The sequence below is a fragment of the Gobio gobio genome (genome assembly GCF_949357685.1).
Source record: "Gobio gobio genome assembly, chromosome: 7".
Taxonomy (NCBI): domain Eukaryota; kingdom Metazoa; phylum Chordata; class Actinopteri; order Cypriniformes; family Gobionidae; genus Gobio; species Gobio gobio.
The window spans coordinates 56032954-56177132 of NC_137103.1; the positions used below are offsets into that span (position 1 = coordinate 56032954).

At 40.1% G+C, this 144179-nt stretch overlaps 5 protein-coding genes across 11 annotated transcripts in view; 4 read left to right on the top strand and 1 right to left on the bottom strand.

The window, feature by feature from the left end:
• Positions 1–4091, top strand: part of LOC307129195 (uncharacterized protein) — a 6276-nt gene extending 2185 nt beyond the window's left edge. Inside the window, exons 2-4 of the mRNA XM_079821410.1 lie at positions 2875–3198; positions 3406–3549; positions 3649–4091. Coding sequence (XP_079677536.1) covers positions 2875–3198; positions 3406–3549; positions 3649–3668 — 488 coding nt within the window. The 3' untranslated portion in view covers positions 3669–4091. The remainder of the gene's footprint in view (positions 1–2874; positions 3199–3405; positions 3550–3648) is intronic.
• Positions 4092–41053: 36962 nt separating this feature from the next.
• On the top strand, positions 41054–96877 carry LOC307129194 (uncharacterized protein). Of its 2 annotated transcripts, none has more exons than XM_079821408.1 (8): positions 41054–41194; positions 62585–62743; positions 92537–92854; positions 92964–93266; positions 93476–93778; positions 93873–94154; positions 94247–94390; positions 94879–96877. In XM_079821408.1, the coding sequence occupies exons 1-8, from the start codon at positions 41149–41151 to the stop codon at positions 94917–94919; spliced, it is 1596 nt and encodes a 531-aa protein (XP_079677534.1). In that variant the 5' UTR covers positions 41054–41148; the 3' UTR covers positions 94920–96877. The 2 variants fall into 2 exon arrangements, with proteins under 2 accessions (XP_079677534.1, XP_079677535.1); XM_079821409.1 differs by lacking the exon at positions 62585–62743 and adding an exon at positions 53219–53341 and having other exon boundaries at positions 41068–41194.
• Positions 96878–98889: 2012 nt separating this feature from the next.
• On the top strand, positions 98890–100322 carry LOC307129839 (piggyBac transposable element-derived protein 3-like). Its single transcript, XM_079822605.1, has 2 exons — positions 98890–99536; positions 99658–100322. The coding sequence occupies exons 1-2, from the start codon at positions 98907–98909 to the stop codon at positions 100204–100206; spliced, it is 1179 nt and encodes a 392-aa protein (XP_079678731.1). The 5' UTR covers positions 98890–98906; the 3' UTR covers positions 100207–100322.
• A 14367-nt stretch (positions 100323–114689) lies between these two features.
• LOC307128861 (uncharacterized protein) lies at positions 114690–126648 on the bottom strand. The gene is made up of 5 exons (XM_079820874.1): positions 126364–126648; positions 118341–118658; positions 117837–118139; positions 117409–117717; positions 114690–115985 (listed from the first exon to the last, which is right to left on the bottom strand). Exons 1-5 carry the CDS (start codon positions 126407–126409, stop codon positions 115780–115782), a joined length of 1182 nt encoding a protein of 393 aa, XP_079677000.1. The 5' UTR covers positions 126410–126648; the 3' UTR covers positions 114690–115779.
• A 10226-nt stretch (positions 126649–136874) lies between these two features.
• The window catches only part of asmt (acetylserotonin O-methyltransferase), a 38485-nt gene continuing 31180 nt past the window's right edge, over positions 136875–144179 (top strand). For 5 of the 6 annotated variants that reach the window (XR_013816936.1, XR_013816937.1, XR_013816938.1 and 2 more), the window contains exon 1: positions 136903–137000. Coding sequence is in view for 2 of the 6 variants with exons in the window: in XM_079822532.1 (XP_079678658.1) it covers positions 136929–137000 (72 nt within the window). In the remaining 4 variants the exon portion in view is untranslated. Of the gene's footprint in view, positions 137001–144179 lie in introns of all 6 variants that reach the window. The other variant, XM_079822533.1, reaches the window with a different exon arrangement.

Sequence of the window (144179 nt, forward strand, 5' to 3'; positions counted from 1 at the left end):
GTGCAGCAGGAACACGAATAGTTGGTAGCGATCCTTTTTTCAGCAGCAGCTTCTTAGCAAAACCTGCTTTATTGACCCTTGTTTATAAAGCAGTCTGATGAGAAATGATTTGCGCAATCATGAAAGCATTGACGTTGATCGGAGTGAATATTCCCTTCGAAAACAAAACTCAGCCACTGCATCTTCACGGTTCGGATTTAGGAACATCAAAATGACTGCTGTGTTCGCTATTACACCCAAGAACAGAACACCACAATCGCTAAGACGCCATTCTGCTCCAGCGTATCAACAATGGCGGACTGATGACAGCTCGCTCAGGGCGGGTCTGTGTTGAAACGCTGCTGTCAATCAACAATCGTGGGCGGGGCGTACACCGTGTAACGTCACACGGTCAGACGGCTCGATTTGAGACAGGGGAAAACATATAAGGAGATTAAAAAAAAAAACACTGGATGGATTTTTATCATTATAGGATGGTTGTGTACAGGCACTGCCAACACACATTTCCATACAATCAACTTGTAAAAGAGCATGTACCATTATATGACCCCTTTAAGATTTTAAACGGGTTGGCGCCTTCTTGTTTATCAGAGCTTTTACATGTCCACACTCCTGTTAAAGCACTGAGGTCGTCCAATCAGACGCTCCTTGATATCCAGGTTAAAAGATAAAGGTGACCGAGCCTCTCATTGGCAGCTCCTAATCTCTGGAATAATCGAACTGTTCATATAAGAACAGCTCAGACTGCTGAAATGTTTAAGTCGTTGCTTAAGACCCACCTGAATTCCTTAGCTTTCATTTCGAGTTGAGTTTTGACACTGTGACATTTTCTACTGTGTTTGTTTTGTCTTTTGTTTATGTATCCTGACACTGTTAAAGGTCCCATGGCAAGAAAATGTCATTTTATGAGGTTTTTTTTAACATATGAGTTCCCCTAGCCTGAATATACTCCCCAAGTGGCTAGATATTTTGATGGGTGTAAACCGAGTTCTGGCTGTCTTTCTCTGCCCTTGAGAAAATTACAGCTCAGACGAGCTGATCTGGAATTTTCCTGTTATGAGGTCATAACAGGAAAGGTTACCTCCCCTTCCTCTGCTTTGCCCGCCCAGAGCATTCGGAGAAAATGGATTCAGTTTATGTCAGCACAGGCTTTACAAAAAGACTTTACAATATGGATTCGATAGCACCGCGACAAACAGTGAGTAAGTGTTCATTAATGCCTGATCTGTGGTCAGTGATTTCTGATGTGTAGCTAATCATTCAAGTTCACACAGACTTTCTTTCGAAATAGTATAATGATCCCTAAGCGTAGTGCATCAGTGAATCAAGCCAGTGACTAAAACTCTCAGATACAAATAAGCTCGGCGCTAACAGCAACAACTCAGTACAATAAATGTAGCGGACCACGTCCGAATGATGGCCAGACTTTACTGATGTTTCAGGAGTTTATTGAAACCGTTTATCTCCAAAAATCACCGTAAGAGCTGAACAAAAAACAAAAAAGTGTGCATAAACACCTCTTACACAAACTCTCTCTCCATAGCATTATCAATAACAACAGCGAAATACACAGACATACTCATTACAAATGACAGTAAACAAGCACATACACACATATTGCCTTTTCGTGGGTGCTAAACAAACTGTAAACTTTAAATCTGCTTAAACTGACTGAATGATGAACTGCGAGCTCTCACGAGCGCTTCCTCTTTTTTCATATCACTCCGTAGACTGCAACACCCGTCAAAATAAAAGTCCCTACTTTTTTACACAGATAATACAGACCTAAAAACTATTTAAACGCACAGAAATGTCAAAAATATACACAAAAACAAATTATAAGATACATTACAATGAAGTCTGTTACAATAAAACTTCCTCCAGCTCTCCCTCTCTCTCTCTCTCTCTCTCTCTCTCTCTCTCTCTCTCTCTCTCTCTCTCTCTCTCTCTCTCTCTCTCTCTCTCTCTCATGCATGCACTGCGTGCAGTGCCTCGCTAAACCACGCCCCCTCTGCAACATAATCTAACACTCATTTCAAATGCAAAGATGTCAGCCAATCACAGTGGGCGTTTTCACTGAAGTCTCACAGCAGACACGCCCATTGAAACAGGGAATTCAGCCAGAGGGGTAATAACAGTATAGAAAAAATGCCTTTTATTTCTAAATTATGAAATTTTTTATATAAGTACACCTCAGGAAACATTATAAAATAATAGAAAAATGCCATGCCATGGGATCTTTAAGCACTTTGGTCAACTGTGTGGTTTTTTAAATGTGCTATATAAATACATTTGAACTGAACTGAACATAATTTGGATAGTTTTTGTTCTTCAGTTTGAGGAAAAACACAATGAAAATGTGGGACACAATCCGTTGAGCTTTTGATACCAATATAGTAAATGTCATAGCGAGTAAAAAACAACAAGGAACCTCCATGAGAAGGTTATAATCCACAGGTTTAAACAGAAAATCAAAACGGAACAATCCAATCATTTGGCACACACTTAATTAAAACATAACTCAGAGGATCAGCAGAAAAACACATTTCCCCATCACTGGCCTAAGAGATGAAAACAATGATCTATGACTCAACCCATCTTTAACCAAATCTATAATCTATAATCTATAACCCCTCCCTTATATCGGCGGCCTCACGCTCAGACCTGAGGAACACACCACCCCTAGTGTTGAGGAGAAGAACTACAGTAAAAGTGTCTCTTTATTAAGTTATTGTTCCATATATAAATCTATTTCTCTTTTCATTCATCATTTTTTGTCTTTTGTTTTGCTGCAGAATATTATTAACATCACATTTCAGTGAAGCGTCAAACCAACATTTTAAAGCTTTAATCTGTGAAAACTCTGTTCTTCAGGTGTGTTTGGTGATGAAGAGGAGTCAGTGTTACTGAGGAAGGAATCTTCATCCACTCTACACTCTGGTCTCTCTGAAATAAAGGATGATGATGTGATTCTGTGGTGGTTTGGAAACACTGTAATAGCTGAAATCAATAAACGGGCCGACAGATTCACTGTATATGATGATGTTCTTGATGGGAGATTCAGAGACAGACTGAAGCTGGACAATCAAACTGGATCTCTGACCATCACAAACACCACAACTGAACATGCTGGACTTTATAAACGACAGATGAGGGTCTCACACAGATACTCATTTAAAGAATTCAGTGTTTCTGTTGGTGAGTAGAGATCATTTCAACACTGATTGAGCCGAGAATAAGATTGTTGATTATATTTGTTCTTGTTTATCTTTTTTCTGTCGTGTTCTCCAGCTCGTCTGCCTGTTCCTGTCATCAGTAGAGACTGTTCTTCATCATGAACATGTCTGCGCTGAAATAAGTGTTGATTGACTGAGCTGATCTCAGTTTGATGCTTTTATTCCTCAGACTCTGTCCACTGTTGTGGTTCTTCTGAAGCTGTGATCCGATTGGTCCTCTCTGCTCTGGTGGGCGTGGCTACTGTCATTATTCTGGTTTATGACATCAGATACAGAAGAGCTGAACGAGATCAAGCTCATATTCACACATCAGGTACCTCCTTTATGGTGTCATGTCTCTTTTTTTATCAGTTATTAATCTTCATTGTAATTGTTTTTTATATTCATATGTTGATATTTTTTGTATTTATAGGTGGCTCATTTCCACCATAGAAGATGATTTGATAAAGAAACAGAAACATATTTACACATTAACGCTCAGTATCACATGCAAGTGTTTGTCATGATAAATGCTGATAATTACCAAATATTACATTGCTCATGCTAGATTAGCTAACATGCTTTTTTAAAAACATTTTTACAATCTAATCTTTCATATTTGATTGGGGCTTTAAAATGACTTCCAATCACACTTAAAGTCTCACACGTCTTGTAGTGTTATTATTGTTCAGATCAGACGTCTCTAATAAAAGTTCCTCTACTGGCTGAAGATAAAAGTTTTCATTTGCATGTTTTAGTTTATTCTACATGTTTTTTTTTAAAGTTTAAATGCTTTATTGTTTATATTTTCTCTCAGATAAGACAGATATGTCACATTTGCTTGCCTTTATCAATAAAGTTTTCTCTCTCTGAGGTTCAAGAGTCTCTCTATGTTTTATTACACTTATCATGTTGAGCGCCCCCTGCAGGAAGATTGTCTTTTGTTTCTATATTTCACAATGAATATACAGTACTTCCAAACAAATCTCAAAAAAGTGGTGTTGTTGATCCTCAGGTGAGACAAATCAGAGTACAGAGATTTAAAGAACATCCGAAATCACATACTCTCGAGTAGGCACTTATTTTGAATAAGTAAGTACTTAACAAGCTTAAAGTATGTGCTATATAGTATGAATGTAATCTGGACGTACTACCTTCACCATGTGACCTACCAGCATCAGAAGAAGTAGATCATCTGGGTACATTTAGCCTATTCTGTCCCCTGGGAAGACCACACTCTCAAAAAAAAAAGGTTGCACTTTATTTTGATAGTCCACTTTAAACATTCTACTAACTATAAGTAACTTTGCAACTACATGTCAACTAACTGTCATTAGAGTATTAGTTGACTGTCAGTAGAATGGTAGGTTATAGTTAGGTGTTAGGGTTCGGGTTAGTAGAATAAGTTGAATTGTAGTTGCCAAGTTACTTATAGTCAGTAGAATGTCTGTTGGGTGACCAACAAAATAAAGTTTTAGTAAATATTAATCAGACAGTCTACAAATACTCTAATGACAGTTAGTTGACATGTAGTTGCAAAGTTACTTATAGTTAGTAGAATGTCTAAAGTGGACTATCAAAATAAAGTGTTCCCAAAAAAAAAAAGAGTACAAAATTGTACCTTTTAAGGTTAAGGTTTAAGTTTAGCTCCAACCCTACTAAGCCACCACAGTATAAAACTCATGGCTCCCAGCATGCACTGCAGCATTAAGTATGTCACCATTGTTGAGATTCATATGCTGATTCTTGATATCGGTGTGAGTCTAAACTTTTTCCCCCTAGAATGTATTTAAAAATCTGAATTCAGAATGTCTGATCTGTGGTAAGAAAGTATTGTTGGATATTTATTAATATTTTTAGTCAGTGATGAGTTTAGTCAAACATTTTCTTCATAACAATTTTTGTTTATGGCTTCTTTTGAACAGATTATGTGTTTTGTTAACACTGTAACAAAAATCACAAACTCATATAAAAAGCAAGAGTCAAACTAAATTAGTTAATTCTCTGTTAATTCTCGATAAGAGCTTCTATAGACGTCTTTCAGGGTTGGAGCCAAACTCTGCAGGACAGCGACTCTCTAGGACCAAACTTGCTCTAAGTAGAGGAAAACAAGGGTATAATTGTACCCTAAGGACCAATTGTGTACCTTTAAAAGGTACAGTTATATGTTTTGTTCCCAAAGGAACAAAATTGTACCTCCACTGTACCTTTTTTTTCTGAGAGTGCAGATAGAGAAGGCCCATGAGCACAAGAAGGCCAAGTATCTCGAACAGGCAGAGGAATGTAGAAGGAATGAGTGAAATATAAACTGCAAGTTATAATGTACAATTATGAGGGGGAAAAGCAAAAGCTAATAATTACATGTTTCCCAGAAGACAAAATGAGTATCATTTACCCTGTTCATCCGATTCAAAAAGTTTGCACACCCCAAATCTTAATGCATCGTGTTTCCTTCTTGAGCATCAAAACAGATGTTGTTAGTATTCCAAAGTATTTTGATTAAGTTACAACATTTGAGTAATCTAACGAAATACATTACAAATTACTTTTTAAAGCATGTAAATTGTAATCTGTAGTAAAAAGAGTTAAATATAACCTTCCCAACCCTGTTTATGAATGTTTTTTTAGTTACTTTATTGAAGGCTACCAGGAAAGCTATGTAATTAAGTTTGATAAATTCACAGTATGTGCACATTCATTATAGCCTGACAAGCCAGAGCCACATCAAGATGGGAACACACCATTGGCAGGGCTCAATCCGAGGGGCGGGACAAACGGTTGTCTTTCAAATTCCCTCTGCACGCAATAGGATAGTGCTACAACCAACCAGAGCAACGAAGAAGGTCAAGCGGAGCTAGTTGATACATTAAACTTTTGCCGTATCCGGTCAGCAAAACTCTGAACGCATCTTCCTTTCTTAAGAATGACTTAAGTGCCGTTATTTGTTCTTTTCTCAAAGAAAAGCTCCAAGTCTTCCAGAGTCGCAGCCAAAGCCGATTGGAAAGACCGCTGTTCGCCAGCTTCTTTGTTTACAAGTAGCACGTGGAACCGCCGCAACTCTGCTGTCATTATGTTAAGCCCGCCCACCAACTCTATACCCGATGTGATTGGCCTGACTAGAGTTTGGTTTTTCCAGCTCGCAAGCCAACGGAGAGTTGCTAGACGACCCTGTCTGCAAACTACATCTGCTGCCGCTAGGGTGTGTGGGATTACAAATTTAAAAATATGTTTGAAATATATTGTGGTACAGTTTAAGGTAAAGATTGACTACATTCTAACATGATCGAGTTAATCAGCCCATGTGTTGGAGACATTAGTCTTTTGTCTTTATGCACTTTCTGACTATTTACCATGACAATCTTAGAGCAATACTGCCTGAGTTATTGGATTAGCATCTATACATTTGAATTACACTGTTATTACACGGCAGGGAAGTATTGTTTAAGCCTCTGTTTTCAGGCAGGGAAGAATTGTTTAAGCCTCTGTATTTCAGACAGGGAAGATTAGCATACAGGCTAATTTTTGTGTTGTCCTCTGTTTTTTTTGCGAAGGAAAGTTAATTGTCAAAATGGATTTAATTGTCACAGAGAAAGTTAGGCAAGAACTAACGCAGAAATATGAGATCCATCCAGACAAGACTTGGTCGATTGATGAATATAAAAAAGTTTTAGGAGCATGTGTTCGCAAGAAAAATGTGTAAGGCATTATTTGTTGTCACAGAGAATTTGGTTTAGCGCTAGCTAGACAACAGTCTCAGAACATCTCAGAGCAAGAGAAACAGAACAAAGAGCTCTGTGCTAGAGTAGCATCTTTGACTAAGAAATTGCACTGCAACAAAGCTGCAGAGAAAACGGATGTGAATGAAGTTAGTCAGCCTGATAACGTTTATCCTGATTTGCAAGCTTTCTTTGAAACAAATGTAGCCATTCAGTCAGTATCTGATGTGCCTGTTGATTCAGTGAAAGTATGTGGCGCTAGGAGAAGGTCTCAGGGAATTGAGGTAATTGAAAATATTCCTCCTAATTCTGTTGTCCAAGTTCAAACTGCCAAATTGCTAGGACCTAGAGATATAGAAAGATTATCCCAGAGCTTGCCCTCAGCACGCACACATTTTTCTGAATTTAGAAGGACATTGTTATACAAAATGCATCTCTACAACATGTCGTTAACAGAAGTCACACAGCTGATGTCACAGATTCTAACTGAATCTGAATTCAAAAGTTTTGAGTCTGCTGTTACTTCTGAAATACAACGTGCCAGTAAAGGCGATTTGAACGAAGGTGTTTTGAAAATTCTAAAGAATATCATGGGACCCAAAATAGACTGGTCCAGAATCACTAACTGTGTGCAAAGGAAAGAAGAAACTGTGAGTGAATTCACTGAAAGATTTTGTCAGTCAGCTGTAACTGACAGTGGAATAGTAGAGGATTCTGAATGTGTGCTAGATGACCAGGGAGTTTTTGTTCGCGTCTGGTCAGATGGCCTTTTAGCCGAGTACAGAAAAGCATTGCCATTGCTTGATCTAACTTGTTCTAACAAAACCCTCAGAAGTAACCTAGAAAGGTTAGCTACATGGGAAAGGGATGCTGATGTTAAGGCAAAAGTGAGAATAGCAGCAGCTACGTCCTCACCTACGTATGAAGCCACAACCTCTGAAGGACAACTAGACCCATACGCACCAATCCTCACCTGTGTATGAAGCCACAACCTCTGAAGGACAACTAGACCCCCACTACTGAGCCAACTGTCACAAAGAAGAAAAAAATAAAAAATACACAACGCAGAGAATCACCTACGGGAACTTCAGTCATCCATCAACATGATCAAGATTGCCTTGCTACTAATCATCATGGACATCATGGAGACTCCAGAAACAACATGTTCTTAGAGCTTATGAATATGACAAAGAAAAACATTGTTTGCATGCCACACCCGCCTTCAGTAAGAGCAGGAATCCCATGGGTGGAACATGACGGGAGGAACTTCTGACTATAACATCCTAACCAGCCAAGTCAACGGCAGGTGCACCCAGGTTTATGTTCTACTGGCTATCAGAGAAAATACACACACCACCCCAAGCTCTCCACAGCTACATAATTCAGCTCCTACCACCAACAAAGAAGATGGCTGCATCCCAGGACTCACTTGTGCACAAACATGGTGGTCAAGAACTCTTGAACAAAATCCAACAAGACATTCTTGATCTTTCAGCAAAATTACATCAGATGACTGAAGATAATTCTTCATGGTTCGGAAACCTGTTAGGTCAACAAATGACTCACAAGGACTGTTCCAACCACAAATGAACATTACCCGTAAGAACTACACAGACCCTAGTGGCATGGTTGTATCTGTGTCAACATGTAATTCATCACTACAGACAATCAACACAGAGCAAGTGATATGTGCCTGTAACTTTTTCCAAGTTACATGACTTGAAGATGGGGCTTATGCTAACAAACATAAGATACAGAAAGGACTGATGAAGGTTTACATTTGTATTACAACCCCAAATCAGAAAAAGTTGGGACAATATGGAAAACGCAAAAAAAAAAAAGAAGAAGTGATTTCTAAATTTACTTTGACTTGTATTTCATTGCAGACAATATGAACACAAAATATTTCATGTTTTGTCTGGTCAACTTCATGTCATTTGTAAATATGCATCCTTTCCTGTCATTCAGACCTGCAACACATTTAAAAAAAAGTTGGCACAGTAAAGCATTTACCACTTTGTAATGTTGCAATTCCTTTTCACAACACTTAAAAGACGTTTAGGGACTGAAGACACCAAGTGATGAAGTGTTTCAGGTGTAATTTTGTCCCATTCTTCCTGCAAACAAGTCTTAAGGTGGGCAACAGTACGTGGGTCTTCATTGTCGCATTTTGCGCTTCAAAATGCGCCACACATTCTCTATTGGAGACTGCAGGGGACTGCAGGCAGGCTAGTCAAGTACCCGTACCCTCTTCCTCCGCAGCCAGGACTTTGTAATGTGTGCAGAATGTGGTTTTGCATTGTCTTGTTGAAATATGCATGGACGTCCCTGGAAAAGATGTCTTCTTGAAGGCAGCATATTATGCTCCAAAATCTCTATGTACTTTTCAGCATTAATGGTGCCTTCACAGAAGTGCAAGTTACCTTTGCCAAGGGCACTGACACAACCCCATACCATGACAGACCCTGGCTTTTGGACTTGTTGCTGGTAACAGTCTGGATGATCCTTTTCTTCTTTGGTCCGGAGCACACGGCGTCCATTCCTCCCAAAAAATACCTCAAATACTGATTCATCTGACCACAGTACACGTTTCCACTGTGTGATGGTCCATCCCAGATGCCTCCGAGCCCAGAGAAGTCGACGACGCTTCTGGACACTGTTAACATAGGGCTTCCTTTTGGCACAGAACAGTTTTAACTGGCATTTGTGGATGTAACTACGTATTGTGGTACTTGACAAAGGTTTGCCAAAGTAGTCCTGAGCCCATGTGGTGATATCGCTTCTAGATGACGATTCTTGATGCAGTGCCGCCTGAGGGATCGGAGATCACGGTTGTTCAGCTTAGGCTTGCGCCCTTGTCCTTTACGCACTGAAATTCCTCCAGATTCCTTGAATCTTTTATTTATGCTATGCACTGTTGAATGTGAAATATCCAAATCTCTTCCTATCTTTCTTTGAGGAACATTGTTTTTAAATATTTCAATAATTTTCTCACGTATTTGTTGGCAAACTGGCGATCCTCGGCCCATCTTTGCTCCTAAAGGATTAGACCTTTCTTGGATGCTGCTTTTGTACCAAATCATAATTACAATCACCTGTTGACATCACCTGTTTCAAATCACATCATTATTTAACCATTTTACCTCATTACTAGCCCTAAATTGCTCCTGTCCCAACTTTTTTTGAAATGTGTTGCAGGTCTGAATGACAGGAAAGGATGCATATTTACAAATGACATGTTGACCAGACAAAACATTAAACATTTTGTGTTCATATTGTCTGCAATGAAATACAAGTCAAAGTAAATTTAGAAATCACTTTTTTTTTTTTTTTTTTTTGCGTTTTCCATACTGTCCCAACTTTTTCTGATTTGGGGTTGTATGTGAGAGTTATTAGAACTCTCAAAGGGTGAAATGTGGGATTACAAATTTAAGAATATGTTTGGAATATATTGTGGTAAAGTTTAAGGTAAATATTGACTACATTCTAACATGATCAAGTTAATCAGCCCATTTGTTGGAGACATTAGTCTTTTGTCATTATGCATTTCCTGACTATTTACCATGACTGCGTGAGTGATTGGATTAGCATCTATACATTTGAATTACACTGTTATGATGATTGAATTAGGACTGATGTGACAGGAATGTTTGGGGTGTGTCCCTATTTCCTATACAACATTTGCATTGTATTGTTCAGAGTGTCTCCTCCCCTGCTGTATTATCCCTCCCCTGAAAAGTAGATAAATTACAGTGTTTTGTACTGTTAAGTTAGACTTGTTGGATGACCTCAGCCGAAGAACAGCACGGTTCTCAATAAAGAGTAACGTCTGCTTTAAAGATATCCCAACGTCTCCTGGTCTCTTCTTCAAATGAGGAAAAGGAAGTTCACATCAGGTGCGTCTAGATTTCTTGGCTAGGGAAAAGAGTTAAAGAGCTCAAACTTTAGTCTGTGAGCCGAAGCATTCAAGATCCTGACTGTTTAAGTTGGAAATTACATTTTCAGGTCAATGCTCAAAAAATCAATTAATGGATCATAAATACTGCATATATATAATTGACTACCATAAAATCTCCTAAAAATACAAAATATTAAATATAAAAAACATCAAACTAAAATGTACTTGTAACGGGTTGGTGGAACAGGCTGAAGACTCAGATGATCAAAATACTAGTGATGTGACATTTGAACCGAGGCGTCGGAGATTGTGTCGAGAATAAATGGGTGTGCCAGATGAAGCCCCGATTCGAGGCTTGTGTTGTTTACAGAGAAATCACGTGACCAACGACAAACGAGGCTTCAGTTTGTGTGGAATACGTCATCGGTTTGGTGTGATTGTCGCTTCAGGTTCGAAACTTGCTCCACCTTGTGGTTGTTGTGGCGTTTCAGAGAAGTTTCAGGAGTAGTAGAAGTGTGAGTGTCAGAGAGTTAGAGTTGTGCCATTGTCGTTATTGTGGTTCGTATGTGTTAGGTCTATATATTATTACATTATACTACAGTATACTACATTATTACTATAAGGTTAGATAGTTTTTCTCTAATAGAGTTTTCCTCTATTATTAGGTGTGTGCTGGACTTTAAGCTTTGGTTTATACAAGGACTTTTATTTTGATACTTATTTCTGAGTTTCCCTATGGTTTCCTGTTTAAAAGAGGAAGTAGGCCATATTTCTTGAGTGCTTGAGTTGTGCAAGGTGCTCCATGTGGTTGCAGACATCCAGCTTGATCATGCTTATCAAAGTCCTTTGAAATGCAATATCTGTAAGTTACTTTGTTTTATTTGTCAAGTGAACATTATGATTACTTTATTGCTGTGTTGGTAACCTTTGTAATATAGAATTTAATTCAGCATGTTTGTTATCTTTTCTACTCAAATTTTGTAAAGTATGAGTCTATGCTTTTGATATACTGTATTGTTGATGGTTCTTTGCCTTGTGTGATGATTTATCTATTTTGTGAAATTTATATGTGTATTTTCTCTTCTTTGTAGTTTCACACTTTTCATGATTAAACTTCATAAATTGCACCTCCGTGGAGTTTATTGTGGAAGTGTTTAGCGGCTGGACAGCTGGATCAATTCAAACAGTGAGGCCAGTGACAAGGTGTCCTTTGGCATCTGCTGGATAGCACGGTGGATCAGTAGAAGGAGCTCAAGTGCAACAGATGCTAGTGTTGAAGTTGACCGGCATTTATCGGAAGTAAATCTCACAAGATCTGAGGATCCACTAGTATATTGGGCTCAACAGAATCATCAGTATCCTCACTTATACCAGCTGGCAATGGAATGTTTATGTTTAACCGCATCCTCTGTTCCTTGTGAAAGGATTTATTCCGAGGCTGAAGAGGTTTTGTCCAAGAAGAGGAATCGTCTAAACCCCAACACACAACCCCCCAAAAAATTATGTTCCTCAATAAAAATCAATTATAATCCTTCCTTCACCCACCTCTAACTGCTGTGCTGCAGTTTGCTACATCCCCAGTCCCATAAGCACTACACAATATACTACACACTAAAATTACACAATAAACTGTGCACACTGCACACAAAAAACAGTGACAATTTTTCTTATTTTCAGTTAGTTTTATTACATTCCTTCCACCATAAACACGGCACTCAAACTTTTGTTGTTCATACTGTCGAGATCCAAACAATTTATGAATAATTAATAAACAGTGTGTCTGACTGTTGTCTTTGTGCAAGTAAAGTCAGACAGCGAAAGATTTTATTGTATATCCAGGCAATAGATAAATGTCTGCTCAGGTCATTGGCTCAGGATTAATGGATTTGTCTGCAATTTCTTTGCACAATAGCTAGGTGTCACTAGTGAGCAGTGATGAATGAAGTTTTGGGTAATGAACCTTTTGGTGAAGCAATGGGCTGCGAGGTCTCAGTGGTTCAGGAAGCCTCATTTTACCATCACTACAAAATACCAACTTAAACTTAAATAATACTCAGGCGCAAACAGAAAGGCAGGGAATCACTCCGACTAACAGGTAATATAACAGTGACTAGACAAAGACTCAGTGAACAAGAGGAACTTAAATGCAAACACAGATGACTGATTAAATGAAACACAGGTGATACAGATGATGACTAACTAACACAGCTGAACAGAACTAGACTAACGAGGGAAACCAAGGAAACAGACAAGTGGCGGGAAACTAAGACAAAGGAACACGTGACAGAATCAAAACACAACTGAAAGACCTAACAAACAGACAGACATGTGACAATACTACATTCAATTGAAATTCTGTCATTTTTGACCGACATGCGAACAGCACCAGAGGGTTGATAGTCAAACACCGTCTTACTTTAGTAAAAAGTACTTCTTTGCAAACTTTTAGTCAAAATGGTGACTTGCGTTGTTTTGCAAGAATTCAAAAGAGTGAACGTTTGGCGTGAGTGAGTTACTGTCGGTTTCCAGTGAAGGATCCAGAGCGGTTTATCGTAAAAATGGAGAGAACACTGCATCGGCAAAACCTCTGTGTTAAGTCAACATTTCAGACTGAAAGAAACTGTCAGCAAAACACGGTCACGTACAGGTAAGAAAGCTGTTGCTATTGTTCTCCATTTTTACTTTAATGCTTTTTAAAGTGTAGACAAAGAACAATACATTTTTCAGTGATAAACCTTCTACATACAATAACGGTTTTGTTAATAACCCTCTATCGATCCGACTGTCCGTGGGCGGAGATACAAACATGAGGAAGTGGGAACCTTTGGTGACAAAAAAATGTGAATTTCTCGTTCCATGTAACAGAGAACGAGTAAACATTGTAAATTCACTGCCGATAGTAATAATACAACGCAGGTTGAAAATCAGCAAAGTTACACTTTAAAGCTGAAAAGTGTGTCATTGAGTCAAAAGCTGCTCAGTGTGTGTATCGTATCCAAATAATGTCATACTTCAGCTTTAATAATCTGGTATTATATATTTAATATTTATTTTAAGTTCCCCTTAAGTTAATATTTAAATGATTTATCAACACATTCGCATGTTAATGGTTCTGTGATGTCAATTAGAGATGATGGGCGTGAGAACTATCCTGGATGCCAGCCGAACTTAGCCCCGCCCACAACATTTGAGGTCGGGAAGTTCAGTCTGGACTTGACCCGTTGTGCAGCAACTATGCTTGAACCAAAGCTGTTAGGACCAATCAGATTGTCAGGGCGGGCTTTATACGATGATGGACTGTAACCATCCACGTCACCAAAGAGCGTTTAGTTTGAACTCGTTTACTAAACGGAGAACTTGTTTGTGTATGCGTTCACCTTTACTATTTCTCTCAAACATGATGATGGTGTTGGTAAGTACTCTGTGTATCCTTAAATTCTGTTTACAACACCGGAAAAGATTTACACTCATCTTCTTCTTCTACTTCCTCCTGCATGCGTGCAGTTTAGTTCTGTTGGCAACTATGCGTCACTCCGTTGCTCTGATTGGTTGTAGGTCTATCCAATTGAGGTCTTTCCTGGTTCGCTTGAAACGCCCCATAATCACAGCCCAATGGAGCAGTATCAGACTCATAGACCACATTTACACTGCAGGTCTCGATGCACAATTCCGATTTTTTTTTACGACCTGCTTAGATCATCTTTTAAAAGTGACTCGTATCTGATATTTCCATTTACACTATACACTGGCGAAACAGCCTAAAACGTTCTGACCTGGAAAAAAGAAAAAAAAAAGAGGAGAGCCCTGTTTGACGTCATTCACCTCCGTCTCTTTTTCAATGACGTACGACTCACATTTACTGGGGAATATACGATTTGACCGCTTACATGGCAGACGAAAATGCACGTATCCGAATCATATCAGATTTATTACCACAAATGAGTGAGGCCAACTCTGTTCTTCAGGTGTGTTTGGTGTTACAGAACTGAAGTCAGTGATGGAGAATCATTCACTCTAGACTCTGATAAAGGGTTCTGATGTGATTCAGTGGAGGTTTGGAAAGAATAAATGGGCCGACAGATTCACTGTATATGTTGACAAATTCACAGATCCCTCATTTGATGAGCCATATCACTAAAAGCTTTTATTTGACTAACAAGGAAGTTTGGGAAGACTGCCTACATGTGACTTTGGTGGATGCTTTCTTGTCATAGCAAGGGTTTCAACTTAAGCCAACTTCTATTTTAAGGCTCTTAAACTTCTGCTTTTCTCTGGCCTCGACCACAGCATGAACCCTTTCAACGGTCGGGCTATTTTTGTGAAAGCAGCATTGCCATGAACTCTAGCTGTGTTTGTATTGTATTATGTTGAGTGTCAATCCACGGTCTACGAGCTTCATGTAGTCTCTGATCAAGTGTCTCTTGGTTTGGAGTAAGTATAACCAGCACAGAAGGAGCTCGACTAGAGTTGAAGTGGCTACCGGCCCCCAAATTGTTGCTTTATTTGCCCGCCTCATATCCACACATTTTCTCAAAATGGCATCTCGTAACTGATTCTCTCTGAAGTCACAGTCTTTAGCGGCTCGTCTAAAGCATGTGACAATTTGTCACATGCTCAACAGTCTCACCACATGCTCAAACAGTCTCACCTTGTGTTTGTATGACCATCTTGATAACGTGGTGTTCACTCGTAAGCATTTAGAGCAGTGGTTCTCAACCAGGGTGCCGGGGCCAATAGAAGGGCTTGATGACCCTCAGCGGGGCCTATAGATAACTTGGAGTGCTTTCACACTAGCACTTTTGGTGCACATCCGGGTTTGATTGATGTCAGAGTTCGGTATGTTTGGATGATGTGAACTCGGGTGCGCACCTGTGAAAAAGGGTGGTCTGGGGTACGGGTCAAGTGAACTCCGGTACTGTTTGCTGTTGATGTGAATGCAATCATACCAAATCACGGAAGTGAACTGCGACCGTTTTGATTTTTTTTCTAATCAGTGCCCAAGAGACTCCAATAACTCATCGATTTTTGTAACACAGACAAGTGTTATACATCATTTAAAACTGTTAAGTATGTACTTTTATTTGAAAATGAGCTGTAACTCAGCCACACAGACATGAGACATGTCTAAAGAAATGTTGAAATTTCAGGTTTCGAAAACAAATATTCTCTGTTTATGTAATCTGAAAAAGAGAGAGATGTCAGTCGCCTCATTATCCTCAATATTATATAATATATATTATTTATTTGTTTTGTTTTTGTTTCACTAGATCAGACCCAACTCCTCGTCTGGGATCGTGCAGAGCCCCTGAAGCCCTTCCTTTGAAACGGCATTGATTTGGACCTTCAACTGTGGGTTCCCATTGAAGTCTATTATGTGGAGAAAAATCCTGGAATATTTTCCTAAAAAGACATGAATATCTTGGATGAGATGGGGTGAGTAAAATATATGGAAATTTTCATTTTGAAGTAAACTAATCCTTTAAGAGTGGAAAATATTTGGTCATCATTATGGTAATCAGTGTTTCCTTTAATTGGCCAGTTTGACTCTTGGCTCTTGTGTTAACAAAACACATAATCTGTTCAAATCAAAAGAAGCCGTAAACTAAACTCCTCACCGACTAAAAATGTTAATAAATAATATTCACCAACAATCCTTTCTTACCACAGATCAGACATTCTGAGTTCTGATTTTTAAATGCATTCTAGGGGGAAAAATGTTAAGACACAGACAGATATCAAGAATCAACACATGAATCTCAACAATGGTGACATTTTAACATACTGCTGTGAAACCACACCTCTGGCTAAAGATTTTATTGACTCTTTTAAAGCACTTTCAGAACCTGGGCTGAATGACACTACCCGCTCTCTCAGATGTGCCTGCAGAATAGCTGAGAGAAAGTGGAAAAAGGACAAACTCGTCTCTTTTGAAATTCTGCAGGACACATTACATAAATACCAGGGAGCAGTAAAATCTGCTAAAACTACATTTTTATCCCAGCTTGTAGCCAGTAACAGCCAGAGGCCTCAGGTTCTTTAATGTTTTTAACTCTCTCATTAACCCTCGTGACTAAGACTGCATTGTGCCATCTACAATGTTATGTGAAAATTTTCTGAAATATTTTATGGACAAAATGAATGGCCTTAGAGGTAAACGTAGAGAGTGAGAAACTGTTTATTTCTGCCCATCTGTCTTTCAGCAGTTTGAGCCGGTTACATTCCCTTATCTTTCTGACATGTTAAACAGCTACGTCCTGCAAACTGACAGTATCCCTGCACACTTAGTTAAAGATGTGTTTAACACTGTTGGGTCAAGCATTGTCACCTTGGTTAACACATCTCTCAGCTCAGGGTGTGTTCCATGTGTAGTTATTTTAGATGTTGGTGGCGTTTCACATCATTTCACTAGAGCAGCTTCACATCAGCGCGTCTGTCATTTTATTACTGAAGCAGTTTTGAAGAGTTTGTCTTCTCATATTTGTGGACTGAAACCGCTGAAGATGTTTTGGACTGTTTTGTTGAGTTTGTGTTTCTGGCATCTGGATGGTGAGTTTTAAATGTGTTTTTATGGCTTCAGCTGCTTCTGTTCTGGTCTCATGTAATAAATGACTGGTTAAATTAGTCAGAGAGGATTAACATTCACTGTCAGGACAGCACTGATAGGGGGCATTCAAATTCTAACACAAACCCACAGAAAAATACAAACTCAGGAGGTGACAAACTTATATATATACAATGTTTATATGAGAAAATCCACCAACATGTAATCCTGGAAACAAGTGCTATACAGTGTGAAATCCACTATAGACACAGAAAAGAACCACAGCGGGTGCACACAGGTTTATCCATAGATATTAAGACATTTAAAGTTTTACTAAATGTGTATAAGGGGTTAAATGTCCAGGCTCCACAATATATCACAGGTTTGCTTCTCCACCGGAAATGTTCCAGGCCCTTAAAGTCTGTAAACAGGTTGATGCTGATCGTGCCGCGGAGTCGTTTGCAGTTAAAAGGCAGAGGCGGACCGAGTACACAGCTTCATTACTTGAGTAAAAGTACAGATACCCCTTGCTAAATTTTACTCAAGTACGAGTAAAAATAATACAGATGTCTACTTAAGTAAAAGTACTGAGGTACTTGTTTTTAAAAGAACTTGAGTATCAAGAGTACAAGAGTACATTTTCTAAATATTGCATTACTACTGCCACAGTGCTTACATTTATGTACAGAAATGTCCTACATGGAGTTATGAAATATGTCAACGTTAATACCTTGGAGAATGTAAAAGGAATTGAAAAGTAAAATCAAGTCATTTTCATCTTTTTACCATGTTGCTTTATTTAACATTTCTCACTTGCCCACAAGGCAATAGCCTACGACTGAACTAATTAGGCTTTTACATTTTTTGTATGGTAAAAAAGACATTTTATCCTCAAGCTCAGACTAGAAAAGATACATTGTATGCTCTCTATTTGTCAGGGACATGTCAAAACATGAATCTGAAAGGACTTCAGTTGATTATCTATGTTACACGATTACCTTGCCTTGGCTTATGCCAGCTATTGTCAGGCCAAAATTAGCCATCTGAATGGCTAGCTACAGCTGGTAAATTGGCGGGTACATGTGGCTTCGACTACTCAAACTAGGGATGTCCCGATCAGGTTTTTTTGCCCTTGAGTCCGAGTCATTTGATTTTGAGTATCTACCGATAACGAGTCCCGATCCGATACTTCTATAATATAAGTATATTCTTCTATATGTTAGTGGGCAGTAGATTATCTGTCATACCTCCTCTCTCCTTTTTTCATCATTCTCTAATTTCTATTAGCCTCCTCATTTACATCACTCTTTCTTTTTGTCTCCTTCTCTTGCCCTGTCTCTTCCCCTCCTAAAGCTGAGCTCTGGCTGATAGTCTTTTCATTGTTTAAAGGGGTGGTAAACCACGATTTCACTATTCTAACTTTAGCTAGCGTGTAATGTTGCTGCTTGAGCATAAAAAACATCTGCAAAGTTACAACGTTCAAAGTTTAAAGCAAAGGGAGATATTTGCTTTTAAAGAAATCAGTTTCTAAGGACTACAGCAAACGGCCAGTAGGCGACTACACACATTCCTCCAGGGTTGGTGACATCACCAGGCTCAATATTTACATAAACCCCTCCTCCGAGAATATTAAATAAGGGGGGGTGAGGCCATTTTGTATCGCGGCGCTGTTGTGGTATAGTTAGGCTGGAGTGGTGTTGCCGCGATGCCAAGGAAACGCTGTTATTTTCATCCGGATTGAATCCGGTACTTGCTCTGTTCAGCCTTCATAGGGACGGGGGTGCGTTGCAGAGCGTTTAACATACAGCATGTTATATGCACATGTGTGTATGAGACAGAGGGAATCAGGCGCGCGCAGGGCTCCCGCAGCACATCTAACAGAGGAAAACATCCACCATCTTCGCGAGTTCAATGCCGGATTTGCACAACGTCAGCTGCGTGAAAAAAACACTGCCAGTGCGTGGATGCACGACGCGCGCGCTGCACATTTCACGGAGGAAAACTTCCACAACGTTCAGCAACATTAAGATGTACATCTTAATAATCTTATGTACATGCATATATACCAAACTTAAGCAGCTAAATATATAATATATATAATTTTATGTTTTAAAAGTTTATGGTCATGTATGCCATATTTATTTATTTTTTAAAATACAGGAAAACTCTGAAATATTATAATTTTAAATATCAGTTTTCTATTTTATTAAAATACTGAAAAAAATATTTGTTTTCAGGATATGTGTTCATTTGTTAAAATGTGTACGTTTTTTAGACGTTTAAGAATTTAATATTGAATAAATTCTGTTTGTTTTATTTTTCACAGAATCTTTAGAATAAAATTATAACAGGCTGTAAAAATAAGTTGTTTCTAACATTGATGATTAATCAGTATTAAATTTTTGACTAATCATGTGACACTGAAAACTGGATAAATGGATGATGAAAGTTCAGCTTTGCATGACATACATTTTAAAAACGTATTACAATACAAAACTTATTTTGAATCGCAATATTTCACAATACTGTATTTTTTGCATCTGTACTTTTCATCAAATAAATTCAGCCTTGATAAGCAAAAACATTAAAAATCAAATAAATGAAAATCTTACTGATCAAACACTTTGCGCGGTAGTGTAAAAAAAAATATATAATTCATTTATGCGCGGCATCAAGTGCATGTGTAATCTACGGTCTTAATACGAGTGAATCTCGTTTAGTGTGCATGCGCGGCTGAGAGTGCATCTCGTTTAGTGTGCATGCGCGGCTGAGAGTGCATCTCGTTTAGTGTGCATGCGCGGCTGAGAGTGCATCTCGTTTAGTGTGCATGCGCGGCTGAGAGTGCATCTCGTTTAGTGTGCATGCGCGGCTGAGAGTGCATCTCGTTTAGTGTGCATGCGCGGCTGAGAGTGCATCTCGTTTAGTGCGCATGCGCGGCTGAGAGTGCATCTCGTTTAGTGCGCATGCGCGGCTGAGAGTACATCTCGTTTAGTGTGCATGCGCGGCTGAGAGTGCATCTCGTTTAGTGCGCATGCGCGGCTGAGAGTGCATCTCGTTTAGTGCGCATGCGCGGCTGAGAGTACATCTCGTTTAGTGTGCATGCGCGGCTGAGAGTACATCTCGTTTAGTGTGCATGCGCGGCTGAGAGTGCATCTCGTTTAGTGCGCATGCGCGGCTGAGAGTGCATCTCGTTTAGTGCGCATGCGCGGCTGAGAGTACATCTCGTTTAGTGTGCATGCGCGGCTGAGAGTGCATCTCGTTTAGTGCGCATGCGCGGCTGAGAGTGCATCTCGTTTAGTGTGCATGCGCGGCTGAGAGTGCATCTCGTTTAGTGCGCATGCGCGGCTGAGAGTACATCTCGTTTAGTGTGCATGCGCGGCTGAGAGTACATCTCGTTTAGTGTGCATGCGCGGCTGAGAGTACATCTCGTTTAGTGCGCATGCGCGGCTGAGAGTGCATCTCGTTTAGTGCGCATGCGCGGCTGAGAGTACATCTCGTTTAGTGTGCATGCGCGGCTGAGAGTGCATCTCGTCTTGTCTGCAGCCAGACACTATTGCAACAATGTGCAAGTGCTGTAACAAGTCTCAGTTAATCTAGCACAGAATTTTTTTTTTTTATAAATAAATTAGACAGACAGAAAATGAATAGAATGATAAGTGCTATTCTTGATTGGTCAGGTGCTGCTGGAAGAGATGTGTCTTTAGACGTTTTTTGAAAATGGCTACAGACTCGGCCGCACGAATTGAGATAGGCTGGTCATTCCACCAGGTGGGGGCGGTCCAGGAAAAGGTCCGTGACAGCGATTTCATGCCTCTCTGGTATGGCACCACAAGGCGTCGTTCACTGGCAGAACGCAAGTTCCTGGAGGGTGTGTAAGTCTGAACGAGCGAGTTTAGGTATATTGGTGCAGAGCCAGTGGATGTTTTGAAGGTGAGCACCAGTGCCTTGAATTTGATGCGAGCGGCTATTGGTAGCCAGTGCAGACTGATGAAGAGAGGCGTGACGTGCGCTCTCTTCGGCTCATTAAAGACCACCCTCGCCGCTGCATTCTGGATCAGTTGCAAGGGTTTGACTCAAAGGTCCTTGACTCAAAGGTTTTTGCTTAAAACAATCTATATTATCTGCCACAACCATTTATGATTTATTAAACCATAAATTATGATTTATTACACCAATTTATTAAAACACCACAATCATTGAGATTAAAACCAGGTTTTTACTCCAAACTTACTTTATATCACAAGTCAAATGTTTTAAATAACCTTATGTGATCTCATTTGGCTTTGGGTCAAAAACTCTGACAGAAAATATATAATTTTACAATATTCTGCATAATTATATGCTCGAATAGGATTGCATTATAAATATAATATATTATGAAAACACCCAACATGATATAAATAACACAGATAAGCCATATATTGTCGTGATTGTGTGTTTATTATCTTCAAAGGTGTCTATCTGCATGTTATAGCTATTTCTGGAAGCTGTTTATGTCAGGGAGATTGTCCATAGACAGTAAAAGAAATGGACAGAGTGAGCCCATAGACTTCAACGGGGAGAATTGAAGTCAGGATAGGAGCACTCACTTCCTGATGGCTGATGTACTGCGCAGCCTCAGACTGAGCTTGACGACGTAGATGTGACGTGATCAGCCTGTCTGACAGTGGCAAGTCTTCTAGTAGTTGTGCAACGTAAAATCTGAATCACTGAATCTTGCAGAGACAGAGAGAGTGAGCAGGAGCAACTTTTGATGAATGAAGCAGGATCTGCAACATCTCTATCTGCGTTTTATGCCTCCACGTCCCACCAATTGCCTCATAGACAGTAAAAGATTGCCTACGAGCTTCTGCTCGGGTCTATACGGTAATTTGCTCAACAGCGCGACACAGTCGCGTGCTTATGACGCAATCATTAGCCTATATTTTACAAAAACAGCTTCAACGGGGCGATAGTGTAAGATACAAGGTAATGGACCCTTTTATACATTGTCGAGTTTGTTTAGAAATAAACAATGGACGAATGGAGTCTTTAAACGCCTCAGATGTAAAGATATTCACTGTCAAAGTGAGGCCAAAATGAATGGGAGTCAATGGGATGCTAACAACAGGTGATGGCTTGGTTAGCAATGGCCGCGCCTATGGGTGGTACGCTTTCCGGGGACTGGGCTACCCCCTTGAGATTGTCACATGGTATCTTCTTCATTTACCGTATATGGACTACATGTGCACGGAGCGCCCTCTGGCTGCCAGTATGAACTGAAAACACCAACACAGAGAATACTGATTACATCTGCGATTGAATAAAAAACACTTCTCTGTATATACATTTGACACAGACATATGAGAATCTACCAATATTTCTCCTCATCTGCACACTTTTGAACTAAAAGCCCTGAGGGATGTTGATTTGTCTTCATGACGAGAATAGAGGAGTTTTTTATGAATGAGATCAGCTGACGCTCATATTACAATCAAAGTTACCAACGCGGTTTTCATATTCATAACTCCCGACACATTAACAAATTACGGTCACTATATGACTTTGAGAATAAAACAGAGGTCAAAAATGGAAGCTTGAGTCTTAGATCTTTTAAATTATGTATAGTTTGTCAAGGTAATTACTTACATCTGACAGTAATTTTGAGCTAATTTAAACAAAGAAAGCTTCAGTGCATCCTCGCACAGGTTTTTGCGTTTAATATTGAGAATCACAATGACCTCCTCACAATAACCTCCGCCCGTCCCGCCAACATCTGGTGCCATCGTTGCAGTACGTGCCACTGCCCAGTTGTCTTGAGTGCTTACTGCTGCGTTCCCGCTAATAGGCGTGGTTTCATCACAGACAGTGTTTGAGAGCAGAGAATGCTGCTTATTTTTTCAAGATTTTGCTTGGCTTTTATTATTATTGTTTTTTAATAATTTATATTTGGCACACATTTAATAACACATTTTTCTGTGATGTGACAAACTCAGAACAAATATTTAATTTTGACTTTAAATATAAATTAATGTTAAAACAATATATTTTAATTTCATCTTTATTTGAGTAAAGTTTTTTTTTTGTACATTTAAGTACATTACAGTTTTAATAAAACTTTTAGATTCAACACATCTTAATTTAAGCATTATTTATTTAATTATTTTATTTATCTGTAAGCGCAGTGCAGTGTTAATGTACAAACTGTGTATTTACAATGTTCAATTGGCTGACAACTAAAAATATTCCTATTAGGAATAAACTCCCTCATTTTTTAACTGTGCAGAGCTGAATAGTTTGGCCTACTACGCTACTGTATTTTAATGTTGGTCATTATGGTGGTACTTGGAGAGCCAAATATTTTCTGAGGTGGTACTTGGTATAAAAAGTTTGAGAACCACTGTTCTAAATAAACTACAAAATATATATTTATTTGTCCTGTTTTGTCCTCTTTCTTATATATTCTTTCTTATAGTTCCCTCTCACATCCCTGTCTCAAAGGCTCATTCATTATGCGGCTCATTATGGGTTCTTTTGTTCTCTCAGGTGTGATTCACAGCATTATTCATGATCATTCACGCCTCTTCGCATATGGGCTTTGTAAGCAAAAAGTGTCTTTCAAATTTTAAATCAATATATTGTTTTATGTGAATGAGTAGGCTCAATGATTCTCACATCTTGAAGCAAAAACTCATGGCAAGAACATCAATAAGTCAAAAGTCTTGTGGATTTACTGTGTGTTTTGTGGCCTTATTTCTGAGACTTAAAATTAATTTTTTTTCAATAACCACGCATAAATATTATTCACTCAAAAATACAAGCACTTACATGTGTGTTGCTCTCATATTATGGTAGCCCATTTTGTGCTGAATACAGTGTAATGACACTTTTGCCATTTATATATTTATATGCAATTGAAAAAAGCACAAATGTCAGAGGATGTCAAAACTTCTTAATCCATAGTGGTTGAATATTAATCATATTTTCCTATCAGAGAACACTTTTATACACAGTTATAGCAGGTGACCTGTTCCTGCTCCATAAAGCCATCAGATAAACTCTGAAATCAATGGAAACATTTGATAAGAAATGAACAACAAATGAGCTGAAGACAGTTAGAGGAGAGAGCAGAGCCGAACACTCACAGGATCTCATGACAAGATGCAACTGTTGCTTTAAGACACTTTAACACATGTTTATTTCTGATGAAATTCACATCATTGATCTAGAGGAAGTTGATGCCCACTGGAGCTGAAAGTCACAAAGTTCAGAGCGTGAATAATGAGCTAAAAGGAGCTATAGATGATCACATGCATTAACAGTTAAAGGTGTGCAGTTATTTTAGATGTTGGTGGCGTTTCACATCATTTCACTAGAGCAGCTTCTCATCAGCGCGTCTGTCATTTTATTACTGAAGCAGTTTTGAAGAGTTCGTCTTCTCATATTTGTGGACTGAAACCGCTGAAGATGTTTTGGACTGTTTTGTTGTGTTTGTGTTTCTGGCGTCTGGATGGTGAGTTTTAAATGTGTTTTTATGGCTTCAGCTGCTTCTGTTCTGGTCTCATGTAATAAATGACTGGTTAAATTAGTCAGAGAGGATTAACATTCACTGTCAGGACAGCACTGATAGGGGGCATTCAAATTCTAACACAAACACACAGAAAAATACAAACTCAGGAGGTGACAAACTTATTTATATACAATGTTTATATGAGAAAATCCCCCAACATGTAATCCTGGAAACAAGTGCTATACAGTGCGAAATCCACTATAGACACAGAAAAGAACCACAGCGGGTGCACACAGGTTTATCCATAGAGGTTTCTATTCATATATAATACAAATTCTTATCGGTTCTTTTTTAGATATTTCTTTTTAATAAAAAAACCTAATTAAGAACATAATTAACACTGCTTTATAATCTGAAAAGTAAAATATCTATGGCAAAAGAAACTGCAATGTTTGAACAAAACAAATATAAAACATCTATTTGTAAATGGACCAATTCAATTCAATTCAAATTTATTTGTATAGTGCTTTTCACGATACATATTGTTTCAAAACAACTTCACAGAAAATGCATCTACATTACAATTTAAATTGATTTGTACATGTTATGCATTTCAGAAATGCACATATACAAAGCACACAGATTAGCTATCTATCTATTATTAATCAATATAATAACTATGGCACAGAAATAAGAATACATGTTGTTAGAGAATATGGTATATAGAGATGAGCATGAGTGCGTGTCATCTTAGATTGTTCCCTGTTTAAATAGACAAATTAGTAACGCTCTGATAGATACGATCTAAACCACTTTAATGCCTGTCCCTAAATACCAGTGTAATTTTGTAGACAATCTAAGAGTATTTTATGATCTGTGATCATGATGGTGTCGAATGCTGCACTAAGATCAAGTAAAGCTAGTATTGAGATACAGCCTTGGTCAGCATCTAAGAGTAAGTCATTAGTGATATTAACAAGCGCAGTTTCTGTGCTATGATGGGCTCTGAATCCAGACTGAAATTTTTCATAGATATTGTTTTCTTGTAAGTAAGAGCATAATGTTTTCTAGTATTTTAGACAGAAATGGAAGATTTGAAATAGGTCTGTAATTTGCTAATTCATTTGGCTCTAGTTGTTTGGAACAGAATTGTTTTAATATTCTCTCAAATAAAAATGGCTGGCAGATATAGAATTTGCTACGTCTATATAGCAATAGTAAATAGTATGTGTATTTTCTTTATTTCTCCCGTACCAACAGCAGAACCGATAGCGTCAGAGCTTATCAATACTGCGGTCTTTCATAATTTAGCACCGGGGCTCATTTAATACCGGGTTTCGGTACCCATCACTACCCAGCAGGCATTTGAGGAATTCTCTCATGAATAGCTGCATGAATTCTTGTGAATCGCTGCTTTGCTTGTGCCAGCGGTCGTCTGGTTGTTAGGGTCTGGCACTGGCATGAGAGTCTTGTTCTTGGGCGTACTCAGTGCTGTGCTTGACTGAGTGGTGCCGAGGTGGGTTTTGTCGTCGCTTACCCACGTTAGATGCTCTGGAATGTGTGGGATGATGATGGCCTTTGGTATCTTTAGGGTTTCTTGAGAAGCGAGGCTGGTCCCATGGCTTTTCCCAGCGGTTGGTGTGGTAGCTGTCATGGGAGTCACGTTCTCTGTGCTCTTTATGATGGACTGTGGTGTAGTCATGCCACTGGGTGTCGTCCAGTGCAAGGCTTGGGTCTTGGCTGACGGAGTTTTTACACTGTGGATGTTTTCAAACCTTTCTTTGAGGCCATCTTTTGTTTGATGTAGGCCTTGTGTGTCAGGTCACGCAGCTGTTGGATTGTCATTGTGTCTGGGCAGGCCATGATGCCTAGATGATGACTCACTCCAGGGTGCATGTTTCTCAGGAAGAGGGTTTTGAAGTTCACATCCTCTTCAAGTTCAGGTTCATTATATGCACCAAAGTAGGCTTGTCGGAAAAGGCTGTAGTAGGCTTGGGGAGTCTCTTGTCGACCTTGTTTGGTTTCCCAGGCGATTATCAGTCCGTGTTCAGACTCTGGGCCTGTAAATTCTTGGGTCAGCGTCTCACGTAGTAGCTGGTAGTTATACTTTATGTGAACAGGTTGCCGGTCTAGAAAGCTTCGTACCTCGTGACTGGATGTGGCTCTGAGGAGTCAAACCTGTCTCGGTCGGTCACATGAAGTCTTGCTTCTAGGTAGAAGTCAATATCTCGGAGGTAGGCTTGGATGTCGTGGCCCTCCGTGGAGTTTGGGTTGAACTGGGTGATGTTCTTAGCGAGCTTGTCAAGGTTTTCACAGGTCATCTTCTGTGCAGGTTCGGAGTCTGCTTGGATGAGCTCTCTTTTGTTGGCCGGGACAAATTCTGTGGTGAAGGCCGGTGACGTTTTGGGTTGTGGCCATTCACTTCTTCCGTTGTGTGGCAGTTCTTGGAAGGGGGACTGTGTTCTACTCAGCAGTAGTGATGCTGAGGGAGTTCTCTCCCTTCTTGGCTCTGGTCTCTGTTTGACAGCATGATTGAGTTCATATCTGACTGCGTAGAGCTCGTCGTTGGCGTCGTCTCGCTGTCGGATCAGATGGTCCATCTCAGTGCTGTACCTTTCAAGGTGGTCTTCCAGAGCATTGATTTTAGAGTTCTGGTCTTTAATATCAGCGTTGGCTTTCTCTAGCTGATGTTCAGCAGACTGGAGTTGGTTTACCAGGTGTTTATGTGCAGTCTTTAAATCTTGTTTGTCGTGTTCAGCGACTGCAAGGGCTTCTTGAAGCTTGTCAACTTGTTTCTTTGTTTCTTTCTCCGCTTCGTCGGGCACTTTGAGTTTGTCTTGAGCTTTAGCTTTGAGCTGGTCTGTGCAGCGTTGAGTGTGCATCAGCTCTCTCAGGAACTCATTGGTCTGACGCTTGAAGTCGTCTTGGACTTTCTCTTCCAGCTTGTCTATGCGGTTTTGGGCACGTGTCAGCTCCTCTTGAAGGTGGATGATGTGCTTGTTGCTTAGTTTCAGCTGGGCTGTGAAGGCGTTGCTTAGGGAACAGGTGATCTTGGCTTGTTCCATGTGGTTGTTGTTCTGGCTTGAATCATGTGTCAGGAACCTTCTCAGAATCATGATTATTATTAAAAAATAATAACAGTTCAATTGTCTTTGGTATGAGGCAGTCTGTAATGCCTCTGAGACAGGTGTCCACATCTTCCCCTTGGGCAGTGGGGTTTGTCGTCTGCGTCATGTTGGTATGCTGGGAGAAGAGAATGACACAGATCTGTGTGGGGTATCAGCCTATGTGTGGTGGAACAGCTAAGTGTCGTTTCAGTGATTGTACACCAATAGTGATGTGTGGTGATGACTAAGTGTTGGTCTCAGTGTAAACAGGTAGGCTAGTGATGTGAAGGCTTTGTCACTCAACTAGGTAAGGGAAAGAGAGAGAAAAGGGTTAAAACAAATCTCAATAGATTGAAACCATTTTCTTTTCACTTGGATAATTTCTCTTTTTTTCCGCAAACAAAAAAAATTCTATCAATGAAAAGCTGTTTCCAAATAGTGATGCGAGGACTGTCACTCAGCTTAGTAAGGGAGGAAGAGAGAAAAGGTTAAAAATCTATTTCAATTGAAAGAAACAAAAATAACTTTCACTGGGAGAAATATTTTTTTTCCAATGAATACTTTTCAAACGGGAAACAATATTATTGTTTATGTTACAGAGGAAAATAATACGATAATAATGCTGATACCTCTTTTCTTAGTCTGCAACATGACATCATGACTTTGCGTAAACATACACTTTCTAAAGCCAAATGGCGTGTTATCTGTACGCATTTTGAGCTATCTGCATGTATGTCTACGCCGTGTGATTCCGCGTGTATGTGTACGCCGAAACGAACATCATCTCTGCGTGTATGTGTACGCTGTGTGATTCCGCGTGTATGTGTACGCCGTGTGATTCCGCGTGAATGTAAATGGATTTATAAACATACTAAATTATGCTTTTTTGAAAATGTAAAAATGCAGAATGTTTCTTGTGATGGGTAGGTTTAGAGGCAGGGGCAGTGTGTGTGTGTGTGTGTGTGTGTGTGTGTGTGTGTGTGTGTGATGGGTAGGTTTAGGGGTAGGAGCAGTGTAGGGGGATAGAATGAAACGGCGTTGATAAACACGCTAAAAAGCAATTATGCGTCTTGATAGCACGCCAAAATGTCATAGCGAATTGGCGTGTCATACATACGCTATTTCATGAGATCAGTCTGTAGTCTGACAGGATTGACACCACACACCTTACAGGTGGACCGCTTACGCAGGGATGCGTTGAAGACGACGGTTGTTCAACCCTTGTCTCTGTTAACCCTCTGGAGTCTCAGCTCTTTTGGGGCCCTTTAGAAGTTTTGACATGCTCTGACATTTGTGTTTTTTTCAGTTGCTTATAAATACATTAATGGCAAAAGTGTAATTACACTGTATTCAGCACAAACTGGGCTACCATAATATGTGAGCAACATGTATGTACATGCTTGTATTTTTGAGAGAAAAATGTTTATGCACGGATTTTGAAAAAACAAAAAAAAAAAATTTAAATGAAGGCCTCACAACACACAATAGATATGTGTTCACAAGACTTTTGACTCCATCTTGTATTTCCATAGAGTTTTTTCTTTATACTGATGTGAGAATCATTGAGCCTACTCATTCACATAAAACAATACACTGATTTAAAATTTGTAAGACAGTTTCTCTTCTCAAAGCCAATATGCGAGGAGGCGTGATATATACTGAATAATGATGAGATAGCACCTGAGATAACAAAGGACCTGCATTAATGAGCTGCATAATGAATGAGCTTCAGGTAAGTCTGTGACAGAGAGCAACAGGGCAAAGGAAATCTATATATATTTTTTAGTTTATTATATTTGGAATGTAATCAACAAAGGCCTATTATATTTTAAATGATCAGAAGATTTGACTACACTGCAAAAAATGCTCTTCTTATTTGGTATTTTTTCTTCTTTCCAGTCCAAATATTTAAAATTCTTAAATCAAGATAATTTACTAGATAAGTACAAATTTCTGGGCGGAAAATCAAAATGGAGTGAGTTTTGCTTAGTTAGTTAGTTAGTTCGTTCGTTAACTTTATTGTCCCCAAGGGGAAATTCTGCTTGGGTACAGTGCAGAGTTGCTTCATAAATGTAGACCAGATAACTTAAAACAATCTATATTCTCTGCCACAACAATTTATGATTTATTAAACTACAATTTATGATTTATTACACCAATTTATTAAAACACAACAATTAGCTAATGAGATTAAAACCATGTTTTTACTGCAAACTTACTTTACTTTTGGCTTTGGATCAAAAAATCAAACAGAAAATATATTTCACAATATTCTGCATAATTATAAAAGCTCAAGTAGCATTGCATTATAAATATAATCTATTATGAAAACACCCAAAATGGTATAAATAACACAGATAAGCCATATATTGTCGCGTTTGTGTGTTTATTATGATACCATGTGACATTGACATAAACAGGTTCCAGAAATCGATCAATGAATATGAAAACCGTCGGTACCTTCTAAAGATAGTAATACGAGCGTCAGCTGCTCTCATTCATAAAAAACTCTTCATACTGGCAGCCGGAGGGCGCTCCGTGCACATGTAGTCCATATATAGCACGCATGAAGAGGATATCTTCTTTTGCCAAATCCATTATGCGAATCACGAATATGACTTCCATACCGGATCGGTCGGGGCCCGGGTTAACAACGACCGCCATCGGTGCCGTTGACCTACAGGGCACTGGTGGAAATTGGGCTACTGTTGGTCGAAGAAGGAGAGGAGGAAGGCGTGTCCATAGGCAGAGAGAGAGGAGGAAATGCAGGAGTTTAGGACTGAAAATAGGGACTTTGAATGTTGGTACGATGACAGATAAAGACAGAGAGCTGGTAGATGTGATGCAGAGGAGGAAAGTCGACATTCTGTGTGTTCAGGAGACCAGGTGGAAAGGGAGCAAGAATAGAAGCATTGGAGCAGGGTTTAAACTGTTTTATAATGGTGTGGATAGGAAGAAAAATGGAGTAGGAGTGATCCTGAAGGAGGAGTTTGTGAAGAATGTTCTGGAGGTAAAGAGAGTGTCAGATAGGTTGATGAGTCTGAAGCTGGAAATTGAAGGTGTGATGTTGAATGTTGTTAGTGCCTATGCTCCACAAGTAGGTTGTAAGCAAGAGGAGAAAGACATATTCTGGAGTTATTCTCAGATTTAAATGGACATGTTGGTGAAGGAAATAGTGGGGACGAGGAAGTGATGGGCAGGCTTGGTCTTCAGGAAAGGAACCCAGAAGGACAGAAGTTGGTAGACTTTTCTAAAAGTATGGAGATGGCTGTGGTGAACACGTACTTTCAGAAGAGGCAGGAACACAGGGTGACATATAAGAGTGGTGGCAGGAGCACACAGGTGGACTATATCTTATGTAGATGCTGTAATCTGATGGAGATTAGCGATTGTAAAGTAGTGGTAGGTGAGAGTGTAGCTAGACAGCATAGGATGGTGGTGTGTAAGATGACTCTGGTGGTGAGGAAGATGAAAAGAGCAAAGGCAGAGCAGAAGACAAAGTGGTGGAAGCTGGAAAAGGAAGAGTGCTGTGTGATTTTCAGGGAGGAGTTGAAACAAGCTTTAGGTGGTCAGGAGGTGCTTCCAGATGACTGGACTGCCACAGCCAAAGTGATCAGGGAGACAGGTAGGAAGGTGCTAGGTGTGTCATCTGGAAGGAGGAAAGAAGACAAGGAGACTTGGTGGTGGAATGAGGAAGTCCAGGAGAGGATCCAGAGGAAGAGGTTAGCTAGGAAGAAGTGGGACAGTGAGAGGACGGAGGATAGTAGACAGGAATATAGGGTGATGCAGCGTGAGGTTAAGATAGAGGTGGCAAAGGCCAAACAGAAAGCTTATGATGACATGTATGCAAGGTTAGATAGTAAGGAAGGTGAGAGGGATGTGTATCGGTTGGCGAGGCAGAGGGATAGAGATGGAAAGGAGGTGCAGCAGGTTAGAGTGATTAAAGATAGAGATGAAAATGTGTTGACAGGGGACAGGAGGGTGAGGGAAAGATGGAAGGAGTACTTTGAGGAACTGATGAATGAGGAAAATGACAGGGAGAGAAGAGTTGTAGAGGCAAATATTGTTGAGCAAGAAGTAGAAAAAATTAGCAAGGGTGAAGTTAGGAGAGCTTTGAAGAGGATGAAGAGAGGAAAGGCAGTGTGTCCTGATGACATACCAGTGGAGGTATGGAAGTGTCTAGGAGAGATGGCAGTAGAGTTTTTAACTAGGTTGTGCAACGAGGTCTTAGAGAGTGAGAGGATGCCTGAGGAATGGAGGAGAAGTGTTTTGGTGCCGATTTTTAAGAACAAGGGAGATGTGCAGAGTTGTGGAAGTTACAGAGGTATTAAGCTGATGTGCCATACAGTGAAGTTGTGGGAAAGAGTGGTGGAGGCAAGGCTAAGGGGAGAAGTGAACATTTGTGAGCAGCAGTATGGTTTCATGCCAAGAAAGAGCACCACAGATGCATTATTTGCTTTTTATTTGCTACAGAGAGGGTCAGAAAGAGCTGCATTGTGTCTTTGTAGATTTAGAGAAAGCATATGACAGGGTGCCAAGAGAGGAGCTGTGGTATTGTTTGAGGAGGTCTGGAATGGCAGAGAAGTATGTTAGAGCGGTGCAGGATATGTATGAGAGCAGTAGGACAGTGGTAAGGTGTGCCTTAGGTGAGACAGAGGACTTCACTGTGAAGGTGGGACTGCGTCAAGGATCGGCTCTGAGACCCTTCTTGTTTGCGGTGGTGATGGACAGGCTGACAGATGAGGTCAGACAGGAATCTCCATGGACTATGATGTTTGCGGATGACATTGTGATCTGTAGTGAGAGCAGGGAGCAGGTGGAGGAAAGTCTAGAGAGGTGGAGGTTTGCTCTGGAGAGAAGAGGAATGAAGGTTAGTCGCGGCAAGACAGAATACATGTGTGTGAATGAGAGGGGACCAAGTGGAACAGTGAGTTTACCGGGAGAAGAGGTAAAGAAGTTGCAGGATTTTAAGTATTTAGGGTCAACAGTCCAGAACAATGGGGAGTGTGGAAAATAGGTGAAGAAGCGTGTGCAGGCAGGTTGGAATGGTTGGAGAAAAGTGTCAGGTCTGTTGTGTGATAAAAGAGTACCAGCAAGAATGAAAGGAAAGGTGTACAGGACAGTAGTGAGACCAGCGATGTTGTATGGTTTGGAGACAGTTGCACTGAGGAAAAGATAGGAGGAAGAGCTAGAGGTAGCAGAGCTGAAGATGTTGAGGTTCTCTTTGGAAGTGACGAGGATGGACAGGATCAGGAATGAGTACATCAGAGGGACAGCACATGAGAGATGCTTTGGAGACAAAGTTAGAGAGGCCCGGTTGAGATGGTTTGGACACGTTCAGAGGAGGGAGAGTGAATATATTGGTAAAAGGATGCTGAGGTTAGAGCTGCCAGGCAGGAGGTCTAGAGGAAGACCAAAGAGGAGGTTTATGGATATAGTAAAGGAGGACATGAAGGTAGTCGGTTAGTCGTTAGTTCAATGTCTCTCCATGGTCTCTCCATGGTTTCTGCCACCACATATCAAGAGGTGGCCAGGCTGCACCACAATCATTTTAACAAGAGGTGTTTATTCACGCGACACAATAGAGGCTTTTCAAAATTTGCATCGAAAAGACGGTTTCTCTTTTGTGACTGCACAGACGATGGGCGAGTGAATTGAGCGCTTGAAAACAAAAGTTTACTATAGTGTGGGATTACAAATTTAAGAAAGTACATTGCATTTAGCATTTAAGGTAAAAATGATAATATCAGATTAATTAGTCTGCTGTGCAAATCTTCCAGGCCAGTTCCTGTTCTCTTCATTGTAAGTAAAATGAGCACCATTTGTCTTTAATGGCTCTTGGAGCCCTTGAGTGATTGGATTAGCATCTATGCATTTGAATGACACTGTTATGCTGATTCTGGACAGGTAGGGCCCTGTTGTGAACTTTTATCTTCTAAAGTGTAGGAAACTCAGAAAATGAAGACCAAGAGACTTCGGGATCAAACAGAAGTTATTCTTTTAATGAGAACTCTCTGTGCTGCAGGTCGTCCGAAAACAGTCTAATTTAACAGTACAAAATAATGCAATTTATCTACATTTCAGGGGGAGGGATTATACAGCAGGGGAGGAGACATAGGAAAATAGGGACACACCCCAAACATTCCTGTCTCATCAGCTGTAATTCAATCAGCATAACAGTGTCATTCAAATGCATAGATGCTAATCCAATCACTCAAGCAGTATTGCTCTAAGCTTGTCATGGTAAATAGTCAGGAAGTGCATAAAGACAAAATACTTAATGTCTCAAACACTTACACGGTCTGACGTAATCTCCTTAGAATTTCCTCAAGTTTTCTTCAAAATGTAAAACACAAATATAGATAATGTTTTCAGTTATATTGCTATTACATTGGAACCTATATATAACAATGTATAAATTTGTAATCCCACAATCCCCCCATTTGAGAGTTCCAATAACTCTCACATAATACAAATTTAAACCTTCATCAGTCCATTCTGTAGCTTATGTATTTTTAGCATAAGCCCCATCGTCTAGTCATGTAACTTGGAAAAAATTACAGGCACAAATCACTTTCACCGTGTTGATTGTCTGTAGTGACGAATGACATGCTGACACAGAAACAAACATGCCACTAGGGTCCGTGTAGTTCATTACGGGTAATGTTCTTTTGTGGTTGGAACAGTCCTTGTGAGTCATTTGTTGACCGAACAGGTTTCTGAACCATGAAGAATTATTTTCAGTCATCTGATGTCATTTTGCTGAAAGATCAAGAATGTCTTGTTGGATTTTGTTCAAGAGTACTTGACCACCATGTTTGTGCATAAGTGAGTTTTTGAATGCAGCCATCTTCTTTGTTGGTGGCTGGAGAGCAACCAGGGTGCACCTGCCATTGAATTGGCTGAGCAGGTTGTTATATACAGACGTTCCTCCCATCATGTTCCACCCATGGGATTCCTGCTCCTACTGAAGGCAGGTGTGGCATGCAAACGTTCTTTCCAGCAAACAAGGTGTTTCTTGACATATTCATCAGCTCTAAGAATATGTTTTGTGCGATGTCCATGATGAGTAGTAGCAAGGCAATCTTGATCATGTTGATGGAAGACTGAAGTTCCCGTAGGTTATTCTCTGCGTTGTGTATTTTTTTCTTTTTTTTTTTCTTGACAGTTGACTCAGTAGTGGGTCTAGTTGTCCTTCAGAGGTTGTGTCTTCATACGCTGGTGAGGATCGGTGCGTATGGGTCTAGTTGTCCTTCATAGGTTGTGGCTTCATACGCAGGTGAGAAAGTGCGTGCGTATGGCTCTGGGGACAGCCTTCAAGTGGTATCTGCACAGATTAAGAACGAAAACAAAAGAAAACAGAGCAGTATTTGTTCTAAAAGACAGCAAACATCAGGGTTGTCTCATCTGTTTTATCGGAGTCTGCTATTGTTGTTTCTTCTTTCCCTATTTCTTAATTCCTGTGACACCTAAAGAAACACAGAGGTAAGGATGGACTAGTGTGGGAATGCCTACGAGGGAATCTTCACCGCAGGGTTGGCCCCCGAATGCCTGTTGCATTCGGTTCTTTCCTGGGCTCCTCACTGTTCCGTGTCCTATCCTATCCCTTCAATCACTTGAGCTGAACCATCAACAAACAACTCCAATTCTGCATTCTCAATGGGAGTTTCTGCTATTTCATTCGTAGTTGCGTATGTAAGTGTAACACAATCATGAGTCATTTCATCCTCTAACAAAACTTCAGTCATTGCAGACGTACATGAGGATGGGTTCGCTGTAAAACAATGTTCGGGGCTGTGACGCTAAATTTCACTGAATCAACAGGCACATCAGATACTGATTGAATGGCTACATCCGTTTCAAAGAAAGCTTGCAAGTCAGGATAAACGTTATCAGGCTGACTAGCTTCATTCACATCAGTTTTCTCTGCAGCTTTGTTGCGGTTCATTTTCTTAGTCAAAGATGCTACTCTAGCACAGAGTTCTTTGTTCTGTTTCTCTAGCTCTGAGATATGCTGAGACTGTTGTCTAGCTAGCGCTAAAACAAATTCTCTGTGACAACAAATAATGCCTTTCACATTGTTCTTGCGAATACACGCTCCAAGCACTTTTTTACATTCATCAACTGACCAAGTCTTGTCTGGATGGATATCATATTTCTGAGTTAGTTTTTGTCTAACTTTCTCTGTGACAATTAAATTTGCCTAAACATTTTATGAATTTCTTTGTTACCACACACTCATAAACACTGACTTCTCTGATCAACAAACTTGTTAACACAACTCAACTATTGTTAACTTTCTTTTGCAAAAAACAGAGGACAACACAAATATTAACTAAATGCTAATCTTCCCTGCCTAAAACAGAGGCAAAACAATTTTTAGCACGTTGTGCTAATCTTCTCTATAAAGAGGCAAACAACTTCCCTGCTTGAAAACAGAGGGTAACTCATCTCTAAAACAAACTTTTTTAGAGGGTAACTTAGTTAACCAGACCCTACAGCTGCCTGATAACTCTTCTCTGGCAGCGCAGAGGAAAAACAAAATTGTACTGGTCTTTAAGGTTCTTTTGGATAGAGTGACTCACCAACCCTTGGTTGTACAGAAAGAATTCAGTCTGGAAATCTTTGTTCGGCTGGAAGTTTTGCTCTGGATTCCAGTCTGGAACGTAGGCAGATCTTTGAGCTTGAAGTTTCAATATGGATTCTGGTGAGGAAGCTGGAACTCTATCCGGGTCACAAGCCACCATCTATTGTGAACTCTATCCGGGTCACGGCACCATCTGTTGTGAACTTTTATCTTCTAAAGTGTAGGAAACTCATAAGATGAAGACCAGGAGACTTCGGGATCAAACAGAAGTTATTCTTTTAATGAGAACTCTGTGCTGCTGGTCGTCCAAAAAAACAGTCTGATTTAACAGTACAAAATAATGCAATTTATCTAAATTTTTAGGGGGAGGGATTATACAGCAGGGGAGGAGACATAGGAAAGTAGGGACACACCCCAAACATTCCTGTCTCATCAGCCGTAATTCAATCAGCATAACAGTGTCATTCAAATGCATAGATGCTAATCCAATGACTCAAGCAGTATTGCTCTAAGCTTGTCATGGTAAATAGTCAGGAAGTGCATAAAGACAAAAGACTTAATGTCTCAAACACTTACACGGTCTGACGTAATCTCCTTAGAATTTCCTCAAGTTTACTTCAAAACGTAAAACACAAATATAGATAATGTTTTCAATTATATTCTATTACATTGGAACATATATATAACAATGTATAAATTTGTAATCCCACAGCTCTCATTTACCTATACAACATTTGCATTGTATTGTTCAGAGTGTCTCCTCCCCTGTTGTATAATCCCTCCCCCTGAAATATAGATAAATTACAATGTATAACTCCTTTAGTGAGACTTGGAACCTCAGTCGAAGAACAGCACGATTCTCAATAAACGAGTAACGTCTGCTTTAAAGATATCCCAACGTCTCCTGGTCTCTTCTTCAAACGAGGAAAAGGAAATTCACAACACTAGATAGTGCGCACATGCTGAACCCGTCTTTCCGCGCTCACGGCCAAAGATATACTTTCAAAGTGCATCTGTGTGTGTAGAAAGTGAAGTATACCAGCGACTTTAACAGCAGTTGTATTTCCAATATGAGCTTGATTTTCAGAAATGCCTGGGGATATGTAGCTTGAGTGGACGCTATCGCACTACTTGATCAACAAAAGAGATTTGCTACTGAAAAGCTATTTGCTTTAGAAATCGGCGACGCTACCACCACGCTACTGAAAAATGTAGTTAAACTAGTAGCATCACTACTTGTAGCAGCGCCACTGCCCAACACTGAAAAATCCTATTGTGTGCCTTCTTATCAAACCCGCCAGCGATGATCAACCTCTGGGAACCCGGGTTTCCAGGTTTTCACAACAAAACCTGCCCAATTGCTACTCAAAACTAGCCCAAAACGAGCCCAATCATGTTTCAGGGGGGCTTCTCCGGTAAAAATCACATTTGGGGGGTAAAATTTGTGATTTTTTTTGGCAGGGTTGCCAACTAAAATTTTCATTCCCGGGGCTAAATATCACATAATTGGGGTCACTTCAACCCGTGGACATGGAAAAACAGCCCGTGGCAACAGTGTTAAAGTAGCCCAATTCCGCGGGAAAACCACGGACTTGGCAACACTGGTGGGAACCAAAGTTTACAGGACTGTGTTCTCTGGGATCCTCTCAAATGGAGCACGTCTACATTTTGATTCATTACCATAAAGTTGACCTGATTTCAACTCTCCTCGATACCCAAATCGTCCAAAATGCGCCGCACTCGCCGAAGCTCGTCGGCTCCCATTGAAAATGAATTACTTCGTCAAAATTCGCTCTGGTCGCCCTGCCAACGACGCTGTAGAAAGACTTGTGGACGCCCTGATGCTCTGATGTAGATTGAATGCTTAAAGAGGCCAAAGCAAACAATCATGTTGGTCTGCATTTGTGCAGACTGACCACAAGTAGGGTATAACGGTATAAGTTAACCTCATGAAATCATTTAATGCAATTGGTCAAATCGGTGTTGTTTTGAGCAAATTAATTGCATTCCCGCTGAAAAACAAGCGTTCTAGAGCGAACATGTTGCCTATAAATAGTGTCGCACGCCTTCTTACCAAACCCACCACAGCAATGACCTCTCCTCCATTTTGTTTGGGAACTAATGTGGTGGGAACCAAAGTTTACAGGACAATGTTCTCTGGGTTAACTTCTCTGCGTTCTCTGCGCTATTCGCGCAAAGTTGGATGCTTGAACATTTTGAGTTTACTCGCTTCATTCGCTCGCTTCATTCGCTTCACAACTGACGCAAATTCGCCTCATGGGAGGGGCTTCTGCCAGCGGCTCGTCTCGTTGAGAAATGGCTGACATGGGCTGTGTTCACATGTCATTTTTATTAAAATACTACTGTTAATCTGTGACAAAATGCAGTTTTAAGACTTTTTCAGGCGATAATGTAGTTGTTTAAAGCTCAAATCTGTGGTTTCTAAAGAGAGCTCCTCTCTGAACATGTGATCTGGTGTGTGTGGAGTTGAACATGTGATCTGGTGTGTGTGGACTTGTGAGCTCCAGTGGATCAGCGGCGCTCAGCGCTCATTAACCCCGGTGAGAGCAGCCTTTCCTCGGCCAGTCCTTCTGCCGTCTGCCGCTGGCTCTGATGTCTCTGTGGCGTCTCCAGCTATAATTCGTCTTGTGTTGATCTAACGGCCGATCTTTGCTCTCATGGATCTATAATTTGTTCCCTGGCAAGTCATTTAGGCTGAGGGCAAAGTGAAGTTTCATTTCTTGTTTATTTTTAGGCTATTTAACTTTATGTTACCATTGTAGCCGACTAGCACTGACGTTTGAATGTTTGACTGAATTGTTTGCTTTATTTCATGGGAAGCTTATTATACCTTTTACTTATACATTTATATTATTGATCTTATATAAACTTGCATTTAACAAAAAGAGACTGGGTTGTGTTTCATGTCATTTAATGTTATCACAGTGATAATCAAATGCACACTTGTCTGAACCAGATATTAAAGGAACACGCCAACTTTTTGGGACTTTAGCTTATTCACCGTATCCCCCAGAGTTAGATAAATCCTTACATACCATTCTCATCTCCGTGCCATGACTCTGTCTGACGCACCCACCGCTAGCCTAGCTTAGCTGAACTTGGATATGTCAAAATTTTAAATTGCGTTTACAAATGCAGGGAAAGTATGGAGAACAAAGGAGGGTTTGATTTCCAATCAAATGCCTACTGGTTTGTTTCTCTGGGAAGGATTATCTTTCTCTTTCTTTTAGAAATGATCAATGGTTCTTCCAGGCTTGTTCCTTATAAATATGAAGAATAAGATGGAATAGAGCAGGACAGAACAGAGAAGACGTGAGGAGAAGGGAGGAAGGAAGGAGATCCGGCCCCCCAAATGGCTCTGAAGCCTTTATGTCTGACTACGAGTATAAAATTGATAGTTGATGGTCAACTAATCACACAAAATAAAAATTTAGTCAACGAGGATTGTCTCTGATTTATTTTGAAACTCGTAGGAATCTGGCACTGTCTCCTATTGAGGCTCAGGTGTGTTGCTCCCAAGCTAGGCTACAAGGAGGAAAGGAAAAATTTAGGAAATAATAATGGCTAAAATGAGAAAAAGGAAAGTTAAATAAAGAGATAAATGAGTTAATATAATAGAGTGGCTAAGTAATCAGGGTTTCTTGCGTCCATCCCAATCCGTTTTCAATTAAAAAACAGAAAACAAAAAAACAAATCGTTTTTCGGTTTTTTTTTCCGTTTTTTTCAGAAAAACGAAAAACGAGATTTCGGCTTGATTTTTCGTTTTTCATTCAGAGGTAGAAAAATGAATAAACAGTTTGATTGTTTGATTGCAAACGCAACTTTTGGACGCCATCTTTTTTTTCCAGCTCAACTGTCACAGAATGGAACACACAGGATTGTGGGATATTAAAGGCAGCGAAGGATACAATTATGCTGCCTTCAAAAATCGATCAGATGAAGGTCTCTCAGGAGACAGGAAGTGAAGCTGACATTAGATTCGGACGTGCCTTGGTGCCCTCCTGCCTTGAAATAGGTCCTCTGAAGGCAGCATTTTCCAGGTTTCGGACGCAGCCATTGTAATCCTTAAGTTTGCCTGTCCATTGCTGACTTCACTTACTCTCTGGCTACCAATATACCAATTAAAGCCCACACAACAGACAATTCAGACTTTGTATGAATTCAATATTTGGCTTGATGGCTACGTCTGGTGGAAATGTTGTGTCAATAGCCCACTTAGAAATCCCCTTACTGATAAAATAGCTGATGGGTCAAGTACTTATTTTCCCCTTATTTCCCCCATATACACCTAGGATGACTTGAGGGTGAGTAAATTATGGGCTAATTTAAATTTTTGGGTGAACTATCCCTTTAACACATCATGGGTCATTTTATTTCTGATGAAATTGACATCATTGATCTAGAGGAAGTTGATGCCCACTGGATCCAGTTAAAGATGTGCAGTTATTTTAGCTGACGGTGGTTTCACATCATTTTTCTACAGAGCAGCTTCACATCAGCGCGTCTGTCATTTTATTACTGAAGCAGTTTTGAAGAGTTTGTCTTCTCATATTTGTGGACTGAAACCGCTGAAGATGTTTTGGACTGTTTTGTTGAGTTTGTGTTTGTGGCGTCTGGATGGTGAGTTTTAAATGTGTTTTTATGGCTTCAGCTGCTTCTGTTCTGGTCCCATGTAATAAATGACTGGTTAAATTAGTCAGAGAGGATTAACATTCACTGTCAGGACAGCACTGATAGGGGGCATTCAAATTCTAACACAAACCCACAGAAAAATACAAACTCAGGTGGTGACTAACTTATTTATATACGAGAAAATCCCCCAACATGTAATCCTGGAAACAAGTGCTATACAGTGTGAAATCAACTGCAGACACAGAAAAGAACCACAGCGGGTGCACGCAGGTTTATCCACAGAAAATAAAACGAATGTTAAGTTTATAGTCAGTAGAGTTGAATACTGTTACATTTAAGGTTTTACTATATGTGTATATGTGTAGGCTCCACAATATATCACAGGTTTGCTTCTCCACCAGAAATGTTCCAGTGCCTGGTTGCATAAAACACCTTAAGGGAAATTTTCCCTTAAGATTACCCTTAGTTGCAGAAAATAACTTTTTTTAAACTGAAACGTCATAATCCCTTAGAATTACCTCAAGTGTCTATTGTTCACTTAAGTAATCCCTTAAAACCGTTAAGTGTTGCATAAAGCCCATTAACTGTCATTTTCCAAAGTACAGTTTAAGGTTAGGAAAACTTTACCTTAAGAGTTTAGGAACATAAATGAGAAAACATGGCTGAGTTTATGGATCTCGGTTTAAAAAAAAAATTTTTTTAATAGGGACAGATACAAAATCAACATAGATTATTACATAAAGAACAATCCGATGCATGTATGACAGTGTTTATAGCCAGGGTTAATTCGCAACACCTGTCCCTAGTAAAGCTTTTAACAGTTAAGATAATGAAAAAATAATTAAAAAAATTACAGTGAATACAATAAAATGTCCAGAAACCAGTTAGCACCAGAAAAGATACAGTAAATATAACAGATAAACACATGTCCTCAAACTCACACAGGGTCACACCTCACATACACCCAGCTACACATCTCATATGGCATGATCACACTGCTGCTGCTGTAAGAACCAAACTTTTGTTACTTTTTTAAAAGTGGACAGTTTAGTTAAAGTTTTTATATTTGTGGGAAGCCAATTCCACAGATTGGCTCCTTTCACAGAAAAAACATTTTTGGCAAAAGATGTTTTACAAAAGGGAACTTTACAGTCTCCACATGTAGCAGCTCTTGTTGATCTGGAGAATTCCAGTCTGTTCACAAATTTACACAGTGGCTCAGGTGCAAGTCCAGTCAAAAAAACGATGTTATGTGTCTAAGATTAATGAAATTAACAAAATTTAAGATTTTATGTTTACTTAAAATGTAACAATGATGAAATCGAATAGGCTTTTTATCTAAAATGTTTAGGGCACGGTTATAAAGCCTCTCAAGAGGCCTTAGAGTAGTTTGGCTAGTCAGGGACCAAACAGTGGTGCAGTACAACAAGTGGGACAGGATCATAGCGTTTAGAAACACATGGGCACATTCAAATGTCAGATGGCTCCTGATCATTCTGAAACAATTCATACTGGCCTTCATTTTTCTTGAGATGTTTTTAATATGACTTTTAAAATTTAGCTGAGAATCTAAAATTACTCCTAAATATTTTTCTTGTTCTACCTGATCGATGAGTTCACCATTCATTTTAATGTTATGATCATTTATTATCCTCGTTCTTTTTATAGAAAAACACATAGATTTCGTTTTCCTCAGATTAAGTGTTGAAGATATAGATGTGCCAAGGCAATTTTTTTGCGATTGGGAGAACCCTTTGGACCATCTTAGCGATGAAAAACTGCTTCGAGAATATCGATTTGATCACCGCGGGAAATATGAGATCGCTAACAATCTGGAAGGCGACCTTGATCATGTTACCCAGCGCAACCACTCACTACCCTCTGTGCTACAGCTGCTTATAGCACTTCGGTTCTTTGCAACTGGGAGTTTCCAGTCTGTAGTGGGAGATGTTTTCCACATTCATAAGTCGTCAGTCAGTAGAGTTATTCACCGGGTTGCAGGGGCTTTTTGCTGCCATTTTAGCCAAACTGTGACGTTTCCATCTCGTGTTGAACTGGATGTAATTCAAACCTCTTTTTTTTCGGAAAGCAGGGTTTCCTTGAATAAGGGGTGTAATTGACGGTCCACATGTCAGAATTCAGGCGCCCCGCACGCACGAAGATCAGTATGTGAACAGAAAAAATGACCATTCTGTTAATGTGCTGTTAGTGTGTGACCATCTGTGCAGAATAAGAAATGTTGTTGCATCATGGCCAGGGAGTACAAATGACTCTAGGATTTTGACAGAGAGCAAGATCGGGAAAGATTTTGAGGCTGGGATGCACGGTGGTCTTTTGCTAGGGGACAGTGGTTACCCCTGCCGACCATGGCTCATGACAACCTTCATGAATCCCCTTTAACCCTCTGGAGTCTCAGCTCTTTTGGGGCCCTTTAGAAGTTTTGACATGCTCTGACATTTGTGTTTTTTTCAGTTGCTTATAAACAAATTAATGTCAAAAGTGTAATTACACTGTATTCAGCACAAACTGGGCTAACATAATATGTGAGCAACTTGTATGTACATGCTTGTATTTTTGAGAGAAAAAATGTTTATGCACGGATTTTGAAAAAACAAAAAAAAAGTTTTAAAATGAAGGCCTCACAACACACAATAGATATGTGTTCACAAGACTTTTGACTCCATCTTGTATTTCCATAGAGTTTTTTCTTTATACTGATGTGAGAATCATTGAGCCTACTCATTCAAATAAAACAATACACTAATTTAAAATTTGTAAGACAGTTTCTCTTCTCAAAGCCAATATGCGAGGAGGCGTGATATATACTGAATAATGATGAGATAGCACCTGAGATAACAAAGGACCTGCATTAATGAGCTGCATAATGAATGAGCTTCAGGTAAGTCTGTGACAGAGAGCAAATCTATATTTTTTGTAGTTTATTATATTTGGAATCTAATCAACAAAGGCCTATTATATTTTAAATGATCAGAAGATTTGACTACACTGCAAAAAATGCTCTTCTTATTTGGTATTTTTTCTTGTTTCCAGTCCAAATATTAAAAATTCTTAAATCAAGATTAATTTACTAGATAAGTACAAATTTCTGGGCGGAAAATCTAAATGAAGTGAGTTTTTGCTTGGTTAGTTAGTTAGTTAGTTAACTTTATTGTCCCCAAGGGGAAATTCTGCTTGGGCACAGTGCAGAGTTGCTTCATAAATGTAGACCAGATAACTTAAAGCAATCTATATTCTCTGCCACAACAATTTATGCTTTATTAAACTATAATTTATGATTTATTACACCAATTTATTAAAACACAACAATTAGCTAAAAAAATATGAGGGGATCAAAAAATCAGACAGAAAATATATTTCCCAATATTCTGCATAATTATAATGCTCGAGTAGCATTGCATTATAAATATAATCTATTATGAAAACACCCAACATGGTATAAATAACAAAGATAAGCCATATATTGTCGTGATTGTGTGTTTATTATCTTCAAACTTGTCTATCTGCAGCATGTTAGTCTAACATTGTTAGAGCGATTTCTGGAAGCTGTTTATGTCAATGTCACATGGTGATACCATGTGACATTGACATAAACAGCTTCCAGAAATCTATCAATGAATATGAAAACCGTCTGTACCTTATAAATATAGTAATACGAGCGTCAGCTGCTCTCATTCATAAAAAAACTCTTCATACTGGCAGCCGGAGGGCGCTCCGTGCACATGTAGTCCATATATATTGCACACATGATGCGTGCTATATAATGGCTATATATGGACTACATGTGCACAGAGCTCCCTCCGGCTGCCAGTATGAAGTATGAAGAGTTTTTTTATGAATGAGAGCAGCTGACGCTCGTATTACTGTCTTTAGAAGGTACCAACGGTTTTCATATTCATTGATAGATTTCTGGAAGCTGTTTATGTCAATGTCACATGGTATCACCATGTGACATTGACATAAACAGCTTCCAGAAATCGCTCTAACACATGACTCCTGACACATATTAACAAATTACGGTCACTATATGTCTTTGAGAATAGAACAGAGGTCAAAAATGGAAGCTTAAGTCTTAGATCTTTTAAATGATGTATAGTTTGTCTAGGTAATTACTTACATCTGACAGTAATTTTGAGCTAATTTAAACAAAGAAAGCTTCAGTGCGCCTCGTTGCACGATGTGTTTGTTTGAGCTGGTGTGTGTGTGGGCATCGCCTCAGTATTTGAATCTCAATAGAGGGCGTGGTCGCATTAACGTATAATGAGCCGCTCAGGAACGACTAACATCGATCTGCTTTCAAACGGATTACATAAACACAGAATATTTGTTTTTGATTTGGTTTACAGTGTTTGAAACTTGACATTTCAGCGTTTCTGGTCAGGGGATCTCTGGATAATCCGTAATTCGTTTGGAGTTATAAAACGAAAATACCGTTTTTCTGTTTTTTGTTTCAAAACGAAAAACCAAATAACCGTTTTTGGTGTCAGAATCAAAAAACGAAAAACCAATTAAAAACGGTCCGTTTTTCGTTTTGAACTTCAGTCAGTTCGTTTTTCGTTTATAAACCAAAAACGGAAGTCACGTGGTCTATTCCTTTTTTGGAAGCGAAAGTTACCGATAACACTTTCAAAATAGAAGTAACTATGGTTAACGAGGTGATTGTAGACTAACTATAACGTTTTTTAGTGCCACTAAAGTAGCACTGGGTGTGAGAAAAAAAAACACTTAAGTTAACTGAAATAAAAATTAAAACTAATAAAATAATAACTCTGGCTGTTAGGGAGAATTAAACATTTGTAAGAACATTGGTGACCTGTAACTTCAGATTAAGACAAGTGAACTAATTTTATATGTAGCTTAGGATAGCAGGAAGCCTATTTATTTATAAGTTTCTATTATTTAATTCACATTTTAGTTTTGTAACATATGTCTTGCTATGTGGAAGCTCAACCAGCAGAGGTCACTCTACCCCCTTCTGCGCACCGACTCTTTCTGTGGGACAACAGGCAACAAGGGTTTGACCTTTTGACTTGACTGTTTATATCAAAGAGAAGGCAAGCACTGCTACCAACAGAAGCTAATCACTGAGTTTGAAGGGTGTGCAGAACTTCACGTGCCTTCCAGCTCCTCTTTCTATGGCACTATAGCTGTTAAAAACTCCCAGCTTCCACCATCTACTGTTACCCCTTCTGTGTCAAAACAAAACTCTTCCAAAACAAATCTATAAAGTTGTATACCTTTTATTTTCATTCGCATTTTTCTCCAGTGTAATATACTTATTATGTTAGTAAAGTAGATGAAATATTTTTTATGCAGCTTGTAGTTCTCATTAGTTATGTAGACCTACTTGTGTGTGAAACCTAGCCTTACTCAGTCAAAAATTATCTCTAGCCCTGGGACTTTCAGATCTTTTAGTGCTTTTTTGGGTTTAATTCTGTTTGATGAACCACCAGGGAAAGGCAGTGCTCTGTACTCTTGGTACTTGTGTAAAGTAAAATAAAAGTGAAGTTAAATTATTTAGTTTTGGTACTCTGGTACTACCCTAGTACTCGTGTCAGGGCCTCCCAGAGTTTCCCCAATACCTGGAGGATGTGAGCCTGTGCACTGTGTGCTGGGTTTAAGGACTGATGATAGTAGCAAGACTGGCCCCAGTCACCTACCATCACTCTCTCTTCAAATAAATGCTGGACTGGCAGGACACCACTCCTTCCTCCGGCACCATAAAAGGGCCTTTGTTGTCACTTTCAGATATTTACATCATGGTTTATGGTAAGCCACATCTTTGAATTGTGGCACTACTTTTGTGGAATTGGATGATGTCAACTTATGTCTTTAAATACAAATGTACATCACAATGTACAAAGGTACAGTGAAGCAGGGCTCTGCATTGCAACTCTTTCACTTGCATATATGCCCTTAAATGATTTACAAGCATATTGGGTCAGTGAAGACTAAAACCTACTGTAAATGTTATAGTCAAGTCATCTTCATTTATATAGCGCTTTTAACAATGTAGATTGTTTCAAAGCAGCTTTACAGAGATTTTTTTGTGTCTGGACCACCACTGTACAACCATGTTCACATTGCATAGGCCTATAAATGAAAAACACATCTTTAGAAGAGGCTTCATTTAATGGGTGATTTTCACATGGTTTTTACTCGTTTTACAATAATAGTCACTTTCAAATCCAGACTCAAAACACATCTGTTTAGCTATGCATTTAATGAATGAGCACTGTGCCAATGTTCGTCCGACTGTACTGTACTGTATTTTATTTTATTTTTTTCTTAACTGTTTTAATTATTCTTATTTCTTTTTATTATTTTTTAATTTCTTCTATGTAAAGCACTTTGAATTGCCACTGTGTATGAAATGTGCTATATAAATAAACTTGCCTTGCCTTGCCTTGCCTAGGTTTTAGTCTTCACTGACCCAATATGCTTGTAAATCATTTAAGGGCATATATGCAAGTGAAAGAGTTGCAATGCAGAGCCCTGCTTCACTGTACCTTTGTACATTATGATGTACATTTGTATTTAAAGACATAAGTTGACATCATCCAATTCCACAAAAGTAGTGCCACAATTCAAAGATGTGGCTTACCATAAACCATGATGTAAATATCTGAAAGTGACAACAAAGGCCCTTTTATGGTGCCGGAGGAAGGAGTGGTGTCCTGCCAGTCCAGCATTTATTTGAAGAGAGAGTGATGGTAGGTGACTGGGGCCAGTCTTGCTACTATCATCAGTCCTTAAACCCAGCACACAGTGCACAGGCTCACATCCTCCAGGTATTGGGGAAACTCTGGGAGGCCCTGACACGAGTACTAGGGTAGTACCAGAGTACCAAAACTGAATAATTTAACTTCACTTTTATTTTACTTTACACAAGTACCAAGAGTACAGAGCACTGCCTTTCCCTGGTGGTTCATCAAACAGAATTAAACCCAAAAAAGCACTAAAAGATCTGAAAGTCCCAGGGCTAGAGATAATTTTTGACTGAGTAAGGCTAGGTTTCACACACAAGTAGGTCTACATAACTAATGAGAACTACAAGCTGCATAAAAAATATTTCATCTACTTTACTAACATAATAAGTATATTACACTGGAGAAAAATGCGAATGAAAATAAAAGGAATACAACTTTATAGATTTGTTTTGGAAGAGTTTTGTTTTGACACAGAAGGGGTAACAGTAGATGGTGGAAGCTGGGAGTTTTTAACAGCTATAGTGCCATAGAAAGAGGAGCTGGAAGGCACGTGAAGTTCTGCACACCCTTCAAACTCAGTGATTAGCTTCTGTTGGTAGCAGTGCTTGCCTTCTCTTTGATATAAACAGTCAAGTCAAAAGGTCAAACCCTTGTTGCCTGTTGTCCCACAGAAAGAGTCGGTGCGCAGAAGGGGGTAGAGTGACCTCTGCTGGTTGAGCTTCCACATAGCAAGACATATGTTACAAAACTAAAATGTGAATTAAATAATAGAAACTTATAAATAAATAGGCTTCCTGCTATCCTAAGCTACATATAAAATTAGTTCACTTGTCTTAATCTGAAGTTACAGGTCACCAATGTTCTTACAAATGTTTAATTCTCCCTAACAGCCAGAGTTATTATTTTATTAGTTTTAATTTTTATTTCAGTTAACTTAAGTGTTTTTTTTTTTTCTCACACCCAGTGCTACTTTAGTGGCACTAAAAAACGTTATAGTTAGTCTACAATCACCTCGTTAACCATAGTTACTTCTATTTTGAAAGTGTTATCGGTAACTTTCGCTTCCAAAAAAGGAATAGACCACGTGACTTCCGTTTTTGGTTTATAAACGAAAAACGAACTGACTGAAGTTCAAAACGAAAAACGGACCGTTTTTAATTGGTTTTTCGTTTTTTGATTCTGACACCAAAAACGGTTATTTGGTTTTTCGTTTTGAAACAAAAAACAGAAAAACGGTATTTTCGTTTTATAACTCCAAACGAATTACGGATTATCCAGAGATCCCCTGACCGTTTCTTCAGACACATGTCTCATGTTTGTAAGACAAGAATTCACTAAGCTAGAGGTCATTTTCTGAAGACCTGATAGAACATCTTTGACAGAGAGGCTGCAGATCGCGCATCATGTTTGATTTATTTATTTTGCAAAAAGCACAACAATAGGGCTCGGGCGCTGCGTTGCATTCTGGGACGTGGCGGCCATGTTGATGGCCTCGCGAATGTAAACATACAGCAAATCGAACGAGGAGAAGCAGAGTTGGGAGAAAGAAAAACTATGTTAAAATCCCGAAAAGGATGTGGAATTTACCGGGATACGTTAAACAGGGAAGCCAGGGACCGGTATATGGACAAAATTGGAACTATTAATGGTTTGGATTCATATGAAATTTGCAGTTCACAAATGGATGGGTTCAGGACAAGCCTGTAGTGCTCCAGTCAGAAATTGAAGCTTTCGCGCCTCGATCGCCCCCCGGTGGCCGGTCCCAGTATAGCTCCTAAACCCCGCCTCTCCATGTATTTCAATGGGCGCGAGACACACTAAACTATTTAATTACACTTCAAATAATTGTTTCCTAAAGATGGTTTCTGTCATTTTAGGCAGTTTTTATTACAATAATTTCATTTCAAGTGTTCGTTTTTTAAATAAGTTTAGTTTTAGTGAGTTATTTGATGCTATAAAAACGGGGGTGTGACGTCATGATTGACAGCTGAGATTGACGGCTTCTCTGAGTGAAGTTGTCACTGAGGCACTAACAGACTTTTTTCTGGATTTTTGTGAGGAGATTGGAGCTTTAGCTTTCATTTCTACACTTCCATAACTGTTTATTTCACACCAACATAATGAATTGTTCTGCATCTGTGAGAGTGTGGGCGGGCTTTTGATAATCGCGCCTCTACTTCCTGTTCTCTACTGCGCAACTCCGGTCCCGAGATCGCTACTGCGCAGACTCGGTCCCAAGATGTCAGCGCCGTGAACGGGCCTATGAAAGCTTCAACTTTGGTCAGCGGAAGTCAATGGAGTCGCGTCGTCCATATTTTTTTACAGTCTATGGTTCAGGAGCTGCAGACCACGAAGCCTATGTAACGTCAACCTTTTACCTTGAAGCATTCTGCACCGCTCTGTGTTCTCAGGTTGCACTACTTGCAAATAAACACTGAAAAATATCTGATTGTGTGACACTTCTTGCTTTTGCACATTATACGGTTATTGCGATTGTGTGACACTTCTTGCTTTTGCACAGTATACGGTTATTGCGATTGTGTGACACTTATTGCTTTTGCACATTATACGGTTATTGCGATTATGTGACACTTCTTGCTTTTGCACATTATACTGATTTAAATATATTTATTGTGAAGATTGTGGGTATGGATGCAACAGACACTTATGGCTGTATTTAATGCACATTTATTTCAGCACAACGCTAGGGCTCATGTTTGTCAGAGCACAACATACAGACACAATCTTATAGAGGAATGTCATGTCTTCGTCCTTGCTTGGCAACACCATGTGAATCGTTACCTTATCTGACAAAATAGTGTACTTGTTGCGGATGGTTCCAATCACGATCAGTCAACACCATATCCCCAGGTAACAGTTTGTCTTACAGCCGCGATCCAAGCGAGCCGACGACTCTTTGTTACCTCGGATACTTGGTCTCCGTGGTTGCGTCTCCAAGCAGGAAAGCGGTGGAAAGTTAATCCATTTTCGACCTTTTTCCCATGGCGATTATGTGATGCAGTGTTACACCCCACAATGCAGCAACGGTTTATCATGGTTTCCAATAATAACGCCAAATTAAGACACACGACTGAGAGAGAGCACGTCTATAAACAGTGCGCAGTAGTCCGAGTAGCAGCAAATGAGGCCATCAACATGGCCGCCACGCAAGGTAATGATGTCAGACGCCCGAGCCCTATTTGTTTTTATTGTGACTGTACTAAAGAAATAGAAACTTAACAGATTATAATGATGTATAACACTTTCCTGAATGATAAAAACGACAGTTATTTGAGTCTCTTTGGCACTGATAAGAAAAAAAGCAAGCCTTAAAAAAGTTGAAAATTATTAAAGGTCCCATGGCATGGCATTTTTCTATTATTTTATAATGTTTCCTGAGGTGTACTTATATTATTAGTATGATTTTTGCATCATAAAATGTCATAATTTAGAAATAAAAGGCGTTTTTTTCTATATTGCTGTTTGCCCTCTGGCTGAATGCCCTGTTTCAAGGGGCGTGTCTGCTGTGAGACTTCAGTAAAAACGGCCACTGTTGTGATTTGCTGACATGTTTGTATTTGAAATGAGTATCAGATCTTGTAGCGGAGGGGGCGTGGTTTAACAAGGTCTACGAGGCACCCAGGCACGAGCCTGCTGCCAGAGAGACCTGAGTTCACTTCTCTCAGCACGTCTCAGTTCAGTGAACTGTTGTAGTTACTAGCATTTACTTCAGGATATTCTTTTATTTCTAGTCGGAGGGGCTGTCTGTCACTCATATCAGAAAGTTAGTAACTTTAGCACATTTACTTTTACATTTATGCATTTTATCCAAAGCGACTTGCATTGCAATCAAGGTACACATTTTTACATTTTGTCAGTTCTTGCTTTCCCTGGGAATCGAACCCATGACCTTGGCGTTGCTAGCGCCATGCTCTACTGTTTGAGCTACACCGCTGATCCATAGTAAATGATGGATCAGCGCTGACTCGAGACGCGAACAGTTTAGAACGATTCAGTCCAATTTGGTGAACTGGTTTGACCGGTTCACTAAAAAGAACCGGTTCAAAAGAATGATTTGTTCGCGAACCGGACATCAATGGACCAGAGACGGAGCGATTGCTAACAAACAAAGTGATATTGTACAGAGTTGTAAGAGCGCTGTCAGCGCGAGTTTATTGTGTTTGTATCTGAGAGTTCTGAATAAACACCAGCCCCAGTCATGCCGAGTCCGTCTTCCTCCTTATTCTGCCAACTTTTTAACACATGTAACCATGATCTCTCGAGGACTAATATGGCGCTCACATGGGCGTGCAACATTCTCTGGCCGGAGGAAGGGGAGGTAACCGTTCCTGTTATGAAGTCATAACAGGAAAATTCCAGATCAGCTCGTCTGGGCTGTCATTTTCTCAAAGGCAGAGAAAGACAGCCAGAACTCGGTTTACACCGATCAAAATTTCCAGCCACTTGGGGACAATATTCAGGCTAGGGGAACTCATATTAATGTTGAAAAGCCTCATAAAATGACAATTTCATGCCACGGGACCTTTAAGTAAAAACATTTTGTCTTAACATAATATAATTTTTTCAGTGTATTAAAATGTATTGTGACTTGTTGATAATTATGGTCATCGTTTGATCTTATAGGAAAGATACAAAAATGCGTTGACACACACAAAGTCGATAGTTGAGAGGACGATCGGATAGCTTAAACGCAGATTTCACTGTGTCCACAGCGAACTGCACGTTCAGCCTCCAAGGGCCTGCTAAATTATTGTGGCCAGCGTTGTTCTTTTTATCATGTCCAAGATGTATTCTGAAGAGGAAGATGATATCGAAGAAGAGGCTCATGAAGCAAATCAACAAGATTTCCAACGGGCTGTATTTGTTGTCATCGTAAATGCATTCTTTAATTAGTATAGTATGGCAATAGTTGTACTAGTAGCCTGATATTAAAAATAAAATGTCGGCAGCAGCAGTAGTAATATTGATAATACCATGTATCATTAGCCTAATAGTAGTAATGTTAATGATAAAATGTAGATAGTAGCAGTTGCAATTTAAAGTAGCCTTTATAGTGCTCTAATTTATAGTGCTATAGTATTAATATTATATATGAGTATTTGGTATTTGTTACAAGTAGACAGGAGGCAGACACAGATGTAAACAGGTATGGTTAGTTTATTTGACCACAGTAGAGCATGTGATGTGGAACAGATGATTAGACCGGTTGTTGGTAGATAAGATGGTGATACGAGAGAGAGAGTTACTGTCTTTTGTATTGAAGGTGGAATGACGCTGGAGCCTGGAGGTAAATGGAGACTGGAGATTGCTGGAGACTGGAGATCGCTGGAGACACACCCACACAGCAGACAAGGAACACGGAAAGAAGGAGACACGCTGGAGACAGGTAGTATCAGTAGTAGAGTCCTTGAGGTCAAGTCAAGTCAAGTCAACTTTATTTATTTAGCGCTTTTCACAAAGAAGATTGTTTCAAAGCAGCTTTACAGTGTTAAACAGGAAAATAATGCAGCATAATTTTATTCAGCTGCATAGCCACTCCGGAAAAAACGCTGATGTCATCAGCCCATCTCAATCATCACACAGCGACAGTGTGGGCTTTAGATCAATAATTCGATCAGTAATTTAGTTTAAATGGTTAATTTAGTTTATTATTTAGATTTATTTCGATGTTTATTTGAAAAATTTAGTGTCCCCAACTGAGCACGCCAAGCCAGAGGCAACAGTGGCAAGGAAACCAAAACCCCATCAGGTGACCTAATGGAGAAAAATAAACCTTGGGAGAAACCAGGCTCACTCGGGGTGCCAGTTCTCCTCTGGACAATTAACAAACAGCGTATTATTATTATTATTATTATTATTATTATTATTATTATTCTGGCAGCTTTACAGCTCAGAGGTCATAATAGATCAGAATATTCGAGGGACCGGGGGCAACATGCTGGAGACGGGTTTATTGAGGATGATGTTGATTAAATAATTATTAAAGTGCAATATTCGAATGATCGGAGGCAACACGCTGGAGACGGGTCTATTGAGGATGACATATCGATTTAAGTATTATTTAATTGTAATATTCGAACAATCTGAGTCAACACGCCGGAGACGGGTTTATTGCGATGCCGTGTCGATGAGGCAGTTGCAGGGGGAGTCTAATCACGGTCTCTGCAGACACTTCAGGGTCATGTGTTGGTCTTCTCTGGGCGCAGGTCCACCATCTGAATTGGATACGGCCCGGATCCGGCTGACTGCAGTAAACCTCGGGATAAAACAGAGACTATCATTAGCGTAGATGCCATTCTTCTGATGATGTAACGAGTACATCAGGTGTTATGGGAAGTGTTCCCGGTTCCGGCTGACCTAGTTAATGCAGCCTAACAATCATTTCATTGAAAAAGTGTTTTATGTGTATGCCACAGTAAAGAGATGTGTTTTTAGTCTAGATTTAAACTGACAGAGTGTGTCTGCTTCCCGAACAATGTTAGGAAGACTGTTCCAGAGTTTTGGAGCTAAATAGGAAAACGATCGACCGCCTGCAGTTGATTTGGATATTCTCGGTATTATCAACTGGCCAGAATTTTGAGACCGCAGTAGACGTGATGGAGTATAAAATGTTAAGAGCTCGCTCAAGTATTGGGGAGCTAAACCATTTAGTGCTTTGTAAGTAATAAGTAAGATTTTAAAATGTATGCGATGTTTAATAGGCAGCCAGTGCAGTGTTGACAGAACTGGGCTAATATGGTCATACTTCCTGGTTCTAGTAAGAACTCGAGCTGCTGCGTTTTGGACCAGCTGGAGTTTATTTATTAAGCGAGCAGGGCAACCACCCAGTAGAGCATTACAATAATCTAGCCTTGAGGTCATGAACGCATGAACTAACTGTTCAGCATTTTGCATTGAGAGCATGTGCCGTAATTTAGATATATTTTTAAGATGGTAGAAAGCAGTTTTACAGATGCTAGAGACGTGGCTTTCAAACGAAAGATTGGTATCAAAGAGCACACCCAGGTTCCTCACTGACGACGTGTGTGTGTGTGTGTGTGTGTGTGTGTGTGTGAGAGATTGGTATCAAAGAGAACACCCAGGTTCCTCACTGACGACGAGGACTTGACAGAACAGCCATCAAGTGTTAGACAGTATTCTAGGCTACTACTTGTGGAGCTTTTTTGTCCAATAATTAAAAATTCAGTTTTTTCTGAAGTGAGTTGCAGGAAATTACCGGTCATCCAATGTTTTATATCAGCTATGCATTCCGTTAATCTTGTGAATTGGTAAGTTTCTTCAGGGCGTGAAGAAATATAGAGCTGAGTATCGTCAGCATAACAATGAAAACTAACGCCATGCTTCCTAATGATATCTCCCAGTGGTAGCATGTACAGGGTGAAGAGTAGCGGTCCCAGCACTGAGCCTTGTGGTACTCCATACTGAACTTGCGATCGGTGTGACATATCTTCATTTACTACTACAAACTGATAACGGTCGCATAGGTATGATTTAAACCATGATAATGCAATTCCACTAATACCTACATAATTTTCGAGTCTATTCAAAAGAATGTTGTGGTCGATAGTATCAAATGTAGCGCTAAGATCGAGTAACACTGATAGAGAGATACAGCCACGATCAGATGATAAGAGTAAATCATTTGTAACTCTGACGAGAGCAGTCTCAGTGCTATGATACACTCTAAATCCTGACTGGAAATCCTCACAGATACCATTTCTTTCTAAAAAGGAACATAATTGTGAAGACACTGCCTTTTCAAGTATTTTTGACAGAAAGGGTAGATTTGAGATTGGTCTATAATTGACTAAATCTGCAGGATCAAGTTGCGTTTTTTTAATAAGTGGTTTAATAATAGCCAACTTAAAAGTTTTCGGTACATATCCTAATGACAAAGATGAATTAATGATATTAAGAAGAGGATCTATGACCTCTGGTAGCATCTCTTTTAATAGCCTAGTCGGTATAGGGTCGAGCATACATTTTGATGATTTAACGAGTTTAGTCAATTCTTCTTCTCCTATAGCAGTAAATGAGTGTAATTTTTCCTCAGTGACACTACAATGCTCTGTCTGATGTGATGCTGTAGTAGACGGCTGCATGGTTAAAAAATTGTTCCTAATATTATCAATCTTACATGTGAAGAAGTTCATAAAGTCATTACTGCTGTGCTGTTTACAATCATCAGAAGTTGAAGCTTTATTTTTGGTTAATTTAGCCACTGTATCGAATAAATACCTTGGGTTGTGTTTGTTTTCTTCCAAGAGAGTTGAGAAATAAGCAGATCTAGCAGTTTTTACGACCTTTCTGTATGTGATCATGTGCTCTTTCCACGAATTACGAAATACCTCCAATTTTGTTTTCTTCCAGCTGCGCTCCATTTTTCTGGCTGCTGTTTTAAGGGCCCGGGTGTGCTCGTTGTACCACGGCGTTGGACTATTTTCTTTAATCTTCTTTAAGCGCAGAGGAGCAACTGTGTCTAAAGTACTGGAAAAGAGAGAGTCGATAGTTTCTGTTGCAACATCGAGTTCTTCTAAGCTATCTGGGATGCTGAGCAGATGATACTGATGAGGGAGATTATTTAAAAAGCAATCTTTAGTAGCGGCAGTGATTGTCCTGCCATATTTGAAGCGAGGGGGCGGCTTTGCAACCTTAGCTAAATTAAGTATACATGATACTAAGTAATGATCTGAGATGTCATCGCTCTGCTGCAGAATTTCAACGGTATCAACATTTATTCCATGTGACAATATTAGGTCTAAAGTATGATTATGGCGATGAGTGGCTCCTGACACGTGTTGCCTAACTCCAATAGAGTTTAGTGTGTCTTTAAATGCTAATCCCAATACGTCTTTTCCGTCGTCTACATGGATATTAAAATCACCAACAATTAGTACTTTATCTAGAGCCAGTACTAACTCTGATAGAAAATCAGCAAATTCTTTGATAAAGTCTGTATTATGCCCTGGTGGCCTGTATACAGTAGCTAACACAAATGTTGAACGGGTTTTATCGTGTACACTACATAGCGTTACATAAAGCACCAAAACTTTGAAGGAATTATATTTGAAACTAGACTTCTGAGTAATACTGAAGATATTATTATAAATTACAGCAACCCCTCCCCCTTTACCTTTCAGACGCGGTTCATGTTTATAACAATAATCTTGGGGGGTGGACTCATTTAAAGTAATGTAGTCGTCAGGTTTTAGCCAGGTTTCTGTCAAACAGAGCACATCTAGATTATTATCTGTAATAATATCATTAACAATAAGCGCTTTTGGGGATAGGGATCTAATATTCAGCAACCCAAGCTTTATCAATTGTTCATCTGTATTATATCTTTTGTTTATTTGTTGGACGTCAATTAAATTTTTACTGTTGAATGGTTTTGATGTTTTTTTGTATTTACTAATTCAGGGAACAGACACAGTCTCTATATGATAATATCTAGGTGAAAGAGTCTTTATGTGCTGGGATTTATCTGACTCCGGTAACGTGAGACAGCTAGCAGACGGTCGGTTTAGCCAGTTTGTCTGCTTCCTGACCTGGGCCCTAGTGAGTCAAGGTTTAGCTCTAAGACTATGTGCCAAATTACTAGAGAGAAGAGCGGCACCACCCCAAGAGGGATGGATGCCATCCTTCTTCAACAGGTCAGGTCTGCCCCAAAAACTTTTCCAATTGTCTAAGTACCCTATGTTATTTTGCAGACACCACTTAGACAACCAGCCATTGAGTGATGATAGTCTGCTAACTATCTCATCACTCCTTTTTACAGGGAGCGGTCCAGAACAAAAAACAGCCTCAGACATCGTACTAGCGAGTTCACACACCTCTTTAATGTTAATTTTGGTGATCTCCGACTGGCGAAGTCGAACATCATTAGTGCCGACGTGAATTTTAATCTTAGAGAATTTACGATTAGTTTTAGCCAGCACTTTTGAATTTGCTTTGATGTCAGGTGCTCTGGCTCCCGGTAAACAAGTGACTATGGTGGCTGGTGTCTCTATCTTCACGTTCCATGTAATAGAATCGCCAATGACTAGGGCACTTTCAACAGGATACTCAGTGGGTGCTTCACTGAGAGGGGAGAACCTGTTTGATGTTCTAACTGGAACGGAAAAGCAGTTCTTTGGTCTGCGACTATGCTGCCTCACTGTTACCCAGTTTCCCTGCTGGGAGGGCCCTGCAGCCGGAACCGAAGAATGTACAGAGTTCACTAAGCTATTTGCATCCAAATCAGTGTCTAAAACTGTTACATCCTCACTACTCTCAGATAAAGTATGGATGCGTGTTTCTAATTCTGAAATCTTCTCCATCAGCCTAACTATCTCCTTACATTTATCACATGTGAAGCCCTGTTCGCTAGCGGAGAAGCCTACACTAAACATGCGACATGCAGTGCAGGTGATAATGACAGGAGAAGACATGACTTACCGTGTTTGTTGATTAATCCAACTTACCACTTACCACAATCGTTTGCTGGACACAATTTACTAATCCAAGTTATGAACTCAGAAAAAGGGAGACCCGGGTGCAGAGATAACAAGCTAACAGGCTAACGAAATGCTAACGTGTGATGGTGATTTAGATTAAAAGCTAGCGATGTCAAATTTAACGTGATAGGCAATTTTTAAACAATGTATGGTGATGAGTAAGTTATATTTAGCAGTAGAAGAAAGAGGAAATATCAAAATAAAGATTCAAACGTAAGCAAGGCTCTACAGAGCTACAGACTTGAGCTACAGAGCAACAGACACAGCAGGCAGACAGGAGCAATCGATCAGGAGACAGGAGCAATCGAACAAATGATAAGCATATCGAACAAATGATAATGGTAAGCATAGGCAGAAGTATATGCGAACGAGACCGGACGTGGAGGGCTGTGTGCGTGTGCTTCTTATAGTGCTGGTGATGAGAGCCCTGATGAGGTGAAGGTGATAGTGATCAGTACTCTGGGGATGGAGTGCGCTGTGATTGGTTGAGGGTGGAACCTGACTTCTCTGTGACAGTACCCCCCCCTCCACGGCCCGCTCCAGAGGGCCGAGAACCCAGACGCCGTGGGATGGATACAGAGGGATGGTGAGCTTTGAGTAGTGAAACATGGAAAGTAGGATGTATACGATACCCTTGTGGCAGACGGAGTTGATATGTGACCGGGTTGACCTGCTTGGTGATGGGGATCGGGCCAATGAACCTGGGACTCAGCTTTTTGCAAGGCAGACGCATTCTGATGTCTCGGGTAGAAAGCCACACCAGCTGACCAGGTTGGAAGACGGGGGTGTCAGAACGCCGAAGATCCGCGACCATCCTGCGTCTGCGCAGGGCCCGTTGCAACTGATGATGAGCTGAGTCCCAGACCCTCTCGCTCTCTCGGAACCAGTAGTCCACAGCAGGAACGTCGGAGGGTTCCCCAATCCAGGGGAACAGTTGAGGTTGGAAACCGAGTACGCATTCGAATGGGGTGAGTTCAGTGGTCGACTGCTTCAGGTAGTTTTGAGCGTACTCGGCCCAACCTAGGAACTGGTTCCAAGAGTCCTGGTGGTCATGACAGAAGGTACGTAGGAAGCGGCCAATTTCCTGAACCTTCCTTTCCGTCTGCCCGTTTGACTGTGGATGATACCCCGACGTCAGGCTAACGGCCACACCAGGAGCGAGAAGAACTATGTCCATACTCGGGATATGAACTGGGGACCTCGATCGGATACTATGTCTTCAGGTACTCCGAAGTATCTAAAAACTTGATTGAAGAGTGTTTCGGCTGTTTCCATGGCAGTAGGCAGACCTGGGAGTGGGATTAGACGACACGATTTGGAGAAACAATCAACTACCACTAGGATGGTGGTATTATCGTCTGAGACCGGCAGGTCAGTGATGAAATCTACTCCTAGGTGTGACCATGGGCGTTCTGGAACGGGCAGAGGAAGGAGCTTACCAGCTGGAAGATGACGTGGAGACTTGGAAATGGCACACTCCCTACAGCCCTGCACGTACCTTCTGACATCCTTTGCCATCCCTGGCCACCAGAAGCGTTCTTTTAGCAACGAGAGGGTTTCATTGACCCCCGGGTGACCAGTACCGAGTGACGTGTGAGCCGAGTGAATGGTGGGAGTGCGTCGTGTCCGAGTGAGGTACAGCAAGCCAGGTGGACAGCCCGGCGGAGGGCTCGTGGATGCATTGGAGGAGGGAATGGTTTCTTCGGACCAGGTAATAGGACTTACAATGAGGGAGCTTGGAATAATGGGTTCTGGTTCTTTGATCTGTTCGTCAGGGGCATGAAGACGGGAGAGAGCATCAGCTTTAAGATTCTTGGTACCGGGACGATAGGAGATGGTGTAATTGAAACGGGAGAAGAACATGGCCCAACGGGCTTGTCTGGGGTTTAGTCTCTTGGCTGATCGAAGATCCTCAAGGTTTTTATGATCTGTAAGCACCAGGAACGCATGTTTGGCTCCCTCCAACCAATGCCTCCACTCTTCCAAGGCAAGCTTGACTGCGAGAAGTTCCCTGTCACCGATGGAGTAGTTGACCTCCGCCGGGCTGAGCTTGCGGGAGAAGAAGGCGCATGGATGGAGTCTACTTGGCGTCAACACCGGTTGTGGAGGCATCCACCTCCACGACGAAGGGCTTTTCCGGGTCTGTATGGACTAGGAGGGGAGCGGTGGTGAAGGCTTTCTTGAGGTGGCAGAAGGCGTTGGTGGCTGCCGGGGTCCAGGACAGAGACTTGGGCTTGTTGCGTAACATACTGGTGAGTGGATGAGTGATGGAACTGTAACCTTTGATGAATCGTCGATAGAAATTGGAGAAACCTAGGAAGCGCTGGAGTTCTTTTATAGTGGTGGGTTCTGGCCAGGTTGTGATGGATTCCACCTTCCTCTCGCTCCGGGAGTAGATGAGGATGTCGTCGATGTAGACTAGGACGAATCGATGGAGAAACTCCCGGAGCAAATATCTTACCCCTTGGTACTGGTTCACCTGGAAGCAGGTCGATGGCACAGTCCCATGGCCGGTGTGGAGGCAGCTTGGAAGCCCGTTGCGGGCAGAAGACATCGCTGAAGGGGGCGTAACACTTAGGAACATCGACGGAGCGTTGTTCAACTGGACTTTCGATGGATGTGGCACAGAGAGTCAGATCAGGCAGAGATGAGGATGAAAGAGGAAGTTCAGTCAGACATTGTGAGAAGCAAGTGTCGCCCCACTTCAGGATTTCGCCCGTTTTCCAGGAGATGGTAGGGTTGTTCTGCTCCAACCAGGGGCGCCCCAGAACCACGTCAGCGGTCGAATCCTCCAGAACCAGCATGTGAGCCTCTTCCCGATGTAAAAGCCAAACCTGGAGAGTGACTGGTCCAGCCACGGTACGGACGTGCTTGCGACAAAGGGGTCTTCCGGTTATTGAGCTGATCCTGTAGGTGGTCGGAGACGGAGTGGTCTTGAGGCGTAACTGGCGGCAGATGGCACCGGAGAGGAAGTTGCCGGCTGACCCCGAGTCGAGGAGCGCGACCACTGAAAGGGAGACATTAGCGGCAGTAAGGGTGACGACAGTGGTTTCATTTTATGATCAGCAGGAATAATGGCACTCACCATGGGTCGCGGAGGTCGTGTGGGGCATGCAGCTATGACATGCCCAGGTTCACCACAATACAGACAGAGACGTAGGGTCAGCCGACGGGGGCGTTCTTCAGGGGTTAGTCGGGAGTTCTCTAACTCCATGGGTTCGTGGGCTGGTTCTGGGGAGCTGACGGGTTCGGATCGGCGGAAGGGCACGTTGAAGGGATACTGGTCCTGGTGCTCTTGGATGCACGCCTGCATGCGAGTGGCACAGCGAATGGAATGCTGGATGAACTTCTCAAGGCCGATGGAGTCCTCGCATGCAGCGAGATGCAGCCGTACCCGAGGTTCCAATCCTTGCCGAAATGTAGTTATTAGTGCCTGTTCATTCCATCCGCTGACTGCTGCAAGCGTTCTGAATTGCAAAGCATAATCGTAAATAGACATGGATCCCTGTTTTAGATTATAAAGTTTCTCACCAGCTGACGAATCTGTGATTGGCTTCCCAAACACCTCCCGGAAGTGGGAAATGAACGCTGTGTATGATTGCGTTACCGCACCCTGTTGTGACCAGATGGAATCGGCCCACATCAATTCTTTGCCGCTGAGCTGAGAGATAATGAAGGCTATCTTGGAAGTGTCGCTCGGGTACAAGTGCGGCTGCATCTCCAGGACCAGCGTGCATTGCAGCAGGAAGCCGCTGCAATTCTCCGCCGATCCTGAGTAGGGCGCCGGTTTGGCCATGGGATTAGCATACGGAGGTAGTGAAGGAGGGTTGTTGACAGATGGGTTGGTGTTCGCTGGTGCAGGTGAGTGAACAGTAACTGGAGTGGGTTGTGGAGGAAATGTACGCCGAAGCGCATCTACCAATTCCTGGAAGGGATCCGGTTGGCTCATACTGGATCTCGGTAGGGGTCCGGTCTTCTGTTACAAGTAGACAGGAGGCAGACACAGATGTAAACAGGTATGGTTAGTTTATTTGACCACAGTAGAGCATGTGATGTGGAGCAGGTGAGTAGACCGGTTGTTGGTAGATAAGATGGTGATACGAGAGAGAGAGTTGCTGTCTTTTGTATTGAAGGGGGAATGACGCTGGAGCCTGGAGGTAAATGGAGACTGGAGATTGCTGGAGACTGGAGATCGCTGGAGACTGGAGATCGCTGGAGTACAGAGGGACGGACAGGAACACACCCACACAGCAGACAAGGAACACGGAAGGAAGGAGACACGCTGGAGACAGGTAGTATCAGTAGTAGAGTCCTTGAGGTAAGTATAGGCAGAAGTATATGCGAACGAGACCGGACGTGGAGTGCTGTGTGCGTGTGCTTCTTATAGTGCTGGTGATGAGTGCCATGATGAGGTGCAGGTGATAGTGATCAGTACTCTGGGGATGGAGTGCGCTGTGATTGGTGGAGGGTGGAACCTGACGTGTCTGTGACAGTATTATTATTGGTATTTTGTTAATATATTTATTATAATTCCATAAATAAATACAAAACTTTTCAGATCTGTCACAAAATGTTTTTATTCGTCAATTGATGTGATTGTTATTTTCCCTTCACTTTGAAGCTGCATTAGTTTGTTATTAAGAATGAAATTATAAAGTTCTTGATTTTTCCTTCTCCTTTTTAAGTTTTTCGATCTCTAATTGCAGTTTTGTCTTTTGCAGCTGTAGGACGTCTCTCTGCAGTTCCAGCACTTCTTCTCTTGTAGTGGCTGGAGAGGTTATTTGCGTCTTTCTGCAATTCACAAGTGTTTTGGAGGAATTATGAAAAATCTAAAAAATAATATCGAGGCTGTTCTAAGTCAATTTAACAATAGACTGAAATAATTGTTAATTAAGAAGCAATAAAACCTCACTTTGCTGCCTGGTTTGGTGTACTGCTTGCGCTCTGCAGCTGCTTTGATTGCTGGGAAGGTCTAACTTGTGAAACAAATTGCAATCAGCATTATTTTATTATGTCTGTCGTGATCTTCAAAATGTTTAACCTCAGCAGTGATAAGTTTTATTTGATTTAAGACAATAATGTTCTCTCACTCCGTGTCATATTCCTCTGGTTGAGTCTCAGCTTCACTCTCTAAACCGCCAGGGATGCCAGCCAGGACAGGTGAGTCCGCCCCAATGATGTCTTGAAACAGTTTAGTTAAAAGCCGATAGTTCTGTAGGCGGTGGTCCTCCACCTGCAGTTTTGTTATCGCTAGCTCTCTGACTCAGTGATACGGTAACAAAACGCCCTCGTTGCGAAGAAAACAAGAAAAAAACTAGATTTTTTTCCTTACCAGTTTTGTTGGACTCCCTCTTCTTTTTTTGCCACCACAGAGAAGTTTTCATTTTTTTTATGACCTCCGAAACTGTCCTCTCTACACCTAGATTCCGGGCGTTAATTTTCTCCGTTATTTCCTCCCACTGTTTATTCTTTTTGGCAGCAGTTATAACGAGATTGAGTTTGCTTTTTAAAATTGCTTTTCTTTTCCCATATTCATCAAGAAGTATACACTTCTCCTCCTCTGTCCAATTTGGCTTTCTTTTTTCGTTTTCTTTATCTATTGTAGGCCTATCCATTGTTTTAAAGCTAGGGTTAACATGTGCAGTATGTGTGTCTATGGCAACAATAACATTTTATAACGGTAAAACCTGGGTCGCAGTCGTGAAACACTTAATAGTTTCCCTTACCTAAGAGAACAGTTTAAGGGATTATATGCAACACCCTTAAATTATTCACTTAGGTAAGGGGAAATCACGCCATAAGTCTCATACTTAAGGGAAAAACTTAAGGTGCTTTATGCAACCGGGCACAGGCCCTTAAGGTCTGTAAACAGGTTGATGCTTACCGTGTCGCGGACTCGTTTGAAGTTAAAAGGAGATCATGCCTTCTCTGTTGCTGCTCCACATCTGTGGGATGATCTGCCGGTCCTTATTAGGCTCTCTTCCAATGTTGAAAGCTTCAAATCTGCACTAAAGACACACCTTTTTTCTCTTTTTTTGAATCAATGTAATTTTATTCATTTGGGTCCTCCTGTCAGTTTTATGTGTTTTATGTGTTTATTGGTCAGCAGTAGCTGTTTTAAATGTGCTTTAGAAATAAAATGCCTTGCCTTGTCTTGCCTATATCGGAGGCGTCAGCATGTCCCTGAATTGAACTTCCGCAGTTCTTTCCACTCATTTGTGCATTTCTCAAAAGTGAGTTTTATCAAGTGGCATTAACAGTATTTTCAACTAGCTCCATACCTGTTGGGTCTGACAGTGGTTTGGTTTTGTCCAGAAAAAATTCATCATCAGAGTCCAGGACTGTGAGAGCTGGCATGAGTTTATTGTTGGTCTCCAAACCAGCCATTTCTCCACTCACATTGCGTCCCGTCCCTGTGTTCATGTGTATGATCTATGTATAACCATCAGTGAAATCGAATACACATGTATTTCAGGTCATCTGCCTGTTTTATTTACTGTGGTTATTCCCAGTTCTGAGATTTATACCTGTGCTTCTACCTAATTGTTATGCGAATGATGTACAAATCTGACAAATGACAATGCCTCAGTTCATCTATTGCTTCACTGAACGGGTTGGCGCCTTCTTGTTTATCAGAGCTTTTACATGTCCACACTCCTGTAAAAGGGGTAGGGTTGCCACCTGTGCCGTATCAAACCAATACTTACAGTATTTTACATAGGTCCACACATAGTTCACATACGGATTTTGCTTTGCGGAGAATACTGATAGAAAAAAAAAAGAAATCAATTTCACAATAAGTAGTAGAGAAGATAATTTGGCGTGATTGCGTTATAGCGGCTTTGTTGCCATAGCGGCGGAGTCTCGAGAACATGCGCTGTGCCAAAAACTTGCAAGTTTTTTTAAAAACATGTGGAGCTTGCGTCGCGTCCACCGTTTGAACGCAAGAGGATCTCCAGATATAGAGCTGAATTTCAAAAAGGTATCAATGGGTCTGTCCAGTAACTCATGATGAACCTCGGGCCAACTGCACACTTTATGAGAAGCATTTCAGTAGCTCAGACTGTCTGACTTAAAGCAGCAGCGCTGACACAGTCCCTGCATAAGCTTCCTTCTGATTGTACTATTAGGAATGAGTGGTTGAACTTTATTTTTAATGAAGTTCCAGCTCACGTGGTAAAGTCATTGCACGTTTTTTCGCTTAATTTCACCGCTGAATCGAATGTAAACAAGATACAGGTTGAGAATGGATTTGCAGAAGGAGTGAGATTAAAACACAATGCTGTGCCTTATATTGGATCCGACAGGAACGGGGCAACACACACTTATGTGAGTAAAACATGTTTTTATATATGTTAGTATTGCATTGTTACAGATCGTTTGATATCTATTGATGACATACCTTAGCACGCGGTCACGGAGAAGGTGTTATTGGTTCATTAGTGATCAGACTCGGACTTGTAACGCCAGTGCTCACAAAGTGTGTGTGTGTGTGTGTGTGTGTGTGTGTACGGTTAGCGGTTATATTCACATCGGGCCGGCCAATACAAAAATAACATTCCAATCAATCACGGGTGGATGAGAGATGAATCATTGTGTTTGTTTGATGAGCCCTGTGAGTGTTTCCCCAGACGATTCCCACATGTACTGAGGGGAGCTGAAGCTCATTAAATATGCAAATCTTATCCAATCCTAGCCATGGGCGTTTACTTCCAAGTCTTCAGTGCGGCACGCCCATCAAAATCGTTTTTCAGAAAGCCTCAAAACCAAGGCAGAAAATACCCTATTACTTATTTATTATGATGTTTCTGAATAAAACCACGCAAACGTCATAAGTTGACCTCAGACAACAGTATAACAAAATAAAAAAAGCCAGTTCATGTCACCTTTAAAGCACTGAGGTCGTCCAATCAGACGCTCCTCGAGATCCAGGTTAAAAGATAAAGGTGATCGAGCCACTCATGGGCTGTTCCTAACCTCTGGAATAATCTACCTGTTCATATAAGAACAGCTCAGACTGCTGAAATGTTTAAGTCGTTGTTTAAGACCCACCTGTTCATATAGGCAAGGCAAGTTTATTTGTATAGCAAATTTCATACACCGTGGCAATTCAAAGTGCTTTACAGAAATTAAATTAAAATATAAATGTATATAGTATAACCCCTATCTGAAGTGGAAGAAAATGGAGAGTCAGGTTTACGTTAAAAATATTTGTCAGGTAACATTATCCTTACAGACAAATCTTCCTGGACTGAACCACCAAGGCTATACAGATCTATCCGTCAGAGCAGATCTAAACGGATCGTCCTCGCACCGGAGGGATTCCGATTTATCGCTCTCCCATCTCCTAACTTATAATTAAAAATAAAAATAAAAACTGGGTTAAATTGAAACATATAAATTAAAGTGCAAGCAGTTCGGACAAAGCACAGTGCTCATTCAGTAAATGCGCAGCTGAACAGATGTGTTTTGAGTCTGGATTTGAAAGTGGCTACTGTTGGAGCACATCTGATCTGTTCAGGAAGCTGGTTCCAGCTACGGCTGGCATAATAGCTAAAAGTAGACTCTCCTTGCTTTGAGTGAACCCTTGGTATTTCCAGTGGTGTGCTGTCAGGGCCTTCTCTACTGGCCCTGTCAAAATCAAACATATATATTTTTTCATAATTACATTAATGTGTGTCTGAATGTGTCTAAATTCAATTACTGTCTATTTCAGTACGTTACAATTATGTTTCCAGAAAGAATGTGGTTCTTTTTTGTGAGGCTGAGCTGTATTTTCATCATCTAAATGCATCACAGCTCCGTGGACCAATACTAGAGGTATAGCTATCCTTCAGTTGAAGCTGCCATTTTCCATTGGATTATAACTTTGACTGACGTGTGTCATCAGCCAATCAAATGTTTATGTGTAGTGATAGAACGCCCCAGAGGCCCAGCGATGTGTCGGCGCTACCCCCCGCTGATGTCATCAGCCGTTTGAACGGTTCGCGGGTTGTGAGCGATCTATGTGAAATAAGCTATGGCCTCTGCAAATGACGGGCTGTGCAACGAGTTTTTTCGATGTGTTTTTTCGATGTTCTTGTTGGTCTGTGTTTTTTGTTTGTTTGTTTATGAGTATTTGTGTCAGTGAGTTGATTTTCATTCATTTCATCAGTTGCCTAAATGGTGACACGTTAGTGCAGTGGTAACGTTATCAATAAACAGTTAAATTGCCTTTTTGTCTCGCGTGTCCTTATATTGCTTGCCCCCTTCCCAACGAACACTTTGAAAGCGGGGTTCGTAATAGTAGTGCATACAGTGCATGATTGTATTTTGGATGTGTCGGTCTGTGTGGTGTTGTTATGGCAGCGGCGTGGGGTGTGTTAATTGTTAGTGAAGGCCCTGACTGAGATCCCACGGTACGCTACTGGGTATTTCTAACTGACTTGATCCAGATGATCTGAGAGATCTGTTGGGTTTGTATTCAGTGAGCATATCTGCAATGTATTTAGGTCCTAGGCCATGAAGTGATTTATATACCAGTAATAATACTTTAAAATCTATTCTAAATGTAACTGGAAGCCCGTGTAAAGACCTGAGGACTGGTGTGATATGGTCATATTTTCTGGTTCTGCTCAGCGTTCTGTATGAGCTGCAGCTGTCTAATGGTCTTTTTGGGAAGGCCGGTGAGAAGACCATTACAATAGTCCACCCTACTGGTGATGAAAGCATGAATGAGTTTCTCTAAGTCTTGTCTGGAAACAAAGCATCTAATTCTTGATATATTTTTCAGATGATAGTATGCTGATTTAGTTATTACTTTGACATGACTACTGAAACTCAGGTCTGACTCCAAAATCAGAACAGCTCAGACTGCTGAAATGTTTAAGTCATTGCTTAAAAGGTAACTTCAGTGATTTAGCATTAGGCTTTGTATCAGTAGAAACCCCTAGTATATTTGAATTATGGTACTTTCCCCCCTCATATCCCCCTGAGATGATAGAATTATGCATTTTATTTCTGGAAAAAAATCCTCCGATGACGCAAATATCTTCATTTTGCGTCATCGGAGGATTTTTTGTCCAGAGGCTAAAGACTACAGCCAGTAGAGGGAGCTGTTCCGCATGTTATCAACCAGCCCAAAGGGGAGAGATCTCACTCACAGAATGTAAATGCGCTCGGCTCAGCCTCTGGCATTAATACCGGAGTGGTGCAGAGCAAAGAGAGTGTTTAAACTTTTCAAAGAATTCCTATGAAAGTTTAGCTTCCATATGCGATCAGAAAATGCGCCAGACTGGACACGTGCTGAGAATGAATGCCGCGCTTACCTCAGCTCTTACTTCCTTGTGCTGAATGAGATCTGACTCCTGCTGCTGCGTTTGTCAGCTCTCGTGACTTTCGTTCGGTTCACTCACACTTTATTGAAAAGACACGTTCAGTTTTTAATTGTATTGTTGTCACAATCACCAGTGAGAGTGCCCCTGATTACCACCTGAGGGCACTCCACCCCGGACTGTCACTCCATCACAAACTACATTACCCACAATCCTTTGCCCGGACTCATCATCACTCATTGTTTGCACCTGTGTCTCATCACCTCATTACCCCATTACCCCAGCCTATATAAACCATGTTCACTCTTTCATTCACTGTGAAGTCTTGTTTGTTGTAAACTGCATTTCTGAGCGTTTCCCTAGTTTCATGTCTCTGGTTTAGGATTTCTTGCCTGTTCCGTGGATTACCCGTTTGCCTGTCTCTCTTGTCTTGTTTGCTGTATTGGACTGATTACCTGTTATGACCTCTTACCTGTTTGTTGACTACGAGTTTGTTGACTACGAGATTACCTTTTAATAAAGCTGCGTTTGGATCCTCAACCCTCTGTCTCAGAGCAGTACGTGACAATTGTTTATCTCTAACTGAACAAATTTTTTGTATTATTATGAAGATAATAGGGAAGATGTAGGGAGTGGCCTTGAAGGGCAGCGAAGCAAGTGCATTCTGGGAGTTGTTGTCTTTCATCTACATGAGACAAAAATACATTTTCTGTCTTTTCTCAGTCTAGAAGGCACCAAATTCAAAAATAGTTTCACATTTCTACTACATAAATGACACAGTTTAAATACACATTCATCATCTTCCCAGCGCTGAAGTGCCCCTTTAACCCCTAGGTGTCTGAGCTGTTTTGGGGCCCTTTAGAAGTTTTAACATGGTCTGACATTTGTGTTTTTTTTCAGTTGCTTAGAAACATATTAAAGGCAAAAGTGTAATTACACTGTATTCAGCACAAACTGGGCTACCATAATATCTGAGCAACTTGTATGTACATGCTTGTATTTTTGAGAGAAAAATGTTTATGCCTGATTTGTGAAAAAACAAAAAAATTTGTTTTAAAATGAAGGCCTCAAAACACACAATAGATATGTGTTCACAAGACTTTTGAATAATGAGTGTATTTGCATTGAGTTTTTGCTTCAAACAGATGTGAGATTCATTGAGCCTACTCATTCACATAAAACAATACACTGATTTAAAATTTGTAAGACAGTTTTTCTTCACAAAGCCTGTATGCGAGGAGGCGTGATATCTAATGAATAATGATGAGATAACACCTGAGATACCAAAAGAACATCATAGCCCCCATAATGAGCTGCATAATGAATGAGCTTCAGGTACTTATGTGACTGAGAGCAGCAGGACAAAGGACATTATATTGTACTTATCTAGTAAATGCATCTTGATTTAAGAATCTTTAAATATGTGACCCGTCACGGAGACCAGTGACACAAGTCGGCAGCACAACTTTCAAGCAAAATGCGTTTTTTTTTTTTTTTTCAAAATTGGTGATTTTCGCTTTTTTGCAGAATCTGTTAGTTGAGATCACGAAGAAGCCTCTCAGTGTTTTAGATAGCAGTATTGGTATATTTAAAAGCATACACTTTGAGGTTGAAATCGGCTTGTTTTTCAGAGATTCTAGCATGAGTAGGGGCGTGTTTCTTTTGTTATTGTCCCGCCCTCCAAGGGAAGCTTGGCTCAGTGTTGCCAAGTCCGCTGTTGGGCTACTTCAACACTGTTGAACTGTTGAACTGTTGAACTGTTTTTCATGTCCGCTGGTTGAAGCGACAATTGTGTGGGTTTTGTTGTGAAAACCTGGCAACCCTGGTGGCTGGCCACACACAGATCTCTGCTGGCAGTGCTAAAGCAATAACGAGCAGCTGATACGAAGTGCAAACCTGATAGAAAGTCTGAAACAGTAAAGAAGCAACAAGATCATCTTTCCCTTGTGCAGAAAGAGAGGGCTGTGTACAACGACATGAATGAAAATAAACATACATACAGGTCCTTGAAAGTGCTTGAATTTATTTTGTGCAAGGAGTTTTCTGGAAGAAATTCCATATTATTCTCTCCGGTCCGATAATGTGTTATTTCGGCAACATTTCGTGGACTATGCTTGATTTACATTTGTTACTTGCATTTACGCGTTACGTTAAGTGTTTCCCGCGTGAGGTACTTTGTGTTGTACGTTGCCATGATGTTCACGCGCACAAAACTATACGGTACCTCAGCGTTTCACAGACACCGTGAAATATTGCAAAAACAGACTGGTTACATGAGCCTAAGCTCTTTTCAATAAAATCCATGCAAAAGTTAATATCAGATCATTTTAGAATACAGTATAGGATGTACCGAATATTCTTCAGTTTTATGCAAAACAGAAATATGACAAATAGAATATCAGACCTCTGTCATATGGCCAAAAATAAATGCAAAAAAAAAAAGCTGGACCTGGAAAGTCCTTGAAAGTTTCTTGAATTTGAAGTTAACCAAGCTGTGGGAATGCTGTGTTAACAACTATCCAAACTGTTTTAGACCTAAAAGAGTCTTTGTAGGCCTATGTTACCCTTAAATGTCAGAGAAAAGAACAGAATCAGAGATGAATTTTTTTCTTGTAGAAAATTGTACTTTGCATATTATACTATCAAAACACATAAATAGTTGATTTTAGCTTATCATTGTTGATCATAACTAGAGATGAAATGGCATGAAAATTTCATTTCATGATTATAGTGACCAAAATGATCACGGTTTTCACAGAATCCTGCTCAAAAAGTCCTAATGCTACACAATGCATCCCTTGGGCCTGTCGTTGCTATGCAACCATGCAGCTTTACAGGGGGTATGGCTTATCTAAATGAGATGTAAATGAGCCCTATTGTCACTCCCAGCAGGTGAGAACAGGTGAGAACTCCAAAATGTTTAGAAGTCGTTTTCTCCCTATTAAAGTTTTTTGAGTGCCTACTTTCAAATGACCACAACTTCTCCCAATATTATCAGATTTCCATGTGTTACACATCGTTGGAAAGCTTGGAGACTACACTTTCAGAATCTGTGAATAACTCAAAATGCCCCAGAACCGACTTGTGTCTCTACTTTCTGTGACTGGTCACATATTTAGACTAGAAACAAGACTAAAATTATTAAGAGCATTTTTTCAAAATATTTTGTACAGTTTTTTTTTTTTTTTTTTTAAGTAGTCTCATGCTAAAAAATAATAATAAATAATTAAAATTAAGATACAATTTATACAAAACGAAATTCACTGTAAATAAAGCAATTTACTTTCTACAAAACAAAAAAAATTCACTTTCTACTAAACAAAACTTGATAAAAAAAATAACATTAGCTGTAATATTTAGACATCAATATGAAGCAAAATACGTTTGACTGGTACTATATTTATAGCATCTGAGCAGACATTTGTGAATAAAAGCTTTATTGCTGTGATACTAGGCTCTTTTACAATAAACACGTTATAATCTGTCCAAAACAAGCCAAATAAATCTTGTCTAAACAGTCTTCCGTGTATGACATACAGCAGGATTCATATTTAAACAGTCTTTGTGCGTTTAATATTCACAGATGCTAACAGAATAAACTTAACAGAATACAGCCTACCTTACAATCAGCCTTTGCTTTAAGAAATTACCAGCTTTTCATGAGGTTTCTTCATGAGGTTTTCTTCTCAACGCATGTCAAAACGATATAGCCAAAGTAGGCTATAGCAGTACTTGATGTGTTTGTATTCAGTTGATGTGTGGGCGTCAACTCTGGATTGCCTCAGTATTTGAATCTCAATAGAGCGTGTGCTGTGTGGGCGTGGTCGCATTAGCGCATAATGAACTGGCTCGCAAAAAACTGACATCTATCACTTTTCAACCAGATTACTGTAGTGGACAGCACATTCCAGGGCCCAGTTTATGGCCGGGCCACTCTCTGTCCATAACAGTGGACAAAGGTTTGCTACATTTTGATTGGATCTTGGTAGACTGAGACAAACAAACTGTCCAACGCCATCAGATAAAATGCTATGACAACAGCCAGACACCTCTTAGAGGGCAATAAGAAGAACTCTTGTACCAAGCCCAGGAAGGACAAGACATCTCATTGGTCCAAATGCAGTTTCTGCCCTTCACCCAAATCCCTAGTGTCCTGGTCTATGACTGCCATAAAAATTCCACAGGACCTTAGCAGTAGTGGGTGAAACAAAGACCACAATGATTCATCTAAATCCATTCATAACTATGTTTGGAAACCTTAAGACTGATGTAAACTACACACATCCATTTCATACTTATTCAGAGAAATAAGTATTCTCAGTGACAGCTATTTGTAATGCAACATCTTACACAGAATCAGCTGTTAATGAACAAATAAATGAACAGTTCAATCTTTTCCCATCATGTTTGGTTTCTATTTGTTTAGAATAATACCAAGGGTATTCTGATGGTGGTTTGGAAAGTGAGAAATGCATTGGTAAACTTTAAAGACACTTTAAAGACTTTTAACACAGTACAGAATGCAAATGAGTTCCACAGGAGAAAGGAGGGTGAGTCTCACTGTGGACCCCCTCTGATGCCAGCAGCCAATCGCAACACTGGAATGGAGAAGCGCCAAATTGCCATCTCCTCCTATTCGGAAAAGGATAAAGGTACCCTTTCAACAGACACACCTTGTTCTGAGTCTCCCTTCAAGAGAGACATGACAGATACACCGTAATGTTCTGAGTTTCTCCTTGAGAGAGACAAACAGTTCACCAAGTTCTGAGTCTTTCCGGCGAGGATGAGACTGTGACAGAGCAACCAAGTTCTGAGCCTCTGGTTAGTCCAGAGAGACAACAAAAGATCCAAGGATCTGAATCTACAGCTTGTGAGGCAGCAACAGATATGACCATGTTCTGAGCCTCCAGCCTGTGAGAAAAGAGACATTAACAACCACTTCATTCAGAGTTTTAGTCCAGCGAGACTACAGCACGTCCCGAGTCTCCATGCCAGAGAGACCAAAGCGGATTGACCAAGTCCTGAGTGTCTGACCCACAGAGTCAGAAGACACACAGTGACATTTGCAACAAGGTTAAGCTCAGGAGAGCAAACCTTCACTTCGAGGTTCCTTCGTCTGCGTATTCCAGATTAAGGACCTTCTGCACCTACTTCAGGGCCTCATCTGCGTGTTCCAGATTTTAGGACCCTTTGGTGCTCCAGGAGATCAGCATCCCACAGATCTTCATGTTCAAGACTGTTGAAATGGATTCCAGCTCCTTTCCCACTGCATTGTCACCCAGCACAACCAGTGGAAGAAGTCACCTCCATCGGACAAGTGGAATGTAAATATCACTTAACCAAACCTCTTTCCAGAAACCTTGGCATTGTTGTATATTATCAGTATTTGATTTTCTAATTTACATTAGAGGTAATTTAATTGATGCTTGTTAATAACAAATAATATTTCGTTATTTGTTTGATGCCTAATAAGGTTCTTCACCTTAGTTTCAGGGAAACAACAGTTTATCTTTCCATAAGATAACGCAACTCTTCCATAGTCACACTCAACTTAATCACATTTATTTTATGTATCTTATGCACTGTATTCCTTTATCATTCATTGTATTCATTTAGTAGTGGTGTTAGCTATTCTTGTTTATATTTTGTTAATAAAATCTATTTTATTACAATTGTGTCTTGCTGATAATACAGAAAAGGCTCTACAAGTTGGAAATCTCACCAATCTTTCAGATAAATCAGCTGACCAACTCTCCCCACTTTACATTCAATCTAAAATGATTGGACAGCCTCCTGTTTGGAGTGTTCTCATAGAGCCAAGGTAAAAAACCTTGACTAGTGTCCCAAACTAAGAGAGGGGGAAGGTGGTCATCTGATGTACTAATAACCACACATTAAGTGACGTGTGATCCAAAAATCACAACGTCAGCGGTGACGTGAGTACCTATCACTACCTTACTAAACATCCTTGGATGAACGAAGGTAAAATCACTACATAATTGGCGTCCCTTGTTTGGGCCCAAAAGTGAAATTATTACATTACATAAACACAGCATATTTGTTTTTGATTTGGTTTACATTGTTTAAAACCTGACATTTCAGCGTTTCTTTAGACATATGTCTCATGTTTGTGAGAAGTATTCACTAAGCTAGAGTTCCTTTTCTGAAGACTATCTGAATGAACATCTTTGAGAGAGAGGCTGCAGATCGTGCATCAAGTTTGTTTTCTTTATTTTGCAAAAAGCAAAACATTTTGTTTTTATTGTGACTGTACACCAAAAAAATAGAAATTTAACCGATTATAATGATGTATAACACTTGCCTGAATGAAAAAAAAAATAACAGAGTTATTTGAGTCTCTTGGGCACTGATAAGAAAAAAAGAGATCCGAGAGGGTTAAGACCCACCTGTATTCCTTAGCTTTCATTTCGAGTTGAGTTTTGACACTGTGACATTTTCTACTGTGTTTGTTTTGTCTTTTGTTTATGTATCCTGACACTGATAAGCACTTTGGTCAACTGTGTGGTTTTTTAAATGTGCTATATAAATACATTTGAACTGAACTGAACTGAACTTAATTTGGATGGTTTTTGTTCTTCAGTTTGAGGAAAAACACAAGGAAAATGTGGGACACCATCCGTTTGAGCTTTTGATACCAATATAGTAAATGTCATAGTGAGTACAAACAACAAGGAACCTCTATGAGAAGTTCATAATCCACAGGTTTAAACAGAAAATCCAAACTGAACAATCCAATCATTTGGCACACACTTCATTAAAACATAAGACTCAGAGGATTAGCAGAAAAACACATTTCCCATCATTGGCCTAAGAGATGAAAACAATGTTCAATGACTCAACCTATCTGTCACAAATCAAGCCTCTATGGCTCCCTCCGATCGCCACCAGAGGGCACCCTCACCTGAGTACTAATCCCCATTACGGGCTCCGTTTCCCATGATCCCGTGCCAGGTGCTGATCTGCTCACACCTGAATTCTATTTTGTTTAAACTGCCTTTGTTACCCGCATCAGGGCTTGGAAGCCTGAATGGGGCAGTTGAATGAACCACTGTTGCCGGCACTGTAGAACAATAAAAGAAACGCTGTGAGACAGGTGTACTGGCTGCAAGCTCTGGCAAAGTTTAATTAACTCTCAAGCACCCGGAGCAATACCTTAGTTCAAACAGCGTTAAACGCCCTCTACAGGAGACAATAATAACAACATTTTCTTAAAGGCCAATTTATACTTCTGCGTCGAGTGCACGCAGAGGGTACGGCATACCCTACGCATAGACGCGTTGGATACGCCGTACCCTATGCCGTACCCTATGCCGTACCCTGACGCGCACCTCTCCAAAAATGTAACAACGCGTCAATTCTACGCGGACCGCAAGCGCTGTGATTGGTCTGCCAGAACCCTTCCCTCAGGTCAATAAATAAATAAAAAATCTGCGATAGGAGTGTGTGTGTGTGTGTCCAGAAATTGGATGATAGTTCCTTACGTCAGCTATAACACAATATTTTGCAGTCCAGCGATTCTTTATGGTAGTAAATAAATACATAGATCCGCTGAGTATAGTTTATTTATTTTCTCATTAAAACCGAAGATGTTAATCAGTAATTGTATATCAAGAACAGGGACACATTAGGGTATATTTCGTGAATGAAGTCTCCGCAACAGCAATCGATTGCTGAGCCACCGCTGCTGAAAACAGCGGCCACGAGCTCCGCATGATTTCACAAACACATTCCAGCGCCAGATCGCCTTATTTAACTTTACTAATCAACTAGAGATGCTTAATTTGTATTAGATACAACAACTCAAGCTGCAAGAAAAGCTGCTCTCTCTCACTGCAGCTGATACTCCGACATGAATGTACAGATTCTACACAACAAGCTGCTTCTTCTTCGGCTGTTCTCTTTTACACCAACATGCCTGAGGACACTGCCTACTAGCGTCTGCATGTGTAATTGCACATTGACGCAGACAACAGCGCAGAAGTATAAATGCTCACGACGGCGTCGGCTACGCGCGTAACCTACGGCGGACACTCGACGCAGAAGTATAAATTGGCCTTAACTCATACCAAATGAATGTTGAAGAATTTTAAAGGGGGTGTCCTTTTTTCCTCTCTTTTATTTTAACTTTTCTCTTTTCTTTGAACATGCATGCATATATTTTCCAACCTACTACACTCTCCCTTATTTTTTTTAGATGGCTCCTGACATCTGAATGACCTTTGAACATGTTTGTAGTAAAACTTGTTTGTACGGGAAGAAGGAGGCGGGAACCGGCGGACATTCAAAAGAACTTTTAATAAATAAACACAAAATAATAATGGCGGCGACAGCCCCTCGCGGTCGACTGCCGCCTACATACAAACAATTCAATTCAATTCAATTCAAATTTATTTGTATAGCGCTTTTCACAATACACATTGTTTCAAAGCAGCTTCACAGAAAGTGCATTTCATAAATGTACATCGAAAAATGTTAGAAAAGAGAATGTTAAAGAAAAAATGTTAGGATAAGTTAATCAATCATGTATTATTTTAGGCCATAACAACGCTGGCGTTGAGTCGTCTCTTCACAGGCGTCGAGTCGTCTCATCACAGGTGTCGGGGCATCTGAAGTCTCCATCAGAGGCTGGATACAAACTGGAGCTGACGAACTAGTTACCTCGGGACTAGTGTCCCGAGATAACAACAGAAAAGCAGATGGGAAATAATTAGCATAGCTGCTGTTCAGAATATTAATGCTGTTGGTGCGATTTAACTGTAGTATAAAACTTAATTATAATGTGAATGCTTGGCTAAAGAGATGCGTCTTTAATCTAGTTTTAAACTGGGACAGCGTGTCTGAACCTCGAACAATATCCGGAAGACTATTCCAGAATTTAGGAGCTAAATGTGAAAATGCCCTCCCTCCTTTAGTGGACTTAGATATCCTAGGAATGACCAGAAGCCTCGAGTTTAGTGATCTTAAAGAGCGCGATGGATTGTAGGGCGATAAAAGATCAGTTAAATACACTGGAGCTAACCCATTTAGGGCTTTATAGGTCAGTAGCAATACTTTGTAATTGATACGGAACTTAATAGGTAACCAGTGTAGGGATGATAAAATTGGTGTTATATGATCATATTTTCTTGACCTAGTAAGCACTCTAGCAGCTGCGTTTTGGACTAACTGCAGTTTGTTTATCGATGATGCAGGACAACCAGCTAATAAAGCATTACAGTAATCTAGTCTCGAGGTCATGAATGCATGAACTAACTTTTCTGCATCAGAAATAGATAGCATGTTACGTAGCTTGGCAATGTTTCTAAGGTGGAAAAATGCCGTTTTTGTAACATATGAAATATGACTTTCGAAAGATAAGTTGCGGTCTAATATAACACCCAGGTCTCTTACTGTAGTGGATAAAGCGACAGGACATCCTTCCAAGTTAAAGTTGTATTGTGAGAGGTTTTGTGGGCAATTTTTTGGACCAATAAGTAACACCTCCGTTTTATCTGAATTTAATAGCAGAAAATTACACGTCATCCAGTGTTTAATATCATCAACACACGCTGTCAGTTTAGATAATTTAGCGTTTTCATCTGGTCGTGATGAAATATATAATTGAGTGTCATCAGCATAACAGTGGAAATTAATTCCATGTTTTCTTATAATATTACCAAGTGGCAGCATATATATTGAGAATAGCAGAGGGCCTAGCACGGATCCTTGCGGCACCCCATAGTCTACTGATGTTATCTTTGATTTTTCCCCATTTAGACAGACAAAATGGTAGCGGTCTGATAAATACGATCTAAACCAGTTTAATGCCTGTCCCTGAACACCAGTGTAATTTTGAAGTCGATCTAATAGTATTTTATGATCTATAGTATCGAACGCAGCACTAAGATCAAGTAGAACTAGTATTGAGATACAGCCTTGGTCAGAAGCTAGAAGTAAATCATTTGTGATTTTAACGAGTGCAGTTTCTGTGCTATGATGCTGCCTGAATCCTGATTGAAATTTTTCATAGATATCATTTTCTTGCAAGAAAGAGCACAATTGAGCGGACACAACTTTTTCTAGTATTTTAGACATGAATGGAAGATTTGATATTGGTCTGTAATTTGCTAGGTTATTATGATCTAATTGTGGCTTCTTAATGAGAGGCTTTATGACTGCCAACTTGAATATTCTTGGAACATGACCTAAAGATAAAGACGAGTTAATAATATTGAGAAGAGGCTCTTCCACTACAGGTAACAACTCTTTCAGTAGTTTAGTGGGTATTGGATCTAATAAACATGTTGTTGGTTTAGATGCAATGATAAGTTTATTTAGCTCTTCCTGTCCTATGGTTGTAAAGCGGTGTAGTAGTTCTTGAGGGGCGATAATTGCGGTTGAATCATAAGACATCATTAATGATTGTACATTTACAATTTTGTTTCTGATGCTTTCTATTTTGTCAGCGAAGAAGTTCATAAAATCATTACTACTAAACTGTAACGGAATATTTTGTTCAGGCGATGCTTGTTTATTTGTTAGTCTAGCCACAGTGTTAAATAAAAACCTTGGGTTATTTTGGTTATTTTCTATTAGTTTGCGGAGATGCTCAGCCCTGGCTGCTTTTAGGGCCTTTTTATAACGTGACATACTTTCTTTCCATGCGATTCTAAAGACCTCTAAATTAGTTTGTTTCCATTTACGCTCTAAGTTACGAGTTTCTCTCTTGATAACATGTGTAGCACTGTTGTACCATGGTGCTTTAGTTTTCTCTCTAACCTTTTTTAATCTAATTGGTGCTACAATTTCTAATGTACTAGAGAAAATGGTGCTCATACTGCTAGTCATTTCCTCTAGTTCATCTGTTTGTTTGGGTTCACTTAGCAGCTGAGCCAGATCAGGTAAGCTATTTGAGAATCTATCTATAGTGGTTGGAAGGATTGTTCTGCCTGGTCGATAACGTGGCGCAACATGACAGATTTCAGCAGTACGCAGTATGCAAGTTACCATGTAATGGTCAGTGACATCATCACTTTGTGGTATAATATCTATATCGGTTGGGTTGGTTCCATGTGATATAATTAAATCTAGTGTGTGATTAAGACGATGAGTGGGACCAGTGACGTTTTGCTTGACCCCAAAGGAATTTAATAGATCTGTAAACGCAGCCCCTAACGCGTCATTTGTGTTATCTACGTGTATGTTAAAATCTCCAACAATTAATGCTTTATCGACGTTGACCAATAGATCTGAGAGAAAGTCTGCAAACTCTTTTAGGAAAGCAGCATAGGGCCCTGGAGGTCTATATACAGTAGCTAAGGCTAGAGATAATACAGATTTCTTTCTTACATCTAATAGCGTGACATTTAGCACTAGTACTTCAAATGAATTAAACCTGTGACCTGTTTTCTGGGTAACATTAAGAATATCTCTATATATTGTTGCAACACCGCCGCCACGACCAATCAGACGGGGCTCATGCTTATAACCGTATCCTGGCGGAGTAGACTCATTTAGACCGAAATAATCATTTGGCTTAAGCCAGGTTTCAGTAAGGCAAAGTACATCGAAACTATTATCTGTGACCATTTCATTTACAATAACCGCCTTAGGTGTGAGCGATCTAATGTTTAGAAGACCTAGTTTTAGAAATTGTTTTTGTTCACTAATATTGAGATTTTCTGGTTTAATCACAATTAGATTTTTCCTAGATCCTACAGTAGATTTAATGTTTGACCTCACTAAACGAGGAATAGACACAGTTTCTATATAATGTTCTACATTGGTACTTATGTCAATTAAGTTAGTACAAAATTGGTTTTGTTCACTAATATTGAGATTTTCTGGTTTAATCACAATTAGATTTTTCCTAGATCTTACAGTAGATGTAATGTTTGACCTCACTAAACGAGGAATAGACACAGTTTCTATATAATGTTCTACACAGTTATGTTCAGACACAGTTTCTATATAATGTTCTACATTGGTACTTATGTCAATTAAGTTAGGACAGCAAATACTGTTATTTGGACTTTCACTTACTAGTCATATGATGGTGTGCAGCGCTCTGGAGATGTTGTCCGACAGAAGAGCCGCTCCGATTCTGCTGGGGTGAAGGCCATCAGGACGGAAGAGCCTAGGTCGCTCCCAAAACAGATTCCAATTATTTACAAAGAGCAGCTTCTGTTCATTACACCATGACATTAACCATTCATTTAGAGCAAATAATCTACTGAACTTTTCATGTCCTAGTCGGTACGTGGGAAGCGGTCCGGACACGATGATCGCTGCTTCAGGCGATGTTCTGCGCACCGTCTCGATCAGGCTCCTGTAGTCCCTCTTCAGAACCTCCGTCTGTCGCAGCCTGGTGTCGTTCGTCCCCGCGTGCAGCACGACAGCTCCGATGCGCTCGTCACCGTTCAGGATCTCGGGAACCTGCGCAGCGACATCGAGAACTCGAGCACCAGGAAAGCAGTGAGTGATAACCTTGCCTTTACCTGAGGTAGCGTGGACATGCCGGACGATGGAAGTACCGATGACCACAGCGTCGCGTTCCGTCTCGCGAAGAGGGGAGAAGCGGTTCCGGGTGGAGATCTCGAAGACCGGGAGGGGCGGAGAGGTCCTCGCTCTGGTCCTGGCTCGCGTCTTCCGCTGTGGAAACACCCAGGGTCCATGGCGCTGTGTCGGTGCCGGAGTGAACGAAACCAGGGATGATGATCGCGTCCTGGGTGCTTGGGTCCTGTGCAGAGAAACACGCGGAGTAGACGAGGTCGGAGTCAAAATGTTAGTATCCACTGACTTGTGCGCATCGGCGCGTGATGTTTCAAGCGCCGTTCGCCGCTCTCTCAGCACAGCTTGTCTGTCTAGAAGGCCGCGAATCTGACTCGCCAAGGACTCCAACTCCAACTGCACCGAATGCAGCTCGAACGTGTCCTCACCTGCACTCAAAGGTAACATTAGACACACATCCGAGTTATTCGCCATTGTAGCAGAAGTGCTACGATGGCGAATTGTAGCTATCAGTGTTTACCGGGTGTAACGTTAAACAAGTTACCACGCGTGCAAGGCTAGCGGGCTACCGGTGTAAACAAGTTACCACGCGTGCAAGGCTAGCGGGCTACGGCTAGTAGCGGAAGTTCGGATATAAGTAGCGATATCAAAGCAATCCGATTGTTTTTTATAGAGAATCGTATCGGAGATATGTTCACACGCTGTAAATAATAGAAAGTATTCGTTTGTAAGCGAGTATTAAGAAGAAAATCAAGGATTATGAATCAATTTGACGGAGCTCAAACACAAACAACGCGCTCACAAACAAACACCAAATGAAAATAATAAGCTGCAGCCCCTCACGGTCGACTGCAGCAACACATAACAAAACATAAATAAAATACAACATAAAATCCAGGCCTGGTCCTCTCTCGTCCCTCACTGTCGTCGCTCCTCCTTTATAGTCCCTCACTCCTCCGCGAGGGCCGAGATCGCTGCGGCGCGCAGCTGGCGCTCATCCTCCCTGATGAGCGCCGCCTCGTCCCGCCCTCACGGTCCCTCGGCCTCGCTGTTCGCCACAATGTTATTTGCTTCTATTCTTTTCTTTGTACCACTAACTCAGTACACATTTTGACACCAATGACAACAAGGGTGAGTGGGCATATACTGAAAGTAATGTGTCCCATTTCGAGATATATAGGGCTGTGTGAGCTGTAGTGAGTTTAGCTCTGCTCTAAAGGGTTGGTAAGATGGAATACCCAGAGTGTCATAAGTTAACATTTCCTTTGCGATCATAATATTTCTTGCCTTTAGCAGAAGATTTTGACTGTTTTCTGAAGCTATCTGGTAAGCTTGTCTCATCCTGTCTGTCCACTTCTGTACAAAGACCTGATGGTTTTCTTTCTCCGTTTCGTCCTTCAGGTTGAACAACAAATCGACCGGCAACCTTGGAGGGCTACCATACAAGAGGAAAAATGGTGAGTATCCAGTCGCCTCATGCCTTGTGCAATTATAGGCATGTACAATTTGAGGTAAGTACTCTTTCCATTCACTCATCTTTTCCTCCTCCAAGGTGCGCAACATCTGAAGGATCGTCCGGTTCAGTCTTTCCACTGGGTTGCATTGAGGGTGATATGGAGTGGTACGGGAGTGTTTAATACCTGACAACTGTTGTAGTCTTTGAAACAGCTTGTTCTCAAATTCTTTTCCTTGGTCATGGTGGAGTTTCTCAGGGTATCCGAAGCGAGGAATAAAGTCTTGAAAAATCTTTTCGGCAGCAGTTGAACCAGACTTATTCTTTGTGGGATATGCCTGAGCAAACCTGGTGAAGTGGTCTACCAAGACAAGAATATATTCAAACCCACCTTTACCTGGCTCAAGGTGCAGGTAATCTACACTCACCAATTCAAACGGTGCACTTGATGAAATTGAACCCATTTGTGCTCTCTGATGCACATGAGGGTGCTTCTGTTTGATGCAAGCGCATTTTGTTGTCACATATTCCTCAATCTCTTGCTTCATTGAAGGCCAGTAAAACCGCTCACGAGCCAATTGAAGAACCTTCTCAACCCCAACATGCCCCATCTCGTCATGCAACTTCTTCATCACCAAGGTCTTGTACTTCTGAGGGAGTACCAACTGCTTATACTGTCCTGTCTTCCGATACAGGATTCCCTTCCCCAGTTCCAGTTTATTCCACTCGTAGAATAATCGTCGTTTTTCTCTTGTTAGCTGCTGTCCATTGATTCCCTTTGGTGTCAAGCCTCGTTCCTTTAATGAGATGACTTCACCAATCGCCAAATCCTCACGCTGAGCAGCTTGAATGTTTTCCGGCGTCACACTTAGGAAACCACTCTCTCCAGTTACAGTTTCTTCACTAGATGTTTGGAGTTGTAAAGCTGCTACCCAAGGAATGTCATCATCCATAACTGCTCTATTACCCTGCCACACTGCGGCAACAGTTTCTGGTGACACTGTCATGCTATATTCACTCATGTGATCTTGAAGACTGAGGGGATACTTTGACAAGGTGTCAGCATCAATGTTGGACTTTCCAGGCCGGTATCTTATATCAAAATGGAAGTCTGCTAACTCACCCACCCAGCGATGTCCTACAGCATTTAGCCTGGCAGTGCTGAGAATTCAATTCAATTCAATTCAAATTTATTTGTATAGCGCTTTTCACAATACACATTGTTTCAAAGCAGCTTTACAGAAAGTGCATTTCATAAATGTACATTGAAAAATGTTAGAAAGACAATGTTAAAGAAAAATGTTAGAATAAGTCAATCAATCATGTATTATTTTAGGCCATAGGCCTAATATAGTGATATAGTGAGTGTAGGAAAACACCTTGGGCCAGTTTACGATCATACTGAAACTCAGATTCTGTTTGTTCTGAAGCAAACAACACTCTCTGCTTAAGCCCCATCAACCTATACATAAACTGTTGAGGGGATTCTTTGTCTTGTTGTTTTGCATTACTCAGTTCCTGAAATAATTCAGTACCTTCAGTACTAGGCCATCTTCACAGGCGTCGAGTCGTCTCATCACAGGTGTTGGGGCATCTGAAGTCTCCATGAGAGGCTGGATACAAACTGGAGCTGACAAACTAGTTACCTCGGGACTAGTGTCCCGAGATAACAACAGAAAAGCAGATGGGAAATAATTAGCATAGCTGCTGTTCAGAATATTAATGCTTTTGATCTGATTTAGCTGTAGTATAAAACATATTTATAATGTGAATGCTTGGCTAAAGCGATGCGTCTTTAATCTAGTTTTAAACTGGGACAGCGAGTCTGAACCTCGAACAATATCAGGAAGACTATTCCAGAGTTTAGGAGCTAAATGTGAAAATGCCCTCCCTCCTTTAGTGGACTTAGATATCCTAGGAATGACCAGAAGCCTCGAGTTTAGTGATCTTAAAGAGCGCGATGGATTGTAGGGCGATAGAAGATCCGTTAATTACACTGGAGCTCAACCATTTAGGGCTTTATAGGTCAGTAGCAATACTTTGTAATTGATACGGAACTTAATAGGTAACCAGTGTAGAGATGATAAAATTGGTGTTATATGATCATATTTTCTTGACCTAGTAAGAACTCTAGCAGCCGCGTTTTGGACTAACTGTAGTTTGTTTATTGAGGATGCAGGACAACCAGCTAATAAAGCATTACAGTAATCTAGTCTCGAGGTCATGAATGCATGAACTAACTTTTCTGCATCAGAAATAGATACCATGTTACGTAGTTTAGCAATGTTTCTAAGGTGGAAAAATGCCGTTCTTGTAACATATGAAATATGATTTTCGAAAGACAAGTTGCGGTCTAATATAACACCCAGGTCTTTTACTGTAGCGGATAAAGTGACAGGACATCCTTCTAAGTTAAAGTTGTATTGTGAGCGGTTTTGTGGGCAGTTTTTTGGACCAATAAGTAATACCTCCGTTTTATCTGAATTTAATAGCAGAAAATTACACGTCATCCAGTGTTTAATATCTTCAACACACGCTGTCAGTTTAGATAATTTAGCGTTTTCATCTGGTCGTGATGAAATATATAATTGAGTGTCATCAGCATAACAGTGGAAATTAATTCCATGTTTTCTTATAATATTACCAAGTGGCAGCATATATATTGAGAATAGCAGAGGGCCTAGCACGGATCCTTGCGGCACTCCATAGTCTACTGACGTTATCTTTGATTTTTCCCCATTTAGACAGACAAAATGGTAGCGGTCTGATAAATACGATCTAAACCAGTTTAATGCCTGTCCCTGAACACCAGTGTAATTTTGAAGTCGATCTAAGAGTATTTCATGATCTATAGTATCGAACGCAGCACTAAGATCGAGTAGAACTAGTATTGAGATACAGCCTTGGTCAGAAGCTAGAAGTAAATCATTTGTGATTTTAACGAGCGCGGTTTCTGTGCTGTGATGCGGCCTGAATCCTGATTGAAATTTTTCATAGATATCATTTTCTTGCAAGAAAGAGCACAATTGAGCGGACAGAACTTTTTCTAGTATTTTAGACATGAATGGAAGATTTGAAATTGGTCTGTAATTTGCTAGGTTATTATGATCTAATTGTGGCTTCTTAATGAGAGGTTTTATGACTGCCAACTTGAATATTCTTGGAACATGACCTAAAGATAAAGATGAGTTAATAATATTGAGAAGAGGCTCTTCCACTACAGGTAACAACTCTTTCAGTAGTTTAGTGGGTATTGGATCTAATAAACATGTTGTTGGTTTAGATGCAATGATAAGTTTATTTAGCTCTTCCTGTCCTATAGTTGTAAAGCGGTGTAGTAGTTCTTGAGGGGCGATAATTGCGGTTGAATCATAAGACATCATTAAAGATTGTACATTTACAATTTTGTTTCTGATGCTTTCTATTTTCTCAGTGAAGAAATTCATAAAATCATTACTACTAAACTGTAACGGAATATTTTGTTCAGGCGATGCTTGTTTATTTGTTAGTCTAGCCACAGTGTTAAATAAAAACCTTGGATTATTTTGGTTATTTTCTATTAGTTTGCAGAGATGCTCAGCCCTGGCTGCTTTTAGGGCCTTTTTATAACGTGACATACTATCTTTCCTTGCGATTCTAAAGACCTCTAAATTGGTTTGTTTCCATTTACGCTCTAAGTTACGAGTTTCTCTCTTGATAACATGTGTAGCACTGTTGTACCATGGTGCTTCAGTTTTCTCTCTAACCTTTTTTAATCTAATTGGTGCAACAATTTCTAATGTACTAGAGAAAATGGTGCTCATACTGCTAGTCATTTCCTCTAGTTCATCTGTTTGTTTGGGTTCACTGAGCAGCTGAGACAGATCAGGTAAGCTATTTGAGAATCTATCTATAGTGTTTGGAAGGATTGTTCTGCCTGGTCGATAACGTGGCGCAACATGACAGATTTCAGCAGTACGCAGTATGCAAGTTACCATGTAATGGTCAGTGACATCATCACTTTGCGGTATAATATCTATATCGGTTGGGTTGGTTCCATGTGATATAATTAAATCTAGTGTGTGATTAAGAATGTAGGTCAACGGGTTGTTGTCCGTGAACACTGTGAAGGTTGGTGCATAGTAGAGGTAGTCCCGGAATTTGTCACAAATAGACCACTTAAGCGCCAAAAACTCAAGTTTACCGGAGTGGAGGTGATAGTTCTTCTCCGCAGGTGTTAATGTAGGGGACCCATAACCAACAAATTGGAGTTGATTGCCCTGCTGCTGGTAAAGGACTGCTCCCAACCCTTCAATTTAAGCGTCCGTGTGCAATACAAATGGCAAATCACAATCTGGGTAAGCTAATATTGGGTGGACTGGTCAATCTGTCAATGAATGTAGACACAACCCTCCGATGCTTGTCCGTCCAGGTCACAGGTGTCCTTGAATGAAGTTGTCCCTTTTCTGGTTTCCTGTTTTTACCTCCCCCCTGACGAGACGGTAAGGTGACAACTCCCCTGGCTTCAGATGTGCATTGGAGAAGCTCGAACAGAGGCTTTGCGAGACGAGAAAAATCTTGGATAAATGATCGGTAATAACTAAAGAATACAAGCAGTGTCCGTACCTCTCCCACTGTTCGAGGTTCCTTGTTTTGCAGCGTTCTTACAGCTTCCAGATCCCGAGGGTCAATTTCAATTCCTTCTCCTGACACCAAACGACCAATGTATCTAACTTGTCTTTTGAAGAGCTCACACTTCTTTGGACGAAGTTTGATTCCATGCTTCCTCATTTGTTGCAGTACTTTCCTAAGATGTTCCACATGATCGCTGAATGACTTAGAGAAACACAGTACATCATCTAAATACGGTGTGCAGCACTCATCCCGGATATTCTCTAACACTACCTCCATACATCTCTGAAATGCAGCAGGGGCATTGGTCAGACCAAATGGGATGCGCACCCATTCGTACAGACCCCATGGAGTGCTGAAAGCAGTCACATGTCTTGATTCTTCACTCACGAACCCTTGATGGTAAGCGCTACCCTGGTCTAGAATTGAGAACCATGTGTTACCACCGAGGCTGTCTAGGAGATCCTGAATCCTGGGAAGGGGATGACGATCAGGGATGGTCTTACGATTAAGATCTCTGAAATCGACACACAAGCGCAAGCTGTTGTCTTTTTTTCTAACGCATACCACTGGTGACGAATATGAGGATGATGACTTCTTGATCCAGCCTCTGTTCAACAGGTTTTGCATATAGTCCTTCACCTCCTTAAAAAGGGGTTTTGGGATGGCATTATAACACTTCTGGACTGGTGTGTTATCTGAGAGGTGGATTTTCAGCTGAAGGTCAGGAATACATCCAATGTCTCCCTCATCCTTAGCAAACACATCTGATTCGTCAAACAGCATTTTTCTCACAACGTCTTGTTCCTGTTTATTAAGGTGTTCAAGATCAACAGGTGGGTGCCATTTTTCTCCCACTCTCCTCTCATGGTGTTCTTCTCTTTTACAGACATTATCTGTTGACGTGAGCTGGGCTGAACACAAAAACGTGCTGTCGTTCTGATTATCTGAATGCTGAACATTGGAGGACATGCATATCGGTCTCATATCACTGATAGGTTTGATATTACCCAACACAAGTCTCTGGGGTAAGTAAATGTTATGGCTTGTGCAATTTTGAACTGGAATTTTCACTGTCTTCGAGGCACCAGGAGGTACGTTTACAATAGTGGGAAATAACTCCAAACCTTCTGGGATTAAGCTTTCTGACGCTGGTTCAAACATCATGGTTCCACCCTTGTGGCATGCTTTTACTCGGCATCTTACCTCTAGCACTTGACCACTGGGAATGGTGGTTCCTAGCTTCCCCGTCTTTACTTTACAGCTGGCAGTGCTTTCTTGGGGGGAGCTCACGGTGGATACCAAGGTTTCAGCAGCACATCTTTGCATCTGCAAGGCCTCAGAAAGCAGGTCAATCAGACTGATGTTATTTGCACAACCATTATTCTCCCTTATGATCTCCTCAATTACATTGAAACCAAGCAGTGGACAATCCAGGCACTTTTGACTCACCAAAAGGGGCACTTGGATGGCGATTTTGTTTTGTTGACCACTTGTGATTTCTAATAAAACCTCAACCCATCCATCAAAGGGTATGACTGTCCCATTTGCTGCCGTGACATGAAGCTGGCTATCCGATAGTAGAGATTCTAGTGGCTGGATGTTGATGTTGGGTAAGCATTTCTTTAGCCACACTCGTCCAACAATACTGACCTGGGCTCCACTGTCCAACAGCATTTGAGTCTGGACACCATTCACTTGGCAAGTTATCATGCAGCGACTTCCAATCAGCTGTGCAACACGTTTCTCTCCAATCTCATTTGCTCTGTTGGATGTATTCTGCGTTACAGATTGCTCACCTCTGGATGCACAGGATGAAGGTTGGGACACGGTATCTTCTGCGGTCACTGGTGGTCCCTCCCCAGTGACCTCCTCTCTTCTCTCCTCCTCGCTCGACTTTTCATGAGACAGCCCACAGCTCGGTGCCCTGCTTGACCACACAAGAAACAGTGAGTACACACTTCAACATTTTGGGAGATACACTGTTTGCATTTACCCTTTGCTTCTGGTTTTGATGGCTGTTGTGCACTTGCTGCAACTATTTTGGTTTGTTGTTGAACACCAGGACCCATGGACATGACCCCTTTCTCTAGATTCTTGGTCAGCGTAGATATTTGAGCAGAGAGTTCATGAATGGCATCACGATTGGCTTTAACTTCTGCGTGACTCAGGGGAGAACATTGTCCATCCACATCATCCTGCTGTGTTACACTTGCAATTGTGACTTTGGATTTGTAGGTGTGACCTATTCGTTTTTGTCTTTCAGTTTCCTCATTTACAGACTGTCTAATCAGTTCTAGGATCTGATCATCTGTGATTGCCGGTGTCGCTATTGCGGCTTTAATGTCCCTCCGGACAAATGTATGTTTTTCATTCAGACCCTGATATAGTGAGTGTAGGAAAACACCTCGGGCCAGTTTACGATCATACTGAAACTCAGATTCTGTTTGTTCTGAAGCAAACAACACTCTCTGCTTAAGCCCCATCAACCTATACATAAACTGTTGAGGGGATTCTTTGTCTTGTTGTTTTGCATTACTCAGTTCCTGAAATAATTCAGTACTACTTTTGTCCCTAAGGTGAGCTCTAAGGAACCGTTTCAACTCAGCTACTGTAAGACTGTCTTTCGTGATCAGCATCTCTTTGAAAGTACCAGGTTTGATTACCTTTAACACTGTTCGAATGATTTCTGACTCTGTTAAATTTTCGGCAATACCTTCATCAATTTGCTTACAAATGCTGTTGAAACTCAAGTCTGAATTTAAATCAGAAATTTGTCCACCGTAAATTTTGAACTCTCTACGTGGCAAATAGGATGCAACATCAGAGAATTTGATCAGACCAGTCATTTGTTCAGACACTCTAGGCAGTGAAACAGTTTGTTCAGCTCTTGAATGTGATGTCAGACCTGTAGTTTGTGCTACCTGTACCCTGGTAGCTACTGGTATCGATGCAGATTGCGATACCAGTCCCACAGTCTCTTCGTTTTCTTTGACGTTGGAAGCGAAACACTGTTCTGCAGCGGTCAACTCACGAATGAGGTCATGAAGGGTCAGCAAGCGGGCCATTCCTTGGTCCTCTAGACTCTGCAGTTGTTCTCCTCGCATGAAATCAACAACGAAGTCGTAGAGTTCCACTTCTGTTGCATCCACGCCTGGGACCACCTCTACTTCCTCCTCCTTGCAACACAGGGCTACTTTGTAGAGTGCTTTGCAGTTCGAAGAGCTGACCAGCAGGTGGAGCTGCTTCTCGATCTCCCACTGTAGTCCTCGAAGAGTAGCCATGACTGAACTGCTGGTGTCTGCCGTTCAACTCGCTGATCTAAGACGAATGACGTTTAACCACTTTGGTTCTTTACTGATCAGCACCCGACCACCAGGTGGCGCTGATCCCGGACGAGCCCCCAAATTGTTACCCGCATCAGGGCTTGGAAGCCTGAATGGGGCAGTTGAATGAACCACTGTTGCCGGCACTGTAGAACAATAAAAGAAACGCTGTGAGACAGGTATGCTGGCTGCAAGCTCCGGCAAAGTTTAATTAACTCTCAAGCACCCGGAGCAATACCTTAGTTCAAACAGCGTTAAACGCCCTCTACAGGAGACAATAATAACAACATTTTCTTAACTCATACCAAATGAATGTTGAAGAATTTTAAAGGGGGTGTCCTTTTTTCCTCTCTTTTATTTTAACTTTTCTCTTTTCTTTGAACATGCATGCATATATTTTCCAACCTACTACACCTTCTCCCATACTCTCATTGCAAAGTTTTGTTTTGCTACTGCTAACATCTCTGAGCGTTTATCCTGTTTCTAGTTTTCCCTGTGTATGACCCTGGACTGATTCTCTGTTTTTGATTCCTTGCTGCCTGCCTTGTACATGTGCTCTGTTTTGCTGGATAACGTTTACTCTGTTTGCTGCCTGTCCCGTGTTCACGCCTCTGCTTTACCCTGTTTATTCCTGTCGCTGGTGATTGACCTCTGCCTGTCCGTTCAAGTTCAATTCAAGTTCAATTTTATTTGTATAGCACATTTCCAACAGCCCCCAGGCTGACCAAAGTGCTTTACAGAAGAGCAAGAATATCACACATACAGAAAAATAAAAATAAATAAACCACATTAGAATATAAAAACCACCTATAAAAAAGTTTAACAAATCACCATAATCAGTACACTAAGGAAAATAAAAAAGTTTTTAGCAGGGACTTGAAAATAGACAAGGAAGGGGCCAGCCTAATCTCTAAAGGCATGGTATTCCAAAGTCGTGGCCCTGCCACCGCAAATGCACGCTCGCCTCTACGCTTTAGTCTAGCGCGAGGAACGACCAACAAAGCCTGATCACAAGAACGGAGGCTTCTGGGTGGAGTATAGGAGTGAAGGAGTTCAGATAAATAGACAGGAGCTTTGTTATGTAGGGATTTATACACGAAGAGTAGAATTTTGAAGTCTATTCTCTGACAAATCGGCAACCAGTGAAGGGATCTAAGAATCGGAGTGATGTGATCATGTTTACGACACTTTGAAAGCAGTCTGGCAGCAGCATTTTGGACAAGCTGAAGTCGCGCAATTTGAGATTTAGATATACCGCAATATAGGTATTTGCAATAATCTAAACGCGACGTAACAAACGCATGAACAGCCATTTCGAGTGTTTTTGGGGAGAGAAAGTTTTTAATTTTTGACAGTAGACGAAGCTGATAAAAACTGGATCCAACCACAGAGGAGATATGTCTGTCAAATTTTAAAAGCTGGTCAAAAATAATACCCAAGTTCGTCACCCGTGTCGATCTAAAAGCGGATAAACTTTCTAGCTCAGGACCTATACACTGAGAGTTTTCATTTGGACTGAATACAATCACCTCTGTCTTGGTCTGTTATAGGTCTGTTATCCCTAGTGTCTGATTAATAAAGCTGCAAATGGATCCTCAATCTGTTGACTCATCGTTACACTATCTTTAACCTTATCTATAATCTGTAACCTATAATCTATAACCTTTAATCTATAACCTATAACCTATAATCTATAACCTATGACCTATAATCTATAACCTATAACCTATAATCTATAACCTATGACCTATAATCTATAACCCCTCCCCTTATAGCGGCATCCTCACCCTCAGACCTTAATATTATTAACGTCACATTTCAGTGAAGCTTCAAACATTTTAAGCTTTAATCTGTGAAAACTCTGTTCTTCAGGTGTGTTTGGTCATGAAGAGGAGCCATTGTTACTGATGGAGGGATATTCATCCACTCTAAACTCTGGTCTCACTGAAATAAAAGATGATGATGAGATTCAGTGGAGGTTTGGAAACACTGTAATAGCTGAAATCAATAAACGGGCCGTCAGATTCACTGTATATGATGATGTCCTTGATGGGAGATTCAGAGACAGACTGAAGCTGAACAAACAAACTGGATCTCTGACCATCACAGACACCAGAACTGAACAGATTGGATCTTATACACTAGAGATCAACCATGTGAGAACGAAAAAGTTTGATGTCAATATCCATGGTGAGGTTAAAAAAAATGTTTGTCAAACTGACATTTAAACTATTTAATGTAGTAAAACATTATGAAGTGATTTCACAGTATTCAACCCTGTGTGTGTTTTCGGTGTCAGGATCAGTGAAGTCAGTGTCAGTGATGAAGGGATATTCATACATTCTATACTCAAGACTTACTGAAATAAAGGATGATGATGAGATTCAGTGGAGGTTTGGAAACACTGTAATAGCTGAAATCAATAAACAGGCCGACAGATTCACTGTATATGATGATGTTCTTGATGGGAGATTCAGAGACAGACTGAAGCTGGACAAACAAACTGGATCTCTGACCATCACAAACGTCACAGATGAACAGATTGGAGATTATGAACGAGAGATCAACTCTTGGATCACTGTTTTCTTTCTCACTGTTGCTGGTGAGTTAAATATCAGTTTCACCATTTTATGTTTTAATCACCAGATATAATTATTAATCCATACACCATTTTGCTTTTCTGTCTGTTTTTGTTTTATGATATTATTTATTTTAAATTTAAATATAAATATATCAAATTATTTACTTTTAAAAGCAATCATAAAGTTATTTAAAATCTCTCTTTGCTACAAACTCTGTTTGGTGATACAGAAGAAATATCAGTGATGGAGGGAGATTCAGTCGCTCTACACTCTGATCTCACTGAAATAAAGGAAGATGATTGGATTTGGTGGAGGTTTGGAGACACTGTAAAAGCTAAAATCGATAAATGGGCAGACAGATTCACTGTATATGATGATGTTCTTGATGGAAGATTCAGAGACAGACTGAAGCTGGACAAACAAACTGGATCTCTGACCATCACAAACATCAGAACTGAAGATGATGGACTTTATAAACTAGAGATGAGGGTTTCATTCAGATTCTCATTAAAAGCATTCAGAGTTTCTGTTGGTGAGTAGAGATCATTTCAACACTGATTGAACCGAGAATAAGATTGTTGATTAGATTTGTTCTTGTTTATCTTTTTTTCTGTCGTGTTCTCCAGCTCGTCTGCCTGTTCCTGTCATCAGTAGAGACTGTTCTTCATCATCATCATCATCATGTTCATTGGTGTGTTCAGCTGTGAATGTGGGTCATGTGACTCTCTCCTGGTACAAAGGAAACAGTTTATTGTCGAGCATCAGTGTGTCTGACCTCAGAATCAGTCTCTCTCTTCCTCTGGAGGTGGAATATCAGGATAACAACACCTACAGCTGTGTGATCAACAATCCCTTCATTAACCAGACCAGAGATCTCAACATCACTGAACTCTGTCACACATGTTCAGGTACGGCAGCGCTGCTGATATTAGTTGATGTCTGCGCTGATATTAGTGTTGATTGACTGAGCTGATCTCAGTTTGATGCTTTTAATCCTCAGACTCTGTCCACTGTTGTGGTTCCACTGAAGCTGTGATCCGATTGGTCCTCTCTGCTCTGGTGGGCGTGGCTACTGTCATTATTCTGGTTTATGACATCAGATCCAGAAGAGCTGAACGAGATCAAGCTTATATTCACACATCAGGTACCTCCTTTTCTTTCTTTCTTTATTTTTATTTATCTGTTATTTTTCCAGGAAGGTCCCATTGAGATTAAAATAAATCTCTTCTTCCAGGGAGTCCTGGCCAAGATGGCCGTAATAAAATTTCACATAAACATATAACATGCACGATACATTCTAAACAGTCAAAACTAAAACATTTATCATAAATCAACTAATTAAAACAGCAACATGATTAATTCATTTTACACTGCAAAACATTTTGGAACATATTCAAAAGAGGAATTTTTTCTAGTGGGGTAGTAAGTTGAAATTCATTCCAAAGCCATGGAGCATAATACGAGAATGACAATTTGCCATGCTCTGAGTGTACAATTAATTTAATGCCATTTGATGTTCTGGTGTTATAGTTTTTTCATCTCAAGCATAAAAGACTAATAATGTAATTTGGAACCATACCTAATAATGTCTTTACAATATATACTAACATATGTGATTTCCTCCTTTGATAGAAAGAGGACCAGCCTACATAGTTGTATCGCCTACGATGTAGCGCCGACACCACGTGACAGTGACGTATGTCAACAAAGTGCCGTGAGAGCGCTTCGAGAGCAGCCACTAATACAGCCGGTTCAGTCTCTCCAGAGCGGCTGCACGGACTCTGATGACCACACAGCTGTTCCACGATTGGCCAGATTCACCGCATGACAGCGATCACGTGTGTCTCCTGTTTATTCTAAAACCTTCAGCTCCACTAATGCACACAAACAGTAAAACCTCCTTTAGTCGCAAAGTTATATTGTCATGTTTATCAAAATAAAACTGATTAAAAACGTAGACCCCATTTCATTGATAGTGTAGGCTTATATGTTGAACTTTATTCTTGTTCAAACAAACGCTGTATTAAGCAGTGTATAAAGTGTCTGAAACATCTGTGTATTGCCAAATATTGCATTTATTTCACTTCAGCTGATAAAATATTCAAACACAGCGCGAGCGTCACTGTGGGAAGCAGAAAGTGTCCGACTTCACGTCTCCGTTTGCAGCTCCTCCTCGCCTGCACGCGGCTACTCTCACCGATCGGTTGCAGCTGATGTCAAACACACCTTCAGTGAACAAGAGGAACTTAAATGCAAACACAGATGACTGATTAAATGAAGCACAGATGATACAGATGATGACTAACACAGCTGAACAGAACTAGACTAACGAGGGAAGGATTAAGTTTAGAATGAGATATGGGCAAACATAAAAGGTCAATCGGAAAATCATCCAGTTAAGAATGTTTTAAGTGACTGTTGGGAATATAACTATAACAAATTTACAAGTTTTGGATGGTTTATTAATGAGGAGGCAAGAGAAATGATTAAGTATGTTAATATTGCCAGCTGTGTGGTTCTGCCAGCAATTCCTCCTTGGTTTTTTTCCAATGCCTTCTATTGATATCCAGTTACACAAAGACAAACATAATAAGGAGAATATCCTGGATAGCGTAAAAATACAAGATTATATAGATCATATATATTTTAGTGCCATCCAGATATATACGGATGGCTCAAAAGATCCGGATTCTGGTATAACATCTGCAGCAGTATTTATACTTATATAATTTAAAATAATTTAAAGTTAACATTTTGAAAAGAACATCAGATCACATTTCAGTATTTACATCAGAATTAATAGCAATTATATTAGCATTACAGTGGGTCGAAGAAGTTCAACCAATCAGATCAGTTATATGCACAGATTCTCTATCTGCAATTGAAAGTCTAGCAAGTGGTATATCTACAGCTAGACAGGACTTAATTTATGAAATATTGCAAAGTCTTTTTAGAACCAGACAATTGGGAATCATTATTCATTTTCTTTGGATACCAGCTCATATGGGGGTGGCAGGTAGTGAAGAGGTGGATAGATTAGCCAAACAGGCCATACAATTTCAAGAAGTTGATATCAAAATTGCATTGAGCAAGACTGAGATTAAAAGTATAATAGCTAAGGAAGTTAGAAAGAAATGGCAGAATGAGTGGGACAGTGGAAATAAGGGTCGACATTTATACAACATACAAGGAACAGTTGGTTTAGAAAGAAGAAACATTGGAAATAGGAGGATGGATGTTATAATTTCAAGAATGCGCATAGGCCATTGTCTATAAATCAAAGTTTGGTCAGGATTGGGAAACACCAGACTGGGTATTGTGAAAAATGTAGTTCGGAAAATATGGAAACAGTAGAACATGTATTATTAAAATGTGAGGCTTATGCAAGAGAACGATTTAAATTATTTCAAGCATTAAGAGAAATGGAAATGGAAGTTTTTTCTATCAAAGCATTATTAGGTAATGGCCCAAAGCAACTTAAAATATATGAAGAAGTATTTAATTTCTTAAAAGACACTCATTTAAGTAACAGGATTTAGGTCACTACTACCATAACGTTATCCACACTCCAATCCAGTAGGTGGCGGGAATGCACCATTTAAGTTTGGTTTGCCAAATGCCATTAAACTTGAAAAGAAGAAGAAGAAGAAGAAGAAGAAGAAGAAGAAGAAGAAGAAGAAACTAAGACAAAGGAACACGTGACAGAATCAAAACACAACTGAAAGACCTGACAGACAGACAGACATGTGACAATACTACATTCAAATGAAATTCTGTCATTTTTGACCGACATGCGAACAGCACCAGAAGGTTGATAGTCAAACACTGCCTTGCTTTAGTAGGAAATACTTTTGAGCAAACTTTTAGTCCAAATGGTGACTTGCGTTGTTTTGCAAGAATTCAAAAAAGTGAACGTTTGGCGCGAGTGAGTTACTGTCGTTTTCCAGTGAAGGATCCAGAGCGGTTTATCGTAAAAATGGAGAGAACGCCGCATTGGACACTATGCAAAACCTCTGTGTTTAGTCAACATTTCAGACTGAAAGAAACTGTCCTTCCGTCAGCAAAACACAGCCACGTACAGGTAAGAAAGCTGTTGCTATTGTTCTCCATTTTTACTGTAACTGTGCGTTCACATCGTCGCCGGCTAGAGTGTCAAACTTCGCTCTGGCCGCCCTGCAAACGACACTGTAAAGATTCACGGACGCGCTGACGCCCTGGCATAGATCAAATGCTTGGTGTTTTTTTAACTTTATTTAAAGGGGCCAAAGCAAACAATCATGTTGATCTGCCTTTTTGCAGACTGACCACAGGTAGGATAACCGTATAAGTTAACCTCGAGAAATCATTTAAATGTGAAAGTTTAAAGGAGTTTAAACATGCAGTTTATAGGAGACTTTTCTAGCCTTGGTTTTTAATTAACATTAACATTCATTTGTGTGCAGGCTACATTACAATAACTGTCCTGGTTGAAGTGCAGCATTAATGCATTTGGTCAAATTGGTGTTGTTTTGAGCAAACTAATTGCATTCCCAATTAATTCCCATTCCTGTATCCAGTGCTTTAACACTAGAAGTCCCAGAGATTTTTACCCCTCCTTTAGCCAAGTGGATGCTAACTGGCTAGTCTTATGTCTATCATTAGCATCAATTCATGTGTAAATGTGGTCATTACCTGAGCCATCTGCAGGGGGGTTGGGGGTGTGTGTGTGAATGGTTGCTGGTGGCTTGTTTGTATGTGTGGGGGAGGGAGGGCTGCTAAAAGCAGAGAACTTGATAATGTCTCACATTGGCATGCAGGGTCTTGCCCAGGTGTAAACAGGTATGAATTAGCACATCTAATCCTTTTGTGCTGAGGTGGATAAAAACTCACTGCACATAGCCTACTACTTCAGTGCCCTCAAGAATTCTGTGGTGTACGAACCTCCTCTCCAAGAAAAGAAAATGCAGACAAGACTCACCACTCAGCAGGCCTTGGAAATGATCATGAGTGAAGTAAACCCTTGTGACTCAGATGGAGAAGACATAGAACTTCAGCCAGATTCGGACTCAGAGCTGTCTGATCTGTCTTCAGGTTAAGTTTCATTTAATATTATTTCCTATTTCATTTCAAACCAGCAAGAGAAAAACACAAAAAAAGCAGAGTGGAGTGACATAAATATTTACTCTGCCTTTTTTGTATTGTCCAATTTTTTGTTTGTACTACTTAGCAGACATTCACTGCCATCTGAAGTGCAAAACATTATTAGTTGTTTCTTTGCTTTAGTTGTATCTTTTTATTTAGGAAGATATTTCAGACATTATTCCGATACAGAGAAGGAGATACTGGAATTGTTATTAGGATCTATGCATGCATTTGTGATATCATTTGACTTTTCCATTGCTCACAATTTGAATTTGTTCACACTGCAGATGAGGAGACTGCTCCTCAACCAAAAAAGAGAGCCCATTTGGGGACTGACCTGACAGAGACAGCGAAAGATGGCACAATGTGGCGTGAAGAACAGGTGGGGACGCGTCTCCCTTTCACCCCAATCAAAGTGTACGCTGCAGATGGAGAGCCAACGGCTAAGGCCAGGAAAAGTATCTCGAGTCGCCTTCAGAGCTTCCTGTGTTTCATCACTCTTGACATGCTTCATAGCATTCAAGAATGGACTATTCAACATGCACAGGAAACGGAGCATGTTCATTGGTTCATGGCCCTCCCTGAACTCATGGCATTTATTGCAATTGTCATCTTCCGGGGGCTTACCAAGGTTCCATCACTACGTGACTGCTGGTCAGCAAACCTGGGAAACCCACATATCATTGGAACAATGCCGCGAAACCGCTTCCAAGACATCATGCGACACCTACGCTTTGATGACAGGTCCACCCGGAGTGATTGAGCAAAGACTGATAAGTTTGCTGCAATTTCCAGTGTGTGGGGATCATTTGTCACCAATTGCATCACGTCCTACAACCCTGGTCTACATATCAGCGTTGAAGTTTGGGATCAAGTTTTGGGTGGCTTGCGACCTAAAATCCAAGTACATTTGTAATGTCCTCTCATATCTTGGCAAGGACCCTAGTCGTCCCAGTGGAGAAAGACTGTCTGAAAATGTAGTGATGAGGCTGATGGAACCATTCCTAGACAAGGGCAGAAATGTTACCACGGACAATTTCTTCACATCGCTGTCACTTGCGCATAAACTTCTTAGCCGGAAAACCACCATCCTCGGCACAGTCAACAAGATTCGCCGGGAAATCCCTCAATCCTCTAGACACACAGATCGCAATGAATTCACCACTCAGGTATGTTGCAGGTCTTTTGTGGTTCTATGTTTATGTGTTTCTAATTTTTAGAATCAACACCGCCAAGTGTGTCATTGTGTGTAAAAGTGCTTTGAAAATAACAATTTATCTTATTTATTAGGTGTTTTCAACCACTGCTGCTACGCTGACGGCGTATGCGGCCAAACGGAAGAAGACCGTCTACATTCTTAGCAGCATGCACAGCGTGATTCAGACTGATAATACCACCAAAAGGAAGCCAAACACTGTCACCCTTTACAACACCACAAAGTGCGGCGTGGATGTGATGGACCAGATGGTGCGGGAGTACACTGTCCGCACAGGGACACGGCGCTGGCCAGTTGCCGTGTTCTATAACATGATTGACATGGCAGCACTGAATGCACATGTGCTGTATCAAGCATGCACCGGAAGGCAGGAAAGACGGGTGGACTTCCTGGTGGAGCTTGCAAGAGAGTTGGCTAACTCTCATATGTGTGCGAAGAAGGCAAGAAAAGAACAATTGCTTCGGACACAACCCTCCACACCTAGCCCTGGAAAAAGAGCCATGTGTCAGGTCAAACACCAATGCAAGAACAATCATGCCACTGTGCGATGTGTTCACTGCTACAGATACACATGTGGTAAATGCAGACGGGAGATACCATGGCAGTGCCAGGATTGTAAGTGATTGCTGGAATGTACTCACTCACTTTTTAATATTATTTGTAAATATGTGTACAAATGGTTGGTTTCTTTTTTATTTTATTTTGTACTGTTTTTATCAATAAATCTCAGCAACAAAGGGAAAAAAAAGATGTGTGTTGATTTCTCCCTAAGATGGCAAAGTGAAACACAAGTTTCCTTGAAGTGGCTCAGCATGGCCCCACATCGTTTACATAACAAAAGCAACTGTTCACAGCTGATTAAGGATATTAGCCTAAAGGCTTCCAGCCCATCGGCTGTCCTGCGGGTTTTATAGGTAGAAAAGCCAAATGGCTGCTCTCTGGGACTTCTAGTGTTAAAAGTATGATCAATAACTGGTGGTAAAAACAAGTGATTTTTGCAAGTAGGGCTTAAGGCAGATGGTGACTCCAACCGAAAATGTTGTCGAAATTGTTTCCAAATTTTTAATGTCGACAGCACAATGGGATTCTTAGTATAACTAGAGGGACGCAGAGACAGAGGAGCAAAGACTAGTGCAGGAAGGGAAGAAGAAGGGCAAGAAGTAGCTTCCAGGGTACACCAGTTGACCTCTGGCGTGTTACACCAGGAGAAAATCTTAGAAATATTAGCGGACCAGTAATAAAAAAGAAAATTTGGTAGAGCTAGACCTCCATCCCGTTTGTTTCGTTGAAGGATAGTTCTATTCACCTTAGGAATCTTGCCTGCCCAAATAAATGAGGAGATGATTTTATCTAGGCATTTAAAAAAAGATTTGGGTAAAAAAAGAGGGAGAGACTGAAAGAGGAATAAAAAATGCGGCAAAATATTAATTTTAATGGTCTCCACTCTCCCTACAAGGGAAACGGGAAGGCTGTCCCATCGTTTTAAGTCAAGTTTAATTTGGTCAACTAGATTTGTAAAGTTATTCTTCAAGAGAGAGCTAAAAGAGTGTGAAATGTTTACACCTAAATATCGAAATCCTGCAGAAGAAAAATGAAAGGGTAGGGTGTTTTTAGAAATTTTCTTAGCCACATCATTTATGGGGAAACATTCACTTTTGGCAAAATTTTACTTGTAACCTGAAAAAGAGCCAAAGGTGTCAAGAAAGCGCATGATCTCATTGGCACAGCCAACTGGATCCTGTACATACAACAACAAGTCGTCAGCATAAAGTGAGACACGATGTTCTGTGCCTCCCCTGTGGATCCCACATATAGATGAAGATGTTTTTAAGGCGATAGAAAGTGGCTCAATGGCTAAAGCAAAGAGCAGAGGAGACAGAGGGCAACCCTGCCGTATCCCACGGGAGAGGGGAAAGAATGATGAACTATCAGCATTAGTTTTAACACTAGCAGAGGGAGCAGAATATCAGAGGCGAATCCATGACATAATATTATGCCCAAAACCAAATTTTTCTAATACAGTAAATGAATAATTCCCTTCCACACGATCAAATGCTTTTTCAGCATCAAGGGAGATTATCATTTCAGAAGTAGTAGAAAGAGAAGGACTAAAAAGTATATTTAGCAAACGCCGGATATTAGATGACATCTGACGTCCCCTAATAAACCCAGTCTGATCCTCAGATATAATATCAGGAAGACATGTATCAATGCGCTTTGCCAGCACCAATAAACTCAAAACTCAAACGGCATTCAATAAACTGATAGGTCTATAGCTGCAACATAAAGTTGGGTCTTTATTTTTTTTTTATAAAAGGGAGATAGATGCTTGATTTAATGAGGCTGGGAGAAAACTCTGCTCAAATGACTCCTTATACATATAAAACAATAAGGGAGCTAACTGCACTGAGAATTTCTTATAAAAGTCTAAGGGGAAGCCATCAGGCCCTGGAGCAGAGTCCTGCACGGGTCCGATTTTGAAAACCCGTAACCGCAGTGCTTAAACCCGCATCCGACCCGTTTTCCGACAACAGCACTAATTAAAATCCGCACCCGACCCGACCCGCTTAAAATAGAACCGACACCCGACCCGCACCCGCAATAAAATCAGTTTAGCATATCACATTATTGACACACTTACAAAAATGTTTATTGCCAGCATACAGAAGTTATTACATGACCATTAACACAAGGACAACTTCTGCCGGGAGCTTAACGTGGCTTAATGTACTGTTATTAAGAGACCAAACTAAACATAATACTAATAACGTATACTATGTACAAAAAATCAGATGAGCCCAGAATATGAACGCAACGCGTATAATTACACGTTAAACGTTTTCCTACCATAGAAAACCATTATAAAAAAACACTTAACGTGGCTTAATGTAAGCCTACTAAGACAGTGTTATTAAGAGACCAAACTCAGGAAATATAACACAAATACTGTTCGATTGAACTGCGTGTGCTTGGTTTGTTACCACAGTTATCTGCGTACTTCCTCAGCGATGAAGTTCCACATTTGCGGCTATCTTTTCTTAAACTCCTCATGATTCATCTTGACGGCTGCAGTGCAGGCAGAGCGCGCGCGCGCGGTTGTGATTCTTCTGTGAGGGCACGCGCGCGCCGCGCGGCCACAGATGAACTGTTATGGATTTGAAATTATTTTATCAACTTGGAATACAGGCAAGGCATATTTTTGTATTTTTAGGAACACATCTACAATATACATGCATATATTGTTTATATATAGGCCTATATTCGTTTGCACGTGACTGTTTAAAAACCGTGTTTAGACCCGTGTTTCTCCCTTGTCCGACCCGACCCGCATCCGACACAGTAGGATGTTTTTCACCCGTTTCAGCAATATTCGCGGGTCACCCGTCGGGTACCTGCGGGTACCCGCACCCATGCAGGACTCTGCCCTGGAGCCTTGTTACACTGCATGAGACCAATGCAAGTGGTGATTTCATCTAACCTGAGAGGTTCATCTAATGTTCATCTATCCAGCAGCCATATCACCCTGTAGCCCAAGACTGGTTTCCCACTGAAGCTAAGCAGGGCTGAGCCTGGTCTGTACCTGGATGGGAGAACAAATGGGAAAACTAGGTAGCTGCTGGTAGAGGTGTTAGTGAGGCCAGCAGGGGGCGCTCACCCTGTGGTCTGTGTGGGTCCTAATGCCCCAGTATAGTGATGGGGACACTATACTGTAACAAGCACCGTCCTTCGCATGAGACGTTAATCTGAGGTCATGACTCTCTGTGGTCATTAAAAATCCTAGGATGTCCTTCAATAAAAGAGTAGGGGTGTAACCCCGGCATCCTGGCCAAATTTGCCAATTGGCCTCTGTCCATCATGGCCTCCTAATCATCCCCATATATATGATTGGCTTCATCACTCTGTCTCCTCTCCACCAATCTGCTGGTGTGTGGTGGGCGTTCTGGCGCAATATGGCTGCCGTCGCGTCATCCAGGTGGATGCTGCACATTGGTGGTGGTTGAGGAGATTCCCCCCTTCTATGTAAAGCGCTTTGAGTGCCTAGAAAAGCGCTATATAAATGTAACAACTTATTATTATTAATGTCTCCTCTGTTAATGAGTTAATAGGAGGTATATTTAAATGATGTAAGAAAGACTCCATTAGGGAGGCATCAGAAGGAGGCTGATAAGTATAAAGACAAGAGTAAAAGGAGGAAAAGACAGAGTTAATTTTTTGAGGATCCGTAACAAGCTTATTAGAATGGTTATCATAAATCTGTGTAATATAGCGGGATGCGGACTGGTGTTTAAGCTGGGAAGCAAGAAGACAGCCTGCTCTGTCCCCATCTTCATAATAGGTGGCTTTAGTTCTTTTAAGTAAATATTCTGCTTTATTTGTTGAAAGCAAATCGAATTCTGTTTGCAACTTCAGTCGGTTCAATTTAAGATCAGGTTTGGGATCGCTGGAATATTGACTATCAACCTGTAAAATTGAACGGATAAGCTCTTGTTGCCGAGATTTCCTAGTCTTAGCTAAGTGAGCACTAAAAGAAATGATACTACCACGAATGAAAGCTTTGAATGTTTCCCATAAAAGAGAAGCAGACACTGATTCTGTTTTGTTAGTCTCAATGAAAAAGTCAATATTATTGGATAAGAATTCACAAAAGTCAGTTCTGGCGAGAAGCCCTACATCAAGTTTCCACTGAGGTCGGCTCTTAAAAGCATGCAAAAAGGATATATCTAACATATGCGGAGCATGATCGGAAATAACAATGGCAGAGTAATCTGAAGAAATAACTGAAGAAAGTAGGGCTTTGTCAAGGAAAATTAGTATATCCGGGAATAAACATGGTGCACACTGGAGAAGAAAGAAAATACTTTATCAGAGGGATGGAAAAAGCGCCAGGGATCTACACAGCCTATTTGATTTGTCAATGAAATAAGAGACCTGGACATAGCAGAAGATGATGATTTGGTCACAGATTTATCAAGATTATTATCAATAACGCAGTTAAGATCCCCCTCCAAAAATAAGGTGATGGGTATCAAGATTTGGGATTTTTGAGAAAAGCATGGACATAAAAGTAGGGTTGTCCCAATTTGAGGCATATACGTTTACTAACACAACTGGAGTTTGTAATTGCGTCCTTCAGGATCTGAAAGTACTTGTTCTGCTCGAAACATGACTCTTTTGTGTATCAGAATCGCAGTGCCTCTGGATTTGCTATTAAAACTAGAGTGAAATACTTGACCAACCCATTTATTACGCAATCTGATGTGATCACCTGTACGCAGATGTGTCTCCTGGAGAAACATAATATCAGAGGATAGTGTTTTTAGATGAGAGAAAAATCTGAAATGTTTAATTTGGCCATCCAACCCACGTACATTCCATGTGATGATTCTAATATTGTGTCCAACTCCTTCACCCTTATAGTTAACAGGAGGCAATGATTTAAATGATTTGAATTGGGGAAAGAAAAAAAAAGAAAAGTTTTTTTAAGTTTGAGCAGATTAACATGAGTGAGAAACAAAAGTAAAAACCAAATAAGACAAAATAATCCTCCAACAAACACAACCCCCGAACAGACCCAGAACATAGCGAACAAAAACACATATATAATCAAAAATAACAAAAGAAAATCCCTTCTGATACTCGTCCACTTAGACATGGCAAGTGGCCAGAAATACCTTATCACAACCGATTAAGTAGTGGAGTTGACTCCAACAAACAAAATATTTAACACCAATAAGACAATTATCCTAATAAAGAGAAAACGGGGTGCAGTTCACTAAATGTGCAAAACCAATAACATTACACATAGTCTGGAAGAAATGTTCATTCTTATTGCATCCTCGGGAGAGTCGAGATAGTACTCAGTATACTTGCATGACCCCATGTCTGGCAAGGTAATTTAACGTTAGATCAAAACAAAACGAAACGAACACCGCATTTTTAGTTACATCAGGCCCTTGATGCTGTTGAACGAAGCTCTCATATTTACGGGCATAGCATAGTAAAATAGAGAGATCGAGGAGAGAGGAGAAAAAAAAAATATATATATATATATATAAAATGATAAGGGGGGTCTCTCCTTATCAGCAAAGATTTAATTGTATAAATTAAAATTTTTGCGGCCTCACGAGAGTCTACCGTATTGTTGGGGAGAAAAAAAAAAAAAATATATATATATTATTCTCCTTATCGGCAACGCCGCACTTAAATTTCCTCAGCATGACCCCATGTATGTCTGGACGCGCGGCGTGAGGTAGATCAAACTAACGCAAAACGAACAACAGGTCCTTGAAGTTGTGGAAGCTCTAGTCTTTACGGGCATAGTAAAAGAGAGATCAAGGAGAGAGGATGAGTAAAGAAGAAGGAAAAATTAAGGGTCTCTCCTTATCATCTACGCCGCCTGTAAAATTACTCAGGAAAGTTTTGATGGTAGAACTTTTCAGCAGCTTCAGGAGAGTCGAAAAAGTACTCCGTATTGTTGTATGACACGCGAAGTCTGGCCGGATAGATCATACCAAAACGAACACCACGCTTGTACAACAGACCCTTGATGTTATTGAACGAAGCTCTCCTATTAGCCACCGAAGCGCAGAAGTCCTCATAGAATTTAATTCTGTGTCCCTTGAATGTCCCTTGAATGTAAATTCTTTCGACGATCTCGCAGCTTTCAGCACGGCCTGAGAACAATGTAGCGGTGAAATCTCACAATGATCGGACAGGGATTTTGACCTTGGCGGGGTTTGGGTCTCAAGCTCCGATGGGCTCTATCAAGCTCCGGTGGGGCGGGAAGAGCGTCGCTGACAACCTCAGCGAATAAATCTGTCATAAACTACATGACGTCCTTTCCCTCGATATCTTCCGGAAGACCAACCACACGGATATTCTGCCTTTTGGACCGCGAAACGAGATCTTCCACGTTAGATCTCAGAACGACATTCTCCTCCGTTACCGACACCAGTTTCGACTGAAGTGTAGAAAACTCCTGTTCGAGATGTGTCAACCTGTCGCTGTGATCGGTTAGACTAGTTTCCATATCAGTGATGGTAGTCGCTTGAGTTGCCAAGGTAGATCCAATAGAAGTAATGGATGAGTGGATGGACTCCAACGACGAATTCAGCAGCGCAGTGAGTTCACCAGTAATGTTTCTCCGTAGTTTATCCAGTTCGCTCACCAGTATTTCAGTTGTTAGCGGGCTTGAGGCGTCGTCCGACATCTTGCCGCTTTCCTGCCCAGGATTAGGCGCCTTAGTTTGAGGGGTATTTTTACCTCCGGCTCGAGTACCTTTACTCATTAGGGACTAGTAACGTTACCGAGACCAAAAGTAACAAGAAAAGTAGCGAACAAGCCCCGAATATAGTGCCAGTAAAAGTAAATGTGAAATTTAAGTCGGAGCGCTGACACCATGCGTCTTTCCACTACATGGCAAAACCGGAAGTCCGTCTTGAAGCAAATTTTTATCCTAAAATACCATGTAAAACGCAGTGCAGCTGCACAGCTCTCAGCAGGAAGCAGCTGCGTGCTGATTGGCTGTGCTGCGTCAACTGCAGGAACCTATGGCGAGACCACTGTGCGGGAAGGACCAATCAGGTCCCTCTAATATTCCCGCCACAGGGGGCAGCAGAATTTGCATAGCCAAGGGTATAAGAGACCCTGTCTCGCCAGGTTCGTCAGATTATTTCTTCTTCAGCGACTCACCTCGCTAAGCTCTGGATTGAAGCCTGCCGTCGACACACACCCAGCGGAACTCTCCGCCTTCAGTCTGCCTTCCAGCTGCGCCATCTGGCATATATCCTTTATACCAATCTGTGTGTTTGCCGTTGCTACACACTCACAAAAAGAGCCGAGACGTTGTTGCAAATGTCTCGTTCCTGCATAGAGGCTTTCTCCCGGACGAGGATTGGCACATCATCTGCGTCTCATGTCTCGGATGAGACCTCACGCAGGCCACACTCAACCAGGGCGGCATTTCGACGAAATGGCGCTGAAGACCCTTCAGGCTCGGCTCGCCAGTTTTGATCCGAATCCCGTCCCTTGTTCTCAGCCTCTCGAGCCGCGAAAAAAAAAGGCCGCGACCAGAGGCCCCCAGAGCGCTCTGACGAGCACACGCCGGCCATTTCCCCACGTGACTCGCCATCGCCTGTCATGTTCGCAGAGGAACAGCACAGCTCCCCTCGTCTGCGGCTGCTACTGTTTCCTTAGGCGGACCGGAAGAGGAGGAGGATGACAGCCTTTTGCTTGCTGCATCTGAAAGCGGGTGGTCGGACACCGTCTTGGAGCACGCTACTTTGACACGGACTGCCACGGGCGGCAAAACCTCAGTTGACGCTGAGTTTATGCGCCTGCTTACTAAGGCCGTGGACGACCTCTGTATTGACTGGTCTCAACCCCAGGAGCCCACGAGAAGCAGGCTGGACGAGTGTTTTTTCGAGAACCGCTGCCACCCGACCACTCAAAAACCCGCTCCCTTCTTCCCAGAAGTCCACGAGGAACTATCCAAGTCGCGGAAGAAGCCATTTTCATCTCGCACCAAATCCTCTTTTTCTCCCGCGCTCTCGGTGGTCGATGGCACTCAGTAAAAAGGATATCATGCTCTTCCTCCCTTCGAGGAAGCTGTCGCTGCACACCTTTGCCCGCTCTCCGCCAGAGGATGGCAGTCAAAGGCTGTACACCCATCTAAAGCCTGCTGCACTACTTCCAGCCTCGCCGGTCGAGCATATGCCTGCGCCGGCCAGGTGGCCTCAGCGCTACACTCTATGGCGGTGCTTCAGGTCTTCCAGGCCAAACTCCTCCGTTCCCTGGATGAGTCTGTCCCTGATAACGAGGCCCTGAAGGACCTCGGCAGATCGGCAGATGCATGGCCAACTTGACAGTGGTGGAGCGCAATTTGTGGCTCAACCTAACCGAGATGAAAGACTCGGACAAGACCGCTTTCCTGGACGGGCCCATTTCGCCTTCTGGATTATTCGGTCCCTCTGTGGTTGGGTTCACAGAACGCTTCACCGAGGCACAAAAGGCCTCACAGGCAATGCGACATTTCCTGCCCAAGCGTTCCAGCTCCTCCGCTAGCCGTCGCGCTAAGGCTGGCAAGGCGGCGCCACCAGCTCACCAGCCTCGCACGGCTTCTAAGCCAGGACAGCGTTCCCGCTCTACGAGCTGCAGCAGACAGCCGGAGCGTCGAGGTCCCCGACCCAGCAATGTGTCGAAAACCCGAACCGCCGAAAACCGTCCTAGCCAGAGGCACAAAGAGAAGGTGGTTAATACCAGCTTCGGCCGGTTTACCACCTCGCTCTCTTCCAAAACGTTCTCCAGCTCCCTTCAACCAGGTGGTTGGGCACATTACATACACAGCCAACGAGCCCGCAAACAAATGCGCTCACCTGTACACAAACGCCGTTTTCACGGCGACCCATATGAATCACAAAAAGTGTTTTTTGTCTGTAGGCAGTGTGCCAGCATTAAAGCATGTACCCCTACACTCAAGCACTCCCTCATGTTCCCCAGCCCCCTGCACTCAGACGGCTCGAAACACTATCCTCACAGTCAACGAGCCCGCACTCAAACGCGCTCGCCTGTACACAAGCACCAATATTCTATGTCCCCCGGCCCCCTGCACTCAGGCGGCGGGAAACAGTTCTCTCGCAGTCAAAGAGCCCGTGAACAAAGGCGCTCTGATAAGCGCCACTTTAACACAACATTATCGGGCCACAGAGTTCCTGTTACTCAGCGACTCGCCCCACAAATGAATTCAGCCCCTGGCTTCGAAGGCCGAGGCCTGGCAGGCAATTCTCTTATACCCTTGGCTATGCAAATTCTGCTGCCCCCTGTGGCGGGAATATTAGAGGGACCTGATTGGTCCTTCCCGCCCAGCGGTCTCGCCATAGGTTCCTGCAGTTGCAGCAGCACAGCCAATCAGCACGCAGCTACTTCCTGCTGAGAGCTGGGCAGCTGCACTGCGTTTTACATGGTATTTTAGGATAAAAATTTGCTTCAAAATCTCGAGGAAAGGAAATTTCCCCTAGCGTTCAGCAAAACACAATACTCGTTCCCTCTTCTCAGGGAACCGAGGTTACGTAAGTAACCGAAGCGTTTGCCCAATGCGTCAGATCAAGACTCATTTAATTCTTTGCATTTGTAAAAGCAGACATGATTTTATAAATATTTATAGGCTACTTTTATATTTTGGAGCTACTAACCCCCCTTCTACCCTAAACCTACACACTTCTCCACAATATAAAACACATAACAGGCAAACAAAAGTACAGTCACAGGTATTTATTGCAAAAACTGACCAATAACAGTATAAAAGTATTAACTCATGTTGCATTCCAAGTCTTCTGAAGCCATACGATATCATTAAATGAAGAACAGAGTGGATCTTAATGTATTAATCACTGAAATGATGATCCCACTGCTCCGTGACTGCACTCATTCATATCTCATTCAAATAATACAGACGACTCTTGAGCATGACGCGATCGGTCACGAGACACACAAGAACCAATGACATTTTAAAAGTCAAAGCTGACGTAATGAAGCAATTGGTCACGAGACACACGAATGCCGTGCCAGTTTTTGAGTGTGTGCATGATCTACGGTGGATGGATGACGCTGATCACTTTTGGGGCAGTCTTGTTTTCTGAAAAATGTGTAAAAATTTGTTTTTGCTTGAAACAAGAGCAAATATCTGCCAATGGAGAAAATGATTTAAGTTGAGTTTGAGTTAAGTTTATTTTTTTGACCACACTGGCAGATATTTGCTCTTGTTTTATGCAAAAACTTTTTTCAGAAAACAAGACTTAATATCTTCAGTCATTTTGATTTTGATAGCTAGATATTTATCCCAAAAATCTCAATGTCTTCAGACCAATGGATTTATATAAAATCAAATATGATCATTCATATTATATTTTAACGCAGTCTGTAACTGTGTTGTTTTAGTATCGTTAATATAATATTATAGTTTTGTTCATATTTTGAATTAGAGTATATCTTTCTTTATATGTTGTTTTCACTTTGATTTTTGATAAAGTTTTAGTCATATTGTTGTTGTGTTTTTTAAATGTCTATAGTAGGCTATTTATTAATTTTGTTTATTTAGTTTTAGTTATTTAACACAAAATGAGAAAGCAACTAGCTGAAATAGTTTTTTTATTTTTTAAATTCAGTTAAAGTTTATTTTATTTCAAGTAACAAAAATGTTTTTGGTTTCAGTTAAGTATAATAGCCCAGGTCTGCGAACACAGAAGAGAAGCTCATAGAAGTGTGTTCTGGTCAGTTTATGGAAGTTGTTTGTGGTTTATTATCAGCTCGACTTGAACACGTCACTGCTGCGGTCCGTTTGAATCACTCGAGCATTTCTTCAGGCGTATGATGTGAAGCAGGAGCACAAGAGGATTGTGTTCATGGGACGAGCTCCTGAACAACACCAGCACTGGAAGAGCAAAGACACCCGAGCAGACGGAGAGTTAAATGACCTGAGCTCTGTCCATCACTGTTCAATATGACAGGGAACTTTAACCAAAGCATGTTTGTTTGGTGAAAGTGTGAAGATTGTGCTAGCAGAGGCTCGTACACTGTGGATTGACACTCAACATTAAGACAATATGAAGTTCATGGCAAAGCTGCTTTCAGAAAGGGGGATTGACTTGATCGCTGAAAGGGTTCATCCTGTGGTCAAGGCCAGAGAACCAGAGAAAGTTTAAGAGCTGTAAGAGCCATAATGCTCTATTTAAATGTCTGTTGTAGTTCCACTGTTGGACACTGGGTAGAGTGCGGGCTTTAATTGGTATATTGGTAGCCAGAGAGTAAGTGAAGTCAGGAGTAATGAGGGAAGCAAACCATTTTTTGAGCAGGTCAGGAGTGGACATGCAAACTTGAGGATTACAATGTGTTTCAGTGACAAATACAGTTGATAAATGCAGGACTGGAAGTGTCTGACATGTCAGAAACAATCCTCTATGTGACAAGATGGCAATTTGTCAATTTATTTAGTCAAAAATTGCTTCTTTGTGGATTATCACGCATCGCTTTGGAACTTTTGGAACTTATTAACGGACTTAGCACTGGATTCTGCTTTGGATTTTGGATATAATTATGAATCAAGGACCAGTGAATGAATCCAATGAAAGGTATGTGTAGCGATACCTTATGAATGACTCTGTGTGCACATTTAATAGTGTAAATCCAATGCATTGGTTGCTTAAGTTTTAAAGTTATTGACAAGGTGAATGAATTCAACACTGTGTGAAAATGAGTGTAAATAATTATGGTGAAGGTTTTGCTGCTGGTAAACAAACAGAGACTAATGTGCCGATTGAGGATGTTCTTTCACAGACTCCATTTCAACAAGTTCTCACTCCCAACTCCTCACATATTGATGCTTGGTCAGGACCTTCGGCGTCACTTTTTAACGCTCAGGATACTCCATTGATTTCACGGAGAAACCTTTGCCGTCAATTAATTAATTAATTAATTATTCTTATATATTTGGTTATGATTTTGCCATTTTGCCATGGAGTTGGATTCTCAATTTAATCAGCCAGCATTATTTTATTTATGCTATTTAGACATGTTTGAACACGTAACCCAACCCCACCCCTAGACCTACCCACTTATGTATTATATGATATAAAACACAGGATATAACCGGCAGATACGACTACAGGCACAATTTGTTTAAAAGGTACACATTTTCCAAGTGCTCCGAGGCCAAACGATTGATTTGTGTGAAGGAAAGACCCAAAAGTGATCAGTGTCTCCATCCGCCGTAGATCATGCACACATTCAAAAACTGCCGCCCGAAGAAACGTTTCATTTGCCTTGAAATCTAGACGAACCCTAGCGGCAGCAAATCTAATTTGCATTTAGGGCGTCTAGCAACTCTCTGTCAGGCCAATCACATCGTGTATAGAGTCGGTGGGCGGGCTTAACACAATGACGGCAGAGTTGCCATGGTTCCGCGTGCTACTCGTACACAAAGAAGCTGGCGAACAGCAGTCTTTCAAATCGGCTTCTGGAAGACTTGGAGTTAAGCTTTTCTTTGAGAAAAGAACAAAGAACAGCACCAAAGTCATTCTTAAGAAAGGAAGATGTGTTCGGAGTTTTGCCGACTGGATACGGCGAAAAAAAATTCTAACAACTAGCTCCGCTACACCTTCTTCGTTGCTCTGGTTGGTTGTAGCGCTAACCTCTTGCGTGCAGAGGGAATTTGAAAGACAACCGTTTATTTATCCTCTCGGATTGAGCCCTGCCAATGGTGTGGCTTGTCAGGCTAACGTTACGTCAGCTTTGATTTACGTCACTGTTGTATTTTCTATACCGCTGTAACATCTTAACATTCTAAAACATCCCCATAGCCTATAACAATCATAAATTGTTCTCACCTGCAGGTTAAATGGTAACTTCAGTGATTTAGCATTAAGATTTGTATCAGTAGAAACCCCGTAGTATATTTGAATTATGGTACTTTCCCCCCTCATATCCCCCTGAGACGAGAGAATTATGCATTTTATTTCTAGAAAAAATCCTCCCATGACGCAAATATCATCGTTTTGCGTCATCAAAGGATTTTTTGGCCAGAGGCTCAAAACTACAGCCAGTAGAGGGAGCTGTTCCGCATGTTTTCAACCAGCCCAAAGGGGAGAGATCTCACTCACAGAATGTAAATGCGTTCGGCTCGGGCAGAGCAAAGTGAGTGTTTCAACTTTTCAATGAATTCCTATGAAAGTTTAGCTTCCATATGCGATCAGAAAACGCGCCAGACTGGACACGCACTGAGAATGATAGCCGCACTTACCTCAGCTCTTACTTCCCTCTCGTGCTGAATGAAAGCTGACTCCTTTAGCTGCATTTGTCCTGTGACTTTCGTTCGGCTCACTCACACTTTATTGAAAAGACACATTCAGTTTTTAATTGTAGTGTTTATTCTCTAACTGAACGAAATTATTGTATTATTATGAAGATCAAAACGACACTGGGTGGTTTAGGGAGTGCATTCTGGGAGTTGTTGTCTTTCATCCACATGAGCCAAAAATACATTTTCTGTCTTTTCTCAGTCTAGAAGGCACCAAATTCAAAAATAGTTTCACATTTCTACTACATAAATGACCCAGTTTAAATACACATTAATCTTCCCAGCGCTGAAGTGCCCCTTTAAAGATGTCAGGCGTTGCTCAAGGGTCCTCGGTGGTGTTAGCCTGACGTCGTCATACTCAATTCTAGTCAGAATATGAGTCTGATCTGCTCCGTTGGGCTGTGATTATGGGGCGTGTTTCAACCGAACCAGGAAAGACCTCAATTGGATAGACCTACAACCAATCAGAGCGACAGAGCGACGCATAACGTTAGTTGTCAAATGTCAACAGAACTCAACTGACCTGTGTTGCCATGTCCGCGGGTTGAAGCGACCCCAATTATGTGATATACAGACCCAGGAATGCGAATTTTAGCAGGCAGCCCTGCCAAAATAACACATATTTTACCCCCCAAATGACTTTTTTTCCCGGAGAACCCCCCTGGAAAGCTATTGGGCTTGTTTTTGGCTAGTTTTGAGGAACGTTAGCAATTGGGCGGGTTTCGTTGTAAAAACTTGGCAACCCTGTCACGCACGCTGGAATAAGTAGCCTAACGTTAGAAGAAGATGAGTGTAAACAATCTTTGACGGTGTTGTAAAAATAGAATTTAAGGATACACAGAATACTTACCAACATGATCATCATTTCTGAGAGAAATAGTAAAGGTGAATGCATATATGAACAAGTTCTCCGTTTAGGATTAGAACAAATTCAACCCAAGCGCCTTTGATGAAGTGGATGATTATGTTACTGTTTATCATCTGTCCATCATCGTCTAAAGCCCGCCCTGACAATTTCATTGGTCCGAACAGCTTCTGTTCGGGCATAATTACTTCTCTATGGAGAAAGTCCAGACCGAACTGCCTGAGTAAAAATGTTGTGGGCGGGGCTAAGTTCGGCTGGCATCCAGGCTACGGTGGTGTCCTTATAACCAGCTCAATCTCCAGTTCCAGTGCACTGGGCAGGTTGCTAATATAAATATCTAAACTACAACCAATAAAGATATTTTCAGGAAAAAATCACTCTGAGATTTGATTAAAGTTTTCTCGAATCACCAAAGAATGGTTTCGTTTTACTCAAAGAAGTTTCATAATAAAACAAAGACAATAATCCAAGAGGCAAAAATAACAAAACACGGTGTAAGTCTTCACCCGAGGCGCGGCCCCTAAAAACCATGAACAAAGCCCTTTATACTTGGACATATCCTGGGGCACGGCCTTAAGAAGCTATGACTGTCATTACAATATAGTAAATCCTTATAAGGTAAAAACTCTTGGACTAAAGCATTTATAATATTTGTCCAAGGTTACTACAACTTTTGCAGCAAGCACACACACATTTCTTTGGTCTTTCTTTGCAGCGGACACTTGGAGGCCTAGGGCCCATCAAAACCACACAACTCTTATTTTAGCTGACAGTCCGTTTGAAATTCCCTTTTATAAAGATCTCATGGTTAGATATCAGCAAACAGTTAAACTTGTTAAAGAAAACATTTGATAACTTCTAAACAAGAAAATAGAAAACCACACTCACATCTAAAATATAAACTTTGTTGCAAGGCAAGTCTGAATTATACTGTTCGGACGTGCCTGTTGTGCTCCTTCTTGAGTCGTTCAACTAAAAGATCGTCCATAAACTGTTCAGTTTTATCTGGCACTTTTGTTCTCATATTTAAATAATTTAAGCGAGATCTTGTTTCTGGGAATTTATCAGAGGAATTCAAATTTGTTCATTGGCCATTTAGGGCCGACTTGACAACACTAATGAGTTAATGAGCAAAAATCTGTTGCTGTTTGTTCTCAGATTATGTTCTAGGGTTTAAATAAGCCACCTTAAAAATAAACACACAGTAAATTCCAGCATATAAAGCCATTACAAATAAATGAATATATGAGAAATGACACCATTAGGTTTCTGATGTGTGAATATATATGATCTTGATCTCGCTCAGCTCTTCTTAATCTGATGTCATAAACCAGAAGAATGACAGTAGCCACACCCACCAGAGCAGAGAGGACCAATCGGATCACAGCGTCAGAAGAACCACAACAGTGGACAAAGTCTGAGGAATATAATCATCAAACTGAGATCAGCTCAGTCAATTTAACAGTAATATCAGCGCGGACATCAACTAATATCAGCAGCTCTGACGCTCTGAGTGATGTTGAGATCTCTGGTCTGGTTGATGAAGGGATTGGGATGAGATGCTGCTGCTACTGCTGATGATGATGATGATAATGATGATGATGGTGGTGGTGGTGAGGATGATGGTGGTGATGATGATGATGATGATGATGGACAGTCTCTACTGATGACAGGAACAGGCAGACAAGCTGGAGAACATGACAGAAAAAAGATGAATAAGAACAAATCTAATCAACAATCTTTTTCTAGCTGAATTTTTTTTTTTTACACAATCATGGGGAAGACTGCTGACTTGACAGCTGACCAAAAGACGACCATTGACACGTTGCACAAGGACGGCAAGACACAAAAGGTCATTGCAAAAGAGGCTGGCTGTTCACAGAGCTCTGTGTCCAAGCACATTAATAGAGAGGCGAAGGGAAGGAAAAGATGTGGGAGAAAAAATTGTACAAGCAATAGGGATAACTGCACCCTGGAGAGGATTGTGAACTAAAACCCATTCAAAAATGTCGGGGAGATTCACAAAGAGTGGACTGCAGCTGGAGTCAGTGCTTCAAAAACCACTACGCACAGACGTATGCAAGACATGGGTTTCAGCTGTCGCATTCCTTGTGTCAAGCCACTCTTGAATAACAGACAGCGTCAGAAGCGTCTCGCTTGGGCTAAAGACAAAAAGGACTGGACTGCTGCTTAGTAGTCCAAAGTGATGTTCTCTGATGAAAGTAAATTTTGCATTTCCTTTGGAAATCAGGGCCCCAGAGTCTGAAGGAAGAGAGGAGAGGCACACAATCCACGTTGCTTGAGGTCCAGTGTAAAGTTTCCACAGTCAGTGATGGTTTGGGGTGCCATGTCATCTGCTGGTGTTTGTCCACTGTGTTTTCTGAGATCCAAGGTCAATGCAGCCGTTTACCAGGAAGTTTTAGAGCAGTTCATGCTTCCTGCTGCAGACCAACTTTATGGAGATTTAGATTTCATTTTCCAACAGTGCCAAAGCAACCAGTACCTGGTTTAGGGACCATGGTATCCCTGTTCTTAATTGGCCAGGAAACCGCCTGACCTTAACCCCTTAGAAAATCTATGGGGTATTGTGAAGAGGAAGATGCGATATGCCAGACCCAACAATGCAGAAGAGCTGAAGGCCACTATCAGAGCAACCTGGGCTCTCCTAACACCTGAGCAGTGCCACAGACTGATCTCCTCATGCCACGCCGCATTGCTGCAGTAAATCAGGCAAAAGGAGCCCCAACTAAGTATTGAGTGCTGGACATGCTCATACTTTAATGTTCATACTTTTCAGTTGGCCAATATTGCTAAAAATCCTTTTTTTGTATTGGTCTTAAGTAATATTCTAATTTTCTGAGATACTGAATTTGGGATTTTCCTTATTTGTCAGTTATAATCATCAAAATTAAAAGAAATAAACATTTGAAATATATCAGTCTGTGTGTAATGAATGAATATAATATACTAGTTTCACTTTTTGAATGGAATTAGTGAAATAAATCAACTTTTTGATGATATTCTAATTATATGACCAGCACCTGTATATCATCTTAAAAATGATGAAAATACAGGAATATTTGAAGGACAGGACAAATTATTTCTACTCACCGACAGAAACACTGAATGCTTTTAATGAGTATCTGTATGAAACCCTCATCTGTAGTTCATAAACTCCAGCATGTTCAGTTCTGGTGTTTGTGATGGTCAGAGATCCAGTTTGTTTGTCCAGCTTCAGTCTGTCTCTGAATCTCCCATCAAGAACATCATCATATACAGTGAATCTGTCGGCCCGTTTATTGATTTCAGCTATTACAGTGTTTCCAAACCACCACCGAATCCAATCATAACGCTTCATCTCAGTGAGATTAGGGTCTAGAGTGAATGTAAATCCCTCCGGCACTGACACTGACCTCCTTTCTGTACAACCAAAAACACACACAGGGTTTGTCAGATTAATTCTGTGAAATCACTTCATAATGTTTTACTACATTAAATAGTTTAAATGTCAATTTGACAAACAATTTTTTTAACCTCACCACGGATATCGACGTTGATCTTTTTCTTTCTCACACGGTTGATCCATAGTGTATAAGATCCAATCTGTTCAATTGTGATGTTTGTGATGGTCAGAGATCCAGTTTGTTTGTCCAGCTTCAGTCTGTCTCTGAATCTCCCATCAAGAACATCACCATATACAGTGAATATGTCGGCCTGTTTATTGATTTCAGCTATTACAGTGTTTCCAAACCACCACTGAATCTCATCATCATCCTTTATTTCAGTGAGATCAGAGTTTAGAGTGTCTGATTCTCCCTCCTTCACTAACACTAACCTCCTTCCTTTAAAACCAAAAACACACAGAACAAACACACACAGGGTTGAATACTGTGAATCACTTCATAATGTTTTACTACATTAATAGTTTAAATGTCAGTTTGAAGTAAACAAAATCATAAAACAACAAAATAAATAAAACTATGTATAAATTTAAATTAATTTTGTCATTAAAAAACAGGTTAAACTATTTTATTTAATCTCACCAAGGATATGGACTTTGATCTTTTTCTTTCTCCCACTGTTGATCTCTAGTCTATAATGTCCATTATGTTCAGTTCTGGTGTCTGTGATGGTCAGAGATCCAGTTTGTTTGTCCAGCTTCAGTCTGTCTCTGAATCTCCCATCAAGAACATCATCATATACAGTGAATCTGTCGGCCCATTTATTGATTTCAGCTATTACAGTGTTTCCAAACCTCCACTGAATCTCATCATCATCCTTTATTTCAGTGAGACCAGAGTCTAGAGTGAATGATTCTCCCTCCATCAATAACACTGACCTCTCTTCTTCACCAAACACACCTGAAGAACAGAGTTTTCACAGATTAAAGCTTTAACATGTTTGAAGCTTCACTGAAATGTGATGTCAATATTATTCTGCAGCAAAACAAAGACAAAAGATGATGAATGAAAAGAGAAATAGATTTATATATGGAACAATAACTAAATAAAAATACATTTTGGTAAGACTTTACAATATGAATGCAAAGAGAATTATAGGTTAAAGGTTATAGGTTATAGATTATAGATTAGGTTAAAGAAAGGTTGAGTCATAGATCATGTTTTTATCTGTTAGGCCAGTGATGGGGAAATGTGTTTTTCTGCTAATCCTCTGAGTCTTATGTTTTAATTAAGTGTGTGCCAAATGATTGGATTGTTCCGTTTTGATTTTCTGTTTAAACCTGTGGATTATAACCTTCTCATGGAGGTTCCTTGTTGTTTGTACTCACTATGACATTTACTATATTGGTATCAAAAGCTCAACGGATGGTGTCCCACATTTTCATTGTGTTTTTCTTCAAACTGAAGAACAAAAACCATCCAAATTATGTTCAGTTCAGTTCAAATGTATTTATATAACACATTTTAAAAAACCACACAGTTGACCAAAGTGCTTATCAGTGTCAGGATACATAAACAAAAGACAAAACAAACACAGTAGAAAATGTCACAGTGTCAAAACTCAACTCGAAATGAAAGCTAATGAATACAGGTGGGTCTTAAGCAATGACTTACAGGTCCTGTTCTTCGTGATCCCATTTTTCAAACTTTAGTTAGTGTGTAATGTTGCTGTAAGAGCATAAATAATACCTGTAAAATTATAAAGCTCAAAGTTCAATGCCAAGCGAGATATTTTATTTAACAGAAGTTCCCTTTCAAAGCCTACAGCGAACGGCCGGTTTGGACGACATCCTGGTATTTCCTGCTTTAATTACGTCAGTAGAGCAGTTTGTTGTCTAACCTCCGCCCACAAGAATACGCGAAAAAGGGGTGTGGTCTTGTTGCTCCCTCGTGGAGAAGAGGAAGTGTTGCGTTCGGTTCGGTTCGGTTGCGTTTGTCGCCATCAGACGCTGTTATTTTCATCCCGGAGTCAAATCACCTTTGTTTGGCCTTCAGGGGCTGTAGTTTGAGCGCGTTCATCTCCCCGTTATGGTAAGAGGCGTGACCTTCCCGGGCAACGTGTGCTAAGCTGCTGTCGAATCACAACACGGGAACCGCTGGCACAATCAGAACTCATTACGTATTTCTGAAGGAGGGACTTCATAGAACGAGGAAATTCTCAGGCCGTTTTGAGGACAGTGAAAACAGCAGTATACAGATAAGTAAATTGTGTGAAAAATACTGTGTTTTTTTACACATGAAACATGAACACATGTTATATTGCACACTGTAAACACAATCAAAGCTTCAAAAAAACACGAAAAACGGGACCTTTAAATATTTCAGTAGTCTGATCTGTTCTCATATGAACAGGTAGATTATTCCAGAGGTTAGGAGCCGAGCTGCTGCATTCTGGACTAACTGTAAGCGTTGAAGAGATGACTGATCTAATACAACATATAAAGAATTACAGTAGTCCAGTTACTCTTTCAAAATCCTTGTGCGGCAGGTATGGCTTGATTTTAGCCAACAGTCTCAGCTGGAAAAAACGTCTCCTGAAGGAAGGGAACGGAGACGTTACGTCAGTTACTGACGAAATGGGGTTTTCGCTTAGAAGCCAATTGCCTTTGAGATCTACAAAACGAGCCAATGGCATGAAAATGCCATGGGTCTGCGTAATTTGCATAATGCAACCCCGCCCCCACCGCGTGGGTATATGGGGCGTTGCATTTCAGTCTCGCATCATGAGCAGCCGGGCCGTTCCAGCGGTACAGCGGTAGTGGCATGGGGACGTAACATCTCCATTCCCTTCCTTCAGGGAACGAGGGTTACATACGTAACCGAGACGTTCCCTTTCAGTCAGTACACTACGAGTTACGTTAGTTACTGACGAAATGGGGGTCCCAATTCAATCTCGCCACGACGGCTGTCTTCCAGCGTCCTGCGCTGACCAGGGCTCCCTGACGTGAGTCTGAGCACGAACGAGGGGCTAGGCTCAATGCCAATACCAAGGTACCCTGGGAAGCATATCCCACGTGGAGAAATGCAACACAATGCCTGCTCATAGGGAGGACTTAAGAATACACATATGACCCCCGTAGGGACTGATATGGAGCACTCCGGGGTATCCAGCCGCAGGTGGAATATTTCAACCCAAGGAGTGGCAAGGTGTCTTGCCAAGGGAAGACAGGTGCTCAAGGAGACTTACCGTGGAAATACACATGTGGGGGTTACCCAAAGGGGGAACCATGCACACGGAGGCACCTAGCCAAACACAAGGACTGACCTACCGGGCATGCACTCTGGTGTCGGCATCAGCAGTGCTGGAGGAGCTCAGAGCCTACAGAGCAGCTCACCTGAGTAAAAATGCGCACGCATCCTGTCCGTGGAGTGGAATGGCGCAGCAAGTGATGACACCTGAGCCTGTCCAGTTACTGGCCCCTTGGGGCGAGTATACGAAAGGAACTGGCTACACTTGGAGATATACTCAATCTAGCGAATGTAAGGGTGTCGCCCAGCCTACAGCTCTTAACCTGTTAGTGAGGCACCATGCTCTAAGCCCAAGAGGAGGCAACACTCAGTGGAGTGTGCCGGAACCCCTAGGGGGCATGATATGCCCTGAACATAGTCCAAGAGCAACCTCTGCACGGAGAGAGCCTTCCCTTCTGCTGCACTCCATAACAGACAAGAACTGATCTGAGGTACTGAAAACTGCGGCCGGTCTACATAAGCGCAAGGTGCGTACTGGACTGGGCAATTCCAAGGCTGGGTCTGCCTCCTCCAAGGCAGCGCTTGCAGGTTCGACACATGGAGAGGTGGAAACCTTGGGCACGTATTCAAGCTGGGGTCTCAGGTAAGTGCGTGAGAGTTAGCCAGCTTGAATCCCAGGCACACTTGTCACCGACAATGCCTGCAGGTAACATATCCCCTTGAAAGGAGCCACGCAATCGAGAGTGTCGCTTTCATTGAAAGGAACTTACCTTAACCCTCTCGAGTCGGCAATCACGCCGGCGTGATTGGCTTGCTTTTTTTCTTATCAGTGCCAAAGAGACTCAAATAACTCTGTCGTTTTTTATCATTCAGGCAAGTGTTATACATCATTATAATCTGTTAAGATTCTATTTTTTTTTAGTACAGTCACAATAAAAAACTGTTGTGCTTTTTGCAAAATAAGGGAAACAAACATGATTCGCGATCTTCAGCCTCTCTCTCAATGATGTCTAATCTGATTCTCTTCAGAAAATGACCTCTATCTTAGTGAGAACTTGTCAGAAAAACATGAGATAAATGTCTAATGAAACATTGAAATGTCAGGTTTTAAATCATGTAAATCAAAACGAAAACAAATATTCTGTGTTTATATTATCTGTGTGAAAAGTGGGAGATTTCAGTCAACTCATTACTGCCTCATTATCGCTAATGCGGCCACGCCCATGGGCCGCGTGCTCATTCAGTTTCAAATACAGACAATCCATGCGTCGACGCCCACACACACCTCAACTCAAACAAGCAGATCAAGTGAAGCTATGGTTCAGATACATCGCTTCGAGTAATAATCCTGGAATAATTTTCCTCACGGAAAGCTGATAAGGTAGGCTAAGTTTAAAAGGCTCAGTTAGCATCTGTGAATATGCTCCCCGGGAAAGCATGGCTGTGAGCTCTGGATCAAACTCGGACAGCGCTGGAGCTCCCAGAGGAGGCAGCACAGCCAAATCTTCATCTCCAGAGGAATCCAGCCCACCTAGCGATGACGTAGGAAATTTTATCCTACGTCATATTCTCGCTCATGCGTCGTGGAGACACACACGGAAGACAAGAACAAGTTGGATAAAGGTGTTATTTTGATTTTGTTTTTGCGCATAAATACTATTGTCGTCGCATTGTAAAATTATTGTAGAGCCACTGTGGTGAGATGGACTTTATAACAACGTTTTAAGTGCCTTTTATGGGTCTTGGGAGTGTAAATGTACTGAATGCCAATGGAGGCCTATCTGAAGCCTTTCTCAGCCATCAGCTTTCAACAAAAATATCTTAATTTGTGTTCCGAATATGAACGGTCTTACGGGTGTCGAACGACATGAGGGTGAGTAATTAATGACAGAATTTTCATTTTTGGGTGAACTAACCCTTTAAGTTAAAACCAGCTTCCAACTAAAATTAACACAAAAATGTAAACACAAAAAAAAAAAAAAAACTTTTTAAACTTTCTAAACAGGTACGTTTTTAGTCCCTTTTTAAAAGCATCAGTCATTTGTGGAGCCCTCGGGTGTTCAGGTAGGGCATTCCACAGGCGTGGAGCAGTGGCACCGAGGCACAGAAGGCTCTGTCTCCAATGGTGCGGGTCTTAATCATAGGGGGGTGGAGCCAATGAGTGTTTGTGGAGCGAAGAGAACGTGCTGAGATCTATGGAGAAATGAGTTCTTTACGGTAGGTGGGAGCATTGCCATGAATGCACTGATGTGTGAGGAGGGAAACTTTATACTCGATCCGAGCGGAAATAGGAAGCCAATGTAGAGACTGAAGAATTGGTGTGATGTGTTCATATTTACACACTCTCATCAGGATCCTAGCGGCACTGTTCTGTATGTGCTGGAGTTTCTGGATGCTCTTGCTAGGAATCCCAAAGAGAAGAGTGTTACAATAATCCAGTCTCGAGGAGACAAAGGCATGAATGACAAAGATGCATGTTTCTCAGCATCATGAAGGGTGAGTGAGGGACGGAGTCTGGCTATATTCCTGAGGTGACAAAAAGATGTTTTGCAAAGATATTTAATGTGGGCCTCAAAGGTTAAGTGTGGATCAAACTTTACACGGAGATTGGTGACTATGGATGATAGAGGAATGTCCTGGCCAGAAAATGTAATACAGGTTATGGTGGATAATCTGATCTGATGAGGTGAACCAAGTCAAAAGGCTTCTGTCTTAGAGCTGTTCAGCTGGAGAAAGTTGTAGTTCATCCACGTCCTTATCTCTTCCAGATAGGCAGAAAGTGTTGATGATGATGATGACGACTACGACGATGAATGTCAATTTTCAGATATAATTGTGTATCATCAGTGTAGCAATGAAATGAAATTCCCAAGCGACTGATGACTTTACAGAGAGGAAGCATGTAGAGATTGAATAAGAGAGGTCCTAGAACTGAGCCCTGAGGTACCCCACAACCAACCGCATGTAAAAGGGACCTTGAGCTACCCATGGCCACAAATTCAGATCTGTCTGTGAGGTATGACACAAACCATTGCAAGACGGTGTATGGACCCTTGGGGGACGCCACAAGAAAGAGGGACTGAAATGAAATAAAATTAACCTGACACACTGGTGGTGGCGACCGCTAGGATCAAACCAGCAACCAGTTAAGTGGTTTAACCGACTAAACCAAACTAAATTAATTTTCATTGAGATCTTGTAACCGAACAAAACTGACCGTTATTGAAATATCATTAGGTAACAAGCGGCCTTGAACAAAACCAAACGTCATTGAGATCTCATAATGAAATGAAACTGACTATAATTGAGATCTCGTAACTGAACAAAACCGACCATCATTGAAATATCATTAGGTAACAAATCTGAATTGCCTTGAACAAAAACCAACCATCATTGAAATCTCGTAACCGAATAAAATCGACCATATTTGAAATGTTATAATAGAACAAAACCGATCATCATTGAGCTCTTGTAACAGAACAAAGCCGATCATCATTAATATCTTGTAACCAAAAAAAAAACGACCATCATTGAAATATTATTATTAGGTAACTAAACGACTGGCCTTCAACAAAACAAAGCCGATCGTCATTGAAGTCTTATTAAAGAACAAAACCAACCGCCATTCAGATCTCGTAACGTAAGAAGGCCGAACATTATTAAAATCTTGAAATTCAAAGGAACAGATTTTCATTGAGATCTCGTAACCAAACAAAACCGACCGTCAATGAAATATCACTAGGTAACAAAACCAAAAGGCCTCAATCAAAAATGAAGCTGATCGTCATTGAATTCTCGTAACAAAACAAAGCCGACCGTTATTAAAATCTCGTCATGAAATCCGTCTGCCTTTGAAATACTGTTTTCTGACCATCATTGAAAACTCAAAAAAACAAAACCACTCATCATTGAAAACTTATAAAAGAACAAAACCAACCATCATTGAGATCTCGTACCACAACAAAGCCAAACCTTGAAATGATTAACCCTAACCCTATCTTTGTAAATTGCTGATGTCTCCAACTCTACTGACTATAGAGCTCCGGAGGTCACGTGACCCATTCTGTTTACGACGCCATTTTGACAGGCAAGAACAGCCGGCGCCAGCATGAGTTTCAAGGCCACGGAGTTCACTGCGCACTTTAATTTAAAAGACATAGACTTTTACATAGCAAAACTTAATAGATTAAACATAACAGATCCCTATAATGTCCCTGGGGTGCTTTTTACGTGTATCGATAAAGGAACGGATAGCTTTCCTGTCAGGACACCTGTAGCAACAGCTGTGCGCAAATTACAACTAGCCTAGGTTTGACATAAATGGGCACTAAGTTACAACTTAAGCACTCCTAAATATTTTTGCACCATTAAACTTAGTTGAAGCCTAAATCTACGTATAAACTAAATATTTATGGAAGCCTCCGATCAGGAGTAACATTAACTGACAGAATAGCAGGCAGACTGAACTGCATCAATAAGCTCTTGTTTTGCTTTACAGACTTCGGGTGTGTCTCAATCAGCTCTAGTTCAGTAGTCAGGGCACTGATCAGGGATCAGCCCATTGACTTATGTCCCGATCAGTGCCCTGACAGCTGAACCAGGGAGCTGATTGAAACGCACCATTCAATTCTTTACACGTATATGATAATGCTAACATATAGGCCTACATATACGCTTACATTTTAAGAGAGAAAACATGTGAATGGATTAACGTTATATGCGGTTAACACGAACCCATCCAAAACAGCGCCGCTGTGTGGTTCGTGTTGTGCATGTCAAATAAAATCATTATCAATAAATGTAATTTCTTATTTTTGTTTCAGTATTTATTTATTAATTCATAATTTAGTTTCAAATAGCCTTTCTTGATGTTATTTGTATATAAAAGCACTTTATTCACGTTTAAGTATCATTTAATGGGAACTTATTTTTATCGTGAGGCAAAAGTAGTAAAGAATGAAGAATAAACTGAAATTAAAATTAATAAAAATTAAATTATCAAGAAATTACTGTGATAAAAGGATTTCCCATTTGCTTTCCCCCACCTTCATGTTGAAATAGTAAGGTTTAAACAGTCCAGTTTTAAATTATTTTATAGATACCAATGCAACAGCCACTCTAACGCCCCCCTGGTTGCCTGCCAAAATGGCGGAGTTTAGGCTGTGTGACGTCAACCTCCAGAGCTCTATAAGCTTTACTTTTTTAATTATATATGGATAAACCTGTGTGCACCCGCTATGGTTCTTTTCTGTCTGTATTTGTATTTTTCTGTGGGTTTGTGTTAGAATTTGAATGCCCCCTATCAGTGCTGTCCTGACAGTGAATGTTAATCCTCTCTGACTAATTTAACCAGTCAATTATTACATGAGACCAGAACAGAAGCAGCTGAAGCCATAAAAACACATTTAAAACTCACCATCCAGACGCCATAAACACAAACAGAACAAAACAGTCCAAAACATCTTCAGCGGTTTCAGTCCACAAATATGAGAAGACAAACTCTTCAAAACTGCTTCAGTAATATAATGACAGACGCGCTGATGAGAAGCTGCTCTGTAGAAAAAGGATGTGAAACACCACGTCAGCTAAAATAACTGCACATCTTTAAGTGTTATGTGACTGTCTAGCACTTTCTTTCTGATAATTCACTCTCTGAACGTTGTCACTTTGAGCTCCAGTGGGCATCAACTTCCTGCAGGTCAAAAGTGTTGTTTTCAACCGAAATAAACATGTGTTAAAGTTTCTTAAAGCAACAGTTTCATCTTGTAATGTGTAACGTACTGCTCTGAGACAGAAGGTTGTGGATCCAAATGCAGTTTTATTTTAAAGGGTAATCCACACTCGTAGTCAACAAACAGGCAAGAGTTCATGACAGGTAATCAGTCCAATCAGGCAAACAAGACAGGAGAGACAGGCAAGAAATCCAAAACCAAGAGACAAGAAACCAGGAAAAACGCTCAGAAATTCAGTGTGAACAAAACAAGACTTTGCAATGAATGAGACACATGACCAGGCTTATAAAGTGTGAGCTAACAAGGTAATAAGGTGCAGATGGATGTAATCAGGAAGGAAGTCCGGGTAGTGAGTGCTGTGGGATATGTAGTCCTCAGATGAAGTGACAGTCCGGAATGGAGTGCCCTCTAGTGGTAACCACAGGCACTCTCATTTGTGATCGTGACATTATGAGATCCTGTGAGTGTTCGGCTCTGCTCTCTCCTCTAACTGTCTTCAGCTCAGTTTTTGTTCATTTCTTATCAAATGTCTCAATTGTTTCTCCTCTCAGACTGATTTCAGAGTTTCTCTATTGACTTTATGGAGCAGGAACAGATCGAAGAGTTCTCTGATATGAAAATATGATTAATATTCAATGTTCCACATAAACACCACATTAGCGAGAGTCTGCCTTATCAAATCACACAAAAACAAGGTGAGGTTGTGTAATAATTTGAGAGACTACATGCAGTCTAGCAGAGGCTCGTACACTGTGGAATTGACATTCAACATTAAGACAATATGAAGTTCATGGCAAAGCTGCTTTCAGAAAGGGGGATTGACTCGATCACTGAAAGGGTTTGTGCTGTGGTCGAGGCCAGAGAACCAGAGCAAAGAAGAAGTTTAAGAGCCTTAAAACAGAAGTTGGCTTAAGGTGAAACCCTTGCTTACTATGACAAGAAAGCATTAACCAAATTCATTTCACATGCAAGCACCAATAATGAATTAAGGGAAGTAGGACAGGCCGTACAGACTGGTTGTTTTAATGAATGCAGATCACATTGCCAATGAGTTCATTGTGACTGGACAATTATTACTGGACTAATAATCTCTTGAGATCAGAGGAGTGAGGTTTACTCGCACAGCAACTACTAGCTGACCTCCGTTACACGTGCAATACACCAATCAGAGTCTCATCTCCCTTTCCCTTTAAAAGCCAGTTGCGCTCGCACCATGGCGGATTCACTATTTACATGGGGGAAAGACTGAACGCTTCTCCAGAGAGGAATACTTTTATTTTTAATATTTAAAAAGGTGTGTGTGTGTGTGTGTGTGTGTGTGTGTGTGTGTGTGTGTGTGTGTGTGTGTGTGTGTGTGTGTGTGTGTGTGTGTGTGTGTGTGTGTGTGTGTGTGTGTGTGTGTCGTTGAATTGATTTCGCCCTGCAAGTCAGTCTGGAAACCTGTACATTCATTTCTACTGCTTCTGTTACACTTTTGCGGGAACCAATCACAGACTGGCTTATCCACCTGGCGCGCTATTGGCGGGATTAACACGATGACGGATAGAGAAGCGATGGGTTGTTGCCAGTTGTTGCCATAGACTGTAAAAAGGTGCCCGTTGATCACGCCTCTTGTGGTTTGATTGGTTGAAGGACTATCCAATTGAGTACAGAGTCATTTGAATTAAGCTCGTTGATCACGCCTCTTGTGCAGTACAAAATACATAGCAGACTCCCCAGACCAATGTTCAATCTTTAATTGAGCTTGGTCTGGTGATAGCCAGACAAGTGTGCTGCTGCACTGTAGCAACAATGAGTTTCGGGGAATAATTAATTCAAATGGTATAACTATTCTTGAGTCTATGAATATGATTTGCTTGTTGTACAGACAATATTACGTATAACGGAACCTTTAATCATTTAAAAGTAACCTTTATCCAAATTGATTTCTTCATCAATTATCAATCTTACAAACCTTAAGAAACATTGATCTGTTTGATCAGGACAAATAATATTTCTTATGTTTGTACAATTTGTATTACTGAAGTAGTAATACAGGAAAATCAAGCTTAAATGGGTTGCTAAAATCTTACGTCTCATTGACTTCGATATTTGTGAGCAAAAGAATACGGATTCACTTCAATGCAATCATTGGGTTTTAATAAAACAACTTCAGTTTACAAAGCTACGATTCAAACGGGGGAAATATGCATATATATGTAGGAGAAAACAAACAATATGGTACAAACAAGGAAACATGAAACTTAATGAATAATAAAAAGGAAAGAAGAATGATGGGAAGAGAGAATTAACAAGAGAGAGAGAGAGAGAGAGAGAGAGAGAGAGAGAGAGAGAGAGAGAGAGAGAGAGAGAGAGAGAGAGAGAGAGAGAGAGAGAGAGAGAGAGAGAGACAGCTTCGCAGCAATTTCACAAGAGCCCTCAAGAAATTCATAGTCCCGTGAACGGGAATAATTCAGACAACCTTTTCCAAGTAGTTTGATTGTGAAATAGAATACTTGCATTACTACGGCTTCTCGTGTAAGTGTCTGAGTTTGAATCGTCGGGGAAGTTTGCTAAGGATTTGCGGGTCCAGGCAAATTTCTTTGAAGTCTAGGAAAGTCGCTCCAGAAGTCTGCCGGTTTCTCTCTCCGTGCGGGGAGGCCTTCTCTCAGGGTTGGTCTTCCCCTTCATTTCGAAATGCCAAGAGGTCCGTTCCTTGTGGTGGCGAAAATGCAAAAAGTTGATGGTCGCTCCTGTTCTTATAGAGGGGATGGCCGACGCCCAAAGAGTTCAACGCTCCAATCTCTTGCGGCTACACGATGACGCCTCAGATCTAATCAGTGTAGATGATTACATCAACACACAGGCCCTTTGTTTAAGTATGATTTGTTTAGAAAAGTCACGAGGGCTGTGAGGTGTTCAGACTTTGGCCTTCCTGCCAGATTTAATCTGCCAGATTTAATCATTACTGTTACAGCACTGTAAAAAAAAAATATTTAAAAAGTAAGTTACCTGGTTGCCTTAAACTTTTGAGGTCCTTGAAATTAAAAAAATGAGTTAATACAATGAACATTTGAGAATCGACATCACCCTTTATTAAAATATTATTAAAAGATTTTGTAAGCATATCGCGTAATTGTGTTTTATTTGTAATAATGCATTGAAACATGCCCAATTGTGCTATTTTCATGATTTATCACAAAACAAAATTTTAATTTATGTGGTTCAAAAACAATAATATTTTGCGTTTCTATTTATTAAACCAATTTCCGTCATTGTATTAACTCACATTTTTAATTTCAATGAACTCAAAATTTTAAGGCAACTAGGTTACTTACTTTTTTAAGTTAAACCAACAATATTTTTTTACAGTGTGCATCCCTGTGTGTGTAATAAGCAAAGTGTACGCACTACGTGAAAATGATAACTGCGTCCGGCTGAAACTAGTAAAAAACACTTTTTTGTTTTTGTGTCGTGCCTGGCAATGCATGTGTATGTTAAAGCCCTTTGTCTAAAGTCAATAGTGCAGTATTTTTGTGTTATTTAAAGGGTGTGTTAGTAATACGAGTCTATACGGTGCACAACACTTGTACACTCTGATTATTACGCACACAGGGACATGAACCAGCACACACACACACACACACACACACATTTTTAAAAATAAAAAAAGGATTCCACCAATGAATTTATATAAAATCAAATATGATCATTCATATTATATCTTAACATAATCACCAGTTTCTGTGGGGAATTTTACGCAAGTCTGTAACAGTGCTGTTTTAGTATCGTTAATATAATATTATAGTTTTGTTCATATTTTGAATTAGAATATATCTTTATATGTTGTTTTCAATTTTAGATACAATTTTAGTCATGTTGTTGTTTTAAATGTCTATAGTAGGCCATTTTTTTAGGGTTTTTTTTTTTCTTTTTGTTTTAGTTCTTTAACACAAAAAGAGACCGCAACTAGCTGAAATAGTTTTTTGTTTGTTTATTTAACTTCAGTTAAAGTTTATTTTATTGCAAGTATGAAAATGTGTTTAGTTTCAGTTAAGTATAATATCCCAGGTCTGCGAACACAGAAGAGAAGCTCATAGAAGTGTGTTCTGGTCAGTTTGTGGTTTATTATCAGCAAAGATGATCTGAGCTCTGTCTGACACTGTTCATTATGACAGGGAACTTTAACCAGAGCATGTTCGTTTGGTGAAAGTGTGAAGATTGTGCTGGAAACTCTGAAGTTAAAGTGTGTGAACATCACCAAACCTGTCAAGAACTCATTTAATCCTAAAACCATTTAACATTTAACTTTAAAAGCAAATGAAAGAGCATGAAATTATATTTTATTAAATGAAAATGAAGCCAATGTTCAGGACCATCACCTTTTTTGCATGTGTCACGACCACCAGTGAGAGTGCCTGTGATTACCACCAGAGGGCACTCCACCCCGGACTACATTACCCATAACCCACTGCCTGGGCTAATCAACCATGATTGTCTTCAGCTGTTCATCATTAACCTTGTTTAGCCCAGCCTATATAAACCCTGTTCACCCTTCACTGTGAGGTTTTGTATGTTGTTTCACTGCATCTATGAGCAGTTTCCTGGTTCATGTGTCTTGGTTTTTGGAGTCTCTGCCTGCCTTTGGATTAGCCGTTTGCCTTTATTCCCAGCCTTGTACGTTTGTTTGTGTGTTTGTTTGTTTGTTTGGACTGCCAGCCTGTGTTTTGACCTGTACTTTGGATTATGTGTTTGGATTGTCCCTCTTATAAAGCTGTGTTTGGATCTCCAACCCTTCAAGTCCCGGAGCAGTTCGTAACAGTGAGATTCCTTTTAAGGCAATTAAACACATTGTACTTGTTAAAAAATAAACAAATAAATTATATACTACCAGTCAAAAAGTTTTGAAACTGTACTATTTTGATTGGTTTTGAAAAGAAGTCTCTTCTGCTCACCAGGGCTGCATTTATGTTCTTAAAAATACAAAAAAAGCTGCAATATTGTGAAATATTATTAAAATGTAAAATTATATTTATAAAATAAATAATTAAAGTCGTGTAAAACATTTTTATTTAGGATTATTTGATGAATGTAAAGTTCAAAAGAACAGTATTTATCTGAAATATAAAGCTTTTGTAATGTACTACCAGTTCAAAAGTTTTGGGTCAGTAAGTATTATTATTATTTTTATTTATTTTAACTTAAATAAATTAATACATTTATTCAGCAAGGATGCATTAAACTGATCATGTGACAGTAAATACATTTATAATGTTGCAAAAGCTTTATATTTCAGATAAATGCTGTTCTTTTGAACTTTCTATTTATTTATTAATCCTGAAAAAAATTGTACACAACTGTTTTCAACACTGATAATCATAAATGTGTGTTGATCATCAGATCCTCATTTGAGAATGATTAGTGAAGGATCATGTGACTCTGAAGACTGGAGGAATGATGATTTGATCACAGGAATAAATCACACTTTACTATATATTCACATAGAGAACAGATGATCTACGCTGGAGGAATATTTCACAATAATACTGTTTTTTTTCTGTATTTTGGATCAAATAAATGCAGCCTTGGTGAGCAGAAGAGACTTCTTTCAAAAACAATCAAAAATAACTTTCCATATCAGTCGATATCGATAATTAGCACGATAAATGTCAAATCTTTATTTCTTTAACGTTTAAAGGCCTATTTTTGCTCCTGAGTGAAAGATGTAGAAAACAGACAGTTAATTATGGTTTTAAACTATCCTCAAACTAGGGGTGCACCGATCCGACTTTTTCAGTCCCGATACCGATACCGATGCCTGGGCTTTGTGTATCTGTCGATACCCGATACCGATCCGATATATTGTTGAATTAATAATAAACTGTATATCTTCCACCTTATACCTTCCTTGAAGAGACTAAAGGCACCAGACCTTACTAACTAAACATAACTAAGACAAAATAACAGATGAATGTAAAGTGTTGAATTCTTATTTATTTAAAAAACAATTGTGCTTTCAAATCTAAAATAGAATGTAATCAAACTTCTTTAAATAAATAAAATGTAGCAGTGGAAACAAAAAACAGTCAAACATACAATAGTAATCTGACAGTTACCAAACATTTTTTACACTACAGATCATTGTTTTGTTATATAATCATATCAATATTAAAAAGTAGCATTAAAAATTAACAAATAGTCTTAATTTTCTGCCATATGCAATTTAATAAAAATGATCAGCTAGCTAATAACAACTTTGTTCTGGTTTCACCTCACTTTTGTCTAAATGATTGTAGGCTAGGCCTATTTATTTTACTACACATTGTCAACAGAAATAAGATGAAATACTGTTGATAATTAAAAATAATTCTTACTACCCACTCTTGCTTAATTGGGTAAGCACTTGTGTTCTCATTTCAGATGTGTTCTGAGTAAATTAATAAACTGATTCATGAGTTCAGTGTTGGACAGATCAGTTGTTCTAACCAGTCGTTAAAATGATTCTGTTCAAATGAGTCATCAGGTCACGAATCGGACATTAGCAGACACGTTGTGTGTGAATCCCGTCTGTAAGAACATCGCGAAAGATGTCAACACAAAGAAAACACTTCATAACTGAATAAAATTTGTCTCCCGTTTATTGAAAGTATGCTTTATGTCAGCTGGTAAGAGAAGAGGCAATGTTTTTTGAGCGCAATTCACAACCAGCGATATTTCAAGGACAAATTTGTCCGAATGTGTCACGTGCAACATGGTTTCGGTCTTCCGAGCTTTTGATTTGGATTAATATGTGAAATATGAGAGAGCTAACGCTGATTATTTTGAAGACCCAGAGAGCGCGCGCGGGGGAGGAGCTCTGATCGGTCTCTCTGTCACTCAGTCACAAGCGCAGCATCTGTTCTACATCGCTCGTAAATCACAATAACTCATCAAATTAGGCTTTGGCGGCCGTCAAAAAATTTTCAATGCAGGAAAAACCCTGACTTTGCAGTAATACCACCTCCCCTCGAAACATTTAAGTTACTTTGCAGACATTGCGAACTAGTTCGCGTGGCAAGCGTGAAATATCTCCTCCACACAGCCGAGTCTCTTCTAGCATGCGACACACGTGAAGCTGACGAATGACGTCGGTTCTGCTGCGATGGAAAAAAACACCTGGATCGACTTGTGGATCTGTTCATTTTTCCGATCCCCGATCCAGCTATTTTGTCAGTATCGCGGCCGATATCCGATCCTAATATCGGATCGGTGCACCCCTACCTCAAACCATGACAAACACTTCCCAAAGAAGTGAACAATTTATCAAAACGTATTAATCGAGTAGAATATTATTAATATAAATAGAATATATAAAATAAATATCTATAGTCAAAAACTGTAATGATTTAACATTTGGCTCTGCTGACTGCACATGCAAAGTTAAAGCGCTTTAAAGATAATGTTTGTCAATGATCAAAAATAGAATAAAAAAAGCATCTTTCCGGTCAGCATGGCTGCGGTGGCTGGGAGAGAGTACAAATAATATACTGATGTATTTTTCCACAGGTCCGATGTTTTAGTGATTATAGTTTGGTAACGTTAGCTTGCTGTAAGTCACCCACTACAACTAACAAGGTGATAAGCCTATGGATAATGTAGATTTAGCGCTGTGTTGGGCTCAATGCTATATAGAAGAACTTCGAATTTAATAATTATATTACTGTGTGGTGAACCTATGATAAGTAGTGCACGTCGCTCTGTTTAATGTCGGATTGCAAATAGCCAAAATATCTCCAAACCACTGAAGTTGAGTGACCTTTCTTGTCAACGATATCTGTGCCGTCCGAGCTGGTCGTGAGCGCTGAATTTTCTTCACTTTCGATCATTTTTCTCGCTCCACTCCACTCTAAAGGCCGCAACATACTCCGCAAGAACAGAGAAAAAAGTTCTCGCTCTCAGGGCTGCGAGAACAACGGAGCCCTGGTTTGGGAGTTTTCGCAGCTCGTTCTCGATTTTTTTCTTGTGGGTGTCCGAGAACTATTGTGTGATTGATCAGAATTTTAAAGTGGGCGGGGTTAATGCGGAGAAACGGAGATGTTCGGCACCTGCTTTTCTCGTGAAGTATGGAATGTCCTGGCCAGAACGAACTTTGTTCTTGCCACCTCGAGAAAGCGAACAAATTTCTTTGTTCTTGCCGAGTATGTTCCAAGCTTAATCCTGTCGGCCACTGTGACTGTCAACAACACCGCATGTGGCACCCAGAAGCCCACTCTGCAACACGCATATGCAGTGTTACGCATAGCACTTAAGCATTATATCGAGTATTTATCGAACTGTTGTTATCGTTTTATCGAGGAAAATTATTTTGCGATAATTATCGTTATTGTTTTATCGCCCAGCCCTATTTATATATATATGAGCGCACTGAAGTCGGTCACTTGTTCGCACATTTACTATTTTCTACATAGCTTTACCAAGCTCAGCGGCTCTGGCGAGCTGTGATATAAACTAAAGACTATTGGCTATTTTTAAAAAGGGGAGGGGCTGATCGATATGCCCCGCCCTGTCTTCCTGTTTCAGTGGAAATGATGTCAACACATTGAATAATGCTGTGCGTTTCAAGGCACTTCAGTAGGACTTTAACAGTCAAATAGCACCTTGCTTTAGTAGGAAATACTTATTAGCAAACTTTTAGTCATAATGGTGTTGACTTGCATTGTTCTCGGGTGCGATTAAACATTTAACTGGAGTGAATTACTGTCGGTTTCCAGTGGATGTTTCAAATTGGATGACAGTGAACAGTGTTTAAGGCCAAATGGATGGAAAAACGGCCATTTCGTCAGCAAAACGTCATCGCGCACAGGTAAGAAAGCTGTTGCTATTGTTCTCTATTTTTACTGTAATGCTGTTCAAAGATTAGATTTTCAGTGATAAACTTTCTCTTATAGTAATAGTTTTGTTAATAACCCTCTGCCAAGCTGACTGTCCGTGGGCGGAGATACAAACATGAGGAAGTGGGCCTATAAGAGTAAACATTGTTCATTTACATTACAATACAACACAGGTTAAACTATAGCAGTGTGGATTACATCCAAATAATGTCATACTTCATCTTTAATAATCTGGTATTATATGTAATATTTACTTTAAGTTCCCCCAAGATTTTAGGTTAATATTTCAATAATTTATCAACACATTCACGTTAATAGTTATAAACTATTTTAATTTGACATTTTTATGATTTAATGAAACACTACAGCACCCTATTGAACTGTTTCTTAATGCACATTTGCTAAAATGAGTTTTAAAACTTTATTATCTTATATTTGCTAGATTCACGTTGATGTATTTGTTCAGTTCACAGAGTTTATATTAAATGCATTATAAAGAAAAAAGACAAGGTGAATGATGTAAAGTGTGGTAAAAAGATTATGGCTTATGAATATTAATACAGTTCAGTAGTGTTAATTAGTCATTTTATGGTTGTCAAGAAATGCAGCAATAATTTTACAAATCTCCACATGCAGAATTGAGAGTTATCCGGTTTATAATGAGTGTATGCAAACATTATTATATTAACTTATATTTTATGCAACAATATTTGCACAATAATCTAGAGAGCTGCTTAATATGGGTTTAAAAAGTAATTTTTACTGCAAAAAATTGTTCTTTCTCTGTATTTTTGTCTTAATATCCAGTAGAAATATATCTTATTTTTCTTAATATTTTGTCTTATTTTCTGAAAAATGTATTAAAATGAAGTGAGTTTATGCTTTAAAACATAATATCTGCCAGTGGAGTCAGAAAAATCTTGTTTTTCCTTTGAATTAAGTTGATTTTTCTGACTCCACTGGCAGATATTACGTTTTAAAACATAATCTCACTTCATTTTATTGATTTTTCTCAGTAAACAAGACTTGATATCTCCAGTCATTTCTCTTCTCCAGTAAATGTGTCCTGATTTAAGAATGTTTAGATGTTTGTACTGGAAAACCAGACATAAACTCTGAGGAAGAGCATCATGTTTAGTGTTTTTCCTGAATGTTTTGGTGTGTTCACGTTGCCTGTTGCGTGTCTCTCTGAGCTCGGGATGATCCTGTTGTTTTGATGGATCTCCATCTGCTGAAACACCAGTGGATAAGCAGCTTCTTGCTTTCAGAGTAATAAATGTTGCGGTCTGAATTAAAGCACTTCTCTGTGTGTGTGTGTAATCTGTGTAATCTGATTATGTCTCTCTGTAAAGCCGTGAGCTCAGTGTTTCACACACAGACGGGAGAAACGCTGCTGAACGATGGCCACTGCAGACGAGGATCTGTACCCGAGGAAGATCCTGGAGTACATGGAGGGATTCCTGGTGTCCAAGGTAAACGTTTTCCTTCATGCCTTCAAGCTTTTGTTGCTTTAATGCAGGGCTTTTCAAACTTTTCGATGCCTCGGACCCCCAGAATATGAACATCCTCGTGTGAGGGCCCCCATCCTGACATCTGTCTCTATAAACACCCAATTAAACATTAATATTATATATCTAACATTGGTTTCTATTAAGTTACTTTATCTTTTCTACTCACTATAAGAATTAATTGAATCATTTATTTGATTGTTTCAATCCAATTTTTAGGGCTGTCAAAAGATTAATGGCGATTAATCACATCCAAAATAAAAGTTTGTGTTTACATAATATATGTGTGTGTACTCTGTTAACTATTATTTATATATAAATACACACACATTCATGTATATATTTAAGAAATATTTGCATGTATATTCTGTATATACATTTATATAATCTATAATATATATAAATATAAATGTTTTCTGTATAAAAATAATATTTTTTTTTCTTAAATATATACATGCTTGTGTGTGTATTTATATATAAATAATAATTAATATATATATATATATATATATATATATATATATATATATATATATATATATATATATATATATATATATATATATATATATATATATATATATATATAAATATATATATATATATATATATAAATATATATATATATATATATATATATATATATATATATATATATATATATATATATATATATATATATATATATATATATATATATATATATATATATATATATATAAATATATATATATATATAAATATATATATATATAAATATATATATAAATGTAAAAAAAAATATATATATATATATATATAAATGTAAAAAATATATATTTTTAAAAAATAGGTTTTTATAAAAAAAAATTATAATGTAAAATTTGCTTTAAAAAAAGATCCATATTTCTCATTTTCATTCATGGAGGTAACAGACACAGTGCCATGGTTTAATAGAAGATTGCTGCCATCATCTGGAGAACAAACACTTTTACAATTAAAATAACAAGTGCTGTGTTTTGGTATCGCCCCTTAGTTTTGTGTGTTTTCTGCATTGTTTAAAATAAAAAAAAAAACATTTTAATTAATTTTTTTATTATGTAACAAAAAGCTATTTTTAGTCTCCCATTGATGTCTATACTTTTTTACAATGTATATAAATTAAAGAAAACAATCATTAAATCCCCCTAACCCTGCATAAATGTAGAGTAAAAATATTAATAAACTGAATGATGTTACATTTGTTTAAAAAAAATTACATTATTATGTCACAAAATCACATTTTACTGTCTGGAGTCTCTGGAGTGTGACTTTTTTTTCACGTTAACACAACGAGATATCGTTCCAATTCATTTTTTTGTGTGTAGAGTTAGAAAGTGCCACCACTTCATCAAGTCAAGCCATGTAGATCAGGGCTTTTCAAACTTTTAAATGCCCCCATCCTGACATCTGTCTCTATAAACACCCAATTAAACATTAACATTAATATTATATTATATATATATATATATGTATGTATATATATATATATATATATATATATATATATATTATAATATTATATATCTAACATTGGTTTCTATTAAGTTACGTTATCTTTTCTACTCACTAAAAGAATGTACTGTTAAATGAATCATTTATGTGTATATTTAAATCCAATTTTTATTAATTTATATGAATTGTTAATTTAATAGTTTAATACTTTTTTATTCATTTTTTAAATCTTATTTATTGTATTTGTTTTTTACATTTTATTATATGTTAATTTAACATTTAATCACTTATTTTTTTAATCTAATTTATTTATTTATGTACTTAATTTCCTATATGTGGGTTTTCTCTAAACTCTTGCAGGTTTATTTAAGCTAATTTGTTTATTATTTTTATTATTATTATTATTATTATTATTATTATTATTATTATTATTATTATTATTATTATTATTATTATTATATTCACAGTTTTACTCACATATATTTATTTTAATCTCATTTATTTATTTACTTTTTACATTTTTATCATATGTTAATTTACCATTCAATAATTTATTTATTTATTTATTTTAATTTATTTACTTAGATTTATACATACTTTTCTCTACACTTATAAGCAAATGTATAAATAAGATTAATAAATAAATTAATTAAATGTATAAGTAATAAATTAAGCAAATTTATTTACTTATTTTATTATTTGTTTTTGTGCATGTTTTATATGTTAATTTAACATTTAATCGCTTATTTATTTATTTTAATCTTATTTATTTACATTTTTTATGTTTTTTTCTCTAGACTTTTTCCCGGACCCTATTTTGAAAACCCCTGCTTTAGATGAAGGGATTTTTTTTTTTTTTTTTTTTTTTCAGCAAATGTCATTTGGGGTCAAACAGACCCTTAATAACTTAAACGGGTTAAAGGATTAGTTTCCTGATGATTTCCTCACCCCCATCTCATCCATGATGTTCATGTCTTTCTTTCTTCAGTGGAAAAGAAATGAAGTTTTTTGAGGAAAACATTCCAGGATTTTTCTGCACATAATGGACTTCAATGGGAACCAACGGTTGAAGGTCCAAATCAAGGCAGTTTCAGAGGAATAGAGTCTGATCTAAACCACCGGACACATTTACAACACAAATACACATTTATATACTTTAACCTCAGACGCGTGACTTCGGTGTTGTGCTTTTGCAAAAATAAGCAACCGCTGCTTCAAAAACAAGCCCAATATTATTAGGGGCCAAGCACCGAAGGTGCGAAGGCACCTATTGAAACCGTTCCCGTTCTTATTATTATTATTAGGGGCCAAGCACCGAAGGTGCGAAGGCACCTATTGAAACCGTTCCCGTTCCTATTATTATTAGGGGCCAAGCACCGAAGGTGCGAAGGCACCTATTGAAACCGTTCCCGTTCTTATTATTATTATTCATCTTCTTCTTCTTCTTCTTCTTCTTCTTCTTCTTCTTCTTCTTCCGCCACGAAGTCTATGGCAGCCCATAGAACCGTATGGTAAAAAGTTGTGAAATTTGGCACACTAATAGAGGACAGTCTGAAATGTCACCGTAGCAAATTTGGAGTCTCAAACTCAATCCCTATAGCGCCACCATCAGTCCAAAATTTGACTCATGCTTATGCTAATAACTTTTGAACCATAAGGGCTAGAAACAAAATTCTTTTTTCCTCTGATTCCTTGGCTCAAGACGATTCGATTGCACCATATGACGTCATTTTCCGTCATAAAAATTTTCCCGCCATTTTGAATTTTCCGAAAAACCTACTTTTACGAACTCGTCCTAGACGGTTCATCCGATTTGCACGAAAATTGAACCAGATCATCTTCAGACCATGCTGACAAAAAATCTTGCAAATCAAGTTGATTCGTCAAATCATTTGCGATAAACGCGCAAACAAATTTTACGTAGCGGTTGCAAAAACACTCTTAAGGCAATATCTCCGCAACGCTTTATCGTATTCAAACCAAACTTGGTACATGTCATCACAAGCATGACTTGAGGCAACATACAGCGTTTCGGCGCAGCGCCACCTACTGGTCCGGAGATACGAAAAATTGCTATTTTTGCTTATAACTTCTGAACTGTTTGTCCAAAAATCATAAAAGTGGTCTCGTTACATTCAGGACGGCATGCCGAGTCGTCTGATATTCAATTTTACCATATCGGCCATTTTGGCTGTCGGCCATTTTGAATTTTGTCAAAAAATGCTATATTTTACAAATGCATTAGTATATTGTTACTAAACTCGGTATGTGACTTCCTTGCTATGCCCTGAAGGTACTCAAAAAGTTTTAGGGCAGTGCCACCTTGTGGTCAAAAGATATAACAAACTTGACAAAAATGCTAATAAATTTTGATTAAATTAGCCTAGTATATTGAAACTGGTCATAATAGAGTCATTGGCTTATGCCGATTCAATTGCAACCTATGATGTCATTTTCGGTCATGATAATTTCCCCGCCATTTTTATTTTTCCAAAAAACCTACTTTTACGAACTCGTCCTAGACGGTTTGTCCGATTTGCACGAAAATTGAACCAGATCATCTTCAGACCATGCTGACAAAAAATCTTGCAAATCAAGTTGATTTGTCAAATCGTTTTCGATAAACGCGCACACAAATTTTGCGTAGCGGTTGCAAAAACACTCATAAGCCTATATCTCCACAACGCTTTATCGTATTCAAACCAATCTTGGTATATGTCATCACAAGCATGACCTGAAGCAACATGCAGCGTTTCGGCGCAGCGCCACCTACTGGTCCGGAGATACAAAAAATGGCTATTTTTGCTTATAACTTTTGAACTCTTTGTCCAAAAATCATGTCTTCCACACCATGCTTTGAAGGTACTCAAAACGTTTTGGGGCAGTGCCACCTTGTGGTCAGAGGTTATAACAAAATTTACAAACATGCTAATAACTTTTGATTAAATTAGCCTAGTTTAATGAAACTGGTCATAATCCAGTCATTGGCTCATGCCGAGAACAGAGATACTAATTTTTCCATATTTGGTCAAACATCCTGTCCTCAATGTTCTTATTTGATCAAAACCTACTTTTTCAAACTCATCCTAGACCGTTTGTCCAATTTCCACCAAAATCGAATCGTATCATCTTCAGACTGTGTCAACAAAAAGTTAGGGATTTTGCATCAATAGATGAAACCGTTTTTGTAAACCGCAGCGACGAAGTTGAGCCATTATGCCAAAATTACTCTTGAGGCTGTATCTCTGCAATGCTTTGACATATTGGCATCAAACTTTGCATGTGTCATTGTTCCCTTATTCTGACCACACCACATCAATTTCGTATCTGTGCCACCTATTGGTCAAAAGTGATAAACCATTAACTTACATTATCAGTGACTCAATATATGATATTTCAGCCATTTTGCCTAATCTTCTTAAACTGTATAATTGTTAATTGTTGCAGTTGGTCTGACACTCTCAGACTACAATGCATTTTTCAGCCTTTTGCTTAAAATCATCTTAAAACGTGATTAATTGCTCATTGCTCCAGTTGATCTGACACTGCCAGCCATTTTGGCATGTCTTGTCTTCTTCTTTGCGCTTGGCCCCGGTATTGCTGCTTGCAGCTATATTTATTATTCATCTTCTTCTTCTTCCGCCACGAAGTCTATGGCAGCCCATAGAACCGTATGGTAAAAAGTTATGAAATTTGGCACACTAATAGAGGACAGTCTGAAATGTCACCGTAGCAAATTTGGAGTCTCAAACTCAATCCCTCTAGCGCCACCATCAGTCCAAAATTTGACTCATGTTTATGCTAATAACTTTTGAACCATAAGGGCTAGAAACTAAATTCTTTTTTCCTCTGATTCCTTGGCTCAAGACGATTCGATTGCACCCTATGACGTCATTTTCCGTCATAAAAATTTTCCCGCCATTTTTAATTTTCCGAAAAACCTACTTTTACGAACTCGTCCTAGACGGTTCATCCGATTTGCACGAAAATTGAACCAGATCATCTTCAGACCATGCTGAAAAAAAATCTTGCAAATCAAGTTGATTCGTCAAATCATTTGCGATAAACGCGCAAACAAATTTTACGTAGCGGTTGCAAAAACACACTTAAGGCAATATCTCCGCAACGCTTTATTGTATTCAAACCAAACTTGGTACATGTCATCACAAGCATGACTTGAGGCAACATACAGCGTTTCGGCGCAGCGCCACCTACTGGTCCGGAGATACGAAAAATTACTATTTTTGCTTATAGCTTCTGAACCGTTTGTCCAAAAATCATAAAAGTGGTCTCGTTACATTCAGGACGGCATGCCGAGTCGTCTGATATTCAATTGTACCATATCGGCCATTTTGGCTGTCGGCCATTTTGAATTTTGACAAAAAATGCTATATTTTACAAATGCATTAGTATATTGTTACTAAACTCGGTATGTGACTTCCATGCCATGCCCTGAAGGTACTCAAAAAGTTTTAGGGCAGTGCCACCTTGTGGTCAAAAGATATAACAAACTTGACAAAAATGCTAATAACTTTTGATTAAATTAGCCTAGTATATTGAAACTGGTCATAATAGAGTCATTGGCTTATGCCGATTCAATTGCACCCTATGATGTCATTTTTGGTCATGATAATTTCCCCGCCATTTTTAATTTTCCAAAAAACCTACTTTTGCGAACTCGTCCTAGACGGTTTGTCCGATTTGCACAGAAATTGAACCATATCATCTTCAGACCATGCTGACAAAAAATCTTGCAAATCAAGTTGATTTGTCAAATCGTTTTTGATAAACGCGCACACAAATTTTGCGTAGCAGTTGCAAAAACACTCATAAGCCTATATCTCCACAACGCTTTATCGTATTCAAACCAATCTTGGTATATGTCATCACAAGCATGACCTGAGGCAACATGCAGCGTTTCGGCGCAGCGCCACCTACTGGTCCGGAGATACAAAAAATGGCTATTTTTGCTTATAACTTTTGAACTGTTTGTCCAAAATTCATGTCTTCCGCACCATGCTTTGAAGGTACTCAAAAAGTTTTGGGGCAGTGCCACCTTGTGGTCAGAGGTTATAAACAAATTTACAAACATGCTAATAACTTTTGATTAAATTAGCCTAGTTTAATGAAACTGGTCATAATACAGTCATTGGCTCATGCCGAGAACATAGATACTAATTTTGCCATATTTGGTCAAACATCCTGTCCAATGTTCTTATTTGATCAAAACCTACTTTTTCAAACTCATCCTAGACTGTTTGTCCAATTTCCACCAAAATCGAATCGTATCATCTTCAGACTGTGTCAACAAAAAGTTAGGAATTTTGCATCAATAGATGAAACCGTTTTTGTAAACCGCAGTGACGAAGTTGAGCCTTGATGCCAAAATGACTCTTGAGGCTGTATCTCTGCAATGCTTTGACATATTGGCATCAAACTTTGCATGTGTCATTGTTCCCTTATTCTGACCACACCACATACATTTCGTAACTGTGCCACCTATTGGTCAAAAGTGATAAACCATTAACTTATATTATCAGTGACTCTATATATGATATTTCAGCCATTTTGCCTAATCTTCTTAAACTGTATAATTGTTAATTGCTGCAGTTGGTCTGACACTCTCAGACTACAATGCATTTTCAGCCTTTTGCCTAAAATCATCTTAAA

Excerpts from the sequence above, each read along its gene's own strand:
- LOC307129194 (XM_079821408.1), top strand. The coding sequence starts at position 41,149 with ATGTTTTGGACTGTTTTGTTGAGTTTGTGTTTGTGGCGTCTGGATG. Across the intron at positions 62,744-92,536 it reads AGGAGACACGCTGGAGACAG|GTGTGTTTGGTCATGAAGAG; the intron begins GTAGTATCAGTA and ends TCTGTTCTTCAG. Across the intron at positions 92,855-92,963 it reads GTTTGATGTCAATATCCATG|GATCAGTGAAGTCAGTGTCA; the intron begins GTGAGGTTAAAA and ends TTTCGGTGTCAG.
- LOC307129839 (XM_079822605.1), top strand. The coding sequence starts at position 98,907 with ATGCACAGGAAACGGAGCATGTTCATTGGTTCATGGCCCTCCCTGAAC. Across the intron at positions 99,537-99,657 it reads GCAATGAATTCACCACTCAG|GTGTTTTCAACCACTGCTGC; the intron begins GTATGTTGCAGG and ends CTTATTTATTAG.
- LOC307128861 (XM_079820874.1), bottom strand. The coding sequence starts at position 126,409 with ATGTTTTGGACTGTTTTGTTCTGTTTGTGTTTATGGCGTCTGGATG. Across the intron at positions 118,140-118,340 it reads GATCAAAGTCCATATCCTTG|GAAGGAGGTTAGTGTTAGTG; the intron begins GTGAGATTAAAT and ends TTGGTTTTAAAG. Across the intron at positions 115,986-117,408 it reads AGCATTCAGTGTTTCTGTCG|CTTGTCTGCCTGTTCCTGTC; the intron begins GTGAGTAGAAAT and ends CATGTTCTCCAG.